At 37.8% G+C, this 118,953-nt stretch overlaps 5 protein-coding genes across 11 annotated transcripts; 1 reads left to right on the top strand and 4 right to left on the bottom strand.

The window, feature by feature from the left end:
• Positions 1 to 1,543: 1,543 nt before the first annotated feature.
• Positions 1,544 to 5,186, bottom strand: serpinh1b (serpin peptidase inhibitor, clade H (heat shock protein 47), member 1b). The gene is made up of 6 exons (XM_067451713.1): positions 5,087 to 5,186; positions 4,342 to 4,389; positions 3,204 to 3,817; positions 2,873 to 2,971; positions 2,552 to 2,784; positions 1,544 to 2,468 (listed from the first exon to the last, which is right to left on the bottom strand). The coding sequence occupies exons 3-6, from the start codon at positions 3,784 to 3,786 to the stop codon at positions 2,166 to 2,168; spliced, it is 1,218 nt and encodes a 405-aa protein (XP_067307814.1). The 5' UTR covers positions 3,787 to 3,817; positions 4,342 to 4,389; positions 5,087 to 5,186; the 3' UTR covers positions 1,544 to 2,165.
• Positions 5,187 to 10,191: 5,005 nt separating this feature from the next.
• Positions 10,192 to 79,793, top strand: gdpd5b (glycerophosphodiester phosphodiesterase domain containing 5b). 5 transcript variants are annotated; one of them, XR_010906739.1, is made up of 18 exons: positions 10,192 to 10,521; positions 39,130 to 39,304; positions 57,674 to 57,777; positions 62,259 to 62,352; positions 62,557 to 62,616; positions 62,884 to 62,982; positions 64,142 to 64,235; positions 65,479 to 65,624; positions 67,351 to 67,433; positions 68,893 to 69,043; positions 69,628 to 69,849; positions 70,882 to 71,039; positions 71,402 to 71,549; positions 71,875 to 71,957; positions 72,892 to 72,906; positions 74,314 to 74,426; positions 75,695 to 75,961; positions 78,601 to 79,793. XR_010906739.1 is itself a non-coding variant. In XM_067450499.1 (18 exons), exons 3-18 carry the CDS (start codon positions 39,188 to 39,190, stop codon positions 78,666 to 78,668), a joined length of 1,755 nt encoding a protein of 584 aa, XP_067306600.1. In that variant the 5' UTR covers positions 10,192 to 10,521; positions 19,944 to 20,032; positions 39,130 to 39,187; the 3' UTR covers positions 78,669 to 79,793. The 5 variants fall into 5 exon arrangements, 3 of the variants coding, with proteins under 3 accessions (XP_067306600.1, XP_067306599.1, XP_067306602.1); XM_067450499.1 differs by lacking the exon at positions 75,695 to 75,961 and adding an exon at positions 19,944 to 20,032; XR_010906740.1 differs by lacking the exon at positions 72,892 to 72,906.
• hspa13 (heat shock protein 70 family, member 13) lies at positions 79,791 to 84,467 on the bottom strand. Its single transcript, XM_067450502.1, has 5 exons — positions 84,346 to 84,467; positions 83,408 to 83,748; positions 83,122 to 83,335; positions 82,500 to 82,667; positions 79,791 to 81,559 (listed from the first exon to the last, which is right to left on the bottom strand). Exons 1-5 carry the CDS (start codon positions 84,368 to 84,370, stop codon positions 80,991 to 80,993), a joined length of 1,317 nt encoding a protein of 438 aa, XP_067306603.1. The 5' UTR covers positions 84,371 to 84,467; the 3' UTR covers positions 79,791 to 80,990.
• Positions 84,468 to 85,967: 1,500 nt separating this feature from the next.
• On the bottom strand, positions 85,968 to 100,178 carry samsn1a (SAM domain, SH3 domain and nuclear localisation signals 1a). Of its 3 annotated transcripts, none has more exons than XM_067451710.1 (16): positions 99,859 to 100,178; positions 98,503 to 98,646; positions 98,120 to 98,166; positions 97,949 to 97,986; positions 97,551 to 97,634; positions 95,655 to 95,737; positions 94,187 to 94,243; positions 92,822 to 92,924; positions 92,379 to 92,692; positions 90,126 to 90,206; positions 89,594 to 89,722; positions 88,737 to 88,845; positions 88,505 to 88,662; positions 88,182 to 88,400; positions 86,857 to 87,007; positions 85,968 to 86,356 (listed from the first exon to the last, which is right to left on the bottom strand). In XM_067451710.1, the coding sequence occupies exons 1-16, from the start codon at positions 99,880 to 99,882 to the stop codon at positions 86,253 to 86,255; spliced, it is 1,845 nt and encodes a 614-aa protein (XP_067307811.1). In that variant the 5' UTR covers positions 99,883 to 100,178; the 3' UTR covers positions 85,968 to 86,252. The 3 variants fall into 3 exon arrangements, with proteins under 3 accessions (XP_067307811.1, XP_067307812.1, XP_067307813.1); XM_067451711.1 differs by having other exon boundaries at positions 88,505 to 88,656; positions 99,859 to 100,177; XM_067451712.1 differs by lacking the exon at positions 94,187 to 94,243.
• Positions 100,179 to 104,889: 4,711 nt separating this feature from the next.
• ly6d (lymphocyte antigen 6 family member D) lies at positions 104,890 to 106,266 on the bottom strand. The gene is made up of 3 exons (XM_067451709.1): positions 106,108 to 106,266; positions 105,562 to 105,657; positions 104,890 to 105,240 (listed from the first exon to the last, which is right to left on the bottom strand). Exons 1-3 carry the CDS (start codon positions 106,190 to 106,192, stop codon positions 105,158 to 105,160), a joined length of 264 nt encoding a protein of 87 aa, XP_067307810.1. The 5' UTR covers positions 106,193 to 106,266; the 3' UTR covers positions 104,890 to 105,157.
• Positions 106,267 to 118,953: the final 12,687 nt, after the last annotated feature.

The raw sequence follows: 118,953 nt of genomic DNA, 5'->3' as shown, positions 1-118,953 counted from the left end.
AAGGGTAAAGAAAAGGGTAAAGAAAGGGTAGAGGTTTCTGAACTGTTTGAGCGCAAACCCGGGGGAACGCGTCACCTTCATGGTGTGGGTGTGATAAGCAGAAGCTGGGAAATTGCTAGGCCATAGATGGCACTGTTTGATATTAGCTATATTTTACAGTAATGTTAATATCAAGCACCAGGTTATCGTTCTTGTCACTATGGTGAAGTAGGTGAACATTTCTGAGCATTCATTTTCCCTCAAGAATTTCTTTAAAAATTAGTTTTTTTATTTATGAATAAATAAGGTAGGCCTTTGAACTGTCACTTTTTTATTCTACAACACTACAAGTAAGCACGTGGAGGAGTACGTGGCCTATGTTGGTAAGACCACAAATTTGAGTGCTACTGGGCCAATTAAATTAGCTAGCCTGGGAAAACCCAGACAACTTCCGGCAAATTTTGATATTGGGTGCGTCTTAATCAGCTCCCTAGTTCAGTAGTGAGGGCAATGATCAGGACATAAGTCAATGGACTCACTCCCTGATCAGTGCCCTGACTACTGCAGGGAGCAGATTGAGACGCACGCTTACTGAGACTGGTCTGGGTTTAATCAGGCTACCAGTTAGCCACTTGCTTATTTTTATTTTATTTCCCACAGACAGGTAGCACGAAAGTGGTGACATATTCATGTGTGTAAAGAATAGCCTGTCTAACTCACAGTTGTTGTTTTTGGTTATTATATAATAGTTATAATGTAATTGTGCGCCTGTCTTTCATCATATTTCGACGAGACACATTTTTCAAAGGTAAGATTAACAAAATGTTTGAGAACAACATGCTAAGTCTTGTCTGCAGTTAGGTTGCTTACCACAAGATGGCCTTGTTACTCTATGTTTTTGCACGTAGGCTGTTTGCACGTAGCCTATGGATTGTCCCGTACATTTAGTAGATTCTTTAGCTAATCATATCCCTTAATGCTTATTTCATTTATGAACGGCATTGCTTTAGACCTGCTGGGTTATTTTGACATTGGTTACGCAGTGGTTAATTATATTGACCAAATCCAAATCTCCTTGATTGCCCATCTCACCATGAGTGCCCTTCACTCCAGCCTCTAATCCTTCCTTTGTACGTCCACTCATTAACACATTCAGCCTATGGATCTGCTAGTGTGAAAGGAAGTAAGTGATTTCCCACGTCGAATGTGCTCTTTGTGGTTTAGGGGTTGTGCCATAAAGACAGCAGCCTGTCTGGGATATCTGTCTCTACTAGGTGCGGAGGTGAGACAACAATTTATGCCCATATAATAAACACAGAATAAACACAGCTAAAGCTCCACATACCAGCACACAGAGGAATTTACCACATCAAACCAGGCGGAATAACTGGGATTAAACTATTAGAATAGGAATGACAGAGCAATGACAATGTGATGTGCCTGTATCTGTCATTATAATTATTATTATTATTATTATTATTATTAGTCATTCAGGACGGTGTACTTATATTTATGTATTTATTTGAAGAATTACTTAAAACACAATTAAACAAAATCCAGGAAAAATATTTTTCTTTTCAGTTTATTGAAAAAACATAAAACAGAAGGAAAATGGATTTAAAAAAAAATCAGCACACTTTCTCAAAATATACTGTATAGTAAAGACAATGAAACATGACATCTAACAAAAACAAGAATTTAGAAGAAAGGCATCTGTGCAGGAATCTTGATGGAAGTGAAATCAAAGAACCAACAATTGTGCTTGAGAAACACTTGAATAGGATTACCTTTTCCCTTTAAACATTAAAGATAAGGCAAACCCTTCACAGATCTTACATTCTCACAAAGAGGGGTTCTACAAGCACTAGCATAAATGTCACAATACAACAGCTTAACATCAATGACACAACACTTAATGTAAGCATAGTGTCTGAATAATGCACGTTAACTAATTGATGTCAAACCTCTTGGTACATTTGTGAGGTTCTAATTTCTCACATATGTCACACATTGCTCCTGATGTATGGCAGTAATCTCCTTAAAATGATGATTTTGTACTGATATGTTGACTTAGATTGTCCATACACAGATAATCCATTGGAATGGGCTCATGAGGTAATAGTCACAACATTAACAACAATAGCATTTTAAAATATCATAAAATAGATTTCATAATAGCCTAAAAGTTACAATTCATCTCTCATTTTGTCACCCTTAGGCCGAACTAGCCTGCCAATAAAAAGAATGGAGTTGGTCTTGTTGTCTTTCACAAGGAAAATGAAGGGATGGTCGGCATAGAAGAGCTTGGGGTTCCTGATCTTCTCACTCCCATAAATGCTGGTGTCAAATGGGTTTCCCTCTGTGTCCCACTCAAAGGCAGAGGCATGGAACACATTGGCAAGGTAAAGATCTTTCTTGCCAGAAATGTTGGACAGGTCAGCCTTAGACTTGTCCACAGCCTCAGTGAGACCAAGTTCTCCGAGGTGTTTCTGCAAAGCAAGGAAAAAGATGCGTGTTAATCACAAAGTGTTAGTTGTGATTTGGAACCAGCGATATAGCAACAACTATTCACCTGGAGGTCGTGGCTGACTTCTATGCTAACTTTAGGCAGTGAGATGGCAACCGCTCTCTCCTCGAGCTTGCTGACCCAGGTGTCCAGCTGCTGGCGATTGAGCAGTTTCTCCAGTCTCTCCAGAGGCTCCACATGGTAGGGCATGATGAAAATCATGCTGGACTTTTTATGTGCCAAAGGCATGCTGACCACAAATAGCTTGTTCTGTGTATCTTCATAAAAGCCGTAGATGCCTGTAAAAGGCCAAGTTAAATACTGTTGAGTTCTTTTCAATAGGTATAGTAGATTTTGGGACTTTTTAGGACAAGCTGCTGGTTTTACCTGTGCGATGCATCATTGGAACAGAAATCGTGTGAGAGCGGGAAACCAGGAAACCTCGGTTATCCACCATCTTGTGGTGGAACTTCTCATCCCAGTGCGCTGTGGAAATGGAAACAAACATTAGCATTTCTAATCAGTACTGTGTTTGTTTGTTATTTTTGTCTGTCTCTCTCAGAGATCAATAATTAAATATAATTTTATGGACATTCCAGTAAATATCCATTCTATCAAAGTAAATATCCACCCGGTCAAAAAAAAAAAAAAAATTTAATAAGTAAATACATTCCTAAAACTATTCAAGTAAATAGCTATCTTAATTTCAGATGCTTACGTTTAAAGAACATAGCATTGACGATCATAGCACCATCTGTGTTTTTCACATCCTTGGTAATTTCTGGAAGCTTTCCGTCAGTGGACTTGGCAGCCCACTCGTTGATGGAGTTGATGGCGCTTCTCTTATCACGGAAGTTGATCTTCGAGTGTTCGTAGTTGTAGTGCTTCTTGCTATTCTTGACGAAGTCCTCTGCGAAGCTGACAGAGCTGGGGCCGTACAGCCTGTTGCTGATCTTCCACGTGACGTTGCGGGCCTGGGGGTTGCTCACCTCACTCAGAAGCTCGGACAGTCCTGTATGCAGATGGTCATCCTTCAGGGCGTCAGCCTTCAATAGGCTCTTCACCTGGGACGCAGTGGAGGATTTGCCACCCATGGCTACCATGCCCAGAGAGGAGGCCACCACCACAGGAGAGATGAGGATGTTGTCAAGTCCCTTTTCTTTGGCGACATTCTGGTAGAGATTGAAGGCCAGGTTTGCACTGGTGTCTGCCATGGAGGTTGCATGGGTACTCAGCTTTTTGTCCTCACCGGACACGGCCACAGCCAAAAGGCACAGAGCGATGAGGTTGGACACCCACATGCTTGCTGTATTTTTGGGTAGTAACGAAAGCCTAGACGAGAAGAAGGGCGACAAGTGATACTGAGTGCAAATTCACCAATGCTTCACCAAGGCTTATTTTAAAATGTCTATGTGTTTGTTTTAGGAACAAAAGGCTGCATAGTGAATTGTTTGATCATGAGTTTTATATCAGTTTTTGAAATGTATGCACCCTAAATTGGTAAACCTACAGAAATTGCGCCTGTAGGCAATGTTTTCTAGGTCAAGCCAGTTCAGCAAAAGCAACGGCAATGACTAATCAGACAGGAATGCGTGGCTTAACATGAGCCGGCTCATTTTTATAAAGTTCTGAGTAGTGCTGAATCACTTTCAATTACATTTAAGAACACTTTACTCCATATAGATTACATTGCATGTTGAAATTGCGATTTGAAACTATGCTTGAGGGTAAAGTTGGTTGTAACATGTTATGTGTCCGAATCCAAAAACACAAGATGTAAGTCAGCATGGTTGATTATTCACATATTATGTTTTTTTCTTCTTCTGTATGTTGCTTTTTTTTATCATCTGGGATACCTTGATACGTTTTCATATTCATAGTTGTCAACGATTGTGATTTTCACTCTGAAAGACAAGAGGTGCATTTGGGTAATCTACACAAAAATATATTTATGTACATTGGTTATGATGCAAAACAAAGTCACAATATCAGTGACTTGAACTGCTTGCTTCTTGTCCTGATTAAGGTTCGAATTGAAGCAGAAATTTGAGAATTCTGCAGCTACTTCATGCACACAGAGAAAGAAAGACACGCAGACTCTTCTTATTGGCTAGAATATCTTAGAGAGAAACTTTCAACCAATCAGAATTTCCACAGTAGACCCACATGTGAATACCAGTGGTAGCACTGATTGAGGGATAGCATAAAACCACTCCCAATGGAAAGATTTGATCATTCTTTGGAGTTTATAGTATAAATAAATAAAAAAAAGCAAAAAATAGTGCACAAATTTTCAACAAACTTATATTTAAAACAACTATTAAAATTACACATCCTATAACTGTGTAACGCTAGTTTTGACTAGTTTTGCATAAGATGAAAAAAGTAAAGAAATTAGTTATCCCCTTAACAACCTTGTTGATTATGGTTTAAGTTGCATGTAAATACATTTTTAAAAATGCAAAACAGATGGGGAAAAGCAGTAAGAAGAGTAAAAAGAGCATTCTCTGACCCTGTGTGCAGTAGCCTTTTTAGCATGCAAAATAAAGCAATTGCAAATAAATATTTGTGAAATAAAACCATTTCCCCCTCAATAATTACCTTGGAAAGCTGATTAGATGAATTTCTCTTCTTTTCTTGGATGTGCTCCTCTTCTTTTCTTGGATGTGCTGTTCTTCTTCTCTCAGGTGTGCTCCTCTTCTTTTCTCGGGTGCTGCTCTGCTGCAGAGTGTTTGAAGCAGAGGCCTTTATAGTCCAGGGAAGAAACTTCTAGAAGCTGGAGTTGGGCTATTCAAATGAGGATGCTGGTTTTCCTGGAGAAGTTGGGAGAGCCCTCCCTCTGGATCCAATGACCATAACTGCCACCACTGCATGGTCCTAAAGCCTCCTGAAATCTGCAACAAATTAGCTAAACTCTGCAACTAAACTAGTGTCTATCTTAATTAAAACTGTGAAAAATCATATATATTGACATTATGTGTGTAATGGAAGATGATAATGTGTTGTCCTGTGTTGCATTTTACCACTAAGCCCATGATAGTGTATAGAGATTAAAAAGACAGTTTGATGATAAATTACACAAATAACTTCAGTATATATAAAAACAGTTTTAACTGAGTTTTCCATCTCTGTCAACATTCTTTCTAGATTCTTCTGTTGGGGGATGCACAGACATGCTCCCCAGATCACATCCTCCCCCAACACTGCCACGTCAAACCTTGAATTCTTTTTCAGGCCGTGGCCCGTGGGTGTGGGGCAGGAATGGCTATACATGTGAAACAAACTTTTATCATTTTACTGAGCTTTTTCTGAATTGTATAATGTTGTGGTGTTCAGTCTTTTTCACATTTTTGTTTTGTTGAGCGTATTGGTCTGATCTCTTTTGCTCTCTTTTTCACTTTTTCTTGATGCAACTTTTACACTTTTCATCAAATGCATTTACAACACACAAACACACAGGTCTGGTGCGCTATCTTTCTGGGGACTCGCCCTAGTAGTTTTTATATTAACCTATATATTCTATCCCACTACACTACACTACCCCTACCCATAACACAGAACTTCCTGCATTTTTACATTTTCATAAGAACTCATTTTGTATGATTTTTAAGTTGTTGTATGGGGACCTCAATTTAGGTCCCCACAGTGACACTATATAGTTCCCATGAGTCTGTGTGCATTAAGGTTAAAATCCCCACCAGGCTACAAAAACGTACACACACATACAAATACTGTTATCTGACCCCTACACCTGGATTAAACCATAAATAAAAATCATAATCCTCTTAAAAAAAAACAACATTTTTTATTTCAATACATGCATTAAATGACCATTAGAATACATTAAAGATAAGAAAAGCGGTCAAATTGCTCTAAAATGTGTAATCTCTAAATGCCTGCAGTGCACAAACGCATGTGTTTGTGGTATGCGTTGTTTAAACATGTGGCTCTGCTGCTAATGGCAATCCGTTGTTTACCGGAATCTCTTTAAACATCTCAGTTTCACCAGCACTTTAGACAATCTTACATGTAGCCTATCCGATGTCTTATTTGCTACAGAATCACAACACTTAAACTAACATTATCTGTTTAAAGAAATATGCATTTATGCTCATGGAACCTCAGAAAATCTGCACAAAGCACTCATTGAGTTATGGGCTGAGGCTGAGCTGAGGGGCTGTGCCAAACATGTATGATGTAAGATAGGAACTGAGTTAGCTTCTCAGAAGCTGATGTAACTTATTGCAGCGTTGCATTTCTTTAATTTCTTATCAAAGTGGGAAGAGATTTTAGTAAGAGAAACAACACCCGCCCCCCCTTTTTTGCAAACACTATTGGGTTATGTTATGTGCAAAACAGATTGATTAATGTCCTACCTAAATTCATGCAAATCATATAAAATATCACACTTTTGAATCGAATCGATGGGTTTGTGTAAGAAAAATATCCATAGGCCTATTTATCAAGTAAAATAGCTTCCGCAATATCGCCTTCCGTAAACTACGGTATCTGAAAGAAGAATGTCACACCTAAGATTGCTTGAGGGCGAGTATAAATATCAAGGGATAATTTCGCTTTTTTGGTGAATTATCCCTTTAGTTCTATTTATACCTACAATTACTATAACCAATAAAGATAGTTATAAAAATCATTATAAATATAAAAAAGATTGCAGAGTTTACACCACAACTATAATGAAAACGTCACAGAGGAACAATAGCGTTGGAATCATTTTCAGATTCATTTTCAAAAATTTAAAAAAAAATTTTTTGTCCTTTTGCTCAGTGGTAAAAACTTTGGCAGTCAATCAGAATCCATCCTAACTTCCTGGGGCCCAGGAATAGACTTTTGATCTACTAGTGAACAAAAGTCTATTCCTGGGTCCCAGGAGGTTGTGGACTGTAGTGGACATTATATTTTTAGCAAATTTTTCTGACACCATAAATGTCAAAGTTTTAAGTCTGGATATGTGAAGAGCACATTCAGGGCTTTTTAGAGACCCCAAATGGTTGGAGGTTTCACCATGTCAACAACTTCTCATTGATCTTTAAACATGAATGACATTAATTTAGTGATCAAATTAAGGAAGGACTCTTATGAAAATATAATAATATTTTACAATCATAATTTAAATCTGACTAATTTTCATTATTAATGAAAAAAAAGACAGTTTTATGTTTATCAGGCATTTTGTGAGACATGAATATGGAAATAAATATAAATGTTCCTATAAAATATTACATATTGTTATGAAAATGTTGTCAGCTATTATTATGATAACACATTATTATGCTTAACTTTTCATTATATGTTGCCACAAGAACACACTAAAATGCAAATTAGATACGTTGTATTGAATGGAACTATCCATTTATGGCCATTTTACCCACATTTTACATAAATGTTATAGTAGTTCATTCCGTTATATCTTTTATAACATAGTTGAGAATAATCTTTATACAAAGTTTGGTTACCTAAAAATTGATTGGTAAAAAAACACATTGTTTTTGCCTATTCATGTCATTTCATTTCATCTTTGAATGTAAATTTTTCCTCCATTTGCTTGCTGCTCTAAAGTCTAAACAATGTAATGACATGAGCTTGATGACAAACCTGCAGGACGCACTTAGAAACCCCCCCCCCAAAACAGAACGATATCTTCAGCTGTGTATGGACGCTAATGTAGATAGATATTATCATTATAGTGTCTTTATAGTTATCGTTTCTGGAGTGAACAGGCCTTTATTCATACATCTTTCAGGTGGGTGCAGTTTTTTTTATAGCACTCTAGATGTAGGCCTTTATGTCATTGGAAAATAAAATGGAGCAAAATGGAGGCAAACCTCCTCAATACCCATTTCATTTGTGCGTTAGGTGAGAGTTATTATGATTTTGATTGTGTTATGACTAAATGGAGAACAATCTTTGTTCAGACTGATGAGGAGCAATGCCCTTTATTGTCTCTGGACCTTTAATGAACAGGGTCTTAGTCATGAAGGTTAAGGAGTTGGCTAATTGACTGCAACCTTAGTCACTTTTACTAATTGAAGTCACAATGATTAGTTCTTAAGGCGTTAATCCCAAAATGTGGCTTGGTATGTTTTAGGTTTTGAGGTAATTATTCAGATAACCTTGCCCTTGAAGTAGGAACAAAAAGTTGCATAACTCAAAACTTTTTCGCCCTACACCATGTTGATCACTAGATGGCGATCAAAGAAAGGGTTTGTATCATACAGCGCTGGCTTTCCCCAATTCATGGGTTGGCCTAGCCTGACCCTTTCTCTCATTAAAAAAAAATGATTTGGTATTTGTGGTATTTGGGGATTGGTATTTTATCAGACCTTTGTATAAAATGACACCTTTTTTGACTCCATATCCATGGAAAGTAAAGATGCCGGCATAACAGATAGGAGTTTGGAGTTAACTGCTGATTAGAGGATAGGTGTTTATTTGATTTGAACAGGGCCTAAAATATCAGGACAAGCAACCTAAGCAAATGTGCCCACACACACTTGCTGACTTAAACATGAAACTTGTAAATGCTTGTGTCTGTCTTAATTAAAATTTGAATGGTTTACTAATCCACAAATAAAGCCAAATATGCCAATTTATAACTGCATTTTAACAATATATTGTCAAAATATATCACAATACAAAAATGCAATAATATGTATTGTGGATAGTGACAATATATACATTGTGTATAGTTCACCCAAAATTAAAATTACTGTGTGATTTTTTTTTTTACAGACTCAAACTCAAGTTTACAGAGTTTTAGCGTCAGTACTACTTTTCATAATGTTGTATATAATGTAATAGGGAAATATCTGATAATGCCAAATTTCTTATGTTTCCAGTAAAAAGTGGCCTACATTATTTTGAATATAACTAGTCAGTGACAGAATTCAAGCATATTATATAATATGTCTATACTAATTCTGTATTTTCAGTATCAAAATCATGATAGGCTACATTTATTCTGTCACCACTGTCTTGTGCATTGGGTTACCAGCACCAAGTCCAAGCGTGTTCATTTCCACCCCAATGTAAAACCAAATTTAGCATTTTTATCAACAGTACATTTTTTTGTTAATCTTTTAGCATATGACTTTGAGTATCACAATAATATTGTATCTTGAGTTCATTATCGTGATATGTATCGAATCGTGAAACGAGACTATCATTACACCCCTATTTTAGTTTAGTCTTATAGTTTTCCACTTATTCCATTGTTTAAAGCATTATGTACTAATACTGACTCTAGCTATTCATTTAAAAGCACAAATTAATTGAACAGTTTAAAAAATATCAATAACAATAAATAATCAAAAATAAGTTCGAAAAAAGTGTATACAAGAATAAGCCTATTACATTAAACGACTTTGTTTGGATAAAACAGAATAAGGATTCAACGTGTTGTAATAATCCACTACTTGAGCTCCTTCCTCTATATTGGTCAAATTCTCTTTAATGCAAATGTTAGTTTTTTTCTTTAACAGCTTGCGATTAAGAAAGCAGTTTACAGTACAAATTAATCATAAATACACTAAAACATAACAAATCATGTGTTTTAGCTCATAACACTGCAAATCTAATTTAGAAGACTGGACAGTAGGGAGCACAATAAGACAGAGCACAAATTTGGCTCCGCCCTAAGCGCGTCGGTCCCGCCCATAACCAAGCGGCAGGACTGCTGCGGTCTCACTCATATAAGCACGAGAGCAACCCAGGTACACACACAGACCGCCCGGAGCCCAGCAAACAAAAAGAACCCATGCCCTTTTAGTTCAGACACTTTTTATTGCTTCTCAAAAGTGCTTCTCGTGTCTGCCGGTGTACTCGCATTTTAATATAGTCTCATATTATTTTAATGTCCTTCGATTGAGTTGCTGTGTCAGTTGTTGGCTACCTGTCCCGTTAGGTGTTGAAGGAAGGGAGGGAGGAAGGAAGGAAGGAAGGAACGCACACAGGAAACGTTCCTCCAGAGTTCACTAACTAAACAACTAACATTACAGGGCAAACGCGTCGAGATAAAGGTAAGAAACTTGTTAACGTGTTTTTCTTTTCGTCATCCGCTCTTTAAACATATTTTTAAGCGTTGACCATTATTAAATATGGCAACAAAAAAAATGTATTCAATGAATGTAAGGATATTCGTTTAATGTAATACTTTATGTAATATTAAAAGGCAATCGAGTGTTCTTGTGAGGATGATATCCAATGTTGACAGGGTGCGGTGAGCGAGTCTTAAAATTCCCACCAAAAGAAAGTCAAAACAAAAGATTGAGTGGATGGATCTTAAAACTATGTATGAATTTTAAACATATTTATGTTGGACTTTGAAATATTTCAGTAACCACAAAAGTTAGATTATAAGCTCTCTCTGCAACAGAAATCGCGTTGTAGCCATAGCAACAGTATGGCGTTCTCGCATTTATCCAAGTGGGGCTCACTGCAGAGCCAAATGACGTCCAGCTCCCCCTCTCTGGACGTCATGGGTTGAGCTTGACCTAGACTGTATCCAAAATCGGATACTTCCCTACTATATAGTAGGTGAAAAACGGTATGTGACAAAATAAGTTTGTTTGAATCCACAGTACTAAAACAGTTGGCAAAAAGACAAGTACCCGGATGACATACTACTTCCGGCGAGATTTTGAAGTGTGCATACAATTGCCACTTTACAATCCCATGAGGCCATGGGAGAGGATTTGTGAATGGCAGTGGGGCGTAACCGTTGCTGGTAGGTCACATGGTAATTACATTGGATAAGTGATTACATCCATACTACACACACATGGTGAATACTAAAAAGAACATATTTTTCTTAGCGGTCATCATGTAACTACGTATGTATGTGATTTTGAATGCAGCCTAGTTCTAATACTTCCCTACATTTATATAGTAGGCAAAAAAAGTATGTGCCAAAATAAGCTATTCCGAATTCACAAGTACACGATGACCTACTTCCGGCGAGATTCTAAAGTGTCCACACTTTACTATCAGGTCACATGATAATGACAGCATGGCAAATGCATTGCGGATTACATTCATATTACACACACACTCATATTATATAGACCATGCTTTTTTAGCAGTAATGATTCATGAAGTAATTACTTATTCAAAATAAGTACCTACTCGAGAGTATGCGATTTTGGAGTTGGACGCAGCCTTAAGTCACGGGTTTACTTAATTTTACTCATTTAGATGTGTCTCGCACTTAGTCGTGTCCGTACAGCTTTCAAAGAAACACTGTTTCTTGCTCATGCACTGTTGTACGTGCACTGTCTGTGCGGTCTCAGAAATTGAGCTGCACACGGATTGGGTGTGCGGACGTCCGCAAACCCTTCTGTTGATAAATAACGTCACACGGACGGTGGCGGGACACGGACAGCCAAAGTATACTCCTCCTATCTAATGGATCTAATGGGTGGAGGGATGGAGCCTGCGCCAAATGTGCATACTATCCATCCTAAATAGTATGACGTTAGAAATGTTCTATACTATTTAGGGCAGTATAGTGTGGATGGTATGCACATTGGGATGCAGGGAGAGTATGGGTAGGGTTAGGGTGTGGTTGGATCTTTTAGCCTTATTCATTACGCCCAGATCACTTCATTAACATGAGGTGTGTCCCAATTTGTGTACTTATGCACTATTCTATGATGTTTTTCACTAAAGTGCCTATAATTCCTCATAGAAAAAGTACACTATAAATACACGGATGGTGCACTTAAATAAACGAAAAGCGAAGTGTGGCATGGTGGACACTTCATGCACTCAACTGTCACATCTTAAATAGTGGAGGGGGAGGGGCTATCAGGGGGAGGGGCTATCAGACTCTGACGGTTAAATCCAAAATAACCGTATAAAATTCATACACTACACAGATATAGTGCATAAGTACATAGTGTATAGTGTGTAATTTGGGACACAACTATAAACCTTGTCCTTTTCATTTAGAAATAGGTCACAACTTGAAGATTGACGTTTACGTTTAAGTTTTGCACATGGAAAGCCAAAATACATTCTGCGTCGCTCCAACATCAACAGATTGTTTTGTAGACAAACTTTATTGTTTGGAATTGCCCTTGCTTGGCACACTAATATGACCTTTCTGTTGACACCAGGTGACATGATCGCATCTGTTTTCACCATCAACATCCCTTTGTTGGTCCTGGAGCAACAGTCATGACCCCTTATATTTAAGCTCTTAGAAGTAAATATTTCTCTATACATGTAATCATAATTTTCCAGATACATTACCGCAAGACATATGTCTACGAATCTCCTCAAATTTAAGTTTCTGTATATCCAAAAGATTTCTGGGAACCAGAGTAAATGACGACTTACTCTGTTTTAGCCATTCAGGTCCGTTATTTTACATGACTGTTTACACTGGTGCCTTTTCGTTTTAAAACGCATAACTTTTGCTACGGAGATTTTTGGAAAAGCTGCAAACCTATTGCGCTTCAGTGTAGACGGACGGATGCTGCATTCGGACCTGCATACTAGTCTTTATTATCTGAAATAAGAACTTTAATAAGGGGTTCCGAATTCAGCAGAAGACTTTTGAGAAGAAAGAGTGGCTGCCCACATTCACGTGCATAGTGTCCATGTGGTCATGTGACGTGTTGTCGTCTAGTGCAGATGGAGATTGTTTCTGAAACACAGTGGAAACGCTAGTATGTGTGAGGATCGTTATCATTTTAAAATGCATGTTAAAATTAAAAAGCACTAGTTGTGAATACGACAAAATTCTGATAAACATTGAAATATTATTACGCATAGAAAGACAACACACTTAGTCATTAATAGGAATGTTGTTGCAGGGCCAACAAATGAATGTTGATCCAGGAAAATGTTTTTAATTAGGCAAATCACTTTAGGTACTTTAGATGATTAACCTTCATCTCTGACTGTCACTGGTTGTCGGGCCAGGTAATCTTGCTTTGTTTAACCTTGTAATCTGTAGCTTTATTGTTGCCATTTGACTTGATCGATATCAATGCAGCTTTACCAGTTCATTCTGAGTGAATCACATTTTGACATTTTAAAGAAAGTTATTTGTGTGTTTGAAAGAATACTAGTAGCATTAAGACTTTTAGATTTTAACATGCCTCTAGAAACAAAACCAGGTAAAAAGCTGAAATTAAATCCATTGCTGTTGTTTGTTGTGAAATGCACTTGTTCTGACTTTTATATTAGCCTTAGTTTGTGAGGAATAAAGAACTATTCAGAGATCTGTTAGCCGAGTAAAAAAAAAAACCCTGCCGCCCATCTCTTAGGAAACCGTCTTCATTTATCTAGCATGCTGGGGTTAACATTGAATTATCCCTCCTTATCGTAAGTGAGCCGGGTGATGCTGTGAGATGACCTATTATTATTGTCAGTCCTGTGGGAGCTGAGCCATGTGCTGTCTTTGATTAGTTCACTCCCCCTTCCCACATGTCAAGGAATAATGGATGAGACTCTCAGACTCAAAGCACAGCGTTGCATCATTAGTGGACCAAATGGCATCTACCCTCTTAAGAAACCGCATCTGATGAGGTGCGTTTTGAAATTTGGGGGTTTTTAATATTCATTGTGCTCGATGGTAGTTGATGTTTAACTTAGATCTTAAAGCAGGAGATGTTCTACTAATTAGCGACAGTTTAAATCAATTGTGAACCCTTACTTGCTTGTCTTTGGTAAACTTTATAAAAGTTGCATTTAAGATTGGATGGAGTGAGGTAGAGGATCAGCTCTTGCCCCTTCACATTAATATTTTTTTTATTAAAGTGATATGTAGTTATGACCTTAGCTTGGCAAAGCAGAGGTGTAGTGTTTGATGATTAAGTATAGCATGTATCATATTATCTGTGAACAAATTGAAGCTTACTGCTGCACTTCTAGTTTCCATGTGACATCACACCTTCAGGCATAGGCGCCGATACTGTGGGTGCTCCGGGGCTCGAGCACCCACGGAAAATATCGAGCACCCACGTGTGCCAGACTGCCAGTCAGGGACGGATTGGCAATCTGTGCGTTCTGGAAAAGTCCAGAACGGCCGTCCAACCGAGGGCCATCGGCCAAAAAACCCCAAAAAGTATAATAACTGTCGCGATACTCAATGATAATAAAATAATGAGCTCGATCATTTTTCCGGCCGCGATAATTTCCATTTGCATGCTTGTTTGTTTTCGATGTTTCTCTCGCTGACGGAGCGCGCGCCTCGTCCGTTTGGGGAGATGTTTAAACTCGACGCGCCGTGATGAGACGTCAGGCTCGGCCAGATTCGTCTGGATCTCGTGCTTCTTCGGTTGCGGAGCCGCAGGCAAAGTTAAAAGATTTGACGGGCACACCGCCAAGCGAAACGGGGTCTCGTGCACTCCGCGTTTTTGCAGCGCGCACCCTCGCGCTCGTGCGGACGCGTATAACAGGACGCGAGTATAACAGGACGCGAGTATAACAAGGCAAACCTACACTGATGTTGGCAGTTTGATAAATGCAAGTTAATTCTTCAGTTCAATGTTTGTGTGCTAAAAAGGGCAATAAGTTCCTGTAGAGATACATATTCTCTTTTTTTGACAAATAAAGGCATGTCATCAATGTCTTCTCTCTAGCTGTATCAAAATCTCACCTAGCTTTCCTCAGAGATGGTCAAGTTTTGTGCATGATTACATGATATATTTGTCTGTATTTGTGAGAATTGGCGCTGTCCTGATTTGAAAGAGATGCTACTTTACGGCTTTATTATCAATTAAATAGGTGTGTGTGTTCGTGTCGGCCGCTGTCCATTTCCTAAGGTTCTGAAATGCAAAAAATGTTTGACCAATTTTTTTTAGGTCTTTCTTTAAAGGCCGTGTGCGCCAATGAGCACCCACGGAGGAAAACATAAATCGGCGCCTATGCCTTCAGGGCAAAACAAGGCTTTCCTCCGCTTTCAATTTCCTTATTGTAACCAGCTAATGTACTAAGGTTTTACCAACTAATGTACTAAGATGGTGCGATTAAAATGACAAATTCAGTACACACATTTATTAATAATGCTGTAATAAGTTAACATTAGTTTTGGGGAAGGAAGAAGGCGGAAACCAGTGAACATTTAAACGAATTTAATCAAATAACAATCAAAATGAAAGTAACACGGGCAGCCCCTCACGGACGAATGCCCGCACACACATAATAAAACATAAATAAAACACAACTCAAAGTCCAGGCCTTGTCCTCTCTCGTCCTTCACTAGTGTCGCTCATCGTTATGCCTCTGAGCTTCCTCATGAGAGGACTCGAGACCAGTGTGGCTCTCAGGTCAGGTGACACTCATTTGTACTCATGCCACGGTCTCGCTCACTCCCTCCCTTGTCTCTTGCTCGTCCAACTCACCACAGATGCATACTACTGTATATTGCGAAAATCAGCAATGCCCATATGAATGCAACACATAAAATTTCATGTTAAGCATTGCCCCATTGAAAACCATTATAAAGAAAATGCTTAATATGGCTTAATGCATTTAGAAAGTGATATTGGAGGACCAAATTCACTATATACCTTATTAAAAAGGTGTCATGAACTGGCTTTTAATTTTTTTTTTATACTGTTGTTTGAGGTCAACTAATGACATTCATGTTGTTTTTACATTCAAAAACATAATAAATAATAAGTAATAGGCTATTTTCTACACTGGTTTTGAGACTTTCTCCAAAATGCTGGGTTTTGATGGGCGTGTCACACTGGAGACTTGGAAGTAAACGCCCACAGCTAGGATTGGATAATATTTGTATATTTATTGAGCTTCAGCTCCCCTGTTCAGTTCAGTTCACATGAGGGGGAGGGGTTGTTTTAAAAGCGGCAACCGGAATAAACCATTTGTCTTTATCTATATTTCTCTTTAAAGGGGTGGGGGGTGGGGGGTGGGGGGTGAAATGCTGTTTCATGCATACTGAATTTTTTACACTGTTAAAGACTTGGATTCCCATCCTAAACATAGTCAAAGTTTCAAAAACTTTTCAAAAGTTTGATAGAGTATTTCTGTGTCAAAAATACTCCTTCCGTTTTCTCACAAGTTTCGGAGAGTTTTTTTCGAGTATGGGTCTACTTGACGTTAAAAGATCGGAAGGTCCTTGTATGGGCCATACGGGCTCTTCTCCCAGTAGGGTGCGCGCGCGCGTCACTAGCGCGAGAGAGGAAATGCACGCTGTAAACAGTAAACTGCTCTCAGCTGCAGATCCAGTCGTCTGTGAACACTAATGTCGGTTATAGTCCGCGCCGCGCTCCACTTCATTCCTCCACTTTGACATTAAGGCGACTTCAACGCTTCAGCACAGCATTCCGGGAAGGCAGCGCTGCATTTGAACCGATTTGAATGCAGAAATGCTTCAGTAGCATCGCAAAGTGGATCTCCACACTCCAAGAAGTGTGTTTTTGACGGAGCCGTCCCAGCGATAAAGGTTCGGTCCTGCTTTGGAAGCAGCCGGTAAGTAAAACTGCTTCAAATGTCTGTGCTGTGCTTATCGTCGCGTATGTAAACATCAGTAAACGACACGATCGCGTGCTTCGTCATTCAAATGCACTAACGGACTTCATTGCTGTTCTATGTAACTTATAACGTTACACTACTCTGACGTGCAAAACCGTTTTGCTTGCTACTAAGGTTTGGTCGCATACAATAATCCATAAACCGAATCATGTCATGTTGACAGGCCTCTAAATACAGTACTTACCACAGAGACGGATGTCCTGCTGTTGCTGTTTCTATTTCAGCCTCCGAATTAGATTCTGGATCATATCTATTAGCTGAGATAGCTGAGATGGGTTTCTCCACGCTTGAGGACGTCACCGTTTTGCGCATTCGTCATTCTTTAGCTCCGCCCACACGGTACGCCTCCAGGCAATCGTTTTTTTCCGGAAAGACTCGGTACAGTCCATATTTCTTTTACAAATATAATAAAACGAAAGACTTTTCGGAGATATGAAGGATGCAATACTACTCTATAGGTACTCAAGATTGACTTGAGATTGACTGAAACTGAGTGTTTCACCCCCCCTTTAACACAATGACTTATTTCTCATCCACCCTCGATTGATTAGACTATTATTTTTGTATTACATAACCCACACGATCGGTCGATGTAAGCGCGAACCACACACAAATAGCAAATCAAGAGAGAGAACACCGCAGAACAAGAAAGGAATATTATGAGATTCATCGGCCTGCCGACAGGCTTACATTTTGGTACCCCGTCTGGAAAACACATAGCCCCGGGACGTTGGGCTTTGCGAGCCCTGGTCCATTCATGTCCAGTGTGCTAAAGGTATTTTCTGTTAGACACGCACACATATTCAAAACTATCTATAACAATGCAATACTATTATAAAAACGTTTTACTCACATAAGTGTGTTGCACTATTCCTGTCGGATCCAATATAGAATTAACAACATTGTGTTTTAGGGTGCCTTCACACTTGTAGTTCGGTTAGTTTGGTTAGTTTGGTCCGGACCAAAAAACAAAAACAAAACATATAGTCCTGGTCCGTTTAGCGTTCACACTGGCATTTTTAACAGCGAACCTAACGTTACGTTTTTAATTTTGTTTTATTTGTTTTATGTGTAGCACTTTGGGATTGTTTTTAACTATGAAAAGGGCTTTACAAATAAAATATATTATTATTATTATTATTATTATTACCGAACCAAAGGCATAGGGAGATGGTCACAACCTGATTGGTCGTCTTATATGAAGTAGGAGCTTGCTTACCGAACATTCAAAATAACATTGTGTGTGCTGGATGAAATGCAATCATATTATGCGTGTACATATGGCGTTATTTTTACCAGCTGAGAACTCACGAAGAGCTCATAAAATGTTCAAAACGTTAAAAAAACAGCAGCAGGATTTCCTCAGTTGTATACAGAAAAGAGACGGCACCGACAAATGGCCAACACAGGTCCTTTGATGAGAAGAACCAGGTATGCTTTTTGTGCGTTTTTTTCTACAATTTTCGAAACATGCTCATCGGACCAAATATTGATGAGGCACTTCCTCGTTGCTTGCCCTCTAACATTAACATTATTCATTTTGGATACACCGATCTTTCCGAGTCGTTAAATACGCTGACTATACGTCGCATCTTGTGAGATTACATCCATTTTTTGGTTCGTTTACATGTCTTTGGTCCATGTTGCGTTCGTTCATATAGCAATCGAACCGCACCAGAGTTCGTTTGGAAGAGGGCCGAGACCCATCTTTTTAGCTGTCTCAGTCCGCTTGTTTGGTGTGCACCAGGGTTTGGATGGCAGCGTTCACATATGTTCAAATGAACCGCACTAAAGTGAAATCGCACCAGGGTTCGTTTTAATCAAACCAAACATGACAAGTGTGAACGCACCCTTAATCTTAAATGTCTGAAGATTCAGCACAGTCCTGAGATTTGTTTACAAACGATTCTGCAGTGAAATGAAGTGAACATGTCTTCCCCACGTGAGCTGGAACTTCATTAAAAATAAAGTTCAACCACACATTCCTAATATTAGGATCCAAAAGATGCTTATGCAGCAACTGTTCTTCTGCAACCAGGACTAGAGCCATATCTTGTCATCTTCTGCGCAGCTCCATGAGTCGGTGGGCGAGGCTACTGAATAAAGATGTGTTGACGCCGCGATAACGTAAAGATGCGCACATGACCGCTTTCTGGGCCTGGTGTCTATAAAAGTTTTTCTTTGACTAACAAGGATGTTTTTTTAGCTCTGAATCAAAAGCTCAAGGGAAAGTTGATTTCTCAATTCATCACCCCTTTAATATAACATGCTATGTACTGGCAAGTAGATGACTCCAGAATATGAAAGCAGTTTGCAAAGTTTAGGCATTTTCCTGCAGAAAAACATTAAAGAGACCACTTGAGATTCAACATCCAATAAACAAACAGTGAAGTATCCTCTCTTTATTTTATTTTTCAATAATACACTTGGATGTGTTTAATTCACAATATGTTTCATGAAGACGGGTGATTGTTCCACCAGCAAGGAACCGTGAACAAAGATGTTCTGGATCTAAAAATGTGTTGATTGGAACAGATGTCAAAATGAACACATCAGGACTGTGCTGCAATTCTAGGGATGTTTTGTCAGTTTTTCTCAGCAGCAGTCACCTGACTGAAACTGAATTGGCCACGCATTCCATGTTGCCAAATCGGACAGATGGCACCTGTGTTTGCTGCCCTTGAGATTTCATGTGGCATCGTAAGGGTTAAGGCTTTGATGGCCTTCATCGCAGCCAGAACAATGTTCCTACTGTTTCCGCATGCCTCGAATGCCTTACCGTCAGGTAAAGGTTTTCTGTGTTTCAGCAGTACCTACTGTATGATTAGGGTCTGATCCAGAATTACTTTTTTCCTTACAAGTCCACTGGACTTAATCTCCAGGGGTGGTTGCAAACTGCTCCATTAAGGCATTCTTGTGCTTTCTGCATTAGCATTTAGGAGGGCAGCGGGTTCAGCTGAATGGAGAACGTGCCAAGCTCAGCATCCCTCTGTTTGGCGTGAGTGAAGCCATCTGAACACAGTATGTTTATGCTGGTTTGTTGTTCGTTTTGCTCTGTCCCTCGTGTGTAGGAGGTGTTAAGTCCTTCATTTTGTTTCACTCTTTTAAGATATCTTTTTGAAAATGTTTTATGGCAAAGTCTGCTTTTTATAGATGGTTGGCCACTGATTTTGTATTTGATTTAATTTGCATTGAGAATAGCTTTAGGAATAAAACAATGTATATTTTTCATTCTAAGTTTTAATATTCTACACTAACTGCCAATTGCCAATATTTTTATTATATAAAAAACACATGCCAGATTTGTGCTGCCAGTCTGAGCAAAGCCTTAAAAGGCTCTCAGAAACCAAATAAGCTTGAGTCAAGAGTAAATTCTAACCAACCTGATTGCAGACAGTCAATTAGATGGCTGTGAGGAATGATTACATAAAAGAGCACTACTAAGCAGTGTTATGTCTTAAGCTCCATTACTGCTCTCCTGAATAAATGATGGGGCATTAAATTAACCACATTTGATCTTTCAAAAATGCCACTGTTCCACATTAGCACAATAATGAATGGGTGAGAATGGATGCCCTATCATCTTTAAGCTTTCTGCTTGTAATTAAAACTATATTTTTGCTCATGTGCATTGTGCATAGCTTAAAAAATAAAAGATGAAAGAGAGAGAGAGAGAGAGAGAGAGAGGGAGAGAGAGAAGGAGAGAGAGATTCTTAATTATAAAATAAATGATGATTGTGTTTATATATTTCATTCAGTTGTTTCAGTCACATGAGTCTTTAGAAATTATTCTGATTTGCTGCTCAATATCTTATCAATGTTATGAACAGCATTCAAGATTTCAATTTATTTCAATATATAGAAATCTTCTGTAACATTATGAATGTCTTTAATGTGACTTTTGATCAATTTAATGCATTCTTAAAGGTATAGTTCACCCAAAAATGAAAATAACCCCATGCTTTTTTTACTCTCAATTCATCCTAGGTGGATATGACTTTCTTCTTTCAGATGAATACAATCTGAGATATATTAAAAAATGTCCTGACTTTTCCAAGCTTTGTAATGGCAGTGAATAAGGACAAAATGTTGACGCCTAAATAAGTGCATGAATCCATCATAAATGTACTCCATACGGCTCATTGGGGTTAATTAAGGCCTTCTGAAGCGAAAACTCTGACCTGACATATTGACGAACGTGGAAGGGCAGATGATAGAAGTTAAAGATTATTTTTTTAAAGATATAAGAGAAGAGGAGCTTGAGTTTGTTGCCCAGACCTATTTGTTTGAACTGCGAGATGCAGTTGTGTAAAAAAAGAGTCAAAGCTTACGCTATAGCTGTATACACAGGGGTTACACTTTTGGTGCAATTCTTCTTGTCTTCTTGCGTAGGCCGTCTGCCGGAAGCTAGTTATTTTATTTTTCAAAGTGTATAATATGGATTAAATATGCATTTTCATGTGTCCAGTGTGGGTGGCGTTGTTCGGACGGCATTTGATGTTCAGTTTCATAACAATTAAAATCAGTTGCAAGTGTGATGAGTCTCCTGTGTGATGCACTATTTGTGTGACATTTTTCTGCTGATGAGGTGACGATTAGGGCGGCATCTTAAGCCCCGTTTCCACCACAGGAACTTTACCCAGGAACTAGGAACTTTGGGTGGTACTTCGTGTGTTTAGACCGCAGGAACCAGGGTAAAATTGAAGTTCCGGGTAAATATTTCCCCCTCCAAACGGCCCTGCTCGCGAGGTAGTACTTTTTCAAAGTTCAGGAACTTTCGAGGGCGGGACTTGGGCGCTGAACATGCTGATTGGTTGAGCTCACGCAGTTCAACCAGCATTTTTAAAAGTCTTTTGCGAGGTTCGTTCTGCGTTCAGTAAATATCAGTCTTGCTCTCTGTCTGGTGGCGCGCGGTCGTCTCAGCCATCTCACGTTCAATGTCCGTAATAGCTGATAATAATATACATTGTCATTTTAAATCTAGCTTTACAAGCTTTCTGAATATGCTGCAGCTGCATGCTGCTGAATCTGCATATTAGTGCTCTTTTCTGTCATTGTTAATTACCTCTTTAGTAAACCTATACATAACCAGCAAAAGCAGCAAAGCTTGAATCTCTTCCATACTCGTTATTCATTTTTTTTCACCATGTAAAGGACCTGACCGATTACTTTTAAGTGTGTGTCCTTACATGACGTGACGGCGCGCTCATGTTGACAAGAGAAGAAAGTACATTTTTCTGAGGGGTAAACTTTTTATTTTGTAAGTTATGAAGATAATGTTGGAGTAATGACACAGCGTATATTGCCCCGGGCAGTTTTTACTTTAACTGCGCCTGACAGAATTTTTTTTTTTTCTGAGATGATTATTACACTTTACAACAAATAGCTATAAATAATACTGTATTAGTCCTGGTGGCCGTTAAGAGTTGCTATGGCTTCAGTTAACACACTCCAGCTGCTGGAGAAAACAGCGTTGACATTTTTGGTGCGGCAGACAAACTGCATGTGACAAAATGATTGCGATTGAAAGTCATCACATGTAAACACCAGATCGGTTTAGATAACGTCTCATGTAAACAGTTCACTAAATCTTTCAATCGGTACACTTAAAAATGATTACATGTCCTTCACTGATTTGGAGGAGCAGTCGCGTGCAGTCCTAACGTTACATCACCGGACTAATTTGCCTAATCTTCTCGGAACTTTATCGCGGTCGAAACGCAGACAGCTGCAGGTCTGGGGGGAGAAAAGTTCCTGTAAAAAAGTTCCTGGTACAAATTGTTCCGGGTAATTTTGGTGGAAACGGGGCTATAGAAGGCACAGAAATACTCATAATTAACTTGGAGATATTGTAATATGCTAAAATGGGAGAGAATTTCCCAAATGCTAAAATTATTTTGAGATGCTAATACTGAGCTATAATATTGTAATTTTAAAAACATTTTTGTACAAATGACCTATTGTCTATGCTGCTAAGGCCTGGAGGCTGGGATACACTAGATTATTTTCAAATCTTAATCGATTTTAGAACCGTGTCCTAACCGGAGACCATGGTCGTAAGGGCAGTTTCAACCGATTTTTAGCATTACAATCTTCCGAATGCACACACCAAAAAAAAATTGTCCGGACCGCAAGACCACACACATGTTGATTGTAGTAACATTTTCACAGTGAGGCGAGATCTCGCAGAGACTCGCGAGATCAAACGTGACTTGAGAAGAAAAACAGATGGGGGACGATCAATGTTGTCAGCTGGTTCTTTTGCCATGTGTTTTGTGTTACGGGAAGAAAAACAAAGGAGAAAAAAAAGATTATGGTTGATCTTCTTTCTAAACACTCCACTTTTAGGGCATGTTTGTGGCTGCCAAGTTTTAGCTATAGAAGCACGAAACATCCTGTTGGTGAAGCTTGCATGCTCTCATTGGCTATTGCAAGTAATGTCTTATTACACGTTTATCACACGTTTAATATTTATGATTTGTGATTGTGTGGGCTCTGAAGCTATGCCTGGTCTTACCAGACTCTCATACATTTCATTTGTACATATAGAGTCTGGCCACTCTCCATTGATAAGTATTTATTTCCGCGAAGGCGGGAACTCTGTTGAAGTTTAAAACTATTGGATCTGCCCCGAGCCACTCTGGATCTGCCATAACCAATCGCTAACGCTTGGTCGTGCTATTTTTTTTTTTAACGTTTGGGCGTATGTCATGCGCCCTTCGCCTGTTTTAATTCACACTTGAAAAATCTGTCAAAATAAATGTGCACTTGTGCAGGCCACCTGAGTAATAGAACCATAGGATAAAACCTAAAACTTGTGCATTTGGATTGTGATTTATTCAGGCCACGGTGGAGGGGAGAGTTTTGTGATCGGGAACGCGGCGCTCACGTGGTCCATAACATGACTGTAAGCTGTAAATAAAATGTCATATGCTTGGTATGATAATAGATGCTGCTATAAATAATGGACCAATTCATATGTTTACGTGCTTTTATTTTGTTTGAGCGGTGATGTAATATATTGCACTTGTAAATACTTGCCAGCATTTTAAAGAAATACAAGTCTAGAAATGCATCCTAATAACAGCAAAGCACAAGCGTACGGTGCTCTGCAGTGGTCAAAAATTATTATAAGCAGTGAATTTTGAAGTGATATATTCTTGAAAACTCGGAGATGTGGATTCGGACAGCTATTACATCAACACACAACCTGGTGTTTTTCAAAAGCAGTAGTAACTCGACCGGGGATTTTTACGCGGGTGGTGAGAGTCGGACGGCAATAAAATAACTGACTAGTCCGTGTAAATGATGCCAATACCTTCCGTAAGAAACAGTTACTGTCTGAATAGGGCTTCAGCCAACTCCTTTACCACTAACGGAGTGAGCTGGAAAATCAAACTTTTCCCGAATTCACCCTGTTGGGGAGATGGGCCACCAACAAACCTCAGCAAAGATTGTTATTGCTTCGGCTTTAACTTCTGGATACAGCGGTGCCACAACGGAATAAATGGTTTTGTTCGCATCTTTCTCCGCCACCATTACTGAACTACAACTCAAACTAGCGCACGACATCAACGTCATCGTTCTCAGCCACTCCCTCTGTTCGCTGATTGGACCGGTAAAAATTAGTTCGGAGAAAACCTAAGAACACATTGCAGTCCCAGACATAGTACTGAAGGAAAATGAAAATTGAGAGGAAGTACATAGGAGGGCCGAGCCAGGCTACTCCGAAGCGACCAGGGGCAGTAAAATAATCATAATTACACCACACAATTGAGGATTATTTGGACAAATAGTAATTTGCGACAAGCATCAAATCTGGCCATGCCCCTGATCGCTTGGGGGTGCATATCTGGCTCAGAATCAGGCTTAAAATCTTCAAATGTGTTGCTAGTTTTCACACAAACAATGATTGACTCAACCTCAAGCCATCTTAGGTGTACATTACATTCTTTTTTCAGATGAATACAATCGAGTTAAATTTAAAAAATCCGGACTAATCCAGGCTTTATAATGGCAGCGAATGGCAACCCATAATTTGAAGCCCAAAAAAAGTGTATCCATCCATTATAAAAAAATAATCAACACCGCTCAGAGGGGTTAATAAAGGCCTTCTGAAGCGAGTAGATTCGTTTTTTAAAAGAAAAATATCCACATTTAACACGTTAAAGTAAAATATCTAGATATTAACCCCCACCGAAACCGTATGGATTACGCTTATAATGGATGGGTGCACATTTTTGGGATTCAAATTTTGGGCTGCCATAATAAAGCTTGGAATAGCCAGGACATTTTTAAATATGACCTCGATTGTATTCGTCTGAAAGAAGAATGTTGTATACACCTAGGAGGGCTTGAGGGTGAGTAAATTATGGGATAATTTTTGGGTGAACTATCCCTTTAGACTTGTGAAAGTATGTTGCGTGTTGCAGGTCAGTTAAGATTGCTGGCTGTTGGCTTTTGTTCCTTCACTGTCTCACTTTTTTCCTCCAAATGGCACCACCTGCTGCTTTTAATTAGTGCCAGTGAGTAACTAAAAGATTCTGAGTACACAGACACAGCCCAGCTCTCATCTGTGGCATTTTAAATCATAGGCTGTCTCCAGTCATGGAGGAAGGAGGCGTCTGTAACACTATATTGCTACCCTTATAATTACACTGATGGGCATTTAGCACTGTAAACGTAAGTAGTTAGTCTGTGAAAAGTGCTTTGTGTCACTTGTCACAACTTCTAAATAGTGCCTTCAAATAAACCCTTTTAATTAGCCCTGGTTTAGGGTTCTTAATTTTGCTTTCTGAAACTAAATGTCAGATAAATTAGTCATATTTATAATAGCTAGTAATTGCCTGTTTGTTATGGCATTTTAATAAGGTCCAGTGAATCATTTTCTTTTGTTTTTTAAAATGAATAATCAATGTGTCCTGACAGTGAATGTTTCTTCTAAATAGATATAAAGTGGAAAAATGACAGCATCTAACGTCTGTGTTCAAGGGAACAGCAGGTTGTACAATAGAGGAAAGGAACTATATTTAACTCTGATCTATTACAGTGTCTTCGATCAATCAGAACAAGGTCTTCCTTTAGATACTCCTGGCTCATCATTCTGCTGACTGGATTTTTTTTTGTCCACTGAAGATGTCCTCTCCCTGTCCTGTGAGACATGACGAAAGCTATTTGCTTGAACTCTCCGCCCAAGAGGACAGAGTGATCAGTGAGTGAGAAATGAACAAGGAAACTCATCGGACATGTGACCCAGTTCATATACCCTCACCAATTCTTGAGCGGTTTATCATGATTATGATAGCTGTCATGGTGTGACAGTCTATTTAATGATAGGAAATGAGGGACTTGCTTATTTGTTTTTGATTGCCATGTGTCCATAGACCAGCCTTTGATTTAATTAGCTTATTTCCATTTTCTAAAATATATACACGTTAAACTCTACAATGAATATAAGGAATAAATGGATGTGTCATATAAGGGATCAGGTACAGTCAGATGGTTTATCTTGTTAATCTTATCTGTACTTGATTAGCTTCGAGTCAGCATGAAACAGAAGTTGGGATAGTCTTTTCTCCCCTCTTATGATGTGAAACAACTTCTCAAACAAGTAAAAAATGTAGGGCGGGTCATGATTTTGTTCTTCGGGAATTGATTGGATCGTTGGATCTTTGTGGTTTACTATTGCTGCGATCTCAAGTGAGTGACTGGTTTTCCTCCCATAGTCCAATGCAACGTACTGTAGAAAACAATTTGCTGGCTTAGCTACTGAAAATAGTAAAATTTCAGCATGATACAATAAAGTGGCATTGGTGTTTATGTTGTCAACGGAAAATTGTGTTATACAATTTAGCTGTAATTCAAAAAAATGTGCTAAATTTTGAATGATTGGAATAAAGTATTCCAAAGATCTGTGTAATTAATCAAAATTCTTATTTTTTAATATATGGAAACATTAAGTCCCATTTTTGTGCATAGCAAATTAGTAAATATGTTAATTTTGACCTGCACTAGCAATTTGCATAATGAATAAACATGTCAGAAATAAAGCATTTGATCTGGAATGTACCGTAGCCTCTTTCTTACCCCTATTTTACGGTACTCAAAAATTGGACCAGGCCATATCACATTATGACTTTGTCACAGGTCCATTGTTTTCTTGACAGTATGACAAATTATGATCTCTCCTATCTAATACTGTTTGATTGTGGTCACATTTATGTTTTTTGCCAGTGTAGATTGCAATCCTCCTCTTGCATTCTCTTCGGGCTCATTTCATACCCGATGTGAGGTAATGACTTGGGATTTATTTGTCATTTGTGTCACTTTAACAGTGGTCCAAAGTTGTAACAGCCACATATTTTGCTGTCACATAAACATTTCCCATTGCAATATTTGTGTCATGAGCTGCCCTAAAAAGGTATAACACTGCATTAATACGAAGTCGTAATGTTGTTTTATGTTGGCATTTTGGACCCCCTGAATGAACAGATTTCCACATCAGCATTTGCCACGCTCATTAGCATTCTGAGCGAGCTGTGCTCTGTGGAGTTGGCACATCTATCTCCACAACAAAATCCTCCAACAAAAATGATTGATGAATTGAAGCAATCAAACATTAGTCTGGATGCCAGCCGCCCACAACACTTGAGCTCGGACAGTTCGGTCTGGACTTGATCCATCCATAGAGGAGTAATTTTGCCCGAACAGAAAACTGTTCGGACCAATGCAGTTGTCAGGGCGGGCTTTAGACGATGATGGACAGATGTTAAACAGTAACGTAATCATCATGGTATACCACATCATCAAAGGCGCTTGGGTTGAATTTGTTCTAAACCTAGAACTTGTTCGTATATGCATTCACCTTCACTATTTCTCTCAGAAATGATGATTGTGTTGGAAAGTACTCTGAGTATCCTTAAAGGGGGGGGGGGGGGGGGGAATACTGTTTCATGCATACTGAACTTTTTACACTGTTAAAGACTTGGATTCCCATCCTAAACATAGACAAAGTTTCAAAAACTAATGTTGGACGTTTGATGGAGTATTTCTTTGTCAAAAATACATCCGGTTTCTCACAAGTTTCTGAGAGTTTTTTTCGTGTATGGTTCGGCTTGACGTTAATAGAGCTGAAGGTCCTTGTATGGGTCGTACGGGCTCTTCTCCCGGAAGGGTGCGCATTCAAATGCGCTAACGGTTAACTTACTCCATTGTTGTTCTATGTATAACGTTACACTAGTCTGACGTGCAAAACCATTTTGCTTGCTACTGCTAAGGTTTAGTCGCATACAATAGTCCATAAACCGAATCATGTCCTCATAAACTGCGAGTAAAGACACACAAATGTTGACAGTAAAATACAGTACATACCAAAGAGACGGACGTCCTGCTGTTGCTGCTTCTCCTGTTCAATTTATTTCAGCCTCCGAATTTGATTCTGGATCATATATCTATTAGCTGAGCTCGATAGCCATGGCTTAGTCAATTTGTTAAATAAATAAACATTTTTGAGAACTGAAGTATGATTATTTTGCAGCGGGTGAGTTGTAAACATAACACTGACTATTTTGAGGGGCTTCTACATTACTTGCTAAATATATTTTTAAATCAGTACTCTACTGTCAAACTGTAACATTACTGTAAACAACATATTTACGTGCTACCTAGTTCAGTTTGTGATTCAAAGTTAAGAAGCTATCATTGTAAAATCATTGTTATTATGGATGTTATAGATGTGTTAGCTGTCACTGAGCTGCGCAGTAAAACAGCCAATCAGAGCAGAACTCTGCACTAATATTCATGACCCTTCCAAATAAGGCAAAAACAGAGCATTACATCCTAGAGACAATTTCTAGGGTTGTAAATGGACCTGTAAAACCGTATCTGGACAATTGTTGACCTTAAATAAGCCACATATACCTTCTAGTGATGTTTGAGCTGTTTGATATTAGGATTTTGTTGAAAATGTTCCACTACGGCACCGTCACACCCCCCCTGCATAAAATGTATGAATGAAACACACCTATTTTGTTAACCATTTCCTTAATTTAAAGACAATTGCCCAATGTTGGGCACCAGATATGCTGGTTGTTAAATATTTTTGTGGTTTAAAATGCTATAATGTGTTACAGGTTTAATGTTTTATCACCTTGTCTTTTTTGCAAAACATTTGGTCTTATTATGTGTTTGGAAATTGGATGAATTTCAATCCCTTAAGGGAAGTTTTATCTGGTCCTTGAGAAATAAGGTTGTTCTGAAAGTCAAAGCCAAATAAAACTTTTTGATAGGCAAATGTAGGATACATTGCACAACCACATAAGTTGTATGCATCCTTTTCGGTTAGTTCAATAGGCTCAGTTTCTCAAACAATATTCTAAGGAACAACCTCCACCACTCTAAATATTATTTCAAGTCCAGCCGCACCAGCTCTGCTGGTCCTTCTCCACTCAGACCCTGTCTGTGTTTATTTAGGTGTGCTGTGGAAGAGGTCAAGTCCGAACTGTTTGTGGTCTTTGTAAATTCCAATCTGAAGTGTTTAAAAAGGGGCTGTGAGCGTCTAATCTGTGAGGTCACATTCACTCCCTCATTGTAAGGGAGTATTTTAACTCAGGCTTTGTGCAAGGTATTTGGCAGTTTTGAGCAAACAGATGGTAACTGGAATATCGAGAGGAGGGAGGGGGGGGGGGGGGGGGGGTTGCTGACACAGCATTGGAACACTTCCATTTAGGAGGGAGACAGACATAAACAACCTGCTAATATGAGTCAGGCCATGGCAGAGCCTGTATCATCTTTATCACCACCCCTCCATTTAGTAAAAACAACATGTTTTAGACTAGATTCATGATTTAGATTAGTGAGATGCTACCTTTCTGTAACATTTTTTGGTTATTCAGACCCAATCAGTATCAGACACAAATGGTCTGTGGATATTAAGTTGTAAATAGTACAAAATATTTCCTTTAAGCATCGGTTACTCTGAGCATCTGAACTGGAACAAATTGCTCCTTAAAGAATAATTTACCTGATACACGTAAAGAAAAGCTTAAAGCAATTTGTCTCCTCCTGTGGAAAAATGCAACACCTTTGCCCTGTAACTCGATCAGATTGGACATTTTACCCCTGAATAAAAACCAAATATCTGCAACCTTTCCCTAAGGCAGAGGTGATTGTTATCATTTTCTGCAATTGTCTCCTCACTTGTCAAGGACTGATGGCGGTAATTTGTAGTGCATCAGTTTGAGGAGCCCTTGATTGCCTGCGGTTATTTTGAATGTCTCACCAAATTGACCGTGATACAGTGACATCTTAAAAAGGACTCCAGGGCTTGATTAGTTTGACACCAGGCTGTAAACGGTTTAACCTGCTTGTCTTTTCTCAGTGTGACCAGGGGCCCATTTCAATAAGGAGGTTCAACCAAATCTGAGTTAACTTGATCTCCAAGTTGACTTGCCCTGAGATGGGAAACTCTGAATTTTGGGTTTCAGAACGGCTGAATTGGGTTAGAGTCAGCCTACTCAGAGTTGATTGAAAACTCTGAATATGAAAAGGCCTGATTAATGGAGCTCCGCAAATACGATTCACCATGGCAACAGTACTAGATAAAAAGACATCTGCGTGCTTCCGTATCAATATATTTTGATGATAAATGATAACATACCTGCACGTTTAATTCTTAATTAGATTAATTAAGTTTAATTGTCATGGTTCCCATGGGCAAAAAGGGAGAAAAAGAATGTGACAGCAGCTAAAATTTAAGTATAAAAAAGTGCAGTAATTCAATCAGGTAAAGCTTTATGCATTAAAGTTTCATAGGTGTAGGTTCCCTTTCGAAGGGAACTCACACTGCGACCCAGGATCCTTTGGGAATGCCTCAGCGTGACAGGTGTCTGAAACTACTATCGAATCACAGCATTCTTATTGACCAGCGAGAGCCCATGATGTCATCAACATGCAACCCGGAAGTGTGTGTATATATATATATATATATATATATATATATATATATATATATACAGTGGTGGAAGGAGTAACAAAATATTCTACTCAAGTAAAAGTACTGTTACTATAATGAAATTTTACTTTTACTAAAATTTACTCAAGTAAAAGTAAAAAGTAGCTCATTTAAAATGTACTCAGAGTAAAAGTTACTTAGTTACTTTTTTAACAGTGGGGGTGGGGGACTCTACCCTGTAGGGTTGTGATAGAATGAGATTTTCACGATATGACAACTATCTCAGAAAACATCAATTAAACATTTACTGTACCTATTATTAAATGATGGTTATTATCACTAGTTAAAATGATGTTAAATGAATGAAAAAGATTGTTTTTATTTTTATTTGGTTGAACAAATGCTTTACTATAACAAACTTAAAACCATTTGTTTATTTTGTTTATTAAAATTTCAATAAAACATGTCTAATAAACTAAATTCAATAAATTATTATGAATTCAATTAACAACTTATTTTTATCATTAATTTGTAAAAATGTTTAAGAATAAAATATGTAGTAGAAGGAGCAGCTCATTCACAGAGAGAGAACAAGCAGATCATATATTCATATAGCAATGTTTTGTGCTTTAATATTCCCAGACCATGTCGCGATTTGATTTATTTCTAAGGCCTACAGCTCTACATTCGAGTTTTTCGTTCATCCACCAGTTTGCGTGTATTACGCCAATTCTACGTTATAAAGTAAAGTTAATGTTCATGACTGGATTCCGGGATTCCCTTTGCGTCACAGAAATCAATCGGCCTAAGTTATAAACATACCTTTATTTGCACAGAGGGATGTGTGCCCGAACATGTTCTATGTGTTTCTTCATTTGCATCCACATTTTGTGCACATTTGATATCCTCCAGGACAACACCACATTATTTTTTTTTATATCCAAAGTATTTCCATACTAGCCAGGGGTTCATGACGGTGTTTTGCTTTCACCTGGTTCTGCGTCACTGACGTCTGTCTTGTTCGTCTCCATCTGATATTTGCGCGCTTGTTCTCTCCCGCGCCCCGCGCCCTCTATTCAATATTAGTCATTTCCGGATCTCGTTTTTTTCCCCTCCCCTCTTTGCAATAATGATTTATTTTTACTCAGTAACGGATGTGGTTTAAAATGTAGCGAAGTACAATACTTTAATCAAAATGTACTTAAGTATATATATATATATTGAATCATTGTCATTATTTAGCTCGTGATTAATCACAACTTAATTGCAAATTTTTATCAGTTCTAAATGTACCTTAAAAGTTCAAATTAATATTTTTCACGTTTTTAATACTCTAATCAACATGGGTATATGGACAAATATGCATGCTTTATGCAAATGCACGTTTATTATTAGTGAAAAGTAGACGTGTATCAAATTATCAAATGTGTTCATGTTTCTTAAGCCTAAGCTTAAAAATTCAGAATAAGCAATGATTTCTTTCATTTTAAGAATATACATAAAGGGAATTTTTACACTGGCAGTTTATTAAAAACTTAGTAGTTCATGTGAAAGTTGTCATCCGAACCTGGGAGTGCACCAGGGTACGGAACTCGAGACCGAGTCCTGGAAGAGGTGCTCTGAGCTCAGTTGAACTCGAACTCTGCCGCGATTAACGTGAACAGTGTGAGAACATATACTTGTTTCTTCAGAGCATCGGGAGCGCTCTTGTTCAGAAAAGTAACCTGCATATTTGTTTTAGCCCATTGCGATGTATAGTTTAATAAAACACATGTACTGTGTAAGTGGTGATGGTGTTAATGATGTACCTCAGATATGAGCGAGAGCGAGCTTGCAGTGTATTCGCGCATTGCGCATGCAATCTTGTCCACTGTAGAGTCCCTTTACAAGCATGCAACAGAAGCCCCCTTCATCCAATATATTGACTGTTCTGTTTTCTCTCATACCCTGTGGGTTTGTGATTATATAAGAAGCACGCAACCAGGGTTCAACAGAATCAAGTAGTGTATATTGTTGTTACAAAAGATTTCTATTTTTAAAACATTTGCTTCTTTTTTTATTTTTATTTTTTTGACTTTTTATTCATCAAAGCATTATAAAAAAATATCACAGGTTATGAAAAAATATTAAACAGCAGAACTGTTTCCAACTTTGAAAATGAATCATCGTATTAGAATGATTTCTGAAGGATCATGTGACACTGAAGACTGGAGGAATGATACTGAAAATTCATCTTTTTGCATCACAGAAATAAATGATAATTTTAAGTATAATAAATTGAAAACCAATTATTTTAGATTGTAATATATCACAATATTAATTTTTTTTCCCTGTATTTTTGATCAAATAAATGCAGGCTTGATGAGCAGAAGAAACTTCTTTCAAAAACATTACAAATAGTAATGTCTGGCCTGTACTGTATATATGTGTGTGCAATCTCCATATGAAACCCTACAGATTAAGAATGGGATGTCATAGTTCATGTGCATGTAAAGGCAATATGTATATATATGTATGTCCTAGATATTTGACACCGGAGGACACGCACATGCTGTGTGTTTACTGCCTGGGAGAAGAGCATGCACAGTCAGTTCTTGAGGGAGCTGCCTATGCCCTTGGTAACGCTCTGTTCTCATCCTGCTCACTTTTCGAGGGAGGAGAGTCACAGAGAAATGACTGGTGGTGCGGGTCCTGCTTGTGCCGAGGCAGAGTGATGACATGCATCATGGGTTTCCCAGATGGAGCTCGCCGATCGTCTCGAGAGGGGTGTAATCCTCTAAGACGGTCCGGCCGCTAACGAGGCCCAGCAGCGAGTGCTCTTATGAATGAGCAAGAGATGGCTGGTGAGGGTTGTGAAAGTGAGAAAATAAATAAATCCTGAATCTTTATCCTGAAAATGTATGCGGAGCTGTTAGAGGTAATGGAATGCGCTGCAGACAGAATGCTATGGCAGTGCGTTAGGGGCGAGATCGCTCGCAGTTGGCTTGACGATAGATTTCTCTCCGGCCATAATCCTCCAGCTCCAGTGAGCCTTCCTTTCCTTCCCAATCTTCACATGGAGATTGAGAGGGCATGGAAGAGCCCATTTTCGGCCCATGTTGACCAACATCAGCAGGTTAACTTTGTTGATGTCGAGGGTATAACCTGAATATGGGTATGTTGCATCTGGATAGACATCAACACTGAGAGGTCCAACCCTGCCATCTAAGTCTCTCAAAACAATGTCATAGGTGCATAGGTCTGTTAAGCCTCCTTATAGCGCTTTGAAAGATTGGTGCTTTGTAGATCCTTGGACTGAATAGATAGATTCCCCTTGCTAGCAAGCGTTGTAAAGCGCTACACTGAGTGTTGCGCTCCAGGAAACCCATCTTGGAGATCCAATCTGAGTTAGTATCTGCCAGTTTCGCAGTCCCTCTGTCTTAATTTCTACCTAAATACGTACTTTTAATGATTGGGAAATTTACATCTTTGAGTAAAATTCCCTATGCAGAGTTCATGTTCATGTATTTGCCACACTGACCAACAAAAAGCTGCTTGAAAGTGACTTTTCTGTAAGCTGTGCATGCTTCATACATCACTACACTACTGACAATAAAAAATTGACCTTTTTTACCCACAAAAAGTTGCCAAAATTTCACTGAGGTGACCGCACTTAAGGCTCTTGAGACTGTCAATGAAACTGGCTCTTTTTGCCATGAAAGATTTTAACTCAACCTTTCCCTTCTAACGCTAATCTGAGTTTCAAACTGCTGAACCGTTTCCCTTAATGGAGACTGTTTTTCACCGGTTTCTGGCAGTAGGAAATGATGCAGCAAAAAGGAGAATATTGTTCCTAAACTCTCTCCCCCATGTCAGAGCCCTAAACATATGGTGCAAGAGTCAACTAGAGGTTTTATGGTTGAACAATTACAATTGCCCGATGTTGAGAGCTTAGCGTCTGTTGACAGAAACTAACTTTTGCTTACATTTTTTTGGGTGTATTTTTATGTATTGTACATTTGCACAAGTAAATATTTGGCTTTCTGTGATGTATTGAACATTGCTGAGGTGAATCCTGTTGATTTCAACATGCTATTATGCTAAATTTATTTAGATGGCTGATGCAGATGAAGATTTGTTCAAAATGCAATAATAACAGATCAGGAAAAATATCAGTCATGGAGCAAACCTAAACATCAGCTTTCAACAAAAGTGTTTATGAACTTTTAATTTTTCCCACAATTTATACTGTGTGTGTGTGTGCTTGTTTTTGTGAAATATCAGGACACAAATGTGTATAATGACATGGGTATATGAGCAGGTAATACAAGGAGAGGGTGAAATATGAGGACATCACCCATGTCCCCATTTTTCAAAATGCTTATAAATCATACAGAATTAGTTTTTTTGAGAAAGTAAAAATGCAGAATGTTTCCTGTGATGGGTAGGTTTAGGGGCAGGGGCAGTGTAGGGGGATAGAAAATATGGTTTGTACAGTATAAAAACCATTACACCTATGGAATGTCCCCACATTTCACAAAAACAAACACGAGTGTGTGTATGTATGTGAGTATAAATGAGTGATTATGAGAAAGTTGTGGGTATGACTTTTTATGTACTATCATAGTACATACATACTGTATTTTCCAGAATATAAGTCACTTTTTAAAATCATATTAAACATACTGTGACTTCTATTCCAAAGCACAGAATGTGCCTTATGGATTTTTGTCCCCCATTCTTAACAATGCAATTTTTACTACAACTTATGCTGCGTTCCAGGCAGGTTTTTTAGCCCGTAAGTTACGACTTCAAACCGCGACTCATGACTTTGTAGCGTTTCAGGCAAAGTCACGTCAAACTGCCTGAGCGCAAGGAATTGCGGTAGCTCGATGTAAACAAAGAATGGCGGACCGTACTGGGCTTACGCTCATATACAATAACTTCTATCGCCAAAGGTGTTTACTTCATGTTTATTTGAGGGGAATGGAGGAGAAAAATGGCTCATATGGCAAGAAAAGCTGTTATACCCTTTATTTTATGTTATTTGTATATTTGGAAATATATTTGGTATTAATTTTATTCTCGCAGACTGAAAACTTGCTAACGCTAGAAAAGCTGCTGATAATAACATTTGCTGATAAATAACATTAGACCAATACCTTATTTTAATCCACTATTTGGTTTTTAATGTACGACTTCCATAAACACTGCATCCGTAGGGGCTGCCATTGTTGTTTTGTGACGTCAGAGCTCGTATCTGGGAGTACATCAATCTAGTACAAAGTCACGGGTTTGACGGCTGTTCCAGTGCACTTTCACAGGTAGAAGGTTAGAAAAACACGGGTAAATGGGTGCCTGGAACGCGGCATTATAATCAGGTGCAACTTCTGGGAAACACAGACATCTTGCTTACCTTCTCCCTTTCACCTGATAATTAAGTGAACTGGCGGAGTTGATATATTTAAAGAGACAGCAGAGTTTTGCTCTTGCAGTGTGTCTTCACTGTGGTCTTGTGTAATAGCATGTTTTCCCTTTCTGAGGGATCTGTTGAGAGACAGAACAGCTGACGGCTGCATTTCATCTCCAGTTCATAACAACAGTGACTAATCCTAATTATTTTAACCTCCACGCTTGTTTATAGAGCCATCTAATTCTTGGATGATATTAATGAATACATAAAAAATGATTAAGTCTTATTTAGTATATATTAAATGGTTCATTCTAGATGTATCCTGGCACGGAAATATTAAACATATAAAACATGTTGATGTAAAAAGCCTTTCAGCCATTCTGGCATGACCAGATCGAATTAACCCTATAATTATCCCACCTGTTAGATTACTGTTCCCCTTCTAAATTTTTCACACACCCAGCAGTAAATACAGGAGATGCTTAATTATTCAGCAGTTCTCTAAAATGGTTTCTCTTCTCTGTATGGGAGTGCAAGAATAATTGCCTTCTTTTCAATGAACTAACACTGACAGCTAATTTACATCAATGAACACGAGATAAGCATTTGAAGCTCATTTTGGGTATGAAGAAGTTATATTTGTAATATAACACAACCGTTAAAAATCATACTTCAGTCTGCCTTGAACAAGCTGAGTTTATAACTTTACCTATTTGACTCCAAGGACATGGATCGTTTTGCTCATGCAAATTAGCTGATGCTAGTTACAGCATTGCCCCTAACTTTCATCGTAGTTCATTGTGATCTCTAAAGATGTTTCCTGTAATGTTCAGTTAACCTATAAAAAAGTATTTGCTATTATTTTCCGTGTTTATTTGCATTATTTCTGAAGTGTATTGAGGGTTCATGATCATTCACCTGAGATCTTGGTGACGCAACTAACTCCCATTGCTCTGTTGGGTCCTCTAATTACCGGATACGCCTCCTACCAATGCAGTGCACATGAAAGGCTGCTGGTGGTCTCTATTCTCTGCCTGATATTCCTGATTACTGTTTGGGTGAACTTTGCAATGAATCATTTAGCAGCTAAGCAGAGGAGGTACTCAGTTATGATAGTCATGGTTATAAATATTGTGGCCCTCATTAGAGGCAGCCTAGCAATTCCTTCTGATCAACTTTATTTCTTTATAGATCAGTCATATTTCACTTTTTAAAAATGTGCAGTACAGTATAGATTTTCTACAACTTTGGGCTTGATCAAGACTACCACAAAACCAGTAATATTTTTTGGTTTTATACAATATACAATTTAAAGGGTACATAACACAGCCATACTCAAAAACATTTTTTTTCTCCTAAAACTTGTTTGAATCCTGAAGGAATGTATTTGACACAGAAGTAAACACTACAATATTACATATAAAAATACGAATTGTAAAATTTGATTTCATGCTGTCTTTAACAGTGTAAATAAGTCATGAAATGGCATTAAAATAATAGTTGTCTATTTTAAAATATATTGAAATGTAATTTATTACTGTGATGCAAAGCTGAATTTTCAGCATCATTACTCTAGTTTTCAGTGTCACATGATCATTCAGAAATCATACTAAAATATGATTTTGTGCAATGTTGAAAACAGCTGCTTAATACTTTTGCATAAACGTGAAATTTATGTTCAGAATTCTTCTGTTGGAACAAGAGCTGCACAAAAGAACAGCATTTGTTTTAAAGAGACAATTTTATGCATATTTGCTAAAGGAAATCTTTCAAAAATATAAATCTTACAGACCCCAAACTTTTGCAGTGTACAGTAAACAGTTTCTTAAACATAAGACGTTTAAGCAGATGATCTAAAAATGAACACATTGAAAGTACTTCTCTGTTAGCTTTTCCACAGTGCTTGGATTTGTATAAATGAAAAAGCTGTCTCATTAGATGACAGTGTTTTGGCTGATGCCAGTGCTTCACAGGCTTCCCTGATAAGGGTTCCAGAGGCTTAGCACCTCGCTCAGAGACTGATAAGCTGTGGAAAATCTCTGGGCTGAAGCTGCAAGAATGTGAATTTATTCTCTTGGGTAATTCAGTGATGATTACTTAGGGCACAGCGCCAATTTGGTGCCTGACCCACATGAACAGTTGCTGAGGGTCCACTACAGAAAGATCCGCAGACAGAAAGTAGTCAGAAAGAAGTCTCTTATGCACACTAAGGCTTCATTTATTTAATCAAAAATACAGCAAAAATAAATATTGTAAAATATTATTTCAATTTAAAATGAAAGCTTTCTTGTTTAATTATTATAAAATGTGATGGCAAAGATGAAATTTCCATGAATATGAAACATTTCATATTATCTGTTAAAGTTGTGCTGCTTAATATTTTAGTGGAAACCTGTTTTTTAGGTTTCTTTGATGAATAGAAAGTTTGAAGCATGTTTTCGAAATAAAATCTTTTGTAACAGTATAAATGTCTTTTAGTTAATTCTTGCTGAGTAAAAGGAAAAAAAAAAACATCTTACTGACCTCAAACGTTATAACTAGATTTCAACATCATTAATAAGCACAAATTGACGGTCAGTTTTAAGAATTCTGCTTCTACAGTATTTAGAGGACCTGGAATGGCATTGATCAGTGACAATGTTGGAAATAGACTCTCAGTTCTCCACTCCTCCCCTCATATGATTTATGGATGTGTCAGCCATTTGAGGTGTCACATGCTTCTAATGCTAATCTACTGTTTGCTTAATGCAGTGCTCTGTGTGTGTCTTCCTGCAGGGTCCTTGGCGGTCAGTGGGATGATAGTGAGGTGGGTTGGAGTCTGGATTGAAGGAGCATGGTGAAGCACCAACCGTTACAGGTCTATGAGAGACAGCTGTGTTTGTCATGTCTAACCGGAATATACGGCTGTCGCTGGAAACGCTACCAGCGGTCACATGATGACACCACCAAGGTGAGTTATTCTGTCTCCAAGCCATCTGGCTGTGACTTGAAGACTTTATTAAAGCTCAAATCCCACAACCAAAATTCATTTTAGCAAGTTCATCGCACATATGTTGTTTGACCTTTGTTTTGATGTGGTGAAGTGTTTCGGAACAGATTTCGACATGTGCACAAGCAGTGTTTAAAGTCTCAGGTTGTTCCAAACCTGTATGAGTGTCTTTCTTTTGTTGAACACAAAGGAAGATATTTTGAAAAATGTTTTGGGACACCATTGACTTCCATTGTATTTTCTTGCCTTTTTTATTATTATTAGTATTTATTTATTATTATTATTTTTATTTTTATTTTTTTCTTCTCTTCTTTCTTGGATTTTAATTGAATGCTGTAATTGTATTGAACATCATCCTGCCCAGGGACCGCAGATGCAAATTAGCTATCTTAGCTAACTCTGGCACAACATTTATGTTGTGTATGGTCCCTGTAAAATAAAATAAAATAAAATAAAATAAAATAAAATAAAATAAAATAAAATAAAATAAAATAAAATAAAATAAAATAAAATAAAATAAAATAAAATAAAATAAAGCGGCCTGGTTACAAACTTTCTTCAAAATATCTTCCTTTGTGTTTAGCAGAACAAAGAAATTCATACAGGTTTGGAACAACTTGAGGGTGAGGAAATTACAGAATTTTCGTTTTTGGTTGAACTATCCCTTTAAGAAATGTTCTCACTGCCCCAACAAAACGTCAACAATTCAAACAAGTTAACCCATTTTTTTCTGATTTTGCTTCATTTCATTCTATTAGTACTTAACTCAAAACATATAGTCTTTTTAACCAATTCCTTTAAAAGAACCAACCCAAAATAGTCACGAATCAGACTACACTGATCGTGACGTTTGTTGTTGTGTGGTGTCCAGAAAACTGCTTTGATTCGTAATGTTTATGCAACAACCTACAACATATGCAGATTGTTTTCAAACTGTAATAGGTTAACTGGGACTGGAAATGAATAAGGTCACGATGAGTCATAGTTTCCAAGAAAACATTTTTAAGAAGATCAAAGTTTAGATTAGTCAAGGGTCACTGTGCAGTACAGGGTCAGGTCAGAAATTCATTGACCGATAGCAAACTGTGTTCCCTTGTGTTCTTTATCTGTCACCGAGACAAGTGTGACGCTTCTATCTTTGTTTTGTGCATAGACAGATGATGTAATGATGATGTGTCAATATGAGAACACAAGCTTAAGAAACTCTAAGAAACAATAAGAGGTCAGCCATTTAAAAAAAACTAGTGATAGTGAACGAACATTTGCTTTGTAAAATAATACATAATGTGAAATAACCAGACTAATGAGCCTTAAAGGGGGGTTTCCGTCAATCTCATGTCAATCTTGAGTACCTATAGAGTAGTATTGCATCCTTCATATCGCCGAAAAGTCTTTAGTTTTATAATATTTATAAAAGAAATATGGGCTGTACAGAGTCTTTCCGGAAAAAAACGAGCGCCTGGAGGCGTATCGTGTGGGCGGAGCTAAAGAATGACAAGCGCACAAAGCGGTGACGTCCTCAAGCGTGGAGAAACTCATGGCTATCGAGCTCAGCTAATACAGATAATGATCCAGAATCATTCGGAGGCTGAAATAAATTGAACAGGAGAAACAGCAACAGCAGGACGTCCGTCTCTGTGGTATGTACTGTATTTAGTGGCCTGTCAACATTTATGTGTCTTTACTCGCAGTTTATGAGGACATGATTCGGTTTAGGGATTGTTGTATGCAACTAAACCTTAGCAGTAGCAAGCAAAACGGTTTTGCACGTCAGACTAGTGTAACGTTATACATAGAACAACAATAGAGTCCGTAAACGCATTTGAATGACGAAGCACGCGTTCGTGTCGTTTACTGATGTTTACTCACGCAACGAGCCAACAGCATAGACATTTGAAGCAGTTTTACTCACCGGCTGCTTCCAAAGCAGGACCGAACCTTTATCGCTGGGACCGCTCCGTCAAAAACACACTTCTTTGGTATGATTTGGTAAAGTCCTGACAGCAGTGAACGGTGGAGATCCACTTTTGCGACGCGACTGAAGCGATGTTGTGAAGCTTCCCGTCATTTCTGCGTTCAAATCGGTTCAAATGCAGCGCTGCCTTCCCGGAATGCTGTGCTGAAGCGTTGAAGTCACCCATAGGAATAAAGTGGAGCGCCGCGCCTGGATCGACTGGATCTGCATCTGAACGAGTGTTTATGGGCGTGCATTTCCCCTCTCGCTCTAGTCACGCCCGGGCGCACCCTACCGGGAGAAGAGCCCGTACGGCCCATACAAGGACCTTCCGATCTATTAACGTCAACCCCGAGCCATACTAAAAAAAAACTCTCCGAAACTTGTTAGAAACCGGAAGGAGTATTTATAACACAGAATTACTCCATCAAACGTCCAACATTAGTTTTTGAAACTTTGTCTATGTTTAGGATGGGGATCCAAGTCTTTAACAGTGTAAAAAGCTCAGTATGCATGAAACAGCATTTCAACCCCCTTTAAGATTCAGACCAAGAACGATAACTATAAAGATAACTGTATTAGCATCCACACCAACAGACAACATTTTTTGTGTTTAAAGGTGCCCTAGAATGAAAAATTGAATTAACCTTGCCATGGTGAAATAATAAGAGTTCAGTACATGGACATCACATACTGTGAGTCTCAAACATCATTGCCTCCTACTTCTTATGTAAATCTCGTGAATCCATAACGCAGGGGGGGAAAAAGTGCTTCTTAACATAAACCCAACCGTAACGCAAACATTGGGGATCATTTATATGCACGCCCCCAACATTTGCATCTGTCCAAACATGTGCATTGTCAGGCGTAAATGGGAGCGAATCATCAAAACAAGCTGCTCACATGGACACACTTCATGTTCCAGGCTGTTCAGGAGACTTGTCTACCCTTCCCACAGATAAAAAATGTCAACAGTCATGGTTGATGTTTATAATCCGATACCACAACAATTTAATTCAAGATCGTTCGTTTGTTCAGCGCATTTCAAGCAAGCTTCGCTCAGCATCTTAAACTGAAGAAAGGGGCAACTATATTCCTACAAGCAGTAAGTAGCGATTTATCCACTTATTGACTGTTTAAACAATTTCTGATTAAATCGAAAGTTTCTTAGAGAGACAGCATTGTCTAGGTGACGCAAGATGCTATTGTACGTAACAACAGGAAACACCAAGTACCATACAAAACTAAACGGTGTGTATAATGACAAAGGTTAATATTATTTTGTATTACAAAATACAACTTTAGATACTTTGCTTAGATCGTTCACTCGATCCTTCTAGCATACGTCACCTTTTTTCCACCATATAAGTTAAAACGATCATTTGACAAGGCTATTCATTTTGTAAAAATATAAGTTATATATTTATATTTTTGAGAACTGAAGTATGGTGTTTTTGCCTATTTGTATTTCAGATTAGGCTACATCACAGTCACTGCATAACATTAGCCTACATTATGACTAATGTTATATAAATATGCAATATCGTTGACGAAAAAAAGTCTAAAATGTAGGCTGAATGACACACTTTAAGCAGAACATCTCAAATGGAGATTGATAAAATGAATCTTACTTGTTTATTGGTGTTTTCAGATCACCCGTGCGCGAGAGAGAGTTTGCGTGCATATGGTTGCCAGATTGTACATGTTTAGGTATAACACTGGATATCATATAGGTTTTTTTTCACAGAAAAGCTCTGTTTGGGGAATGTATGACTGAAATCTGGCAACCGCACGAACGAGACAAGTAAGCTGCAATATCTCAGTCTCCATTTGAGATGTTTTGCTTAAAGTGTGTCATTTAGTCTGTCTCTGTTCTGTCAGGACGGTTAAACTGCTGTGAGCTGCTGAAATAAGCCAATCAGAGCAGAGTTCAACATTAATATTCATGACCCTTCCAAATAATGCAAAAACAGAGCATTACATCCTAGTAGGGACAATTTATAGGGTTGTAAATGGACCTGTAAAACTGTATCTGGACAATTTTTGCCCTTAAATAAGCCACATACCCTATATGTAGATATCAGAGAACAATTTAACATATTGTTTCAACTCATTCTAGGGCACCTTTAAGCGCATTCTTGTCTGTCACTTTAAATGCTTGAGCTCATCACAGCTGGATGGATTCTGAATGGCTGTCAGTGTTTTTATCGTTCATCAGCTGGATACAGTCACTCTAAAAGTGATATTGTTTCTCTGTGCCATTTCGTTACATTTGTTCAGAGAACTATATCTTTACCGTTATCTTATAGTTATTGTCCTTGGTGTGAACAGGCCTTTATTCAGAAAAAATAACAGATGGAGCCTTTCATAAGACTTACTGATTTTAATGTATTTAGCAAGAAAATATTAGTCATAGAGGATAAAAACATTTAATTAGGAATCACATTAATCATAATCTTTTTATTTGGCGGTCTTTTGATTCGGGTTTGCTTACATTTGCTTCAATAGAGTCAAGTATAAGTAAGTAACGTAACGATCTGTCTCTTATGCGTCAGAGCACTTTTTGCCTTGGATACCGCTTCCATGAAGTTAATTAAAGGACATGCGCTGGGCATCAGGGGAATTGTGATGTTATATATGTGTGTTAAAAGAACTGCCTCTAGACTGCCAACAAATGGTATTACCTCGTTGTCTAATGCAGTGAGCGAGGCCAAGAATCCATGAGGGTGCTTTAGTAAAAGAAGACTTTAATCAAAACATTGCAGTTCTGTATAACTTCTACATTAGCGGAATAGGCACGGCTTTAAGGGAACATGTGCCCTTTCATGTTGTATGCACCCTTTAATTTACCACAGTAAGTGTTAAGCTAATAAACATTCTCTAGTTTGTTTCCTTTTCCATGATGTCTCCAAGGACTTTCAATAGCTCAAAAACACACAAGTGTTAGTGGAAAACCCATAACCCTGTCCTTTCATGCATTTATTTTTTTACATTTTTTATTAAGCAAATCAAACATCCAGAACTCTCTGGAGGCGCATTTATTAAATGTTTGCTTTCCTTCAGAGAGAGTTTTGCCTTTGAGCATTACTGTTTTCAGATGTGTACTCTATAAAGGTCCCTGTGGGAGAAGAGAGTTGGGACACAATTGCTTGTCAGAGAATCGGGCTGTAAGATGAGACGGGAGCAAAAGGAGAAGACTTTGTGTTGAAAAATCGGTGACACAGATTTTGACCGTGGTCATGTTGCTGAGAGAAGCAGGAGAGATTGTTGTCAGAGAAACCGAGATAAAGTTGTCTTATCAGTACAGATGCGTTTCGATAGGGAAAGGAGGAGCATCAAACGGCACCAGAGAAACTATATTTTGTCTAAGGAATCTTTCTGTGAGTTTGATAATCATTCGCAAACTTAATGTCCTATTAAGTACACTGTAAAATATGCAAACTTCATGTCCTATTACATATACTGTAATATATACGGTAATGTACTGGTAATTTTGGTTGCCATTTACAAAAGTACTGTAAGTCAATAACTATATTTGTACTGTAAAAACCAAGCGGCAGCCTCCCGCAATCTCAATACGGAAGTAATGTAAACTGCAATTCATCGACTGGCCACTAGGGACAGGCTCCAGAAGGGAGCAGAATCTCATTGAGCCCCTTAAAATTCCCAAATTTACAGCAGAAAAAAAACATGTTTACAGGCTGGTACAAATTGTGGTTTTGGCCTATATATTATAGGCCAAAATTAGCCTATTATATGGCTAATTTTGACCTTCATGACAACTGTGAGGGGGGTGCATTTTTTTTTATAACTCATTTGTTTCCGTTATATAAAGCCTTAAACTTCTGCATAATTAAGGGCGTGGTTACAGGTGGATAGCCATTTATCCTCCGTCTATAGTCATTGCGTCACCTCAGCTCCACCCACATTCCGCCTTTTTGCCCATTTTCTGTTATCCGGGAGTGACACGCGATGACTCGCTTGCAAGATGGCGACGGCTAGCTCGCCCCTACTTTAAAGGTGTGTTCGACATCGGCTGCGGCTGGATGCATGCGATCAGCGAGAGTAGCCGAGTGCAGACGGGGAGGAGCTGCAAACGGAGACGTGAAGTCGGACACTTTCTGCTTCCCGTGGTGACGCTTGCACTGCGTTTGCAAACTTTATCACAGCTGAAGTTAAATAAATGCAATATTTCTCAAATACACAGATGTTTCAAATTATATTTTCATCCAATACTTTATATACTGCTTAATAAAGCGTCTATTTGGACAAGATTAAAGTTTAACATATAAACCTACACTATCAATGAAGTGGTGTCAACGGTGTTAGAATAAACACGAAACGCACGTGATCACTGTCATACGGCGAATCGGCCAATCGTGGATCAGCTGTGTCATCATCAGAGCTTGGGCAGCCTCCTGCATTCCCCCTTGAGAATCTGCAGCGGCTGCATCAGCCGGCTGCTCTCGAATCGCTCTCGCGGTACTTTGTTGACATACGTCACGTGCCGTCGGCGCTGTCTCAAGTCGGAAAAAATTTCTAACCGGCATGCACTGCTTCAAGTCAGCCGCCGATCGGTCTGCGCATCGCTAGGTGAAGTCGAAAAAGCCTTAAGCTTCAGAACGGCTTATCGGAATCCTATAGGTGACGTCAAGGACACTACGTCCATATTTTTTTTTACAGTCTATGGTAAAAACACAGCACACTGCTATATACATAGCTGTAAAAAACGGTGTTACAGTGTTACTGTAAAATTACAGTAGAAATAGTTAATAATATGTAACTGGGTCTTACTTAATCAGTATTATGACTGATTCCATCAAATAATGCAGGACGAATTCCAGTGGATCTGACTTTTTAAGTTGTTTTTTTTTTCCTGGTTGATAACAAAATGGGTGAAAGAATCCCATAGCCTTGCAATGAAGGACTTGGGACCTGTTATATATACACTGCTGGTAAATATTTAAAAAAAATCTTACAATCTAAAATTTTAGATAGGGGTAAGATTTTTAAAAATGTTTTAAAACAAGTCTCACCAAGTATACAAAATACAGCAAAAATAATTACAGCAAAAAACAATAATACTGTGAAATATTTTTACAATTTAAAATAAATGTTGTCTTTTGAATATTTTGATAAATGTTCATTGATATTAATATATAATTAATATTTGTTGTTGTCAGCTGAATTTGCAGCATTATTGAATAGAAAGTTCAAAAGAACAGCATTTATCTGAAATGGAAAGCTTTTGTAACATTATAAACATCTTTACTGTCACTTTTGACCAATTTACTGCATCTTTGCTGAAGTATAACCTTCATGGTAGGGGCATGAGCTTGCTTTTTAACTTAGAAAACCAGATGAAGATGTGCACCGTATATCTCCAATAAGTGTGTGCATTTGGATCAATGCCTAATACAATAAAATGAGCGAAAATGGAGCAGATATACATTTCCATTTTAAATCCACAAAAGGAGACTAAGCCACTTCCCTGGTTTCCTGTTGTTCTCTGGCTCTCAGATGCTTGTACTGTGCTGTCAGCGGTTTTAGCTCAGTCTTGACTGTCCATAGCGGGAGGCCTGACCCTGTCCACAAAACAGCCAGTTCAGCTGTCTGTAAGGGAGAGAGCGAGATAGAATGGTGTCAGTTCTCAATGAATGCAGCTAATGTAGTTTCCTGTCACTTTTAAATGAAACGGGAGATAATTTTTTATTCATACATAAGAATTTGACCTTTGTCCAATCTTGCCACAGTTGATCGCTTCAGAGCCCAGCTCTCACTGTCATATGACACACTAAACTCTGGGATGTGAGGTCTGGGATGATGCAAAGCACATCCATATTTCATGATTCCCGACTCAATCTGTGGAATCACTGAAGCAGTGAGATCCATGTGGCCTTTGAAACTCAGTACAAAAGCTTTGTGATTGAGTCCCATAACAGCATGGCGTACACGGATCTAATACGTATAATATGTAGTTCTGTTATTCTGAAGCTTGACTTGTGTCTGGGTTGTGTGTGCTGTGTGTGTTAGAGAGAGAGAGAGAGAGAGAGAGAGAGAGAGAGAGAGAGAGAGAGAGAGAGAGAGAGAGAGAGAGAGAGAGAGAGAGAGAGAAATGCGTGATTGTCTACTGTTTAAGCAGTAAACTGTACTCCACTGAAAAGAGATCCCTCCTCAGTAATAATTGAGAGTTTTTCCATTTACGCATCCCAACACAAAGGACACGTGAATAGAAGTGTCATTTTCTCCCGTGGGCCTCTGCATGGTCTGTACAAGCCAATATACACAAAAGCAGCAGTGTCCGGCATGTAGTGGATCAACTGTGATCAGTTACACTACCATTTAGTTACACTACAATTTTCAAGACACTAAAAAGTCTCTTATGCTCACCAAGGCTGCATTTATTTGATCACAAATATTGTGAAATATTACAAGGTAACATAACTTCTCTTTTTTAATATATTTGAAACTCTAATATATTCCTGATAGCAAAGCTGAATTTTCTGCATCATTACTCCTTTTTTCAGTGTCCCATGATCCTTTAGAAATAATATGGTGATTTGGTGCCCAAAAACATTTATTTTCAGGGTTAGTTGATAAACTGAAAGTTCAAAATACATATGTGAAATATTTTATAACATTATAAATGGCTTTGTCACTTTACAAAAAGAAAAGAAATGTACATGTATCGATGTGTTTGTGATTGTCTTATTGCCTTTAACAATACTGACAGAGTGTTGATTTTTACAATCATTATCTGTCAGTGTATATTTAATTTTATTCAAAGACATTTTTCCACTGCCTGCATCCTCTCAGATGCTGCCAAATCCCCTTTTTTAAAATCATTTTTAATCTGAGAGAGGTGGATGGCTCTAATCTTAGTGATTTGACAGTGAAGATCTCATAATGTGTGGCATACTACATTGTTAATTACATACTTAATTGTTTACTTTGCTTTCATTCATACAGCTCTCCTCAACTGAAATCACTGTCATTTTGGTTATATATTTAACAGTCTCTTTCATAACATATTTGAATATAGATAACCATATTTAACCACCAAACTAGACCGACAGTTGTATCCTTCTGTTGTGTGCCAGTGTTTGAGTGTTTAGCATAAAGTTCATTATGTTATGAAAAAAATACCTATCCAGTGATGTCCTGAAATATTTTTTTTAATTTGGAATACATTTCCTCAATATATCAATGTAACATTGTTAAACAATAATGTAATATAGTATAGTTTCCTTGATGTGACTTTAAAATAAAATGTATAGGCTTCAAAAATATATATATATTTTTTTTAACGAACTGGGACTTAAGTAAAAGTGTGGTTACTTATGCCAGCGATGACGTTTAACGAACTCAAACCAAATCAGGAAAAGTAAATGTGTAAAGAGTTCGTAGATAAGGAAGGAAGAGGACAAGGGGTCGGCTTGGACTGCTGACGTCTCTTTTATTTAATCACTCAAAATCAACAACGTGCACACTTCAGCGTGTGACTTTTCCTTTGCTCAGTTTCGGTTTCGCTTCCGGGTCGTTCCACTTCCGGGTTCCGGTAAGCTCAATGTCTCTGTGGGGGAACGTCAGCAGTCCGTCTCCCTCTTCCCTGCTTCCAATTCTGCCAGCGTTTTAAGCTCTCTCCACACCCATTACTGGAATCAGAAACAGGTGTTATCAATCTGCGTCCAACCCACTCACTTACCGCTCGTCCCGCGGCTCTCTCTCCCGCTGCAGACCTCGCTGAACCACGCCCCCCTTGCCACAAAATGTAAAAAGGGTGTTTGTTTGCATCTGATGCAAACCCTATCATCATCTGCCATAGATTACGTATAAATGTGATTTAAACCTAACTTAGAAATCTAGACACACCCTAGCGGCAGCAAATCTAATTTGCAGCGAGTGTCTTCTAGCAACTCTCCATAGACTTGTGAGCTGGAAAGACCAAACTCTAGTCAGGCCAATCACATCGTGTCTAGAGTCGGTGGGCGGGCTTAACATAATGGCGGCAGAGTTGCGGAGGTTCTGCGTGCTACTTGTAAACAAAGAAGCTGGCGAAAAGCAGACTCTGGAAGACTTGGAGTTAAACTTTTCTTTGAGAAAAGAACAAAGACCGGCACTGAAATCATTCTTAAGAATGGAAGATGTGTTTGGAGTTTTGCCAACTGGATACGGCGAAAGTTTAATTATCAAATAGCTCTGCTTCACGTTGCTCTGGTAGGAGTTTGAAAGACAACCGTTTATCACGCCTTTTGGACTGAGCCCTGCCAACATCTTGATGTGGGTTTGGCTTGTCAGGCTAACTTAAACCTGAAAAAAATTAACATACATGCTGCATTTTCTTCAATGTTATCTGATCAGTTAAATTTACAATTTCTGTTCATATTTTTATCAGCCAAGCTTTTGGTGCATCCCTAAAAAGACTCAAAAATGAAAACCCTGTAATCGTTTACTCATTCATGGAAACATCCCTTTTAACATCTTTCTAGCCTTTGTAAAGAGTAGGGTGACCAAACATCCTGTTTTCCCAGGACATGTCCTGTTTTCAAGTCCTGTCTTTTTATAAAGTGATGAAAATGTCCTGGTTTTCATTATTTTCCACTGGGCCATTAAATTGACCGGCACTCAAGTATCATATGAGTATCTCATTTCCAGGCCAAGTGTTCTGGTTTTCGGTAAACAAAATATGGTCACCCTAGTAAAAAGTTCATACACCTTTTGGTCTAGTGAAAACACTTTAGTATGCTAAAACGTTCTCATCCTTCAGACAGTAAGGGCAGGGTGTCACCTCAGGCGTGATGCACAGTGACAGACAATGACTCAAGATTACAGCAGGGACAGACCTGCCACCAACTCAGCCGGAGGCCAGCCAACCAATCAGTATTTTTTCCTCAGGGTGAAGTGGATCCCATTTCCAGTGGATTGGAAGAAACACACAGACCTGTACATGCATCTTCAGACCACATCAGCAACAAACCGGGGCTCTTAAACTCCTGCCATCCATCAGGAATACAGATTATGTCTGTGATTACTTTCTGTGCCCTAGACGCTGTTTTGCACATAGTAATCTGTTCCCTGCAATGTTCTTCATTACTTGGATTCACATGTAGGAAGACTTTGCTTTCAGATTCTCTCCACTCTTCCGTGCTTTGTTGTCATTCAGGGTTCATGTTTACAGAAGGGAGCAGCATTCTGAAATGGCTTTTGATGAATGTATCCATGGGTGTATTCTAGTGCCAGCATTTCCTACAAGGTGACCTACAATGCATGTTCTTGTCAGATTTAATCTTTCCCTGTCCATCAGCATGAAGATTATTAGGTTATGGTTATAATTTCACATTGGAGTAAAAGAGAGAAAGATGTTAAAGGGATAGTTCATCCAAAAATGTAAATTCTGTTGTTTTGGATTCAGTGGACTTTCTTTTTTATCTACATTTTTCCAAATGACATCTTCAATCTTTTATGTTCCTTGGAATGGGTTGGTGACTAATTGGTGACCAGAATTTTGAAGTTTTTATTTATTTTAAATTGAAGCATGTATAGTATGGATTTACAGAGTTGGCTATTCAGTGCTTTTAAATAGAAATGTATGTAAATGTGATATTTAGTCCTTTGTCGAAGATGTTGTTCCATGTTTAAAATACATTTTTAATTTTTTTCCTTTTGCACATTTGCAAAGGCAGCTTATGAAAGTACTCTTTGTAGCAGCCGGCACAACATTACACATTATTGACCCACAGTGATTTTACATAAGAATTAACATCAATGGAAACACTTTGAATAGAAACAAACAGAGTGTAATTTTGAGTGGAAATTAGTCAGGATCACAGCATTTAGACATCCAGCATGTCTGGCTATAACCTTCATGCAGGCACTATCGAGCTTTAGTGAAACTACTTTCAGGACCAAAAATACACTTGTGTAAATGCCAACACTATGGTGAGAATTTACATTGCAACTTTTCCACTCTAACTGATGGTCTATTCAGTGGAAATGATCTAACTAACCCACAAAGCTGTACTAAGCACAAGTTGTGTTGTATTGAATCCATGTGTTTTAGTAAAGTTATTTTGCATAGTATTGTTATACTGCCACAATTTAATTCTACCTGACCTAAATTTTACCTCCAATGACACTTTCTTTTCAGTTGTGTAGTCTGGTTTTTGAGACAGATATTCAAAAGGGGCCTCTGTATACCAGTAAAATAACCACTCTATGAATAGAATGTATATATTTTCTTTAAAAATGGTTCTGTTAATGGATTTTGTGACATCTGTTCCAGAGAAGGTCAGTTTGTAAAGGGACTTGATTTTGCACCTCGCTCACCAATGTGATTTTACTGCTGAGGGACTGTTATAAAAGATGTTGCTCCACTACTCCCCCTACCATATCCACTTCCATTTTTCTCTTTGCTCATTTCCACCCACTGCTTCTCCTTCACTCTTTCACTCCGGGCAGCCGGCCTCCTCGTGTTCTTTGCCCTTTGCCTATGTGGACTAGATATTTAGCAGTCAGTGGGATTTTAAACTACATTTGGCAGATGTGTGTGGTAAATACCATAAATTATTCTGGGGCGTCAAAGTCAAGGTGCTCCAAGGAAAAGCGGTGTTATTTGTGTGTATTGTTTTTTTGCTGTTTGTATGCTTCTATCTGTTTTGTTTTGGGCAGTGGTTCAGCTTGGTTCTTTGCTCAGGAAATGCTAAAGCTAATTTTCATAATTGCAGCCAGTGCTTGGCAGATCTTAGTCTGAGATATTGTTATTTTGCTCATATTTCAGCATCAGATAAGCCTGTTTAACTTAATGAAGATAATTAAAGGCAACTGCGGTGACCATGCCATTTCACCCCACCTTAACCAATTAGCGATAGTCCAAGGCGTTTACTTGACAGCATTATAACTAATGTGCTATGCAAAGCTTTGCTGGGATTGTTTTGAGGGGAATTGTTACTTTGATTTTACCTTAAAGCAGGGGTTGCCTTAACCCTGGTCCTCGAGAGCTGCAGAGTTTAGCTCTAACCTTGATCAAACTCACTTGCCTGTAACTTTCTAGTCATCCTGAAGAGCTTAATTAGCTGGTTCAGGTGTGTTTGATTAGAGTTGGAGCTAAACTGCAGGACAGTGCTCCTCGGGGACCAGGGTTGAGAATGCCTGCATTAGGCTGTGTGTCCACCAAAGTATTTTTTCACGCAGCTTTTTAGGCTGTGTGTCCACCAAAGTATTTTTTCACGCAGCTTTTTAAGAACGCCTGGAGCGTACCGAGGCACTGAGCGAGTATTTCAAGCTCAAGTGATGAGTGTTCGGCGTTTTTTACTGGTCGCCAAGTGTCAATAAATTTTCAACTTTGAGTAAAACGCATCGCTCCGCACTGTCACATTTGACCAGCCGTCCAATCACAGTGGAGGAGGGGCAAGACGAACACAACACCGACCAACCACCACATTCTGCTTGTACAATGTCCAGAATTTAAACCAAGAGCCAGAGCAAATACTTTGCATTGTATCTGCATTTTTATATAAAATAAATACAGAAACAAACTATCTGTGAAATTAGATACTAGTAACACTTCCGCGAATATTCCGCATCATAACATGCAGAGTCTCAACGCGAAAAAATGCTGCCCTGCTAGAACACTCGCAGCTGCACAAAGCGAGGCGTTTTCAGCAGAAAGCCTACCATTTTCAGATGGCTAAAAACGCTTTGGTGGACATGCATTCACACACAAATTATAATTCTGTCATTAATTACTCACCTTCACATCGTTCCAAACCTGTAAGTTCATCTTCTTAACCCAAATGAAGATATTTTTGATGAAATCCGAGACCTTTCTGACCCCTCTATAGACAGCTATTTAATTAACACTTGAAAGGCCCAGAAAGGCAGTAAAAACAGTGTTAAAATAGTCCATGTGACTTTAATTGTATAAAGTGATGAGTATCATTTTTATGTGCAGAAAACAAACAAAAATAAGGACTTATTTCAACAATTTCTTCTAGCCTTTGTCAGACTCTTATGCTGTTGATGGGTCATGTTTTTTTTCCGAACAAAAACTTCTATAGAGGGGTTAGAAAGCTTTCAGATTTCATTAAAAATATCTTCATTTGTGTTCAGAAGATGAACAAAGGTCTTACTGGGTTTGGAACGACATGAGGGTGAGTCATTACATTTTTGAATGAACTATCCCTATAAGAATTGTTTATAGAACTGTTTCTGTGCCTGACATAATTGAACAATAAGACGTTCAAGGTCCAGACAGTTGTAGACTCTGCCCTGCACAATACCAATTCAACACTGCCCTCAGGAAATAGTGGGAAAAGTGAGTTTACTTTGGTACTAAGTGGTGGAGAGGCACTGCCATCTCAGATCAGCAGGACAGAATATAAAGAGTGCTTTTGAAAATAAGCTTTTGGAGGCTTAATGATAAGATGATATTCTCGTTTAGAGGAAACCGCTCGCTGCCCAGCGCTGCTCTGAATCCCTTCTGTTAAGTTGTCTCCTGCTTGTTGCTTATTGACCCTGATGATGTTATGGCAATCTGCTACAACAGCAGCCATGCCAAAAACACAGCCGAGTTTGTCATTTCATATGCTGAACTATCATTGTCTTAAGATGTGTGTGTTCTGGGTGATGAAGGATGAGTCATTTCAGGCCATGAATAAATCACTAGCTTAAACTTTTGGCATTAAACTATGGTGCAAAACTTGTCCCACAACGAATAATACTTCAAATTATGCAACATTTTCAGAGAGATTTGGTTTTGTTTTTTTAAGCGATTTATCGTTTTAAGCAACTTAATAAATCTTTTGCTTTAAAAAACATGGTCAGTATATTTAATTGTGCATGCTCATATGTAGATGACCTATGTTGACTGTCATCTAGTGTTCACTTACAGTTAATCTTTAAAAATATAACCTAATTGTAATCTTTAGCTAATTAAAATGAATATAATTTGTTCATACTGTATATTATAATGTTGAACTAAGAGTACCTTAGTAACCATATAGCAACACCCTGCATCCACCCCCAACCCATGCCAGTGTTAAACATTTCCGTTGGTGCCAGTCTGGTGCCATTTTTAAGATAGATGGAAAAATAATTTGCAAAAACAAACCACATTTGACATTTGACCTGTTTTATGGTGTGCTATTGATTTGGCACATTCAGTCAGCCTGTGATGTTGGTGTGAGATCGCAGGTTTAGCAGCATTTATTTGTGTGTATTATTTTTCTGCTTAGAATTACCCATAATCCTCTTTATCCATCTATATTTAGGTGTTTTTGGATGATGGGGCTTAGGAATTAATACACTACATGCTTTCTAACCGCTTTTTGTAAACCAAGTGGAACATTCATTTCTGCACATTTTCTTTGCGCTGCTCCCTTGTGGCACAGGCATACTATATTTTGTTCTTTGTGTAGTGACGAGGAAGAAGTTTGACAGTATGAGTACTTTGTGTCTCCACTTTTTTTTTTATTGAAGTAAGTGCTGTCATTCTGCATTGTCTTTATTTTGCAATGAAAACAGAGTGCATTTCTTTTATGTAACCAGGTTTAAATTTAACTATTTTTATTTTTATTTTTGTAAAAGCTAGTTAATTTCATATGATTTATTTATTTTTATTCTTTTTTTATTTATTAATTAATTTAATTAATTAAAAAGTATTGTATTATTTAAAAAAAAAAAAAAAAACATTTATTTGGCCATGCTGTTCTAAAAAGTATATTTTGATATTTTTCATTTTACTGGATGGTTTATACCTATATTTTTGTCGACTTTCAGTTCATTCTTTCAAAAAGGAAAAATAAAAAAGTGGGGCTTATTCAAATAACGTGCAGTAATTATGTTCTCAGCTATAGACAGACTGAAACTGAATCACCAGGGTGGATTAAAAAGGGAAACCATTAAGAAAAATTACTATGATTTGAAAATTATAGTAACATTAGTCCATTTGAGCATTATATATATCTGATTAAATGAATGTTTTATTTGTTTTCCATGATTTATGTAATTGCACACTAGCCATTTCATTAATTTACAGACCCAATTTGATTGTGTGCTGTAGACAATGCACTCTGGGAGCCAAATAAATGGTGATTATTTTTAGGTTCGGACATTATTCACAGTACATTGGTTTTGTGTTAGGAGGTTGGCAGTGCAAGGGGTGTATATGTGTGGGAAGTGCCGGTGATATGCTGAAAATGAAACTATCTCAAAGAAGGTATTGTTGAATACTTGTTTCTATATTATGTTTAAGAAATGCTATTATAAAATGCTAAATGCCAATTTCATCCACAAGATATAAACTGGAGAACAAATACAAGAGTGGCTGTCGGGTAACATGGTACTAAAAGAGATTACCAAATCAATTATATGTACATTTATCCATAATTGGTCAATAAAACAAATCAATATAGGATTTTTAACAAGTCACTTCCAGTTATTATTATTTTTTTTTTTTAAATCTTTCTCATCTGATGGTCTTCTCAGCAATGTTTGTTACATACACTATATTGCCCAGTATTGGGACACCTAGGCATGCAGACGCTTCTGCAAACATTTGTGAAAGAATGGGTAGCTCTCAGGAGCTCAGTGAATTCAATCATGGTACAATGATGGGTTGCCCCCTCTGCAATAAGTCCATTTGTGATATGTCTTCACTACTAAATATTCTACCATCAACTGTAAGTGGTATTATAACAAAGTGAAAGCAATTGGGAACAACAGCATCTCAGCCATCAACTGGTAGGCCACGTAAAATCACAGAGTGGGGTCAGCACAAGCTGAAGCGCACAGAGCAAAGAAGTCGCTAAGTTTCTGCAGAGTCAGTAGCCTCCAAATTGTGTGTGGCCTTCAGATTAGCTCAAGAACAGTGTGTAGAGAGCTTCATGGAATGGGTTTCGATGGCTGAGCAGCTTCATCACCAAATGCAATGCAAAGCGTCGGATGCAGTGGTGTAAAGCACGCTGCCACTGGACTCTAGAGCAATGGATACATGTTCTCTGGAGTGACGAGTCGCACTTCTCTGTCTGGCAATGTGAAGGACGAGTCTGGGTTTGGCAGTTGCCAGGAGAACTGTACTTACCTGGCTGCATTGTGCCAAGTAAAAAAATTTGGTGTAAGGGAGTTTTGGTTTGAGATTTTCAGGGTTTGGGCATGGCCCCTTAATTTCCAGTGAAAGGAACTCTTAATGCTTCAGCATACCAAGACATTTTGGACAATTTCATGCTCCCAACTTTGTGGGAACATTTACTGTTCCATGCCCCTTCCTGTTCTCCATGACTGTGCACCAGTGCACAAAGATAAGTCCATAAAGACATGTATGAGTGAGTTTGGTGTGGAGGAACTTGACTGGCCTGCACAGAGTCCTGGTCTCAACCCGACTGAACACCTTTGGGAGGAATTAGAGCGGAGACTGTGAGCCAGGCCTTCTCATCCAACATCAGTGCCTGACCTCACAAATGCACTTCTAGAAGAATGGTCAAAAACACACTCCTAAACCTTGTGGAAAGCCTTCCCAGAAGCGTTGGATCAACTCCATATTAAACCCTACAGATTAAGAATGGGATATCATTAAAGTTCTTGTGCATGTAAAGGCAGGTGTCTGAAAACGTTTGTCAAATGTGAGTAAAGTATGGGGAAAATCATATTTATTTATTGCAGATTTGCAAATAAGTTATTGTTTTAATTTACAGTGTGTTTTGATTTCTTAAAGGCACAATGTTTGATTTAAAAAAAAAAAAAAAAATCCAAAAACCACTAGAACTGTGTTACATATTTTTTAACTTGTGTACTTGCATTATCCCAGATGTTTCCAAGAATGTTTAAATCCAGAGAAATAAGTGATTTTAACATCATACCTACCTTACCCTTGATTTCCGCCCAACCATGCAAACACCGAAGGCACTTTAATATATTATATATTTTATTAGACAAGGGAACAACTGTTTGGATACATCTATAGACAGAAAATGAATTATTGTACAGTAATACAGCATCTGTCATATAATATGTTTTAAAATGATTTGCATTGCTGTGAGCAGAACTAATCTTTGACAAATTAATCTGTGATGAAGGCAGGTCTCACCATTGAAGCAGCTCTAATCAGATTAATTGTGTTTCATATGTGTATGCAGTCATGTCCTGAGGCATTATGTGAACTCTACATTCAGTTATCCTCCATTTAAACAGTGTTGACAGTATTTTGAAATTTTGTTCTCCATACTGTAGTCTCTATTATCTTTTGGCACAGTTCCTCACTGTGACTGCATTGTCGCATGCGGACACCAGTCAGTTTAATACTGATGCTGATAGACACAAACTATGAAACACATTTTAAACTCCTATTTAAATCATTTGTTCGCTGTGATTCTCTGTTCCAGTGGGAGTGTTTGTGGTCCTTCATTCTCTTCTGCACTTTCTCCTTGTTACTGGTGTGGTTTTACTTCTGGTGGGAGGCCCACAATGACTACAGCGAGTTTAACTGGTGAGTAGTCCTTATAAAATCCTACACTTTCATCAACGTTCCTACAATCTGTTTCTCTGCAGTGATGCATCTAAGAAACTTGTGAGCTTTCTGGAACAAATTTGGCATAATCCTATGCTTAAAGTAATCCAGAGTTCATGGGAAAGGCTCTGATGGAACAGATTGCAATTTTAATAGATAGGCTGTGCTGTTTTTGGCTAGTGCTCAGAATGTAATCGCTGATTACACTTATGTTCAGTGTATACTGCTTTTAATATTTTTAGTATTTAAAATGGTGTACATTATTCAACGACTTGTAGTAGCATGCATACAGGCCCCAAAAGAACTGCAGTTTTGGAGATGCTCTAATGCCGTTTAGCCTTCACAATTTGACCCTTTTCAAACTCACTCAAATCCTTACACTTGCCCATTTTTCCTGCTTCTAAAGCATTAACTTTGAGGGCAAAATGTTCACTTGCTGCCTAATATATCACACCCACTTACAAGTGCCGTGATGAAAATATAATCAGTGTTATTCACTTATTCACCTGTCAGTGATCATAATGTCATAATCTGTGTATGATATAGTATATCTGCATAATGCTGTAAAATATTAGCACATAAAAGCACATTTACATTCAGTCTTGGTTTAGTTATTAAATCTGCAGTAGGGAGTTTTTAGAAAACATTGACTTAGCCTGAAAATTTGAACAAGCACAACTCACAGGTCACTCCCCTTGCTCTCTGCTGCGCCACAGCTCTCCCTCAACAGCTCCTCCCCCATCACAACAGAGCCGGCCGTGAACGCGCAGGCTAGTAAACAAGCGGATAAACAGTTATGACACATTCACTGGGATGCTTTCAATAGTTGCTGGACAGTGCGTGACATTTTATCTGTATGTTATGCGGCTAGAGTTTTGACACTGAGTCAATGGGATCCGACGAGGAATTCACACACACAGCGACAAATTAAGCAGGGATATTTAGTTGTCAAGCAGAAATGTTGCTAACTGCATAGGTTTTTAATCCTTTCAGGACGCGTAACGTTAGCTCCCTCCACCTCGGAAAAGCCGCTCCGATATTTACCCTTGGTTTATTTTGGGCTTTTTCTAATTCTTTCTTTTTGTCTTCTTTATCATCATCATCTCTCTTTTTCCGTTTACCTGTCCTTATTTTATGAGCAGGTTTGAATTGTTTGTCCGCCATAAGCAAAGCTGCGGCACACCGGTGATCTTTTTGAAAGCCTGTGCGCGTGCTGTGCATAAGAACGCAAGAAAGGGATGTGATCAGAGCGCACAAGCTTATTTGACAGTGCTTAGACGCTCCTCCTGGCTTTGATTGGTTGTTTCTTACCGGGAGCGGTGTATTTCTACAAATGACAGTAGTACCACTGGGAGGAGCCAGAGGAGCTTGATTTTTTTCACAGATTATCTGTCTCATATTCTACTGTCAGGAGGACATAATGACAGGTTTAACAAATATGTAAAAATATTTTTTTTAATAAAAGTTACCTACTGCAACTTTAAATCACGCTCTGACATTTTAACAGTCAAATAAAACGTATTTTACAAATAAGGTTTAAAAAAAAGTTTACCAAAGTGGTGAACAATAACAGAGATAGAAAAAAATACAAATATGCATAAATATGTAACAAATAACATGATAAAAGACAACAGAAAACACAGGTGTAAACTATAGCCACATTTATTCCTAATGTACAGTATTAGCTATAAAAAAACAAGTGAGAGGGTAGCAAAAGCAAGTTCGATCACATCACATTTTAACCGAGTGAGCGGAATATCCAAAAGCAGCTGATTATTCCATCTAAGAGATATAGAGGAGTCGCAAGTATTAAGCTCTTATGAAATATAAACTGAGATTTAAAAACATACATCAACACCTTGAATTATTTTCGCTGCTTGACAGGTAACCAATGGCCAAAACAGGAGGGATATGGTTTCTCCTTCTAGTATTCGTTAGTAACCTGGCTGCTGTATTTTGAACAAACACCTAGACATAAAGCATTACAATAATCGAGGCGTGACGAAACAATACTACATAATCTTCTATTTACCAGGAACCACATTAAAAACAGCACGGCAGTAAAAGCCATTGTTTGCTTTCTCCCTCAAGGTCATTTTCTCCTGATCCTCCAGATCTTTTTGAATTGTGTCACGTTCTGTTTTCTTTTCAATGTCACTTCTCTCCTCCTTTATGTGGCTTCCACCTCCCACCACACAGTCTCATGGGAGGTACATGAGACCTTGATTTTACTGTAGAGGACAAAAGGTGTTGATTCACAACAACCTCTAGTAAATGCCCTGAGAGACTGTGCATGTAGAATCTGTGCAGGCAGGAGGCGATGCATCTAGCAGGCAAACCCTCAATATGGCTCCGCCCACCAAGCTGTAGTTTAACCAATCAGTTCTGAAGGGTGATCTATGACATACAACCCCTTTTCCATTCTGATTTTAGGCTCAGATAAACATGCCAGCATGAAATATTCTGTTTTTTTTTTTAAATAAGTCTCTCATGCTCACCCAGACTACATTTATTTGATCAAAGATACAGTAAACATAGTAAAATTGTTTACAATATAATACAGCTGATTTCTATTGTATTATAATTTTAAAAATGTATGTAATGGCAAAGCTGAAATTTTAGCAGCCGTTACTACAGTCTTCATTCCTTTAGAAATCGTTTTAAACATGTTGGAACAGTTGTGCCACTTAATATTTTTTGTGGAAACCTTGATATTTTACACTATTTATTTGTTTTCATTTAACATTTTCATTTAATATTCATTTAAAGGTGCGTTCATTTTAAACGATTTTGAACTGTAAAAGCCTCCGCATGCCTGTTGAACTTGTAATTATAACATGTTAACTGTAATTCAACTAAACAGTTTGTCCGTTTAGGGCTTCTGTAGAAACATGCCTCTGCAAAATGGTGACTTCAGGGACCCACGGTGTATGTAGATAGAAATGGCTCATTGTAAGGTAATAAAAAACACAACTGTTCATTATGTAAGGTCTTTATACACCACTGGAAACAGTTACCGGTATGTATATTATATTTCATTTCTGTGAATAGATCCTCCTAAATATTACACATTGGACCTTTAAAGGGTTAGTTCACCCAAAAATTAAATTGATGTCATTAATGACTCACCCTAATGTTGTTCCACACCCCTAAGACCTTCAGATTGCCAATGTCCCGTGATTTCAACAGTTTGGCAGTTTGACACTCGATCCAAATCATGAAGCAATACGCTGATTCATAACCGTTTGAATCTTTATATGAGGTTTGAAAACAAGCGCGGAAGAGAAGACAATGTTGAATAAAGTCGTAGTTTTTTGTTGTTTTTGGACCAAAATGTATTTTTGATGCTTCAAGAGATTCTAACTAACTAACTGATGTTACATATGGACTACTTTGAGGATGTTTTTATTCCCTTTCTGGACATGGACAGTATAGTGTGCATACACTTAGATACGCTGTCGGACTAAATATACATTTCATTTTTGGGTGAACTAACCCTTTAAAGGGACATGTACAAAAACGGTGGCCCTCAAAAAGTGACAATTTTAACATTTATTAAAAATGATCTGTGTGGTATTTTGAGCTACAACTTCACTACACACTCTGGGGACATCAGAGACTTATTTTACATCTTGTAAAACTGGGCATAATATGACCCCTTTAAAATCATATGTAAAGATGTCTACAGCATACTTGAAACATTGTGGAGTAATATGCACTTTTTCTGGAGATATATTAGACAGTATTGAGTAAACGTAAGCTGGTATTTAATTCTGATCACAGCCTGTAATAAAGTTTGTAGATATGGGAAGGAAGGAGGCGGGAACCGGTGAACATTCACAACTTTAATTCAGTAAATAAACTAAACAAAAGTAAACCGCGGGCAGCCCCTCACGGACGACTGCCCACACACACATAACAAAATATAATCAAAACTTAATGTAAAGTCAGGCCTGGTCCTCTCTCGTCTTCCACTGTCTTCACCCCTCTTTTTATACTCCCGTTACTACGGCGGGAGACGAGACCGGTGTGGCACGCAGCTGGCGCTCATTATCACTCGCCACCGGCCCGCTCTCACGGTCCCTTGCCTCACTGCTTGCCATTGCGCTTAGATGTTGAAGAAAGCTAATACTGACCCTGATACTGTTCCCCGTGTGTCTCATATGCTTTATCTCCCTTTGTTTCGAATAGAAGGCAGATGATGCTTTCTGTAAAACAGATGCCTCTCATCCACTTCTTTGGTAAAAAAAATAGACTTGTATAATCCAGAGCTCTCATGCGAGCGAGCAAGTGAAATGTGGAGCCTGTCAAAAGATTAGAAGCTTCTATTTGTTTTCAGGAGCTTGGTTATTTTGTTTGGCCTTAAAGCAGACTGAACATTATGGAGGACATAAGACACCCAGGAATTCTAATGCTGAATAATCAACCGCTAACGGTTTTCCGGTATTGTGCTCCCGCAGGTTTTTATATAACCGCTCAGGGGAGTGGAGCGATGGAACCGTTCCCATATTGGCCACCACAGCAGCTGGTTTCACCTATATTGCATTTTTAATGGTGAGTTGTAACTGCTCTGTAGCACTGATACTGCACTGTGGGTTTGCATACCAAACCTCTCCAAACCACTAACGGTTTAAATATCTCTCACACCTGTGTGTACATGTCACCATTCAGCATTGTTTTAGCTCCATATCCCCGTTTATCACTTTATCTGCACAGTCCGTTACTCGTTAAACTTAATATTTGTCCTTTTTGGTCCAGATTTTAGCCCTGTGTCATGTAGCTGTCGGGCAGCAGTTAAACCTTCACTGGCTCCACAAGGTACCCGTCAACCTCTGTTTTTTTCCAGAATAGATATAGAAAACTTAGTCTGTTTGTGTGAGACGAACCAAATGAACCTTGACACAGTGTCAAAAACACCTTGTTATGCCCCAAGGCTTTCTAGCCACATTGAGAGTTTAAAAGCTGTATTTCCCGTTTGTTTATGAACAGAAAGTGAAACGTAGTTTGGTTTGCTTAGAATAAATGAAGTATAATTGCATAAAATGACTTTGAATTGAATTAACTGGGCTGTGTTTTTCTCACTAGATTGGTGTGACAGTCGCTTTGCTCGCTACAGTAATTGGAGTGATATCTGTCACTCAGATGTGGGGAGAGGAATGGGATGTAGTTTGGATTTCTCTTCAGGTATGTTCTTTTAGAAATCTTATCTCCAGGGATGCGTCTATATACAGTATGTTTGTCTAGTTTCGGGTTAGTACGGTTTTCTTTTCTTTTTTGTCATTTTTAATTTTTTCTTCAACAAGGTTGCATTAAATTGATCAAAAGTATGCAGTATACAGTAAAGTATCATATACAGTATATATTTGTAATGTTACAAAAGATTTATCATTCAAATAAATGCTGTTCTTTTGAGCTTTCCATGCATCAAAAAGTATCACTGTTTTCACAAAAAATATTAAGCAGCACAACTGTTTTCAACATTGATAATAAGAAGAAATGTTTCACTCAAGAGTGTAATGATGCTGAAAATTCAGCTTTGCCATCACAGAGATAAATTACATTTTAAAATACATTAACATAGAAAACAGGTACTTTAAATTGTAATAAAATTGCACAATCAAATAAATGCAGCCTTAGTGAGTGTGAGAGACTTTTTTTTACATTAAAACATCTTACAGACCCCAAACCTTTGAACAGTGGTTTACACTTTAGGCTAGAAGTTTGTCTTGTGTGTGCGATATCTCTCTCTCTCTCAATGTATATTTTTCCTAGAAATTCTGAAACTCTTAAACCAGTAAGACTTTTGTTAAACTTTGGAACACAAGTGAAGATATCTTTAATGTCATTTTAGAAATTTCAGTCCCTCTATTGACAGCTACGCAAATGCCACTTTGAAGCTTCAAAAAGTGCATAAATAGTTAATAAAACTATTCCATATGAATTGAGCAGTTTAGAAACATTTTCTGAAGAGACTTTATGACTTTATAAGATGAACAGATTTATTTTAGGCTTTTATTCACGTTTAAATGAGAAGCTCAACCGAACCTGCTTGATGTGTGAGAACAAAACTTCTTTGGTTCTTGTGGAAACTCAAACGAGCTGCGTAACACGAGAATGAACCTCATTGGTTCTTGTGGATATTTAAACGTGCTCTGTAACACAAGAATGCACCTTATTGGTTCTTGCTGAAGCTCAGTCATGCTGTGTAACATGAGAATGAACCTCATTGGTTCTCATGTAAACTCAAATGTGCTATGTATTTTTATTTTTGGGTGAACTATCCCTTTAAGGTTCTTATTTGTTTGTGTATTTAAAACCAATGAATGTCTCCATTTTTTTTCAGGCTACTGGTCCCTTCCTGCACATCGGCGCTTTAGCTGCAGTTACTGCTTTGGCCTGGCTGGTGGCTGGACAGGTGGCGCGAGCAGAGAGAACCAGTAAGCCAAATTCACTTCTTTACTTGAAGATCAGGCTCTCAGTTAGGCATCATTATTAACCAGATGTTAATTATTAAAGCGATACATTCCTGCCTTTACACAGTGACATTACTATCTCCTCTAGCTCAATGCGCTGGTGTTTCATGTTACAGCATTGGGGCGGAAATTAATATACCACTATTGATTCCTCATTTAAGTTTAACCAAGCTTATCTGATTCAACTAAGCACAGATTTAACTGGTTTATCTCGTTTGGTTTATCAGACGTAAATTTCTCTTCCTTCTTCATGGGAATTCAGTACACAGAGCCTACACTAGAGTTCAAAAGTTTGGGGTTGGTGAGATTTGTTTTAAAGAAATCTCTTATGCTCTTCAAGACCAAAAATACAATAAAAACAATATTGTCAGTATTATTACACTTTAAATAACTGTTTTATTTGGATATATTTTAAACTGTAATCTGTTCCTGTGATGTCAGATTAATTTTCAGCAACATAACTCTTCAGTGTCAAATGATCCATCAGAAATCATTCTAATATGATGATTTAGCTCTCAAGGAATTCTTTAAATTAATATCAATCTTAAAATAATTAAATTTTTTTTGTGTTGAATATAAAGTTCAAAAGGACAGCTATTTTTTTTTAAAATAGAGACATTTTGTAATATTATAAATGTCTTCACTGTTACACTTAATCCATTTAATGTCATTTCTAATGAATAATTAGACCCCAAACTTTTGAATGGTAGTGTATTTTGTCTCTTTGTAAGATTTAGAAAACTTCTCTCACCCTGAAAAGTACTTAGTTTGCACAAGTATGTGAATTAATTAATTAATTAATAGCTGTGTACGTTCAGTTCCACACATCATGTGCTCAAAAATGTCTCAATAATGCATTTTTTGGCATGGCTGCAATGGAAGCTATTGCACATTTTAGTCTTCTACACTTCAAACTTCTTTTTTCAGGACAGTTGCTGTCTTAGCTCAGTAACAATTTATTATGCAGAATCAGCACTCCTCAACTGTCAACATACATTTACTTGCATTAGCACTAATTTCAGAAACGAGACCGCACACTTTTCCTCTTAGCTGCAAAAAAGGTGACATAAAACACAATGCAAAATTGTTTTAAGATGTGATTTATAGTCATTTATTTTCCTAAAGAAGTTTTTGTTTTGTTTTTTACATCTTAAAAATAGCTGTACTATAGTTGTAATTTCAAATAACTAAGTTGTTGGTTCTCTAGGGTTCCAGTTGATGGTTCTCCTCATCTACTTGACTGTTCTCCTCACGCTGTACTTCATTCCGCTGTCAATCACCTCACCCTGCATTATGGAGCGTGGGAGTCTGAAAGCAGCACCTGCCATCATTGGCCATCAAGGGGCTCCAATGGTAAGCAGCCAAATTATCAACATTGTGTTGTGCACTTCATGTCTTTCCTAGATACTACATCAAGCTCAGGCTACATCAAGGATTGCTGGAGGCAGTTTGGTCCTTTCTGCCTCTCTCTTGGTCTCTCTCTCTCTCTCTCTTGGTCTCTCTCTCTCTCTCTCTCTCTCTCTCTCTCTCTCTCTCTCTCTCTCTCGGTCTCTCGCTTTCTCGCTCTCTATCTCTTTCCTGTGTCTTTCCATCCTTCATTTTCCCTCTCTTTTTATTTCTCTCCATTTATCTTTCTCATATTTCTTTTCCCTGGCTTGTCATAGCTAAATATAACTCGGGTAAGAGCCACTGAGAATCTCTGTGTAGGCGTTGTTCAAGGTTTGGTGGTTATGAAGGGTTTTCAATACACTCGTGTGCATGATTGGTGTATTGTGCTAAAAAATAAGCTTTTCATGTGTGCATGTTATTTCTGTTTTATAGTGGCACAGAAAAGAAAAGAAATCTTTTTAGATGTATTTAAATGCAGCATTTGGAAGGTATGAATATAGAACTTCCATGATTTAATGTAAATGATTTAATTTGTACATCACAAAACATCTATCTATCTATCTATCTATCTATCCTATAAATACTGCTAATTTTCTATTCAGCAAAAAATCCTGAAAAATGTATCCACAATGGTTCCAAATGGGTTCCACAAAAATATAAAGCAGCAAAATTGTTTTCAACTTTGATAATGATATTAAGATTGATTATTGTAAGTGTCACTAACAGAGCACCAAATCAGCATATTAGAATGATTTCCAAAGGATCTGTTCTTTTAATATTTCACAATATTACTGTTTTTACTGTATTTTCTTCAAATAAATACAGCCTTGGTGATTAATATACTTCTTTCAAAAACAAAACAAGATCCTAATTGTTCTAAACTATTGACAGGTAGTGTATGTGTGTTTAAGAATTTCTCTGTAATTTATGGGGTTTGTGTCAGAAAACAGACACATGCTTAATTGGTCTGGATTAAAATCATCTGTGAAAAACACAAATTACCTAATTTCCCTTTGTAAAAATTAGTCCACTTCTGAATAGGCCTACAGAAAGATATTTAATAATAACATCTCTGTGTTCGTATAAGTCTCTTTTTAGCAGCAGTGTTATCTAACATTTCTGCTAGCCAATTAGGGAACAGTTTTGTTTGGATGAATTTAATTGTTCTGCCACTCCCAGCTAAAGCTGTAAACACCCAAACTTGGGTTGAAAACCCATTGAGTTTACTGGTTGGTTTAAAAGCCAGAATCCAGAGATGAGGGTCATAACCTTAAGTGCTCTCCAAAGGCACATTCAAACTGATCCTGTTGATCCTTAACATATTCATCTCTTCATTCTCTTGTGCTTTAAAAGAAAGCGTCTCCCCTTCATTCTGCATTTGTCACATGTAGAGCTGCTGTGCGCAAATTATCTCAAGTTGCTGCTTGCATGCTGTTACATAAGCATGAACCACAGAGGAGCCGTAGATTGTGCATCTGTCTGGCCCTCGAGCACTCAGTGAACGTCTATGAGATGAGTTATTGATTTACGGCCAAATAACTAGGAAGAGGTTTAGCTACTGCTTAGCTCCAGGGTCTCGCATTTTGGTCTGACAATGGTCTTTCCATTGAAGGTTCCATAGGGTTCAAGTATGCAACACTTTATTCTTTGTAAGATTTTCACTTCTTAATTTTTTTCTCCCCCCGTTCAGCTCGCTCCAGAGAACACTCTCCTATCCTTCAACCGAGCGCTGCAGAGAAACGTTAGTGGGTTGGAGGCGGATGTGACCATCAGGTATTCATACATTCATTCTGCCTGGCACTCTTGGTATAGCTCAATCAATAGATTGCATAGAGCTACATAGAGCTGTGTGTGTGTGTGTGTGTGTGTGTGTGTGTGTGTGTGTGTGTGTGTGTGTGTGTGTGTGTGTGTGTGTGTGTGTGTGTGTGTGTGTGTGTGCGTGTGTGTGTGCGTGTGTGTGTGCGCGTGTGCGTGTGCGTGTGCGCGTGCGTGCATGTGTGTGTGTCTAAAGGCACAAGGCAACAGGGTGTTTCAAAGTGTGAATCCTTGTGTGGTAGTGTGAGACTACTATAATGAGAGGTTGGAGTGAGTCGTGATGTCTCTTGACCCATAGAGTGCATAGTAATTGAACACTGGGACAGACAGGAAGACTTTATAAAGAAGCCCCTTTAAGCTATAATCTACTCTGCCTGCTTAACACGCATCTTTAGATAATGGAGTTGAAATTGTCCAATTGTTGTGTTGTAATTTATCTTAGTTAAAGAGAGTCATCACTCTTTTTAGACAAGCTTTTTAGATTGAGATATCACTAGTGAAGCTTTATGGACAGAATCTCTGTCATAATGTTGATTACCACACAAATTATTTTGACCTAATTTTTAAAAACCCTGCAAAAAATGTATTTGCTTATTCTTTTTTCATTTGTAACTGGGGTACAAGTCATAAGGGTACATTTTATTTATTTATTGAGATTTATACATCACCTGAAAGAAGAATAAATAGGCTTTCCATTGACAATATTTGGCCGACATGCACCTATTTGAAAATCTGGAAACTTAGGGTGAAAAAAAAATCTAAATATTAAGAAAATCACTTTTAAAGTTGTCCAAATTTTTTATATCTTTAGGGTAGGACATTTACAAAATATCTTCATGGAACATGATCTATACCTAATATCCTATTTTTTTTTTTTTGCCATAGAATAAAAATCTATAATTTTGACCCATTCAATCTATTTTTGGCTATTGTCACAAATATACCCTTGCGACTGGTTTTGTTGTCCAGGGTCACGTATTGCTTTGGTTGAGAACATCTGGTTTAATTTCATTAAGAGGTGGTGGCACTGGTATGAAACCATATTTAAATTAAATGGCTTGATGTGGCTTAGAGATTCAATTGGCTGGTAACCCAAAGGTTCCATCTCAATCAACCACCATTATGCTCTTGCATTTAACCTTAGTGTGTGGGTTGTCCTGTGTAAAAAGGCATCTGCCAAATGAAGAATAATGGTTTGCAATAATACTACTACTATTGTAGAACAATCCCATTATTAAAATAAGTCCATACAGATGTCAGCGTACAGTAAGTCCACATTTACCGCTTTTATGCTCTCTTATCATTGAATATTATCCAGCAGTGCTGGCAGGTTCAGCCCTAATAGAAGCACTTTCTCAATTGCAATCTAAGTGCTGTCTAATCACATACTGCTGAGTAACTCTGGCTTTGGCTGTAGTCTCGATGGTGTGCCGTTCCTCATGAGAGACCGGACATTAAGAAGAACCACAAACGTGAGGACAATCTTTCCGAAGAGACAGTATGATGATGCTTCACTCTTCAACTGGACTGATCTGAGCTCACTGAACGCTGGCCAGTGGTTTCTGGAGGTATGGGCCATTTTGGCTCTAAACAATGTCTACAAGACAGTTAAAATAGTGATGTAGTAGTGTAAGTAATTTGTATTTATTTATAGCAACACTGAAGACTGTAGAGTGTCTTTAAATTTTAATGGGGATTTAAAAAAAAGAAAAGATTTTTCTCTTTTTTGAAATAAGAGTTCAGTCTAATATGTAGATGTACTTTAATATTTACACAAAGCCTCTCTCTTGAACAATAATGGAAATGGTATAGCAAACCAGGTCATTTAGGTTAAACATGTCACAGTTATGATGTCAGCACATTAGCATATGTCCGCCCATATGCCCATAATTCTGCATATCATGCAATCTTAAAGATGCAGTAACAAAAATGGTCTGCTTAACTCTAAGGGTTATTTATTAAAACTAAATTATAAGTGGATCAATGCTATTGTCATATACCCTTTTAAGATCTAGCCAATTTAGCAGTGTCATAGCTTCATAATTAGACTAAATTTCCTTGTTTTCTTCTGACTTTAAAGTTTCGATCTTTTATATTAGGAATGTATAAGTAGTAAATCTGTATATAACTGAACTGATTTCACTGAACGCAGGATGATCCTTTCTGGACAGCAGAGTACATGTCAGCGTCTGAGCGCAGGTCAGTGGAGAACCAGACCGTGTGCAGCCTGGAGCAGATGCTGAAGCTAGCGGCTAGATCCAAAAGCTCAGCCATATTCACTCTGCGCAGACCGCCGTCCAATCACCCCCACCACCACGACTGGGTCAACCTCACCCTGGACACTGTTCTGAGGTCAGGAATACCACAACGGCAGGTTAGTCTTGAGGGTGTGATACTCAAGTTGGATATGCTACTGAAAATCTCATTTGTCCTTGGTCTGGGTTTCAAGTGCATGCTTTTAGGACACGTTTGTTCCTGTTTTATATGGTTGGTTGTATATTCACGCCCTCTAGTGGTGAGTAAAACAATAACACTTAAAAAGCCTACTGTATCATATCTGAAAAGTGAATTTCTAAGGCCTCTAAATTATCAACATGATCAAAATTTTGCCGAAATGTCTTCTGTCATCTTATTGATAGTTTATACTTTTTTCACCAAGTAAAAAGCCTTTTAGTGTTAATTATAAAAATGTCCACCTTCAGGTTGATTTTTCTAAAGTAAACGCAATAATAATGTTTATATTATTAGTAATATTTTAAGATGAACACTGATTATCCATACACAATCTTTTGATGTGAGTATCAAATGATATATCTGGCTTTTGGGGAACATTTATGCGCACATCTATCAGTCTTCATAGTATTGAAATGCATTTTATGTTTTGCCCCATACAATAAAATCTACAGAGATTGGATCATAAAACTAGGCATTTAAATATCATCTTACTACGGTATTATTTGGAAATCTGGAGTGACAACTAATATTTTTATGCATTTTCTTTTATATGTAGTCATCTATACCGTTATAAAGATCTCATTGATTTACATTACAAGCTATGATAAATCAATCTTACTTTTAGGCCACAAAATATTGAATCAAAATAATTGCTACCAAATTGTATATTTTTGCTCAGTTTGGGCCTCTCAATTAAATTTAGATGTTTTTCCTCCTTGAGTATGAGTTCCATATTGTCATATATCATACTATATAATATTAAATAAACCATAAAGCCCATATTAAACTAATATAAACTAATACTAAAAACACTTTAAATGAAAATTGTCTGACTATTATTTCATGTTATGCTTCACAGGGTTAAAACAGGTATTTCATTTAAAAATATGATTATTCCATAGTTTGTATTCCCTTCTCACGTTTAACTGTTTTTTTGTGTGTATCTGTGCAGGTGATGTGGGCGGTGAATAGTAACAGGGAGATGGTGAGGCAGGTTGCTCCGGGTTTACAGCAGACCTCTGTACAGAAGCTGCCCCTCGACACACTCCATCATAAAGGCATCAGCAGAGTCCTGCTGCGCTACAACCAGGCCTCTGCGCAGGACGTCCGGTAGGCTTCTGCCCTACTTACAAACACCTGGTCTCACTTATAACATCCATGTTACACGATAAGGGACAGTTTGGGAACAAAAGCTGCAGTTTCTGCTGCACTAGTGTAATGTAACGGAAATGCAAAATCTGCAGTTGTTCAGCCAAACTCAAGCTACGTTTTAGCCAATGTTGCTATTCCAGGCCACTATTTAGCTTGTAAGCTTGTGGCTCACATCTAAATGTAACATGAAACGCCATAGCAACAACAAACAAGCGTAGCGGAAATAAGAGATTTACAAAAGTATGTTGCACTTGGGATGAATTTTGAGTCCCCTGTAAAGTGTGTAAAAGCTAGTCCTATATCTGTGTTTATTTGAGTAGGTTGTATAATGAGAACAACATCAGTCTGACTCTGTATGCGGTGAACGAGCCGTGGCTGTATTCTCTGCTGTGGTGCAGTGGGGTGCCGTCCGTCTCCTCTGAAGCCCCGCAGGTGCTGAGGAAGGTGCACTATCCGCTCTGGCTCATGGTACAAACCCTCATCTGCTTGTAGATTCTTCATTAGGCAATGGCTTAGAAATATAATTGCTCAACATCTGCTGCTCTAGCCTTTATTCAAAATAAGAGCACATTTTCTTTTTTACTAGAATTTAACACAATGACCTATTTAGTTATTTTGTTTGTAATATACAGTAAAATGATAATAATGTCCCATGCAATATAATATTCAGGAGTATGTTTCTTAAGAAAGCATGAGCTAGCATCGGCTGTACTATCAATTCTCTCGCACCATCTTGGGGTGTGTTTGTGTGTGTGTGTGTGTGTGTGCCTCATTAGCATTTGTGTCTTTCCAGACTCCAGATGAGTACTGCTTGATATGGATCTCCACTGATCTCATTTCCTTTGCTGTAGTTTTGGGAATATTTATATTCCAGAAGTAAGTGTCCTCTTGTTTGACATTGCATGTTGTAAATTATAGGAATTATGTTTTATTCAAAATAAGACCTACAAATCTATCTCGCAATCCTCTGTTATTTTAGTAATATGTATATACTTTTAAAGCATTTATAAAATATATTGAATTGGCTTTTTGTATCTTTTTTATGTATCTTTTCAGTTTTCATTTCATTTTTGTCGAAGTTTTTAACACAACACTATCTTAGTTCTTTCTTTTCAACTTTTCAATACATACGCTTATAAATTACTTTAATGAAATATTAAATATTAATCTAAATTCAAATCCTTTCAATCTCAACTAAATTATCAGCTATAAAATATTATCAAATAAAAATATTAATGTTTATAGAGTTATACCAGTGTATATAAATCGTTTTTGCTACTAACATATTAAGATATGTTTATGTTCTTCTGTATATTTATGATAAATTTATGTTCTGCATGAACTTGCTTTTTTAATGCTTAAATTCACCCACAGTACAGTTTTGGTCTAAAATAAAATATGACTTTGAATGATTTTTTTTTCTCACAATCAAATTGAGAACACATAGCGTTCAACCTTTACAAAACAAAATATCCTGAACCATGATTAGAGAGAAGGAAGAAAGAATGAATAAGAAGAAAAAGTTTGCGTTGATGTTGTATTGGATGTTTTGCATACTCACCAGTTATTTTTCATTATAATGTCAAATGTTCGAGATCAGCATAACCGGTTAATGTTTTGTGGGGCTCTGGATTCTCTACGTTTGCTGCGCTTGCCATAGTGACATTTGCATCTGCTTTTCTGAACTGACCTCTTGATTCTCTCCCTTTCTTTTACTCTTGTACCCTTTCTTCCACCTCTCCTCCTCTTCTTCTTGCTCTCTGCCTGATGTGCATGCTCCTCTTCTCTGCTGCATTCTGGCATCTCTCAGCTATCACATAATCAGGTAATTGGGTCAGCACTGTTGGCCCATGCTGCCAGTGTATCTCCCTTTCTTGCCCTTCTTTCTCTATATAACCCTGTTTCAATCTATCTGCATGTATCTTTTGTTTTACCTGTATTTTGGCAATGCTATTACTAACTTTTTTCACTTAACCACACCCCACATGATTACATTTTAATGTCACTATAATTCATATTTAATTCAGATTTATTAGGTGTAATCACTTGGATGAACTCACTAATTTGCTGTGATACTCTGTCACCCCCTTGTGGAGTACAGAATGAGCAACAATCACAATTTACTGACAGTTACATTTAGCTGCTTTTGTTTCTTCAAGTCATTTTCTACTGTTACAGAAAAGTATTTTCCCCAAAATTACTATTTTACATTTATATTTTAGGGTTATCTAAATCTTTCCTTCATATCATATGGTTTAAATCTGATGATCTTGTTGTTTTGGGCCAACAACACTCCAAAATGTCAGTTTTGCCAGATGGTGTCGGATATTATCAGAGGGGGAAAAACATACTTTGAATTATGGGTAATTTGAACAGATGGTCACTATAACTGTAGACCAACAGACTTGTTTTTGGTTCATACATAAATCTAAGTCTTAAGAGTCTAGTAAATTATTCATACAATTGCATTCAGATATTTGGGGGTCAGTAAGGTTTTTAATGTTTTTAAAGGAAGTCTCATGCTCACCAGGGCTGCATTAATTTGATCAAACATACAATAAAAATAGTAATATTATTCAATGCAATGTATGTGATGGCAAAGCTACATAATAGCAGCCATTACCTCAGTTTTCAGTGTCACATGATCCTTCAGAAATCATTCTAATGTGCATTCTAATCATTCTAAATTTTCTGCTCAAGAAACATTTCTTCTTATTATCAATGTTGAAATCAACAACTTTTTGTGGAAAATAGTTTTTTTTTTTAGGATTCTTTGAAATATAACATTATCAATGGCTTTACTGTCACTTTTGATTGATTTAATACATCATTGCTGAATAAAAGTACACTGCCTGGCCAAAAATAAATGTAGCTGTTTGGATTTAAATGCTTAATAGTCTATAATTGGATCATTATCGCTGTGATTATTATGTTTCTAACATGTTATATGTTGAATAGCAAGTCTTTTTTTATTTGGGCCAGGTGGTGTATTCATTTTTACTGACCCCAAACATTTAAATAGTAATGTAAATGTTTACTGTATATCTTAGTCTTACCAATTACATTAATAAATCAGTGAGATTCAGGAGTTAATTTGGTTGTCAACACTGGGATTGTAAATCAAAAAGAACTGTTTTCTTAGCAGAGTCAGCTGTAACAACGCAATTTATGTTTGGCTATGGTCACTAAGGTCGGTTTGTGTATGTGTGTGTTTGTGTGCACGTGATCACAGGTGGAGAATGAGTGGAATGCGTAGCTACAACCCAGAGCAGATCATGCTGAGCGCAGCTGTCAGGAGGTCCAGCAGAGATGTCAACATCATGAAGGAGAAGCTCATCTTCTCTGGTAAGAGCCATAAAACCACCTTATGTTGGCGTTTCTCATGCTGTGTGTGTGAGAAAGAGCTTATTACGTGCTGCTCTGAAATGCTTGATTGGTCAATCTAATATTTGTATAATGACTACTAAACTACACATTTCACCATTGTCCATGGCAAAATACTGTTTCAATATTTACATTTATTTAATGTCTCATTTATTAATTCACGTCTTGCTTTTCATACCACGAATCTCATTAACAACATCTTGTTACTCAAAACAATATTTAAAAAAGGAATTCAGTATTCAACCAAATATATAGTGAGTAAAACATTTGATAAATGGCTAAAAACTCATGTTAAGTCCCAAGTTACAGCAAGAAAACTATAATGTCGCCAGAGGAACGAAAATCATGTAGTGAAGTGTTCTGTGTGTTTCACAATCACAATGACATATAGCGCTGTAATGAAAAGAAAAGAAAAAAATACATAAAAACACATCACTGCCAGAAGTTGTTGCCCAGAGTTTAAATGATTAAACCTAGAGGCCTATCTTAACTCTAATGTTACGTTTATTATGTAATCTATATATTTCAGAACGACACAAGATCCCTGTCAGGGATTATTTTGGCATTTACCCTTTAAAGCTTATATATATAAGCTTTAAAGGGTAAATGCCAAAATAATCCCTGACAGGGATCTTGTGTCGTTCTGAAATATATGTTTTGCCCCTCATAATAAAAACTACAGAACAAAACTACAGTGACCACTGATATGTATACGTTTTATGTAAGTACTCTACTATCCACCTTATTTTAGAGTGGCCATTTGTACATTGAATGTGCAAGGCTTATAGTGACACCACCTTCCAGTTATCTAGCCGTTTAAAATCACTGCGTTGCTAAATAAGGGCGATACTGTTATAAAGATCTCATTGATTTACATTACAAGCTGTCAGAATTTAATCTAAACATCAGCAACCGCATGAAATTGCTTATTTTTGCTCAGTTTGGGCCTCTTTATTATACTATATGAGCCATAAAAGCCTGATGCATGAAATGAGATACTCAATGAAAACCATTTGTAATCTTTCCTTTTTTTTAGTTATGCTGTCTAAAGGTTCAGTGAATAATATTCCATTTCAAACAAACAAACAAAAAAGTGTTCTTTCTTCAAATGTCTTTACAGGATTAATATCCGGTTAACTGTACACATGTTGCATGCATTGTTTTTTTTGGATTGGCATTGTGTGTGCATGTGTCCCAACGGTGTTTGCATGCCTCTGTGTGTTTTTAAGGTCAGCAACAGTAGCTGTCCACCTCCTGGGTTTGAGTCTTCCACTGCTGTATGTCTCCGCATCCCTTCATCCCTTCATCCCATTCCAACTCATTCCATTCCCTTCTCCCTCCTGTCTCTCAATGTCTATCGCCGTCCTGTCTCCTCCTGCATCCATTCATCCATCCATCCAACAATCAATCCATACTCTGCTGACATCCCACAGTTTGAATGATAGCTCATGGAGGGCTGTAGCATCACTGGCCAGGGTAACTGTGGCCTACGTATGGTGAGTATGAGGGTGATGATCATTCAAATGTGTGGGAGAAGATTCAAAAAGAAGATCTACAACTTGCTTTTCTCCAGCAGCTATGTTCCAAGTGCACAAACTCCATAGGCAGCTATACCTTCTAAGAAAGCTTATTATGTTGAAACTCACACAAACCATTAGAGATCCTTGTAATATGATGATTTGGTGGTTTGAAGAAACATTTACATTTACATTTACATTTATGCATTTGGCAGACGCTTTTATCCAAAGCGACTTACATTGCATTCAAGGTACACATTTTACATTATTATCAGTTCTTGCTTTCCCTGGGAATCGAACCTATGACCTTGGCGTTGCTAGCGCCACGCTCTACTGGTTGAGCTACAGAAAAACATTTCTTTTTAATATCAATGTTGAAAACAGTTGCGCTGCTTGAAGGTGCAGTAAGCGAATTCTGAGAAACGGTGTTGATATTTGAAACCGACACCCAAACAAACACACCCCTCTTTTTATTGCTCCACCCCCAAAATTATGAACGTGCTATGCAAAGGGTTGGGTACCGAAACCCGGTGGCCATATAGCACCGGTACCTATATAACCGGTATGTACTGGACCAAATCAGAACGCAGATTTGGGCTCCTCATTTCGGTGCCATCAAACGCTCGGCGCTCATCACATATCATAACAATTCAGTTTTCAACCACATCATGTTTATTTTAGGTTTCAGACATTTAAATGCACATAAGTAGCGGCAAAAACATGCTGATGTCTATGGAAGTGGCAATAACTCCTTTCTGACAGTTATAATTTGGCTGTTTTATTTATATCAGACACACATTATATAAGTTACTATATAGTTTACTCTATTCTTCTCTTGAGTTCACCGGTCACTTTTACTTTCATGTATTCCGACAGATCTGATTCTCTGAGGCGCGAACTAACATGGCGGCGCTCATCGCGCATTATAGATCAACTAACATGATCATTATGACAAAACACATTCACTTACACATATTTGAAAATCAGAATATCAGATAGCTCATGACATGTGTAACAAGTTTGTGAATATTTTGAATAAAAAAGAAAGAAAAATTAATAAACCGATAGAGCTGAGCTGTCATCAGGTGCTTTGTGTCATGTGAGAAGCATGGCGTGTTGCCATGGAAACAAAAAGGTGATGCATTATAAAATATTTAGCCAAAGAATATGGTCATATTAATGCAAAATAATGCTGAACTGAAGCTGGTTTGTAGCAGACCAAGAATACAGACTACTTTGCTGTTATTAGTGCTGTAATATCACTATTATTAGTGCTGTTATCTAGTGTTAAAGGGTTAGTTCACCCAAAAATGAAAATAATTTCATTAATTACTCACCCTCATGTCGTTGGACACCCGTAAGACCTTCGTTCATCTTCGGAACACAAATGAAGATATTTTTGTTGAAAGCTGATGGCTGAGAAAGGCTTCAGATAGGCCTCCCTTGGCATTTAGTATATTTCCACTCACAAAACCCATTAAAGGCACTAAAAACGTTGTTACAAAGTCCATCTCACTCAGTGGCTGTACAATAATTTTTACGAAGCAACGATAATAGTTTTTGTGCGCAAAAAAAAAATCTAAATAATGACTTTATCCACCAAGTTCCGTGTAGGTCTCGGACGTGAACTCACCTGGAACTCACGCGATAGCGGCACCTCGATTGGCTACAAGGGTGTTGTAGTGTTATGTCTGATTGGTCCGATCCACTTTTTTTCTTTTATTTACAAAGCCAGGGCTATGTACAAACACACAAACAGAACATCTAGCAAATCTTCACATAATTGTTCGCTTAGTTGTTTATTTAATTTTTCAACAGCATTTCTCGGAAATCACTTGTTGCACCTTTAAATATAGTTTGTGGAAACTCAAATTATTAGTTCAAAAATACATTAGAAAATAGATTAGGACATTGTTTATTTGAAATAGAAAACTCTTGTAACATTATTAATGTCTTTAAATTGATCCATTTCTATTGATTTAATGAGTAGACATACTGAATTAAATATTGTTTCCCTCAATTTTGTCTGAATATGAGATGCTTGGCTGTTGGAAATTGATTCAGTATTGATTCAGATGTTAGCATTCAGTTAAGCTCACGAACAAATCGGCACACAAAACAACATTGAGTAAAATGTTAATTTCTAGTTATATGAAATGGTTTTCTACTGTTATTGTTAGTAATACCGATTAATATATTAAAAGCAATAACATATTTTCTATCATGGATTTCCTGTAGCTCCTAAGTATGACGCAAGCAACGACAAGGTCTTGTGAACTAGATCAATGTATACCTTGATTAAAAGTGTTATTTTGAGTGGAAAAAAATGTCTTACTTGTTGCAATGTATTATGGGTTTACACTATAAAGGATACGTGAAATACTAACTGACTGAATATGACAACGATTTTAAGACAAAAAAATTCTTATAAGGTAGAAAAAGTAGCACACCTATGATGCCTCGTAAAATGCTGACTAGGTAGGGATCTCACTAGGGTTTTTAACAGAGCCGGTGTGTGTCAAGTGTGATTCTCGGTTCGTGATTTTGCATCGTCAAAGTGAAGGTCTTGCGTCATGGATGTTAAACTTTGTTTCGCCTTCTTCTGTCTTGTTCCACAGAGGTGAGCAACGGGGTCAGCAACGATGAATCGTATACGGAAAATGGATTTAACTACTACACCAATTAAGACGTTGCTCAATGACCAATGGACCGAAAAAACGCATCACATCCCGAAACAGCAAGTGGTGTATCCTCTGAACTACTGACTTAACTCTGTCTACTGGTGATGATGGACTCTTGTACAGATTTTCTTTTTTTCTTCTGCTGTTAAGTTGCTTGTTCTGAAAAGACTGGAAAAGAGAAGTTGGAAGTGTGGTTTTTCTGTTGACTATTACCAAATCTGTGGCCTCTTCCCCCACGTAACACTTGAGGATGCTGGAATGCCTGTTACTTGCTTCGTATTGCAAGCATGCCTGTGATGATAAAGTGGATTTTATCTGTCGGTTTTTGGGGATTTTATTTTTTCTAATCTTCCATAGCCAGCCAATCTGGAGTATAAGATATATAATGCCAGTTTTTTTTTTTTTTCTAGACCTTGATTTGGTGTGATATTCAGTCTAATGATGCCTTCTGTTCAAACGGTTGTGAATTTTGAAGAACTAACAGGTGTTTACAGAGTGCCTGCCTTTAGCCTTCCAATGATATTTACCGTGTTTTATATATGCCATATATTTAGCATGTTGTTCAGTTGTCATTTTGAGAGGAAACCACCCAGCCTTATCATCTTGGTCTGCATGATGCCAGATTACATGGAACATTTAGGCACGTTCTGCATACATACTGTATCCATGGTTTGATTTTTAAGAACAAAAACAAAATTCCCTGATTAGTTTGGATTGCAGAAATGGAAAGTAAAAGATGCTCTGTTAAAAGTTTAGTTAAGGCTGTAGTTGAACACTGTTTATAAAGAAAGCTGGCTTGGAGTTTCGATGCCGTGCAATATTACCTGGACACTGTCCTATAATAAAAAGTGTTTGAATGTTGTTCTGTGACATGTATTTTAATTTTTAAACTATTAAATTATCATTTTTAGCCTCAACCCTCTTGTTTAAGTAGCTTTTCATGTATTAAATACTTTGTACAGGGCTTCCCGTTGCCGAGGTGCCCTGACCCCTGACTTTATATTGTAAATGTGAGATGTGACATTGTTTACAGTGGTTGTGCTGTCACAAAGGACAGGGCTGGACAGTTGTGCTGGTTGATGTTTTTATGATGTGTTTCAGAGGTCAGTCAATAAAAAAACTCTGCAGTTTTTACAGTGTTTGTATTTCTTTGCACAGTAGCAAAGGTTCAAGGACTTTAATGACACATGAAATGTTACAGGACTTTTACAAAAATAGAATTATTACAGTTACATGAAAAGTTTGGATATGCATTCTCACTGATAAATGTATCATAACTGTTTCCCCCCTTTTACTGTGTTCTTCTGCATGTTAAAGTGCATTAAACGAAGTTCACACTTTGCATAATTTTTCACCTCTAATATTGAGCATTTAGAAATACATAAACAAAACAGGCAAACACAAACTAGTTTAACATCTTTTTTGGTCCATATGGTTAAATATACTTTTTTTTATATGGACAAAAATGAGCGTGTGAAACTTTATTTAAATAAATATTTATATATCTTTCTTTTATTTATCAATTCACATTATTATAAAAAGCTTCAGTTTGATGTTTTCCTGAACTTAATACCACACTGGTCATGCTGGTAAATTTTAGATTATTTGTATTTAAAAGTTGGCAGTTACTGTTTACCACAACACTAATATTTAACTCTATTAGAAAAACAAAAACTTGCATAAAAAGAACAAAAAAAAAAAAATCTGACTTTGCTTAGTCTATCAAACAAATTTAAATGTGGAAATGATAAAAAGGCACAAGCAAAACTCCAGTAGACAGAAACAGCTAGCTGATAAGACCAAGCTAGCCTCTGTAAAATAAATAAATAAATAAATAGCTGAGACTGGAATGATTATTCAGTTATATACAAACAGCTGCTTCCCTGAATACAACATCATTAAACCTGCCAAAACCAGTTGTGAAAGACCTATTGCACAGTTAGTACCAGTTAGGCACACAGATGGCAATAAACTAACCAATATTGTCCCAAGCAGAAACTTGCTCGGGATAACAGGAGCAAAACATTCTCTCAACGCTATTTATATAATGAATGTCTAAATAAATACTCTGCATCTGTTCTAAAGAAAAACGTACACATTTTGATTTGGGCCAACAACTCCAGACGTTAAGAACAAATGCTCTAGTAACCACTTTGTTTGGACCGATTCATTGCAAAGCTAATATATATATATATATATATTATAATATTATATATATATATAAGGAAGCAAAGACATTAAACATGTTGTTTAACCAGTTTTTGGTTTGTTGGCACAAAGGAGTCACATGAAAAATGCCCAAGTATCAGTTCAAATCGCTGGACCAATCAGCTGAAGTTGGTCTTGCGAAGGTGCCTGTTGGGAATTTCAATTGCGCTGACCTGGAGAGGCCAAGAGCCGCCCATGATGCCTGCTTGAATGGCCACCCCCGTCACCACGGCCAGGTCAGGGTCCACGGAGGTGTTCGGGTCCTTCCCAAAGTACTGACTGATGAGCTGTCTAATGCGGGGGATCCTCGTAGATCCTCCCACCAGGACGATCTCATCCACCTCCTCTTTCCCTAGATGGCCCTCGATGAGGACGGTCTCAATGGGCGCCAGGATCTTCTGAAAGAGATCCGCATTGAGCTCCTCAAAGAGTTCCCGCGTCAGTTTCTCCTGAAAGAGGACTTTTTCCTCTCGTGCTCCGTTCTCTCCTGTTGTCTGCAGGTGAAGAGGAACTTGGAGATGAACTTGAGAGTCCTGGGTGAGGTTGAGTTTGGCGGCCTCGACAGCCTGACGGAGAAGGTGGATGTCTTCTTTAAGAGTAGGGGGCACGCCGTACTGCTGCCGCACTCGCTCGATGGAGTACTGCAACAAACGCTGGGTAAAATCCTGCCCTCCGAGCTTGTTATTGCCTGTGGAGATAAAGATCATGTGCTAATCATGTGCTGAAACAGGATGAGGGTTGTGCACCTGATGTGACACCATTTCCATGTGTTAAATGTCAGTGAGGTTTCAGTGACAGAATATTACCCAAAACCTTGTAACCAAATACCCATTGATATCAAACCACTGAGCCAGGGGGAAAACGTGCATAACCAGGGCACCTACCTCCATTTTCTAGATGAATTTCAATGATTTTCCATTCATTTTCAAATCATTTGTGATGAGAATCATTATAAAATTATTGAAATAAATAACTTTAAAGAAATAATCATAATAATACATAATAACGAGGCAAAAATACTGTTGAATACTACAAAAAACTGGCAAAATCCCCATGATGTTTTAATTGAACTCTGACATTAAGAACAATAAAATTAAATCAAAATCCAATACACCCACATTAAAGTTTCTATTTGTTTCCTATAGAAAGCGTTTTAACGTGGTGTGGGTCGCTCCCCTCAATCAATGCATTTCACCATGAAAAAATGACGTGACAGGCAGTATTTGACTAAACGTCATAGAGAATCCTTAAACTCATTGGCTGCAGCCTCTGTAGATACACTAGTAGCATAGTGGTGTTTGGTGACACAAGAAGTACAAAATAAATAAAAATGAAACAATGGACAATGAGCCTAAAGTATAAGTTATTATGTATCTTACACAATTGAAAAAAATTGTGTAAGATACAAAAAAATAAAATACTGTTTTAGGTATTATACGGAGTTAGGATTAAAAGTTCACACCCCTCCTTCCGACAACAACAACAAAACATTACTGTGTGAATTATTCAGAATTACGTTTCTAAATGTGGTATAAGTGCACCACCCTAAGGATAGTCCTGCCACAGATGTATGTTTTCCATTGTAAAATCTCTTTGTTGACACGTAATATATCAATCACCCAGCTCACCTGCCATTGCTCTGGTGAGAAACATGCCACCCTGCTTATTGAGAAGTGAAACATCTAGTGTTCCTCCTCCCAGATCCACCACCAGCACATTAAACACATCTGCCTTATGCAGTCCATAGGCCATTGCCGCCGCCGTGGGCTCGTTGATCACCCGCAGAATGTCCAGTCCTGGATAAAGAGGAGATGCACAGTGAGTGATCATTTTACTTAACCATTGATCATTCATTTGTATTTTAGATTTTAACCAGGACATTATCAACAGGCTACTTGTAATGATTTTAATAGCAAGACCTTGTCACAGTGTCAGAGATTGACATGGAAGAGAAGAAATTTTTAAATAAATCATTATTTTTGTGCAGAAAAGTATTCTTGTCGCTTCATAAAATTAATGTTGAACCACTGGAGTCACATAGACTATTTAAACAGTTTTTACTACCTTTCTGGGTCTTAAAAAGTTGTAAATAACGTTGCTGTCTATGCAGGGGTCAGAGAGCGCTCGGATGAAAAAATATCTTGTGTTCCGAAGATGAACGGAGGTCTTACGGGTAATTAATGACAGAATTTTCCTTTTTGGGTGAACTAAGTCTTAAAATGCGACTGCACAAGTAAGTAGTAAACTGACCAGCTAGGTTAGCAGCTCTAATGGTGTAGTTTCTTTGCCTCTCATCAAACTCTGCCGGTACTGATATGACCGCTTTATTAATAGGAACTCCCAGTTGCTTCTCTGCCATCTTTCTCATTTTGAGGAGGAGACGGGATCCGATGAATTCAGGAGTAACTGTGAAGGTGCTGTTTGTAGAGACTATGAATTCTGCACTCCCATTGTTGAACATCACCTGTAAAATAGTAAAGAAAATATCAGAGATACTACAGAAGTAATGAACGAATGTAACGTATGACACACGTACCTTAAACGGATATCGTGCACTCTCTCTCTCTAAAGTCTCTTGGTCAAAAATCTTCCCTATAAATCTCTTGGAATCATAGATTGTGTTTTGAGGATTTATGTCAGACAATTCCTGGCCCTCATGTCCAGAAAACACACCGGTAGGGGTGAACGAGACCACACTTGGGATACTTTTGCGACCTTTGTCATCTTCAATAACCTCAATCTCGCCTGTGCCAGGGTGAAACACTCCCACAGAGCAGAACGTGGTCCCAAGATCTAACCCAATGACCCTGGGCTTTGGAGGAGGGAGGTATTGCTGTCCCAGGTATCCTGCTAAGAACAAAGCCAGTATGACAGAACCTGTAGGGACATAAAATATATATATATATGACTGTTGAAAAGAAAAGAATGTTGAAATCAGGCAATTAGCTGTACAACAAAAGCTTATTGTGGTACAGTATAAGATGTTAGTAGCATGATAACTTTGTTATACCATAGAACTTAATGGTTACCATATGTAACTTATATGCCGTTCATAAGCATTTCAACGACTGTGTAAAAACATGGTATATAGAAAACTAAAACATGACAAATACCACGGTGCCTATCTAAACAATATTCCCAATAAATTGATGCCCAAAGAATGCTGTCTAGCTAACTAGGTTGAGACAGCCGCAGTAACATCTGTAGTATAAGAACGAAGCCAGCTGTGTTAATAAATTGTGTGTAAAATAAAACCCGTTGATGTTTGAGTCTGACTCCTTTGTCTCAAGCTAAACAAGATACCTGACTGTCTGATTTGGTAAAAATCGATCTAGTTATCTACGTACAGTCAGTTATTTGGGACTTTCATGCCAGATGCGTCAGTTCTGTTTTTAGCTAACGGCTACACGAACGGATATTCTGTTAAATTTGATATATATCTTGCCGGACACATTCGTTAAAATCAACACTCACCTATTATGGACATTTCTCCAGCCATGTTTCCAACACAATATGCTATGGATCACTGTAGAAGAGAAGTTCATTCAGTATCTGCGCCGACAATACGAACATATACACGTCAACCTAATACGTACTGTTTGGCTTTTGGTAGTTGTAGTTCTTTTCATCAGCCTCATGGCTACAAAGTGAGTGGAATTATCTATGTTGATAACTCCATTTCCCAAAATGCACTTTAAAACTCAAGGGGACTTTTGCACAATTTCCTCTCGAAACCTTTTTTCTTCTTCTTCTTCTGCTTCTCTTCTTTTTTTGTTTTCTTTTTTACAGTCTGTGCTCGAAAACCCAGGGAATAAAACAAGAAAAAAGAAAATAAGTGCGTTTTGAAGCGCGATCAAACCTCAAACTGAGAATATACGGTAAACAAACAAGACAAATAATAATAATAATACATCGAAATCAAATCTCGAAATAAAGTTGTAACATTTTTGAACATTAAATTCTTGGGGAACCTACATTTACAAAAAGAAAGCGGTGTGCAATAACAAAATATTTTTCTTCATTATTAGCTATACATTTATCAAGTATGTACTTTATATTTTTTTCGTTATTAGCTACATTTATCAAGTATTTGTACTTTATCAGAATATTTTTATTTTGAGAAAATTTTACTTTTACCTCACTACATTCCAGTGCATAATATTGTAGTTTTTACTCCATTTCATAAAAACGTTTCGTTCCTCACTACTTAGTAGGCTACTGAAGAAATCGACACCAAAAAACCAAGCCGATTCTTTTCAATGTATGAATGATCCATCCAAAATTTCGTCGAGCTCGAATGGCTCTAAAAGTAAGTTATTGTCGAATTTGCACATGAAAATCAGATTTAGGTCATGACTATTATTATTTGTGAAATCTGCTATACTGAGTATAACAATAGGTAACGTTACGTTACGATGTTTCATAGGTTTGTTTATTTGCAGATAGCAGCCTATACGAAATGTCTGCACTAACTTATTAGCCTACTCTGACTAATTGTGGACTAGTACTAGAATAAATAATAAACTGTTCATCGTTCAGCAGACCACTTTTTTATTTATTTAATAGGCTTACTTTAAAAATCAGTCAGAATACTTTTGCCATTTTACTCAAGTAATAATTATTAAAGTAAAAATATTTTTCCACTTAGCACCTGATCTGATACTATATTTTCCAGAGCAAAGAAGACAAATGAATAAATGTGGTCACAAACACATACAAGATTAGTGACATCTGTAATATGGAAACATTGGAAATATTTTTAACTGACATGCCATTATGCATTAAATTACATATAATTAGATGTGCCTATGGCTAATATTTAGGTGACTGATATTAGATTCCACCTAAAATGTGCTTATTTTTGGAAAACGAAAAAAGAAAGTTATTTTAAACAAGACAGTAGAACTGAGATTAGCCTATTCTCAGTTCTACTGTCTTGTTTCAAAGAAAAAACTACTAGTCACAGGACTACTAGTCATCTGGAAACATATCCAAACACATACCAAAACCAAACAGTTATTTTGAGAAACACATGGAAAGTTAATGGTCTAAATTTTAGCTGCAGTAATACATATTCGAAATTAGGAACAAGAGAATGATGCAGAATAAATAATTTATTTTTTTATAACATTATATACAATTCAGTCATGATAAACATTCGTAAAAGTTCCTCACACACAAATATGGCGGCATGAAAGTTCAAATAACATCAACATTGAACAGAAAAAGGTTACATCAACACGAAGATGAACAAAAATATGTAAATACAAAACAAGTATCTAAATGAAAGATAAGACAACATTTTCTGTGTTCTGTGTCTGTTTGTAGTTTTACCAGTAATTATATCAGGAGAGAGACATAGGTTAACTAGTGAGTGCCTCTCAACTGTCAGGACACTCTGCTGGAATAAAACAACCCGAGTCTCTGGGACAGTCATTATCTTCATCTTCCTCATCATTGGCCTTCATCTCTCCCTCTTCGTCTTCTGTAGGCCAAAGTAAAGAAAGGTTAAATCTCTCATACAAACCCCTGCTCGTTAATTTAATCTCTCCTGATCAAATCAGATTTGCGCAAAAACCCAAATGAAATTAATGTTAATTAAATGGCAGTATGCCTTCCTGGTTATCATCCCACACTCATATCAGCCAGAGCAGCCCAACTATGTGCCACCTGCTCACACAGTGAACCCACATCCAAACAGCAATTAATCCTGTAAAGGTCTGTTCCTGACCGCACAGAGCGTCATGGATTAAATTAAAATAGATAAAGCTGTGACATTCAGTATTACAGGACTTGCAGTGTAACTCAAGTATTTAAAAAAGGCAGAATTTCATCCAAACACAAAAATAGACGATGCAAAGATAGCAGTATCTATGCCCTTCCTGAGGCGTGCTGACATAATGTTTCCTGAGATGGACACCAAAACCAAAAATATAAACCAAAATATAGTTTTGCGCACAGCCGTCAATCAAACTTGAGACTCACTGCTTGTGACATAGAGGCAGTCTGACGCAGCAAGCAACCTGCGTCTGTGTTCTGGATCAGTCACATTCAGCTCAATCAAATGTCTCTCTTTCAGATGTTTCAGGTCATCTACTGTCTGGTAGCCATTCAAGAGTAATGAAGATGCATATTCCTGTGACAAAAGAGATTTCAAACATTAAAATAAAAATTTTAAAAAATCATAACATTTCTTTTCATTCTTTGTGGGAGCTGAGTGAGTTGTAGGATTAATATGTAGTGGGACAAAGGGTAAGAGTCAAAATATTGAGAATATATAAAAATGAGAAACTAAATATGCAAGAAGGCAGTATTATTATACTAGTCTAGTATTCATTAAAGGTGCACTATGTAGTATTTTTTCAGTAAAATATCCGAAAACCACTAGGCCAGTATTATATATTTTGTTCAGTTGTGTACTTACAATATCCCAAATTTTTCCAACTATTTGTAAATTGTGAGAAAATTGCTATTTTAACCAAGGCTAAACCAAAGCATAGCGTTTGAGAAAGTCGCCTGTCAATTGCGTCATATCTGTGTTACCCTCAGTTTTATTGGGCAGAAGTGCTTTACTCTTAGCAGTGTGAACCTGTCACAGCAACGCCGAGCGAACGCACAGAGTAACGCCATAACATCATTTTAAACACACTTAAATGTATCTAATATGATTAAAGCCGATTTAGTCCAAGATTAACATGGCAATCCTCCTCTTCACATTCGACACGGTGCCATCGAGTGTTAAAACGCGAAAGGCGAAGCTTAAATTTATGGGTATGTCCCTCTTTGGCTAATGTACTTTCAAGATGGAGGGGCAACATGGCGACCGGCATTCGAACCCCTCACCCGTATGTATTTTCAATGGTATATTATAAACTTACGAGAATACTTTATTACTTCAAAGAAGTAAATATACAATTAATAAGCACATATATTTTTGAAAGAACTAAGTGTTTTTAGCTAAGAATAAACTAAAAAAGTTAGCTTTAACAGAGCTGCTTTACCTTATACTTATGAAAAGCGGAAATAGTGCGCACGGCCGGCGACTGTGTCCCGTCCCGTCCCATCATAATAAAAGTCCCGGTGTACTACTTTAGAATTTTTTTATTTAATTTATGCCAACATTTCTAATTATCTTGTAATATTCATGTTTCTAATATTTTATTTCAGTTTTTTAATTACAGAAAAATGGTTAATAGTTTAGTTTTAATTAAAACTTGGCGTGAGGTGAATATAGTGACGTTAAAATACGTATTTTTTTCTGGTGGTGTGATGTTTCTATGTGTGCATGTGTATGTCCTGTTTGTTTATACCTCTAAACAAAGTCGCTCTAATAACTCCAGAAGTGTATTTGGTCGTGGGTTCTTGCATACTTTCACAGGTCTTATTTTTGGGGCCTCATCCTCTTCTTCTTTCTCTTTCTCGGGCAGAACATCCACATAAATAAACTTGAAATTTCCCACTTTGTTATTGAGCATTCCAGTCCATATGCCCATAGGTGGTTTACTTATGATGCTGATTATATCGCCCACCTGAAAAAGGCCACCAACATCATTAACTTCTTATTGGCAACTATTTCAATTTGTGCTGATTAATGCAGCTGGATGCAAGCTTTTGTTTTTAATTATTATCTCACCTTCAGTTTAAGGGAGTCTGTATCATATGGGCTGGGGACAAAGTCTGTATGAACTTTGGCTCGCCCGCAGAACAGCCCGGTGTAGGGCATGTCCTCCTCCAGTTTCAGGCTGTCTCTGTTACTGGATACATCGGAATTGCTGGTCACACCACCTGAGCCAATATGAACATTAAGAGTATGATTACAATGTCAAAACACGTTCTAATTCAGGTGCATGTATGTAGATACTTACTGGATGAGCTCTGTCCACTGTAGAGGCTTTCTAATGAGTTGCTGGTGCGGTCTGAGTTCGTGCTCTTTGCTGGAGTCCCATTCTCCGTTTCTCCTTCAGTGTCATCACCCTGCACCAATCACAGTATCAGTCTGGATATTCCTTTGAACTATTCTGCTGATAGTGGGACTGGGGTAGGTTGGCTACAGGGGTTGGTTTTCTGAGGCTATGTCCGAAATAGGGTACTATTTGAGGGGACAGCCATTTATAATGGTGTTTGAAACCATAGTGGACGTTATTGAGTGCACTCATTCAATCCCACAATGCACCGCAATAACGAGTGTACAACTTATTTACGCTCAACAGCTAAAGAGGATACCCATAATGCACTGTGAGAGTTGAGCGCAAATTATAATCCCTGCTTCTGACCAGAAGATGGCGCCCGCAACTAAATCAATCCATTAATTTTCCAAACTGTGCTGAATCCAAAGTAATATACAGGTATAAATCGTATAAATTCCTTTTTAATTGATTATTAAATTGTTTAGTGAGTTTGATTATTAAAAGGTTAACACACGCTAGTTTCCAACTTTAAAAGTTGTAAATATGAAAACAAAATGTAAAAGATTGAAATTTTTAATTTATAAATGTTAGCTAATAGTTATATTTTGATATAAGACTTATAAGCCTTATAAGATGAGATCAAATAATAATAATATGATAATGATAACAGCGATGCTAACAAGGGGAATAAATGTGCCAATGCCAACCAACCCCCAGTCTCCTATACTCTTAAACAAACTGCTGATATTTTGGATGATGAAAAAGTTGCCAAATCAGTGTCGGTAATCATATGAGGAACTTGTACTGTGACTCACCATGTCCTCAGTGTAGGATTTGACGTGTTTCTTCCCCATCCTTTTACGCATAGTCATTGAGATGGCCTTCATCTTTTTCCCAAGACTTCCTGGTTTCTCACAGTTCTCTGCTGTTGATTCACCCTCTGCCTGTTTGTGCGCAAATGTTTTATTAATCCTTCTGTATATAAAAAGTATGTCTGTCCAGTGTGCAGTGTTCAATAAGACAATTGGGTAACACTTTATTTTAAGGAGACGTAGTTACATGCTACTACATGTACTATAGTAAATCATGCATGAATACAAGTAACTAACCCTAAACCAAACCCTAACCGTAACTCTATTTTAACTACACGTATTTCATTATTATTACCCAATACTTATTTGAGTAAGTAACTGTCAACTTAAAATAAAGTGTAACCGACAGTTGTAACTGATTGTTTTGCAGTAATGGGTGTAGTGAAAAGTATGTTACAAGGAAACATAGCATCATGATGGGGCATAAACTCCTCAAGAGCAGACTGAAGTGTCTTATTCATCAAATTCTTCTTACCTCAGGTGTCCCATTTTCCTCAAGTCTGGAAGGGGAGTGTTGATTTCTGAATGTGTCAAATCTCCCAAAACTGGTGGATCGCTGTGTCAGGTAAATAAAACAGAGCACATTTACAATAGATATAACGCCAAAGCACATGCTATGTTTGTACATTACTTTGTATTTAACAAAAAGGGCCATTGTACTGTCAACCAAATTAGAGCACTTGAGTTCATTAAACAGCGCTCGACATGTCATCATTTTAATGTAATGTTTTCAATTTGATAAAAACGCTGCACTGAAAGATTCCTAATCTGCTCAGAACCTGTCAGCTCATTCACAGGAAAATGATAAATAATTATCAAAATTAAAAATCCATGTAATCTCATTAGAGCCAACCTAGACTAAGCCGTTCATAGTAATGTTATGTGTCAGGTTGTTTTCTTGCTCCAATGTCAGTTCTATGGGATATGGTAATACTGAATAATATCACCATCACCTGAAAAGTATATCACCTTCAAACTATTACCTTAATTAAGACACATTAATAAAAACCTACCTTAGGTTTAAGACATTTTGGTTTGTCTGATGCATTTGAAGCAGCCCTTTGAAGCATCTCCTTGATGTGCGTTCAGTTTTTCTTAAAATGAAACTCTAATCTGAAACTAGCGGTTTTACCTCTAAGTGTATAAAATGCAATGCCTCAGCAGAACAAACGAGCACAAGAACTTCCTTAAATCGCACAGGATGTGAGCCAATGCATGCTCTGTCTATTATCAAGGCATCAGTTTTACAGGGGAAAAACATTGAATGCTTGAGTCTGCATTTTGTGGTTTACCACTTCAGTCATTTCGAGTAACACAAATTCGGTAAGTGGGACTCCGTGGCATGCACACACAGAGAAAAATAATTTCCATAGAGGTGCTTTTTTCATAATCAAACCCTCTTTGCACCATATCGGTTTCATGAAGGCACTCTTTGTGGAATGGATTTAAGAATCTGATTCCATCAAGTCTTATATATAACTTTAATGTTTATTGTCACGTTGATCATTTCAAATGATTAGAAAAGATATAAATATAGTCAAGTGAAAGCTTATTAATCAATACTCCTTATTTCTTTTGCCCAAATTGTGAAATCTGGTCTTTGTATAGAGGAAGCAAGCTTTGTTGCACGCAAAGGAAGTGGACCCATGCTTTTGAAACACTTCCCGTCTACTTTCACAACTTTTAGCTAGGAATTTTTGCAAAACTGCACAAGTTATACCCAACACCTGTCTTACGTATTTTGTATACGTATGCAATTTATGTTGGTCACAGGCTTTTTATACAACTATAAGTAAGCCAAACATGGCAATTAGCTTCCTTTGCTAAAGGATTTGCTTTGTGATTTCACCAGCAACAGATGAGTGTTCGGGTAACCCGTTTAAAAATAATCATTATTTTTGCAATTATGCTTGGCATCTGTGAAATTGGACATGTCTCATTTAAATGAACAAAGACCTACTTTAAATGGTTTGCTGTACAATGCATGAACTGACCAATAGTGTTCAAGAAAACCTTACAGACAATAACAGCGTAATCCAACTGTGTGCAATCGGCCACAGTAAAAGCCAAATCCAGGATTACAGCATTATAATCTATTTCTTCAAGCCTTTGGAAACAAACAGCCCTTCCTGACCTTTTATGAGAGCTTCTCTTTATCTGAGAGTGATACAGTGTAGTAGTTCTCTCTTACAAGAAAGCCATATGAGAATCCAGGAAACAGGAAAGGATTATCAACTTTACATTGTGTATGTACCTTCAGAAAACACTAGAGGTCATCACCCTGAATTGTTTTAATAAGTGTTTGGAAACGTCACTGGTTGGCAGGCCAGGACAATCTTTGCGAGTCTTATATTGCAATAAAAACATTTGCATTCAGCACTTGAAGGCAGGTTAACAGCTTGAGTTTGTATCACATGAATTAAGACACTTGGATGGATTGTGTATACTATATATAGAAATATAATTAGTATATATAAGCACTTTGCATATAGACCGTGAGATTTTGAGATATAGAACCAACATATATTGCAATATTTGAACTTTCTGTTCATTAAATAATCCTGAATTTTTTAGCAGGTTTCACACAAAAATATTAAGCAGCACAACTGTTTTCAACATCGATAAAAATAAGATGTAGGATGTAAAATAAATGTTTCTCGAGGACCAAATATAAATAATCCTAAAATATATATATATTAATATATTATGATATGTCAAAAATACTTACATTGGGGGCACAGAAATCCACATTGGTTGTGGAACGCACCACTCCTTTGGGCAAGGAGTCTCTCTTCATGTTTTGAGCGTTGATTTTATCTCTGGATATAGTGCAGTCACAGGTGTGGACACGATGTTCATTGTGAGGAGGTTGACAGGTGTTGTAGGCTTGTACCCAGGTTAGAGCTGTTTCAGTTGGGTTACTCCAGCGATGTCTACTGGAGCTGCTGACCCTTGATCCCTCAGCAGAAATACAGTAATTCTCCTGTTTATGTGACTGTTGCCCAATGTCTTGCATCATTCCTTTGGCACCTTTGATATGAGCTTTGCAATACACATAAAAAAAAAAAACAGTGTCTGATTATTATCATTGACACAGAGATTTAAATACAAATCTTTGTTGCACCACAACACCAATAATGGCTATTGCCTCAAGGTAAGAGTTTAATGTACCTGTTGTCTCTTGTGTTGGAGTTCCTCTTTGACTTCTTTTCCTTTCTACTTTTTTCACGCTTGTCCCTCTTAGCTGTGTCATCTCTGCATTTACTGTCTCAGGCTGTTAACAGACAAAATAGTTAAATGACATTGTTACATTTTAATTTTAAGTTCATTTATATCCTCCTGTGACCCAGGAATAGACTTGTGTCCACTGTAGTGGACATTATATTTTAGTGAATTTCTCTGACACTGTACATGTCGCAGTTTTAAGTCTGGATGTCCTGTAAAGAGCACATTCAGAGATACCAAATGTTTGGATGTTTCACCAGGACAACAACTTCTTCTTGGTGTTTAAAAATGACTGATATTAATTTAGTGATCAAAGATAGCACTCTAATGGAAATAAATTATTTTGTAATTAGATTTTCAAATAGTTTTTTATAAATCAACATCTCAGGAAAATGTTAGGGGCTTTTTAACTTAATTCATGTTTTTCAGGCATTTTAGTGAATAGGGAAAGAAATTACATATCAATATTCCTATGAAATATTAGATATTATCATGAAAATGTTGCCAATTATTCCCATTATCACACTTCTTTTTTTCATTACATGTTGCTCCATAAACACATTCATATGCAGATCCAGTGTATAGATACATTGTATTGAATAGAAAAACCCAATGTATGACCATTTTACCCACATATTACATAAGTAAAATGGTATATCAATTCATTCCGTTATATCTTTCATAACATAGTTGAGAATATCATTAAACAAAGTTTCGTTTAAAAAAAATGGTGAAAAAAAAGAAATCTCATTGTTTTCGTCTATACATTTCATTCCATGTAATTGTATTTTTTTAAACAATTGAGTCCCAGTGTCCACAACAGAGGAAATAGTATAACATATGAATAAAATATAATTTTCCATTTTCCATTTGTTTATTATGCTCTAAACAATGTAATGACATGAAAAAATAAATTTTCTCTGTCCCAGAGGATATAAAATTAAATAAACATTTTTCACTTTTTAAATTTATGTTAAAACAATGATTTTGTGTATTTTATTCAACCACCTCATTATGCTAACAATGTTCTCCACAGTGAGTCCATAGGTGGATAATTTATGGCCATTTTACAGCTGTCACTGGTCCTTACTGGCGAACACACAACACATTTAACAGTCTCGACTGAATCTAATGCCATGTGGGCAAAAGGGATTACATGGGCAGAATGTGCCCCTCACCCAACCATCTGTACAGACGGTCAATCACAATACCCTATTTGGGGACAACTGTTTTTCCGGCCCCTATATACACAACGATCAGTTACATTCCAGCTGGCACAAAACCACCTGGGTAGAAAGGGTTTGAACTCACCATGTCATTCTGTCTGCTGCTTAGCTGGTTCAGATTGCATCCCTCATAATAGACAATCTACCAGTAAAAGAATGAGCAATTTAAATAAAAAGTAATGCAAAATACCATCTATCTATCTATCTATCTATCTATCTATCTATCTATCTATCTATCTATCTATCTATCTATCTATCTATCTATCTATCTATCTATCTATCTATCTATCTATCTATCTATCTATCTATCTATCTATCTATCTATCTATCTATCTATCTGTATATCTGTCTGTCTGTCTATCTGTATATCTGTCTGTCTGTCTATCTTCTATAGATAGAGAAAGAGAGAAAATATAAATACATGAATATTTTATTTAATCTACACTCACCTAAAGTATTATTAGGAACACCATACTAATACTGCGTTTGACACTCTTTCGCCTTCAGAACTGCCTTAATTCTACGTGGCATTGATTCTACAAGGTGCTGAAAGCATTCTTTAGAAATGTTGGCCCATATTGATAGAATAACATCTTGCAGTTGATGGAGATTTGTGGGATGCACATCCAGGCAAAAGATGCTCTATTGGGTTGAGATCTGGTGACTGTGGGCAGCATTTTAGTACAGTGAACTCATTGTCATGTTCAAGAAACCAATTTGAAATGATTTGAGCTTTGTGACATGGTGCATTATCCTGCTGGAAGTGGCCATCAGAGGATGGGTACATGGTGGTCATAAAGGGATGGACATGGTCAGAAACAATGTTCATGTAGGCCATGGCATTTAAACGATGCCCAATTGGCACTAAGGGGCCTAAAGTGTGCCAAGAAAGCATCCCCCACACCATTACACCACCACCACCAGCCTGCACAGTGGTAACAAGGCATGATGGATCCATTCTGTTTATGCTAAATTCTGACTCTACCATCTAAATGTCTTAACAGTAATCGAGACTCATCAGACCAGCTGTTGTAGCCCATCTGCCTCAAGGTTGTGTATGTTGTGGCTTCACAAATGCTTTGCTGCTTACCTCGGTTGTAATGAGTGGTTATTTCAGTCAAAGTTGCTCTTCTATCAGCTTGAATCAGTTGGCCCATTCTCCTCTGACCTCTAGCATCAACAAGGCTAGATTTTCACCAATAGGACTGCCATATACTGGATGTTTTTTCCCTTTCACACCATTCTTTGTAAACTCTAGAAATGGTTGTGCGTAACAATCCCAGTAACTGAACAGATTGTGAAATACTCAGACCGGCCCGTCTGGCACCAACAACCATGCCATGTTCAAAATTGCTTAAATCACCTTTCCCATTCTGACATTCAGTTTGGAGTTCAGGAGATTGTCTTGACAAGGACCACACCCCTAAATGCATTGAAGCAACTGCCATGTTTATTAGATAATTACATTAATGAGAAATGTAACAGGTGTTCCTAATAATCCTTTAGGTGAGTGTAGATCGTAATGTTTAAAACAATAGTCATATATTTCTGACCTGGACAGGCATCGCTTGCTGTATGTTTCTTGAAATATCTGCCATTGTCTGGCTTTCAGCCCTTCTTACTGCTCTCACCAGATCTGAAATTTAAACATATTAATCTAATTAGTAAACAATAGTACTTAGCAACCAAGTCACTGTGCATTTTTTTATATAGTCATTTACTTTATTAGCAGAAGACTTAAGTACATAAATCCAAGACATTAGGTCTACAAAATCTCTGATAAGATTTACAAAAAAACTAAAAAAAGCCAAAGCAGAGCTCAAAATAGTACATTCCATATGAGAACATTTATGTGGTTTTGCACCTCATTTCCTGTTTTGCTTCTTCACGTATTTTGACGAGGGGGAAATACCATGTGGCAGGTGATTTTACTAGTCAAGGAAATGTGGTACATCCATAGTGAAAGCTTGAACAACATTATTAGCTAAAAATTAATTTGTATTTGAAATTCTGATTTAAATGGGCTTAAGATTTTTTCATCATCTATTAAAAATAATAGTGGTTAAAATATTTGAACATTGTCTTTTATAAAAAAAATAACAACAAAAAATTAGATAAACTATACGGACACATGTGGGAAGCATAGACTGTAAAACAAATATTGACCTTTGAATTTGCATCTTGGCAGCACATCATTGTGCATTGAATGGAGCTGAGGTTAAGTGATGACTAACAGACAACGGGTAAATGGCTAGCCACCTGTCACTCAAAGTGGCCACGCCCTTAATTATGCAGAACTAGTCTAAAATAGTTGTGCCTATTCTCTTAATAAGTAATCGGTATGTTTTGGGTATAACGTGCAATAAAACCAATCAGTGTCTCATCTCCCATTCCCTTTAAAAACCAGCTGTGCTCACAGCATGGCACAATTTGCAAGCGGAAAAACTGAACGCTTCTTTAGCTAGCGAGGATCTGCTCGTCCAATGACGCCTGCTTTCTCGTCATTACTGCAAATAGGTAGACTAATTCTGATACATCTATTATGACATGTAGGCATTCTTACATTTATGTACAGAATAATAATCTTTTACAGAAAATATTATTTTAAATCCTTTAATTTTTCATATTTAAAAATCTTTGTTTGCTCCTGTTCGTCCCTGTGTGTGTAATAAGTATATTACATACGCATTCTCTAAATAACACAAAAGAGACCAAAATTACCAGGATTTAGTTGGTCAATGGTGCAGTCGTTTTTCAGTTGCACTCCAACAATGCTCCTGAACACACGTCATGTGATTTTGACTGGACTTGAAAATAAAAACTGAGGCTGAAACCAGCAAAACACACTTGCTTCGTGCCTGGCGCTGCATTGCGCTGCATTGCACTGGGTGTATGATAGGGCCCATAAACATTTGTTGATCACAGAGCTTATTTTTTGAGATAATCTAAAAGCCTATGGGGAAAATACATTGGGTTTTTGTTGAGGGAACCAGTGTGTTGGAAGATATGTACATTTTGTAATATTTCGACTTCTTCTAAAATGGATTACTATCAGGATTTGAGGAGAGTTTCAACCAGTATAACAAAAAGGGTTTATGAAAAACATTGCCTAGCTTTAATCTAAAATCTTGAATGCTGATTTAAAAAGCCCATGACACATTTTGTCAACTACCAGAGTACTTTGTCATTGAAAGGTCCAGTGCCCTATTTACAATTTAGACCCTGCTGTTTCTTAATTAATCCCACGCAGGACAAGCAAGTGCTTTAAGTGAGCGGATGACCACACACCACTGTGGTTGTGTTGTACCCACTCTCCATTCACTGTGAATGGGATTTGACGCAATCAGTGTTTCTGATTGGCCAGTGTTAAGCGGCTGTTGCTTGCCTCCGTGTGTCTTGTAAATGAAATCTAGTCAGGCTTAACCTACAAATCCTCAGAACGGTTTTACCTTCATTCTGATTGTTCCTCAGGAGGACTAAATCTTCCTGCTTTGTGGCAGCTGGCCAGACGGAATTAGTGCAGATGGTATTAACTGCAGGAGGGAAACCAAAACCATTAGATATTTATTCATTTAAGGTCCACTAGTGTTCCATGCTTTTACTTTTTTCACTCTGGAAAGCTTAATTGAGGGGAAGAAAATGTAGACAATCTTGTTTGTCTTGTCATTCATGTATAATGATCTGATAATCACTGTACAAACCTTGTTGTTTGCCGGTTTGCCGGTAAGTTAAGCTAGTGTTTTTATTATGAGTGTGAAATGATAAAAACAAGGGTGTCTTATTGCAACTTGGTCATGTGATGCAAAAGGAAGATGACATAAAATATCTCTTAAAATATATAACATACCTAAAGCGTCATTTTCAGAAACAGTCTTTGGCAGTGTTCTGTAAGTTGACACAAGGAAACATTTAATAAAAAAACAAATGTTCGCAGAGAGCGTGCCACAAGGGCCATTTTTGACTGGAAGTTCAGCATTTTTTCTCTTTGTTCACTGAAAAACACACACACTGAACTCACCTTTGTTTCTTTTTTCTAGTGTTGTCTGAATTGATTTGAGAAATTTCCTGAAAATAAACACAGCATGAGGAAGTTTAGTGATATATTATTGTACATATTGATGTGAAATGCATTCATGTAAAATCACATGTTCTCAAGATCACGCAAGCCGAATATTTCAGGTTTCTCTTTCATAAACAGACCTCAAATAGATGTTAATAATTTCCATATGGTTTCAGTGTAATCAGTTAGCAGTGTAATCAGTTAAATCAGTTGACCGCTTTTCATTTAATGGAAGCTCATGATGTCCACAGCACTGTTATAGCATGCATCCAGATGGCTGATACATTTCCCATGACAGTGCAGTATGCATGCACCATTCCAGCAGTCATTTCTATAGTTACCATGGAGATGGAACGCCCTGCGCTCTTCCATTTGTTGGTGTCATCTAAGAGAACAGCTGGGCTGCGGGACCTGCTGGGGATGGTGTACACCTGAGCCTCACTGGACTCCTGCACGGCCTCATACAGGCTGTCCATAGAGCCCTCCTACAAAATGACATGTCACTTACAATCTGTGCTGCTAATAAGCTATTAATGTTAAGTACAGTGTACTTATTACAAGGGTCTTCATCCCCTTGGTGGACAGATAGACAGACCCGGTTACAAAATACCTTGTAAAATTAGGTGTTGCATTTTAAGCCTGGTCTACATTAACAAGAATATAGTATTTCACCAATGTAAGTAATATATGAATGTATTTTCATATTTTGTTATATAAATAATCCATATGCAGGTACATTTTAAATTTACTTGTGAAACTTTCATCTTAATTTAAGTTTCTCAACTTTAGACTTGGTTGAAACGAAGTTCATAGTTTAAAGCAATTTTTAAAACAAAAATTAGTTTGAGATCAAACCGTTAAGGCAGTACAACCACCGATCCACTAAGAGTCACAGACCCCGTTGAAGACCCTGAGTTATATGGGTACGTTAATGCTGTAGTAAGCATATCAGTCCTGTGGTTGGCGATGTCTCTTTCTAAAGAAACATTAAGCACCTATAGACTGTATGGACTGAACACATAATACGCATACACATGACATACGTCACGATTTTCACATAATTATGTTTTATTAAAAAAGTTCAGGAGGAACACGTTCATTTGTGAAAAAAATTTAATTGTGAATTCACATTTTTGTATTTAACATGGAGACAATAAGGGTATTGCTTTCATCGTTTTTTTTTCATGCCCCCAAAATGCCAATGTCATGTAAAACGTTTTTCGTTCTTTGTTGTAAACGGTGTCGTGTAAACAGCCCCTAAGTGTTTACAGTGCATTTGAGTGCAAATCCATTTGCACCGAAGATAAAACAGAAAGCCAGAATCCTTCGTTTGCTTACAGAAAATCAGAGCAGTATGTATTCAATGAAGCAAGTCTTAAATTGCACAAAACAACACATCTTGCAGAGAAACTTACCATTGTGTCTTGTTTTTATACATAAAATAATAAAACAAACAATGTAAATAAAATTAAATGAGATATTGTGATAAATACCATATCTTTAATGCTAGAGCTATACATTTTAGCCACACTGACTTGACTTCTTCAATAAAAGAAAGACAAATTAAAGGCCCTCCGAAATCTCCTAAAGCATGGTTCCTGATCTTCATGCTCTATCGCGTTGCCTTCAAACCCTCCAGCAGTTCACATTGCATTCACACACAAACCACAGAGCAGAAAAGGGGAATCACATCTTACCAGAGAGAAGCAGAAGAGATTCATTCTGGAAAGAATGGTTTCTTTCCAGTGCCCACAGCATAGGATGAACAACTGGACGAGGCGAGCAGACAGAGAGCAGAGTGCTTAGTGTTCCAGACTGCCTACTGCTCCACAGATTAATACTGAATGACATCCTTTCTCTAATCCAATAGATGTGGAGGACCATTACCACTCCAGGCAGCTCCTCAGTCAAGTGCTGAGCTTGTTAATGCTGATATTGTTTACTTTCTACAGAATTGGGTTGAGAGCTTTGTTTGGGCTATGACAGAGTCACTACAACAGTCGCTTACGTAATTTACTGTAGATGCAAGTCACTGGTCTAATTTAAAACTGTTATGTTGAGGCATCCTGTCTTTGCACAGGCGTGTAAAAGACTAAGGGCCAGATTCACTAACAGGTTGCGCCAGCACAAAACCCTCTTTTAACGTTAAAAAACTACTGTCAAGATGAAATACATGCAGTTAAAAATTAGTGTTGAAAAGGCATGAACATGGTTATTTTTGGTTATGTTTACTCTCAATGGCCTCCTCGATATGGTCCTCCCAGGGTACAGTAAGTTCCAGGAGAACGATCTGCTTAGAGGTCTCTCAGATGAGTAGCATGTCAGGCCGCAGTGTTGAGATGGCGACTGCTTCTGGGAATTTCAATTGCTTCCCCATGTCAACTTTCAACTCCCAGTCTCGTGCTGTTGCTAGCAGGCCCGATGAGGTGGCCCTGGCAGCTAATGGTAGCTTCTCCCCAGCCTGGACAAAAGAAATGGTATTCTTCACTAGGCGGAGGCGCTTACAGTGGCCAGTTCCACAGCTGATGGTATTTTCTATGACTTTCAGGACTTGGTCATGGCTTCAACGGTAGCGCCCCTCACCCAGGGCTTTTGAACAGCAGCTGAGGATGTGCTCTAGTGTCCCCCTCTGAACAGGTTGGATGGGCTCGGTAATACATCGTAGACAGCCTGGATCAGGAACCGTAGGCGATGGGGTGCTGCTTTCCACAGCTCCGCCCATGTGACACTACGGTCCACTGCATGCTCCCATCTTGTCCAGGCTCCCTGCAGCCGCATTCCAACCATCCTGCTGGCCCGCTCCTACTCTACTAATACCCGCACCTCTTGCTGCACCAGTGATCTCCTGTCCTTCCCCTGTGCCTTATTGTAGCGAGGTGTTGTGCCGCAGCCCAGCTCTTCCATGAGTCACTGCTCCTATCAATGCGCTGTGCCGTAGCCGTGACTCAGTCGTTTCTTCAACACCAGAGATGTAGACTTTGCTGGCTTGAAGCACATGTGCTGGCTTGAACCACATGTGCCCAGGTGGTCATCTCTTCCAAGCCCTTCAGAATCCACCTGCCCCCTGGGACGTGTGGTTTTGTCACCATCAGGTTATCTATAAAAGCCCTAATGGGTGGCTGGCGAAAACCGGAGTTGGTGAGTCCTCTGCACTGGACCTCTGTAGACTTTACTAGCATGTATAAGCACTAGTGCGAATAATAGCACTGAAATTGTGCATCCAGCGATGATACCCTTCTCAAGCCTGTGCCAGTCTGATGTTGTAAACCCCCAAGAGACTTTCAGACTGAAACTGCCATAGTAGTCCAGAATGAGGTCTTTACTTGTCTGGGATGTGGTGCCGGCGCAGGGCCTCCTCAACCAGTTTGTGGGATATGGACCCATAATCATTTGTGAGGTCCGACCACAGCACCACCAGGTCACCCTTGTTCTCCCGGGCTTCCCTGGTCATCTGTGTGACCACGCCTGTGTCTTCTTGTGTTTTGCCTTCAGAACTGCCTTAATTCTTCATTCATATTGACATGATGGCATCACACAGTTGCTACAGATTTATTGACTGTCATATTTATGATGTGACTCTCCTGTTCTACCACATTCCAAAGGTGGATTGAGATCTGGTAACTGATGGCCATTTGACTATAGAATGAACTTACTGTCTTGTACAAGAAACCTGTTTGAGATTATTTTAGCTTTGTGACATGGCACGTTATCCTGCTGGAAGTAGCCATCAGAAGATAATTATAATGTCTTGGATTATTTCATTTAAGTTTAAAATGTTGTAAGAAAAAAGAGAGAAATTGACTGGTCATAAAGGGATGGACATGGTCAGTAATAAAAATCAGGTAAGTTGTGGTGTTTAAACGATGCTCAATTGGTACTAAGAGGTGCAAAGTATGCCAAGAAACTATCCCCCACACCATTACACCACCTGCAGCAGCCTGAACCATTGATGTTTAATATCAAAATCGAGACTCATCAAACCATGCAATGTCCCGTTTTGGTGAGCCTGTTGTAGCCTCAGTTTTTTTATCTTAGAGGACAGAAGTGACACCCATTGTGCTCTTCTGCTGCTACATCCCATCTGCTTCAAGGTTCGACGTGCGTTCAGAGATGTTGTTCTGCATACCTCAGTTCAAACAGTGTTTATTTATTGTTGTTTTATTTACTGAGTTATTGTTGCCTTTCTATCAACTCAAACCAGTCTGCCTATTCTCCTTTGACCTCTGGCATCAACAAGGCATTTTCACCCACAGAAATGCTTCTCACTGGATATTTTATGGGTCGGAATATTCCAACTAGCCCACCAGGCACCAACAACCATGCCACATTCAAAGTCACTTAAATCACCTTTCTTCCCTATTCTGATGCTAAGTTTGAACTTTAGCAGATCGTCTTGACCATGCATAAATGCATTGAGAAGGTGCAGTTGAACAGGTGTACCTAATAAAGTGGCCAGTGAGTGTAATAATTTATATTATATACAACATTGTAGGTAGACTGAAGACAATTAAGCTATAGGGACAGAACACCAGCAGTCTCTACACAGGGAACATTGACCTCTTTTTCTTGCCGGTGACAAAAAAATATACTTAAATATGGCAGTTATATTTTATTAACCAAGCACCATGTTCTGTCTCCATCCACAGGGAAATAAAGGTGACATTAAAGCTCTTAGGAGAATATAGCATTCAAATACCTCCAAAAACCTTGACTGCACTGTAAAACATATTAGGTAACTAATATCTCAGTGTGGGACCATCTGAATTGCTTCTAGCTTTAAGTTAAAATATTATTCAATATGACCGAACCTCAAGGTTAGACCAATCGAAAGCCAAACGTAAGGCTCCGCTCCCACAGAAATGTTCACAGTTTCACTTTCTGCATTCTGTAACCCAAGGAATGTGGCATGGCATGTTGTGATAAAAACTGCAGACACTTGGGTAAATCTCTTTTCATCTGTTCTCAGCTAGAGAAAATCTACCCAGCTGAGGATACACTGCCTTGGCATCTGACATTACCTGCTAGCACAGCGAGTGTTTTTTAGCCAAAGTGCATGTGATGTCTTGTCAACAACCCTTAAGTCGTTTATATCTGGAATTGTTTTAAAAATAGGCCCAGAGGATTATGGTGCAAAGCGCAGCGTTTCGGACATCAGGACAGGAGGTGAATCTGGTTCAAGAACGTGTAAGCTGTTGCAGAAAGTAGGTCAAAAGGAAAGCAAGATGTTCATGGTTTCTCTCTGGCTGTGCACACAGATGATTGTGAAGGTCATCAGATATTTGATTTGCTTGAGTGATAATCTGCTTGTTTTGAATTTTGGATGGCTGCCAAATTATGCAATCTGTTCATTTCCTTTATGTTGTTATGAAAAGGACAGTTTGAGGTGATGGCTGGTCTGGCAGAGAAAGCACAACTAATTCACTCAAATAATGAAAGTGCTCATGAAATTAATGATTAGTTCTGCATACTTACAAACGCATATTTTACAGGTAATTCTAGTAGCAGATTCGATTTTAAAGTCATCAAGAAATCAAAATGGTCCTAGTTTTTTTTTTTATTGTGTATCATTCTTTGGTGCATGTTATTCCAAATTTGTACCTTATATTGTTAAAATGTACCTTCCTTTTAAACAACTTATATTTTTTTCATGACTTCACTTCATGCACATTATATATTTAGGCATCATTTTAACAAACTGGCATTTTTGTTCTGGCTCTTTTCAGTGGGTAACACCCACTTCTTACTGTCCAATCAGTTTGCAGTAGATTAAGCCCCACCCAGCACTTTGATATTCAGTTTCAAACTGGAATTCACATTAATCATAGCCAAGTCAAGATGGCAAGGCCTCAATTCAGTTAAAGTTCAATCCATCACTGCTGTGTGTCCTCTTTTCTTCCTCTTTCTTGACAAATCTTGGATGTAGCTCTCTCTCTTAATCAGCAAAAGAGCCCTGATTCTGAGAAACTACAGCTCGTTTACTTGCTCATTTCTTAGAAATTGTAAATTGTCAAAATGCCGTGTCAATTCAACACACAGAGGCCTCCGACTCTTAATCTTTTGCTGTCCATTAGAGAACATGACAAGATAAATTGCTGTCCCAGGCGCTATGTGAAAAAAAGGTGCACAGGTTCCCAGCTGGGTTTTTTAAAAAGAAGAAAACCCTCAATCTCTTTAATAACAAACCTGCAGTCATGGAAAATAAAGGATTAATGGAGGATTAATTTCCCATCTGACCCATATTTCCTTGTTTGAATTAAGATTATTAGAAGCTGCCCAACTTTTTTGTTTACACGAAGGCATTTTTAAAATATTGTGTATAAAACATGTATATGTATAAAACAGCAATGTAATAAAAAAAAATATTATAAGTATTATAACAAGCAGCACAGTTATCTGTTAAAACTTAAAGTCACTTATGTCATAATATTCACAGACGGTGCGATAAAGTTTAATAACCTCAAAATAAAGGGTTAAAATGGCATCTTATAGACTAATAGAGTTAAGCTTGTTTGGAAACAAGCAGGTTATGCTTTAAATCACCTATTTGATATGCAGTTTTGAATCTCATGAGAGGTATAGGCATATCAATGTCTGGAGTGCATGTTTAGCTTCCAGTCTTCTCATCTGTTAAAAGCACCAGATTATCCAGACACATGTGGCATCATAACATCTCTCTCGAATGACCTACATCTCTGATACTGCTTTGACCTCAACACACATACACAGCATTTTACTGAGTAGATTTTATTTAATTCATAAATCAAATCATACAGAGCTGGGACAGAATCACGCTTATTAGAAATCCATTTAAGCAGTGATATGTAAAACAATCCATGTTGAGTCAGATGGAAAAAGAGGGGGAAAAAACTTAATTTACACCAGCGGATTACAAATAAAACATAGACCTGCAGTAACCCAGGACTACTACGCTATTACAATGAACGTTATGCCTGACTCACGGACAGAGATTAACAGGATTGGTGACATTGAGAGAGATCAGTCACACAGATCAGAAGTACAGCAGTAGACATTCACTCCGGGCACACAGAAGTCCTCACACGTCCGGGAGAACACAGTGGCTGGGGTTAGAAAGAAAAACAGATCAATATCGTGTATCTAAATTTTTAGAATACAGACCTCTAATAAAGAAATTACATTTATTTTGAAAGGTAATAAATATGAAGCTATTCAGGGTGATTATCATTAACTAGCAACATTTCTGATTTTCATTTAGTTTAAGTTGAAGTACTAAAATATCTAAAACTATACAACCTATATATATACAATTATATAATACAATTATATAAAAATGTTAAATATGATCAAAAACGAATGACCTACTAAAATGCTGTAACTGACAATTGAAAATTCAGTAAATAATTTTGATATTGTTTGCTTACATGTTGAAACTTTTTTGCAGAAATTGCTTGAGGTTGGGCATTTAGTTGGGGTCTTGCAGTCCCCATCCACACAGGTGTAGCATGTCAGCGAGTGCACTGATGCAAGATTACATATTACTCCATTAGAGATTACTCCAAAGCATGATATTAATGTCCAGTTTGTAAACCAATCATTCATTTCTGTTGATTCTTTTCAGTTAATCAATATCAATTTTTTTAATTTTTACTTTGAATCAATTAAAAGATATGTAGCTTTTCCATGACAAACAGATAGATAGATAGACAGACACAGACAGACAGACAGACAGACAGACAGACAGACAGACAGACAGACAGACAGACAGGGCAGGCAGGCAGGCAGCTAGATATATAGATAGATAGATAGATAGATAGATAGATAGATAGATAGATAGATAGATAGATAGATAGATAGATAGATAGATAGATAGATAGATAGATAGATAGAAAGAAAGAAAGAAAGAAAGAAAGAAAGAAAGAAAGAAAGAAAGAAAGAAAGAAAGAAAGAAAGAAAGACTTTTATCTTACCTGATGCACTGCAGAGGAGCACCACAATAAAAGCACACACTAGAGTCTTCATGATGAAAGCTGGTCTGGTCACACAGAGGAACATGATTCTTTATATACCTTGGTCAAACCTTTTATCTAAAACACATTCTTCTTTCTAAAGCAGAACAGTAATGCAGCATGACAGGTTTCATGTAACTATATATAGATGTCAGCTTTGTTGCTGGACAAGGAAGTAAAATGATTTTGTACATTGCAGTTCTGGTAGGATAATTCTCTTTACTTAGCTTATTGTCTGTCCTTGAGCCAAGATGCAAGGTCCAAGAACTGGATCTAAGATCCAAGCCTGCACTCTGAGGCATCTTTTTCTAACTTTTTAGATTATTTTATCCATCTGCTGTCATCTGATTATTTCATTATTTTAAGATTAAGATCACTTTTACAGCACTAGCAGATTGTACCACAATGATTTAAACTCTCAGCCCTTAACTATTTAAAGGTCCCGTTCTTCCCGATCCCATCTGTCAAACTTTAGTTAGTGTGAAATGTTGCTGTTAGAGCATAAATAATACCTGTAAAATTATAACGCTCAAAGTTCAAGATAGAGATATTTTAGAGATAAGTGTCTGCAGTTTTTATCACAACATGCCATTCCTTGGGTTACAGAATGTAGAAAGTGAAACTGTGAACATTTCTGTGGGAGCGGAGCCTTACGTTTGGCTTTTGATTGGTCTAACCTTGAGGTTCGGTCATATTACAGTTTTTCTCAGTCGCTTTGGTAGCCTACATTTCTCAGATCAGAATTGAAATTCTCAAAACTACCTGTTCAAGCGAGATATTTTATTTAAAAGTTCCCTTTCAAAGCCTACAGCGAACGGCTGCTTTGGACTACACCCCTGCACTTCCTTGCAGGAATGACATCACTAGAACGGTTTGTTGACTAACCCTCCGCTCACAAGAACACGTAAAAAGGGGGCGTGGTCTTGTTGCTCTCTCACGTGGAGAAGAGTGCACATTAGCTGTGTTTCATTTCAGAAGGCTGCGTCCTCCGGAGGTCGCATTTGAAGGGTGCATACATCATAAGGCCATCTCATTTCAAAAAAGTGAGTAGGACACTCCAAATGCGACCTTCGAATGCGTCCTTCTTTCACAGGATTTCGGAGTGTGCATGAGGTGTAGCCTTCACGGCTGGAGATAACCCACAATTCTTTGCATCGCCGTTAACAACTGTCATAAATATATTTTTTATATTATATGAAAAAACGGCACCACTGCCAGATATACATGCGATCGTAGGTGTGGTGTTTAAAATGTAAGTTCAAGCTTGTTTTTATTTTTAAGCTCTATTACCTCAAACAGATAGTTGTGGTAAACAGGATTACAATGCTTTAGTGCTTTTTAAACGTTTAGAACAGTACATTGCTGTCAAGACAAGAAACATTTCATAGTAATTTTCAAGTTATAAATAATTTTCATTCAAATAAACTGGCGTGATGGCTGGAGACTCTGACATAGAAGCCATGATGGCTGGATACTCTGGTGTGGCAGCCATGATGGCTGGAGACTTTGGTGTGGCAGCCATGATGGCTGGAGACACTGGTGTGGCAGCCATGATGGCTGGAGACTCTGGTGTGGCAGCCATGATGGCTGGAGACTCTGGTGTGGCAGCCATGATGGCTGGAGACTCTGGTGTGGCAGCCATGATGGCTGTAGACACTGTTGTGGCAGCCATGATGGCTGGAGACTCTGGTGTGGCATCCATCATGGCTGGAGACTCTGGTGTGGCATCCATCATGGCTGGAGACTCTGGTGTGGCATCCATCATGGATGGAGACTCTGGTGTGGCATCCATCATGGCTGGAGACTCTGGTGTGGCAGCCATGATGGCTGGAGACTCTGGTGTGGCAGCCATGATGGCTGGAGAATCTGGTGTGGCAGCCATGATGGCTGGAGACTCTGGTGTGGCATCCATCATGGCTGGAGACTCTGGTGTGGCATCCATGATGGCTGGAGACGCTGGTGTGGCATCCATGATGGCTGAAGACTCTTGACATCAAAGCCATGATGGCTGGAGACTCTGGCATGACAGACATGACTGCTGGAGACTTTGGCTTGGTGGCCAGGGTGGCTGGAGACTGTGGCATAGTGACCATGATGTGACGAGGTTCTGCCGTTGTACTACATGATTACTGTCCCTCATCCACAGTTTCAACAGTAAACAATGATCCACTTAGCAACAGAGCATGATTGATGTGTTTCGCCAGAGACCAGTTGATTCCCAGGAAGCTGTAAGCAAGGGGGCTCATTTAATTCTCTACGGAATATATATGATTTAGAATGGCACCCCAGGTGTGAATTTGCATTTTTATTCACTTAATTTTTGGTGTGAAGGGCCTTTAAGCTTAAACCTTTTTTTTGTTGTTGCTATTAAGCAAGCAAGCCTTGCCCAGGTGAGAAAAAAATAATGTAACATTACTTTCCATAAAAAAGTAACTAAACAACCCAATTAGTTATTTATTTATAACACAATATTGTAATGCATTACTTTTATAAGTAATTTTTCCCAACACTGATTGAAACCTTAAACCACCCATTTTTGTAAGATTGGCATCTAATGTGCAGAGCCTTTACATTCATATTCCACTTGCATTTCTAAGCTTGTCAAGTACCATAGAAAACATCCAATTAATCTCCCCACCAACAATCCTCTGGTGTTCCACTGGGATCTGTACTTGGACCACTTCTCATTCTATACTAAATCACTCAGTTATTTCATAACCTCTCATGGCCTCTTACCTCTTATTAAAAATGCAAATCTCATCTCAAAGTAGAAATTACAGGCCAGCTGGCAAATTGATCTCTAATAGCATGTACCTTAGGGCCATACGGGCCAAGTGAATTCAATGCTTATTACAGCTGGGGCATGGACAGGCCTTATGGGTAATCTGTCTAAAGATTAGTATTGCTTTTGGGCTCTGGCATTTCCATAGAAGTTTGAGGCTAGTTATTGCTTTGAGAAGAGATCTTAGACGATTGGAGGCAATTGCTAATGTTCAGCTCTCTAGATTCTCTATCAGGTGGCCAATGTGAAGAATATCTTCCACTTGAGAAACCAGTATTTTCAGAGCTTTACACAAAATTGTCATTAACGCAGATAGGATAATGTTAATTTTATAATGACATATAATGATAATTAAATAAGTTTAGAGTGTTTCTAGGTGTTACACTGGAAATAAAAAAGTTGGACTTTGTTAGTTTAACTTAAAAAGTAAGTAACCTGGTTGCCTTAAAATTTTGAGTTTATTGAAATTAAAAAATTGAGTTGATACAATGAAGGAAATTTGTTTAATAAATAGAAACTCAAAATATTTTTGTATCTGTACCACATAAAAAATTTGATAAATCATGAAAATAGCACTATATGGCATGTTTCACTGCGTCATCAGAAATAAAACACAGTTACCCAATATGCTTACAACATCTTTTAATAATCTTTTAATAAAGGTTGTCAAATCAAAAAAAAAAAAAATCATTGTATTAACTCAACATTTTAATTTCAATGAACTCAAAATTTTAAGGCAACCAGGTAACTTTTTTGCTAAATATTTTTTTACAGTGTAGTGTTCAAGAAACATTTTGATTTCATTGCAAGTAATCACTTTTTTTTTTTTTAAACGCACAGCTTTGTATATCTTGAGGATAACATTATTAATTTGTGATTGATTAGTAATTTAAATATGCCATTTATACCAATATCTAATCTAAGGTGAGGCATCTGAGAAAATACAGAATACCCTAAAAAGCCATAATACAGGGTGTAAATGCTGTAATATGGAGATCAAAACACAAGGGCCTAACTATCATAGACAGCAGGGGGCCTCAAAGATCAAAAATAATAAGACAAACTTTCAGCAAGTTGTTAAAGTCTGGCCTTCATTAAGAAAATAAATTATGGAAAATGAATTAAAGTGTTAATAATATAGTCCTACTTATATTAAATGGACAGTTCACCCAAAAATAAAGATTCTGTTTACTTGCCTCAAGTTGTTAACCTGTACTTTTTTCTTTGTTTCTTTCTAAACAAGTTTCTTTGTTCTGTTGAACACAAAAGAAGATATTTTGTGTTCTGTTGAACACAAAAGAAGATATTTTGAAGAATGTGGGTAACCTAACAGTTGCTGGTCTCATTGACTTCCATTGCTTTATGGTGCTCATCAACTCTTTCATTACCCGTGTTCTTCATTCGGGTTTAGAACAAATTGTAAATGAGTAAATGACAGAATTTCCATTTTTGGGTAAACTGTCCCTTTAATATTTTATTAAAATTATGTATTTTTTTATAGGTTACTTCAAATATATAATTTGATATATATGCAGTAGTAAGGGCCATCAGAACAAAATTCTATAATCAGAACCAAATTTAATTTCAGTTCAATATACAAAATTTCATACCAAAATAATTAATGCTTAAGATAATTATGGCTTTGGTATAAGAACATTACCATTCCTCAGCCTAGACATCCATCTATCCATCTCTTCCTCTCTCTCTCTCTCTCTCTTCTCTTTAGTTATTCATCCATCTATTTATTCATAAATCACTCAACCATACATCTATCGATCCATTAATTCATTTTTTAATAAAAGCAATTTATCGGAAAGCTTATAGTTCTTTAGTATACCACTTAACAAAATGAAATCTTGGGCTTCTAATGTAATTTGATGCATTAAATTAATTGCTAAAAGTTTTATTTTGTAAGCAGTTTAATTCCTGTATAAATAATCACTTCAATGAAACATTGGGGTTTAAGGATACAGGTGACAGTGATCATGACTTTTGATTTAGGGTTGTCAGTGCATAAAGCCCGTTGGACCTTTCTGAACTTTAGAAAAGCACATTTTACAAACTTCTTTACAGCACAAGCGCAGACTGTATATTCTGACAGCTGAGTCTAAGCAAACAAAGCTGACTGTTTTATGGTTTAGAACTATGTATTGACCATATGACCTTCTGAAGGGGTTTTGCAGTGACATCTCATAATGCCTTCACCTGTGCCAATGCCATCCAGAGGAAGATGTCCAAGACAGAACAGACTGTCTTGAAGCAACTTGCAAGTATGTAAATAAAAATATCACAATTTAATCTGAACATTTCAAGGCTACAGTCCTAAATTAACTGCAGTACCGTTGACAGCCAGCAGATGCTGCAATTGAGCCAATCAAATGTGTAAGTGCATGATTTATTTAGTTTGCATTTCACAGCTGAATAACTAAAATCTCCTCAGAATGCAGTTGTTCAAAATAACACAATCCTCTTTTAAACAACCCAACACATCGCTTTGCCAGTACATCTCTGAAATAAATGGCACCATTTGCAAAGTGAAAGAGTCTGAAGGGGCAAGAAGACTGATCTTGCTGCTTTAAAAAAATCATTCTCTCTTCCAAAGCGCAATTTAGTGACTGTAATAAATAGCAAAAAACTTCTGATTTCCCATCTCACTCTGTAAATTGCAGAAACAGAGTGTCCTCCATTAGGCCCCATAAATCTGAGCTGATGTGACAAAGGGTAATGAAGCAGCTTTCTAATCGGCCTGCCCACGGCCCCCTCATGCCACACTGCAGACAGGCCTGTTTCCAAATGCAGGAATGGTTAACAGATTACCGACCAAAGCTAAACACACAAACATTTATTCCCAGAGTCAGACAGCGACATCACGCATGTCAATAACGCTATACGTGAGGGGGCGGCTTAGCTAAATGCAGCTGAAAGTTGGTAGCATTTATAGAAATCGATAATACAACACCTAACAAGTTTAATAAAAGAAGACTCTGTAATGATCCAATTTATCCTCAAGCTAAATATGCCTGAACCAGAACCTCTCTGAAAAAGAACGAGTCCATAGCGAAATGCTTTTTTAATGTATAAGTGGCTGTTTCATAAGAACAATAACTTTTTTTTTAAATGGGAGTCATGCTTTTCCCTCTTAGGTAGGCTAAGGTGTGTGGAGCAGATGCAGAAAGATGACATTAAACTCTCGGCTTGTCCCATACAGTACATGCGTTCCTCTTGTCCTTGTCTCTGAATTGGAACAGAGCTTACTACAGCGAGACCTGGCTAGCGCTTTATCACATAAACCTTCGGTATACCTAATCAAATAACCACCCAGGCGTGAAAACATATTCCACTCTGTTCACGTAGCCTTGCGATGAGTGCCTTGCAGAATCAAACAGGACACAGGATTAAGTGATGGAGTCGGAGTCTTCCAGAGGGCCTTGCGCTACAGCGATTAGGAGAGAGGTATTACCGAGATTGTGGGCGGTACATCACATGAAGAATGGGGACAGAAGTGCAAAGTAGCTCTCCAAGACCCATCAGGTGCTCATCTGTTGAAATATCGCAGAGTTGGTAGAGTTGTTATAAAATAACAATGCCTGCTGGTGCTTTTATTTACAGCAAGTTTTACATCTGAAGGTATGACTTAGCAGCTGAATTTGGTCAAAGAAGAAAATAATGATTTGAAAAGATTAAAATAAATGCATCTATGGCTGTTAGCTGAATTCACTCGATCAAACTACTTAAAAAAAAATACATTTATATACTGTGGTATCCAAAAGTCTGAGACCAAAAAAGGGGGAATATTTTATTTCTTTTAAATCTAGAAATGATATAATATGTATTATTATTATTATTGCATTTATAGAAAATTCCCATTTTTTTCTTTTAAACTTAAAAATCAGAAATATGTGATAAAAATAATAAACATAATTTAATGAATTATATAGAGCTCTATAAGAGACCACTGCAAAATTATCAGTTTCCCTGAGTTTACTATTTATAGGTATGTGTATAGGTATGTGTTTGGGTAAAATTAACATTTATGTTTTATTACTACTGACCACATTTTTACTAAATTCCAAATAAAAATATTTTAATTTAGAGCATTTATTTGCCGACAGCAACAACTGGTCAAAATAACAAAAAATATGCAGTGTTGTCAGAGCTTGAATAATGGAAATAAAATAAGTTCATATTCATTTTTAAACAACACAATACTAATGTTTTAACTTGGTGGAATAACCCTGATTTTGAATCGCAGCTTTCATGCGTCTTGGCATGCTCTCCACCAGTTTTTCACATTGATGTTGGGTGACTTTATGCCACATTTGGTGCAAAAATTCACGCAGCACAGATTAGACTGATGGCTTGTGACCATCTTTCTTCCTCTCGATCACATTCCAGAGGTTTTCAATGGGGTTCAGGTCTGGAGATTGAGCTTGCCATGACAGGGTCTTGATCTGGTGGTCCTCCATCCACACCTTGATTGACCTGGCTGTGTGGCATGGAGGATTGTCCTGCTGGAAAAAACAGTCCTCAGAGTTGGGGAACATTATCAGAGCAGAAGGTACCAAGTTTAGTTTCAGGACAACCTTGTACATGGTTTGATTCATGCGTCCTTCACAAAGACAAATCTGCACGATTCCAGTCTTGCTGAAGCACCCCCAGATCATCACTGATCCTCCAAACCAATTTCACAGTGGGTGCGAGACACTGTGGCTTGTAGGCATCTCCAGGCCTCCGTCTAACAATTAGACGACCAGGTGTTGGGCAAAGATGAAAATTGTTGGATTTTCAGGTGTTGGACAAAGATGAAAAAACTCATCAGAGAAGATGACCTTACTCCAGTCCTCTACAGTCCAATCCTTATGGTCTCTAGCAAACCTCAGCCTGGCTCTTCTATGCTTCTCATTGATGGAGGGCTTTTTTCTAGCTTTGCACGACTTCAGCCCTCCCCCTAGGAGCCTGTTTCGAACCGTCCTCGCCTTGCACTTCACCCCAGCTGCCTCTTGCCATTCTTTTTGTATGTCACTTGATGTCATCCTACGGTTGTTGAGTGACATTTAAATGAGTTGGCGGTCATTCCGGTCAGTGGAGAGTCATTTTTGCCCTCTGCTGGTTTGTAGCTTTGTTGTCCCCAATGTCTGCTGCTTGACTTTGTTCTTATGAACCGCCGTCTTTGAAATTTTCAGGATGGAAGCAAACCGACATTAACTGTATCCCTCTGCCAGTAAAGCCAGAATTGAACCCTTTCTATTCCTCACTCAAATCTTTTTCTTTTCAACTTTTTTGGCATGGTCAATAGTTATTATTTGATTCCAATTAATTTTGAGGTACTATTAGAAGTTTTTGCCATCCAGCTGACCCTACTACAAGAGGATAGTGATGACCACAGAAGTGTTTTTTTTAATACTTTTCCTAATTAAATAAGATTTGGTTCAGGTGATCACCTAATCAGCACCTCATTCAGTTGAATGAGGTGTGCCTGTGTTGGAATTTAACAGACACTGGAATTGAATGGCTTCCATACTTGTAGAGATGCTGATTTAAGAAACATTACAGTGGTCTCTTCAGTTTTCCCAGTGCTGTATATAATGTATTCATTTACAAAAATATGTATTATTATTAACACTTATTAAGTATTTATATTTATTACATATCATTTAATAAATTTGATTATAACTTGTATGACATTATTTTTATTTTAAACAAAACCGAATAATACAAAATAATATTATTTTATATACTGTACATAGGTCTAATTATCATTATTATTAATATTAATGATGAATTAAAAGCACAAAGTGGTCTTTGAAACATTCAGATCCTCATAAAACATGATAAACCAAATACTAAATATTGTAAAATATTCAGCAAGGTTCAAAAGTCTGAGAACATGTGGTAATGCGTTTGTTTTGTATTTGCAAGTTTATATTTGCACTTTCAAATAATAAAATGCTTTTTACATGGTCTCAGACTTTTGGACCTTATTGAATATTTATATATTTTTCGATATTCACTTTTTAGAGATAATATTTGACACTTGCAGTGCTGAATAGCGACTAATGACTCACTACATCCAAATCCCTTTCTTTGTCTCTCTGAACTCCTATCTTTGCACTGGGCTGAGAGACTGAGAGGTCGTGACCTCTGTGGCCTTTTGTTCCCTCAGTGAGTTGGGTTACAGACCGTGCTTCATCAGCCATGCTGTAGATGACCTTCTGTACTCCTGTCCCTCAGAGCTATGCAGGGCCATTGGCCTCTCTGTTTCAGTGTTAAAGCTGCCTTTTATAGAGCAGCCTGCCCCAGCAGCACGCTGGGAGACAAACAGAGACAAATGGGCTTGAATTTTTGCTTCCGAATTGTTAAATCAACAAGTGTGACGGTAAATGAGTGTAAGGTGGATTAGTGTGTGTGTGTGTGTGTGTGTGTGTGTGTGTGTGTGTGTGTGTGTGTGTGCATACATAACATACATTTACATTGATATCAATGAGTGTTAATATCAATGTAAACTGTGTCTCTGAAATCTAAGACTTTTAAAAGCTTTGCTCAGTTATGCCTATGTTGCTAAAGTTTAAGTATGATACAATGTCCTCTGTAAGAGGCTCTCGAAGCCGTTCCAAGAACTCTCGGGGTCCCAGGAAGTATTTAAAGCTCAGACGTGATGCTGTAAAAATAATTCAAAGAGCAGGAAGAGGAGTTATTAAACTGAAAGGAAAGTTGCACAAGAGTGGAGGGGAGTTCAGACAGCAGGGGTCTTTGATGAGCGTATCCGGACTGGGCCGGATGAGAGCTGAGTAATGTGGGGGAGCTTTATCCAGGTGCACACATTGTGCTCTTGAGTCTAACACTCTTTTCTGCCCTCATCCGTCTCTCTTTCACTCATTCGCTCTCTTTCTCCCCCCTTTTCCTTCTCTGTCTATTCAGCTCGAGCGGCAGGAGTCAGATAGATGGTCCAGCTGCATCCTCTTGGTCACTATGTGCCAGTTTATTTAAGGTCTTCTTGGAACAGAGACCTCCCTGTGAAAGTCTTAATATATTGCCTGTGAGTTCGTGTTTGCCTGTGTTTGTTCTCTGGAGAGTAAGTCACGGTCCCTAAATACATCTCAGGGTCGCTTAGATTTAGAATGCTGAGTAAATACTACACCAATTTTGCTTGCATGAAAGGGAGTGTCATGGCTTTCTCATTATGTTTTGGACTAAGGAGGTCCATAACACCTAGACAAAGCTATCCATTAGCATTCCCATTCATCTCAATGGCACTTTCGTAGGATGGCACAAGAACAAGGACACACACAGTTCCAAAAGTCTCCAGTAGCGACTATTTTAAGGTGTGACGTTACAGGCAACAGTTTAAGGCTGTATATAATAATTATTATTTTAATTTACTGTATGTCAAATGTTTAGTCTTGGTAAATGTTTTAACATTATTGAAAGTTTATTCTGCTCACCAAGGCTGCATTTATTTGATAAAAAATACTAGCCTAGATGCCAGCCGATCTTAGCTCCACCCACAACATTTGTGGTTGGGAAGTTCAGTCTGGATAGCCTAGAAATCTAGACACACCCTAGCGGCAGCAAATCTAATTTGCCGCCAGTGTTGTCTAGCAACTCTCAATACATTTCTAAGCTGTAAAGACCAAACTCTGGTCAGGCCAATCACATCGTGTATAGAGTCGGTGGGCGGGGCTTAACATAATGATGGCCGAGTTGCGCTTGTGTGCTACTAGTAAACACAGAAGCTGGTAAACGGCGTAACTCTGACCGTAGCTCTGGAAGACTTGGAGTTAAGTTTTTCTATGAGAAAAGAACAAAGAACGGCACTGAAGTCATTCTTAAGAAGGGAAGATGTGTTCGGAGTTTTGCCGACCGGATACGGCGAAAGTTTAATCTGTCAACGAGCTCTGCTTCACCTTCGTTTGCTCTGGTTTGTTGTAGCGCTATTCAATTGTGTGCACGCCCTGCAGAGGGAGTTTAAAAGACAACCATTTATCCCGCCCCTCGGATTGAGCTGTCAATAGTGAGTTTCCAGACCAAACATCTTGATGTGGGTCTGGCTTGTCAGGCTACGGTCTGGACACTTTTACACTCATCTTCTTCTTCTACTTTTTTCAGCGTGCATGCATTTGAGTTCTGTAGACAACTATCCGTGACTCAACAATAACATACGTCACTTACTCCGTTGCTGTTATTGGTTGTAGGTCTATCCAATTGAGTGTATCCGGTGTATCCAGAGGCATATTCTTTCCTGGTTCGGTTCAAACATGGTACATAATCACAGCCCAATGGAGCAGTATCAGACTCATAGTCTGACTAGAATCAGAGTATGATGATGTCAGGTAAAAAAAAAAAAAACAATCCTGTAAAAACAGCTATATTTTACTTCTGTATATATATATATATATATATATATATATATATATATATATATATATATATATATCAGGCATACCATTATGACCTAATATTGTGTTGGTCCCCCCTTTGCTGCCAAAACAGCCCTGACCTGTTGAGGACTCCTCCACTAGACCGCTTAAGGTGTTCTTTGGTATCTAGCACCAAGATGTTAGCAGCAGATCTTTTAAGTCCTGTAAGTTGCGAGGTGGGAGCTCCATGGATTGGACTTGTTTGTTCAGCACATCCCACAGATGCTCAATTGGATTTAGAACTGGGGAATTTGGAGGATAAGTCAACAACTCAAACTTGTTGTGCTCCTCAAACCATTCCTGAACCCTTTTTGCTTTGTGGCAGGGCACAGGGCTGAGAGAGACAACAGCCACCAGTGAACATGTTAAAGTAACATCCACATGGATGGCAGGGCCCAAGGTTTCCCAGCAGAACATTGGCCAAAGCATCACACTGTCTACGCTGGCTTGCCTTCTTCCCATAGTTCATCCTGGTGCCATGTGTTCCCCAGGTATGCGATGCACACACCTGGCCATCCACGTGATGTAAAAGAAGATGTGATTCATCAGACCAGGCCACCTTCTTCCAGCTCTGATGCTCACATGTCCACTGTTGGCACTTTCTGCGGTGGACAGGGGTCAGCATGGACACCCTGACTGGTCTTCAGATATGCTGCCCCATATGCAACAAACTGCGTTGCACTGTTTATTCTGACTCCTTTCCATCAGAACCATCATTAACTTCTTGAGAAATTTCCCTATCGTCACCTCTTCTGAGTCTGGTATAGCCTATTCCCTGACAGCAGCAAATCAGCATATTAAAATTATTTCTGAAGGATCATGATACTGAAGACTGGAGTAATAACTGATGAAAATTCTGCTTTGCCAACACATGAATAAGCGGCAGTTTGAAATATATTCACATAGATAGATTTTAAATTGTAATATTTTACAATGCTGTTTTTCCTGTATTTTTGGTCAAATAAATGCAGCCTTTGTGAGCAGTAGTGGCAGTAGTTGTGACTAGTTGACTAAATGTAAATGGGCTATGCTAACCAACTTAATTAGTCTAATCTTCAGCTACAGTATGTAATAGTAGATTTTCCCCTAAACTGTACTTAAAGAGGTTGTTATCCAAAAATAAAAATTTGACGTTTATCTACTTACCACCAGGGTATTCAATATATAGGTGACTTTGTTTCTTCAGTAGAACAAATCAGTAGAACAGATTAAGATTTGTATCTCCAACCGTTGCAGTCTGTCAGTCATATAATACATGTGAATGGTAATAAAATCTATGAGAGTAAAAAAACATGTACAGACAAATCCAAATTAAACCCTGCGGCTTGTGAAGAGGCACGTTGATATCTTAAGACATGAAACGATCGGTTTGTGCGAGAAACCAAAAAACATTTCAAATTAACCACTTTATAACCACTTTTAACTGCATTTAACCACTATGTAACAGCCTTGAACGAGCGATCAATTTGGATATGTCTCTGCATGTTTTTTTGTGTGTTTTTTTTACTCTCATAGATTTTGATACCATTCACATGCATTATACAACAGACTGCAACGGTTGGAGTTAAAAATCTTCATTTCTGTTCTACTGAAGAAACAAAGTCACCT

This window comes from Pseudorasbora parva, chromosome 8 (assembly GCF_024679245.1).
Source record: "Pseudorasbora parva isolate DD20220531a chromosome 8, ASM2467924v1, whole genome shotgun sequence".
In the NCBI taxonomy this organism is placed as follows: Eukaryota; Metazoa; Chordata; class Actinopteri; order Cypriniformes; family Gobionidae; genus Pseudorasbora; species Pseudorasbora parva.
The sequence above is the reverse complement of the archived record's forward strand: the minus strand, read 5'-3'. Positions and strand labels throughout refer to the sequence as shown.

Excerpts from the sequence above, each read along its gene's own strand:
- serpinh1b (XM_067451713.1), bottom strand. The coding sequence starts at position 3,786 with ATGTGGGTGTCCAACCTCATCGCTCTGTGCCTTTTGGCTGTGGCCGTG. Across the intron at positions 2,972-3,203 it reads CAATGCTATGTTCTTTAAAC|CGCACTGGGATGAGAAGTTC; the intron begins GTAAGCATCTGA and ends CCATTTCCACAG. Across the intron at positions 2,469-2,551 it reads AAGTCAGCCACGACCTCCAG|AAACACCTCGGAGAACTTGG; the intron begins GTGAATAGTTGT and ends CTTGCTTTGCAG.
- gdpd5b (XM_067450498.1), top strand. The coding sequence starts at position 39,188 with ATGGTGAAGCACCAACCGTTACAGGTCTATGAGAGACAGCTGTGTTTG. Across the intron at positions 62,353-62,556 it reads CCTATATTGCATTTTTAATG|ATTTTAGCCCTGTGTCATGT; the intron begins GTGAGTTGTAAC and ends TTTTTGGTCCAG. Across the intron at positions 71,550-71,874 it reads ACTATCCGCTCTGGCTCATG|ACTCCAGATGAGTACTGCTT; the intron begins GTACAAACCCTC and ends GTGTCTTTCCAG.
- hspa13 (XM_067450502.1), bottom strand. The coding sequence starts at position 84,370 with ATGGCTGGAGAAATGTCCATAATAG. Across the intron at positions 83,336-83,407 it reads GTGCACGATATCCGTTTAAG|GTGATGTTCAACAATGGGAG; the intron begins GTACGTGTGTCA and ends ACTATTTTACAG. Across the intron at positions 81,560-82,499 it reads TCTCACCAGAGCAATGGCAG|GCAATAACAAGCTCGGAGGG; the intron begins GTGAGCTGGGTG and ends TTATCTCCACAG.
- samsn1a (XM_067451710.1), bottom strand. The coding sequence starts at position 99,882 with ATGAATCTCTTCTGCTTCTCTCTG. Across the intron at positions 98,167-98,502 it reads CAGGGCGTTCCATCTCCATG|GAAATTTCTCAAATCAATTC; the intron begins GTAACTATAGAA and ends GTTTATTTTCAG. Across the intron at positions 88,663-88,736 it reads CAGTGGACAGAGCTCATCCA|GCTCAGGTGGTGTGACCAGC; the intron begins GTAAGTATCTAC and ends ATGTTCATATTG.
- ly6d (XM_067451709.1), bottom strand. The coding sequence starts at position 106,192 with ATGTTCCTCTGTGTGACCAGACCAGCTTTCATCATGAAGACTCTAGTG. Across the intron at positions 105,658-106,107 it reads GCTCCTCTGCAGTGCATCAG|TGCACTCGCTGACATGCTAC; the intron begins GTAAGATAAAAG and ends ATCTTGCATCAG. Across the intron at positions 105,241-105,561 it reads CTGCAAAAAAGTTTCAACAT|CCACTGTGTTCTCCCGGACG; the intron begins GTAAGCAAACAA and ends TTCTAACCCCAG.